The sequence below is a fragment of the Phalacrocorax carbo genome, chromosome 1 (genome assembly GCF_963921805.1).
Source record: "Phalacrocorax carbo chromosome 1, bPhaCar2.1, whole genome shotgun sequence".
Classification (NCBI taxonomy): Eukaryota; Metazoa; Chordata; class Aves; order Suliformes; family Phalacrocoracidae; genus Phalacrocorax; species Phalacrocorax carbo.
The window spans coordinates 70,782,684-70,926,862 of NC_087513.1; the positions used below are offsets into that span (position 1 = coordinate 70,782,684).

Sequence of the window (144,179 nt, forward strand, 5' to 3'; positions counted from 1 at the left end):
AGAGGAGCCTTGCTCATTAAATATTTCAGGTATAATCAGGAAATTGTGGTTACAGATGCGATCCAGGAGCATTTTGGGTTGGTAACCAAGGCAACACTTCTTGCTTCAAGACACACTTTTCTGTTGATAATCTATTGTAATGCCAGTAATTGCAGCTGACAAGGCTCTGTTTGTTGTGAGAGATAATTAGCACTTGAAATAAAGTAACAGATTTAAATAAATTGGGGGGAACTGAGTGGTGTGACCTGATCGGTTTAGAAACAAACAAGAGCTTTGGGGGCCTACACGCTGTGTGATGTTAGTGGTGGCCTCCACGGCGACTGAACAATACCAACATTTATTAGGCATTGTTTAATTGGGAATTACAGTCGCTTTCATGATGAAAACATTTTTTCCTCTTTCTCACCCAGGTAATATTTACATTATAAAACACTCTCTAAAAAAAGAAGCACCCCCAAGACCCTCTACCTACCTTACCAACCAAAACTACTGATGTTTTCATGTGCATGTTCTTTTGCCTAGAATTTGATCTGTTTAAAACCAAATGTTTTAAAATAAGTAAGCGTTTTGGAGAATTGCACAGTTTAAAGACGGCTGGGTCACTCTGCACAAGGGTGTAGAGGGAGTGTTGTTGCATTCAGCACACACCAGGTGTGTATCCAGGGTCAGTAGGCATGAGAATGTCAGTTCACTGCCAGTTTATTCAAGCCCTGGTCTCATGGCCTGGGTTGTTAACATGGCTCCTTAGCTGATGTTTGTGTTTGTGTTAGGTGGTGGCGTATCTAGTGCTAGACAGGCAAACCAGGGCTGCTGCCTGATGTAACGCAGGATCCCATATCCTGCACAAGGAGTGTCAGCTGGAGGGGAAAGTTGGGGCTCAGAAGCCACAGCAATTCCCTTAGGCTCCGCTAATAAAGCCAGATTTGGTATTATTTTTTTCTTTCTGTAATTGTGAGACAGAACTGCTTGGCTCAGTGGATAGCGAGAAGAGGAATGCAATCCTACTGAAAATTTTGCACCACGGGGAATGGAAGTATTTTACATAAACTTGTAGCTGTTGAAATGAGGATGCTTCTGGGATGGTGCAACACAACCGCGTGGCTGCATGCAGCCAAACTAACCTAGTTAAGTGATCCGCTTTTACACAGTGCCTGAGCATCATTTTCACAGTTAAAGAGGAAATGAGATTTCCTAGGAAAATGAGATCAGCTTGTTTACAAGAGAGGAACAGAGGCGCAGGCTGCACAGCTTTGTCCAGGCTCACAGGCAAACACATGGCACATCAGTGAACTAAGCCCACATCACACAAAGTCAACAGCAGCCACCCAAACCACAGCCACATTTTACTTCTGAAAGCCAAGCTGTTTTGGGCTGGAATGGTTGTGCTCCTTCACAGAACCTCACCAAACCTGTGAACCCCCTTGGCCAGGACATGATGTCATATCCAGTGTCAAAACAAAAACTGTCATGTAAATGCATTCATTTCAGGGCCGGCCAGAAGACAAGCCCAGTCCCCCTTCAAGATTTGCTTGTAAGACATTAAATGACTAACTCTGGCTAGTGATATTGTTTCTTTCTTTAATACTTTACCAAAAAAGATGATGCCTCTGTTATCCTCAAGATAACAGCCACATTATTTCTCCAGCAAACACTAATCAACAGTTCACATCAGAATCATGCATTCATTACATGTTACTAGTCACAGGCCACGTAAGCCAGGATAGTCATACTCTCAGGAGTCCAAAATTGCGTTAGTACTTTCTTTCTGCAAGTGAGGTCAGTGGTTAAAGACACCAGAAATTAATTGCCTGCTGGTTGCTAACCTCTGCTCAAGTTACAAGGGTGGCTAGCAGAGGAGACCAGACTGAAGCCCAAGGGGGTTCATGCTTCCAAGGCCAGCAGTCAGGCTCTCCCCTGCCAGCTCCCACATGCCCTGCTTTCCGTACGACTCCTGTGGAAGCAACCAAAGAAAGGTGACGCATTAAAGCTACGAGCTGAGTGCATGGATTGCAGTCATCTTCTTTCTTTAGTAATCAGCAATTTACTTCCACCAGGCAATGTTTCTGCTTTCTAAATGCTTTGAAACACACAAAAATGTTGCATTTATAAGTTATTTAAAAAACAACAACAAATAATGATCTGCTGTAGTTCCCCAGGAATTAAAAATTGCTTACAATTTGTAGCATGTGCAGGATCTTACCGCAAATCCCATTCCAGCTCCAGTTCTAAGTAGCTCATAAAAATGGCCTGTTTGTTTTCTAAAATGATCTGCATAAAAGGATTAAGCTTATTTATTGTAAAAATTAACGTCTTGCTGAAACAGTAATGACTATATCATCGAGGAATGTTCTTCCCCTGAATGCCTCCCTCGGCAGTGCTGTGCAAGGAGACCCGCATTTATAGCCTACTAGAATAAAGTTAATGCACATAAGACTCTGCTCTTGTACGCCTACAGCTAAATCATGGTATCTAGCAGATGGTGTATGTGTGTTTCCTAATGCAATGTCTTGTATGTGTGTAGTTGTCATAATTAAATAATAACTCCCTACACCATATCATGTAACAGGACAGCCACAGCCATATTTCCCATCAGAGTGAAGCCGTCAAACCCAGCTTGTGGGTAGACGAAGTAGGCTATAAGGAAACTAATACACAAAGCACCCCATCACCTCTTCTGCATGTGGCTAGTCCTTTTGAAAAAGTAAATAAAAACATCCCTGCCCCAAACCTGCCGGCTACTAGGGTCCCAACACACCTCTGATGTTATGTAATGTATTCTCATCCCTGAGGTTAAGTAATCTCTTCTTGTGGCAAAGGAGCCTGGCCTCATATATATATAGGATTTTTCATGCTTTTTCATGGTCATCGTCGTGACAGAGGAATTATGGACATCTGCAGGAGAAGTGCCTGTGAGACAAGGCAATTTACAGCTATCATCTTCTTAAGATAAATGCAACAGCTGCTTTTTATATTCCTTTATGGGTGGAAGACAGAATGATAGGTCTCTGCAGATATTCATTCTTTCCTTGGCTTAGGGAGAGAATTAAGTTGTTGATTACGCCCAGCAAGAAACATCTCAGTTCAAACTGAGGACAAATGTAACTTATTTTAAGGGATACGAGTTTTACAATTCCAGTATTATCCTTCACTTTGCTGTAAAAAAAATCCTTTTGCTAAGGATACTATAAATGCCTTGAACAGATGAAAGGCATTTAGCCTTTATTTCATACTAAAAATTAGAATGTGAAATCAAGAAAAGCATCTTTCACATTTGAGTGTGCAAGTTAAACAGGAGGTGGTGGGAGCTATTTACCTCTTTTGTGTGAAAAAATACAAGAAAGCTTTGGCTTGCTTTTGGCCAGGCAGTGCTCTGCCCATGGGTCAGCCGCCGCCGCCACCGCTGCCTCCTCCTCCTCCTCCTCCTCCTCCTCCTCCTGCCCCAGCAGGTCACACCTCCCAGTTAACTGGTTACTTTTTTAGGAGCCTGGGAAAGCAATAAGCAACACCTCCCTGCACCTTTCTCTTCTGGAGGTGGAACAGCAGTAGTTGATCACCTTTAGCCCCTCTCCTTCAGCTCCAGGGAACTGAATGTTAAAACCACGAGTAAGTTCTAAACTTTGCAAAGGGCCTCATCCTCTCAGCAAACAAATCACTCCTATATTCAGGACATTAACACCCTCTTTTTGGCTTGGAAAGTGGAAAACATAATTGTCTAGAATATATGAATAGCTATCTCAGTATTTTTATTTCATACAGTGATTATTTTGCTTTACCTATGTGAGAAAAAAAATGCTACCTTTAAATTTCACATCATATACTCTAATTAAAGTCAAGGCGAGCTTTTGCCACAGGAAGCTCATAAAGAGAACAAGCTCACTTAGTTTTTCTCCCAAAGTTTACATTATAATAAATATTCATGCCATACTCCCTTCACAGTGTAACTGCTAGAGAACACACTGTAATCTGTTTACGAAGAACATGAATCAGACTGATAAAAATAATTGGTTGGATTTTTGTTTTAATTTTTTTTCTTAATGTTTTAAATAAAGCTGTCAAAGGTTCCTGTGGTAATGAAGAGCTTTGTTGTTATGACAACTGCTTATTCCTTTTCCTTTGAAGAAGTCTGCAATTTGATAGGCAAAACATCAGGAATAATTAAAACAAATGGTAAGTGAAGAAAAACATCTGCTAGGAAAAAAATCGCTACCCAAAATCTTAACAAGCATCTTGCTTGTGAAGTGACAACCTTCGGCTTGTGTGTCTTCAAGTCACCTAGCACAGGGGCGCTCGGTGGCTGCCAGGGGTTCAGGCAACCCCACGTCAGAACGCCCAGCTCTTCGTAAAGCACACGTATACGTTATTCACATGACTCTTTCTCTTCCTCTCCAATTTATAGCATTATTGGAGAAGGGTCCTTTCGGAAGTTAGTTCTGCTTTTTCTAATGAGTTATTCTGCCCCTCCATTTTAAAGCAGCAATTGTTTAAAACATGACCTCCAAGTGTTTGGCCAACCATGCTGGTGTCTCATTGCAACATGTCCCCCTCTCACTGCAGGACAGGGACGGGGGAACAGTAAGCTCTGGCCAAACTGGTGTGAATTAATAGGTTTTGGCAACCAGCAGGACTTCCCCTTAGAAGTGAAGGTGGACTTTGCCAAAAAGTCCTCTAGTGAAGACAGAGCAATCCTCAGAGCGCTGACTGGGGATGTATCGAGGGTCTTGGTGGCTTTGATGAACTGTATGGGCAGCTAGGGCTGTCCACAGCTGAGACCATAAACAGACAGCTTTGGTGTTTACAGCTGCGCACAAGCAGTGGATCTTGAGATGCATGAGTGAAAAGTATTTCTGCTGTCTGGGACTAACAGTAGATGCAAGGGGAAAGCACGCCATAGACAGCTACTGAAAATTTGGGAAAGTTTTCCCCAAAGCAGACTTTTCCCCTCATTGTTATCTCATGGGATGTCCTTCCCAGGGGACATGTGACTCTTAGACTTTAGTCATTTCTTATGTATGATAATTAGTCTGCACCACTTTACAAACTACAAGATTTAACCCCATAGATGTCATATGGAAGATGGGATACAAATCCACACTCCCGACTCTATAATGCTAATAAACTTGGTGTTTGGCAATAAGTTATGATGCCAGAGACTGGAATCAGGAGTGCCAACATTCCTTCTGTGTGTCTGACTTCATGAGAAATAGGACACTTTGCAATAATTTCTGTAGCTTTACATGCCAGCTCATACCGCCAGACACACCACGGTCTCATTTTGCCATTCTTTGCAGCACACTCTGCTTTCCGCTGCTCCATCCTCTTGGAAATAACCTAGCACTCTTAAGCAGCAGAATTTTAACCACTGTCTTGCCTTGCCACCATTTAAGAACCTGCATTTTTCATGAAGTCTCCTCTTGATACCTCTGTGATCCTTCTTCATTCAGCCAAGATACTCTTATCAAAAGCAAAGATTTCAATATCCCGATATCGAGGAAGTGAGGCCTCTGCTTGCTACCCTTTTTGACACAGAGAGATTTCAGACATCTGAGAGACAATGATCTTCCTAAGAAGATGGCAAGATTTGGAAATAAAAGCATTAGTTGAACTGTTGCAAATGTAAATTTTTCTGAAGCTGCTGAAGGAGCCTATGGTGTCTTAAGAAAAACAAAAAGACACCCCTGAATTTTATTTTGCCTTTTTTTCCCCCTAACTGCCTGTGTTCCCACGTTAATGAATTGCCAGGCTGGACACTAGGTGGTGCTAGGACAGTGGTTTGTCGGGAAATTTAGTAGGAAAATTCTGGGTGGAAGAGCACAGTAAGTTGTAAATTGTTACTTGCCAACAAAACATTTGCTCTGGTACAGCTAATACATTACTATCTGTCTTTGTTAGACTAACCCACATGACTGGACACCATTAGCTGGCAGCGGGAACACCTAATGCTGCCTTTTGCCAACCTTGTTTCCCATACATCCGTAAGCTGTCAGAGGTATAATGCTTCTTTTGCCAATCTGTCACTCTTCCCCTCCCTCTCCTGTCCCCTCCCGGGAGGACACCAGCCTGGCTGGCTCCTGAATGCAGAGAGAAGGATGCTGAAGAAGTTTCCCTGAGCTAGCCCTGCTGCTTGGGCAGGAGGAAGGCAAGCAACCGGGACTGATGTGTGGTCACTGCACCTCCGGCCTCGTGCCCTGCCCGTAACAGATGTTTGCATGGTTGCGCAGCTGGCCAGGTCAAGGCACTGATTTGTTTGTAAAACAACCATCTCCCAGCATGGCTGAAGGTTGTTTTTCAGCTGCATTGGGTCCATCACCCACCACATCACCCACATGTGACAGAGCACGCCAGTGCAGGGTGGCAGGGTCAGCCCTGCTTGCTGTGACTGCGGTGGCACTGCCACTGTCCAGGAACTCACAGCCCATGTCGCCATGGCCAGCTCTCCTGGTAATGAAGGTACCACAAACAGCAAGCTTTGGGAGAGGGCTGTCTGCTGGGAGCTGACAGGAGAACCCAGCCTGGCTCCTGGCTCTCCTGAGCACCCCCTGCAGTGGGGGTGCAAGGCTCAGCCTCCCCTGAGCCACCCACTCCCCAGGAGCCACGACTCCCTCGCAGATGTGGCACGCATCCTCCTGCAACTGCATTAAGACTGTACGGTGCCCCGAAGGTTGCGGCGGCTGCCACACGTGGCAGACCACGACACTGTGCGAAGAAACCTGACGAAGCCAGATTCAGGAGCGCTGCAGTGCTCTGTGCTCCCAGAGGTGTGAGTGAATCTGGTGACAAGAGGAATTAAACAAATTAGTGGGAAAGGCTTGCTTTCTCTGATCTGATTTTGACATCCAACTAAAGTGTTTCTCCTCACTTATAGGGTGTTACATGAGTGACAGCCCGCTCATCACACTGTCTGGCTGCCCCTCTCCTCCAGCCTCCAGCCAAAATGTACCCCTATATTTACAGACAGCAAATGAGACTAATTCCCTGAGGTTGGTCAGGTGCAATTTGGACATAGCTTGGCCTTTTAGTAAACATATTCAGAAAAAAAGAAGAGTTTGAAAGAATAAATCCTGTAGCCTTATGAGGTGGTATACCTAAGGATTGGCTGAAACTAAAATCTCTAGGGCCAATTTATTTTTCATGCATACAGTTCCTAACTACAACAATTAGATTATCTCTGCTTCAGCCTAAACCCTTTTATCCAAAATATTAAGAAAAACAAAGCAAAGGGGTCCCAGAGATCCTATACTTGCTGCTTTCTATTGTCAGAGAGCATTATCTGGAAAATCAGGACCAGTTTAAGGCAAATTAAAAACCAGACTGAACCAAAAACTTAAAGAAGAAAATGCAATTTCAGAATAACTAACAGCATACAGCAAGTAAATAAGTGTTCCTATAAGCAGTGCATTGAACCCAGACATGATACCTGCCTTAACTGTATACAAGGCCTCCTCTCAGACACAAGAAATCCATTACAATATACAATACAAGGAATTGGTTCGGTTATCTTTTTCTTTGGTTTTGGGTTTGTTTTTTGGTTTGGGGTTTTGTGGTTTTTGTTTGTTGTTTGTTTTTTTTATTTAAATTGACAAAGCAGAAAAAGTTTGCATAAGAATGTTCTGATTTCAATACTTATCTGGAATGAAATACCTAGCCTGGAGCAGGCAAACAAAGATCCAAACCCACACTTCTAAGTAAGCATCCAAGGAGTGCAAACTCAAGACTGCTTTGGACACACTTTTGAGTCCAAGTTTTCCTTCAAAACATTTTCTCAGTCACTGGCAGGTGTCTTGGCACAGAGTGGAAATAGACCTGAAACCTCAGAATTGCAGAGAAGAATAAATGCGCTCTCACCCATGAAAGGCACAAAATAAATTTAGGTTTTTGACCTTTGAGTGCTTGTGTTATGCACAACACAACACCCATCACATCCTCATTCATCAGTCACCTGTGGCAAGACAAACATCCTTCAGCAGATAGGGCAGGAACTGGGATGTAGCTGCAGGATGCATCCATCCTGTCCCAGTTAACCAGTAACTGAGTAAATGATGGGTATTTGTAGTGGCTCCCTCAGATGAAGAAACTGTTAGGATGCAGGCATGCTGTCCCCCAGCCAGCACCCTGTAACGCAGAAAGATCTTGATCACCTGGAAGTGAAGCCTGGGAAGCTGTGAGAAACATGCAGAAGATTCAGCTAACAGAAACCGATCGACTCTCCTTGCCAAATCACTATTGTGATGTATATCTGTGTCTTCATCAGTCAAATTAGCTTTCATGGATAGACAAGCCTGTGACAGAGCCAGGGACAGTATCATATCAAATAGTTTTACAAAGTCATAATTACTAAAGGTCAGAACAATATTAGATAAATCTTAAAGTGTCCTTTAATAGAATACCCTCTGTTTTGCCTATTACAGTCAGACTATGAGCAGCTTTCTATGGATTTCTTGGCTTTCCTTACTCCACTCTTGTTATATAATCAGGGATCTTTCCAGACAATAGTTAACACACATTTTAAAAAGAATTAAAAAAAAAGCAACAGTAACTTTGTGGCTAGTTTGTTATCTAAATGAGTAGTCCCAGATGACCATCTTGTTAATGAACACTATAAAATATATGGTCCCTGCTTGGTGAATGTAAAACAAACAAGAGATTTGTGGGTTCTGACAGTTCCGGCTTGCTTAGTAACGCTTGTGCATCTTGTCACAAATATAAAATGTAGATTTTTAAAATATATAAATATTTCCAGCTTGGCAAAGTGATTAAAGAGAGAGGTTATCCATCTTCAATTATCCAAAGGTATAAAAATGAAAAAAGGAAAATATTAGCAATAGTTCACAAGGGCATGGGTCAGAAGACCCAGATGTGATTATGGTTTTTAGCCTTTGAAAAAAAAATACGGTTAGCCTGACAGTAACCAGTCACCTGTGTCTTCAGGAACACGTATTAGGGACCCAGTCCCTCTGCTGGCACTGAACCCCCCTGCTCTAAGTGCACCCATAGCTGAAGGACATGAAGACAGCCACGACCACGGAGCAGGCTGCCACTGCCTGTGCTGCCCACACCGCACAGCCTGGTCCTGCCCACCAAGGAGCTCTGTACTGTGGTCCAGCAAACCAGTACTCGCGGGACCACTACCTGCTCTGTAGACATACAGATTCAGAGAGCTAGTAAAAAGCCCAAAGCGCAGCAGAAACGCTAGGGCCCGAGATGGCTCCCCAGTGCCCTCCGGGACACTGCATTGCAGGACTTACCAAGCCACTGGCACCTGTGTAGGAGAGCAAGCAACCCACACGTGCTGGGGGGAAATGAAACACAGAGCCAGGAGCTGGCTGCTGCTTCTGGCTGGGTGAAAGCACTGCTGTGAGGTGTGTACTGGTGTATACCCCCTTAAATTAGTCCTAGAGAGGGAACAAAGATAATTACACAAAGCATTAATAAGATTTTAAATCCTTTTGGTAATGACCAGCGAAATCAATGTAACCACAGCTGACACAAGCATCAGCACAGAGTTGCTAAGCAAAACTTCAGGGTATGAGGCGTGAATCCTCAGACACAAAATGAGTCACTGAAAACTCTGACTGACAATATCTAGCCTGCTGCATGCATTTATTGCAACACATCTGCTTGCAGCAGGTGACTCTGGTATTAGCGGGGGGGTGGGGGGGTGGGGGAGGGGGGTAATAGTATCCATGAGCAACTCCTTGTAGAGTCACTCTTAAATGCCTGTGATCCCCTCTTGTTCTGTTGCTTCCCCTTCAGTGAATGAGTGTAACTGCACCGCCATTCTGTGCTCCCCAGGGATATTTATTAGACAACGGCCAGCAAATCACCTTCATTATAGCAACCAAATGCAAAGCCTTGAATGATGCAAAGACCTTTCAAGTTTACCAGCAAGCGCTTCCAGAGAAAGAGGATGCGAGTCTGAATTTAGTTTTGTTCTTTGCATCCTGTCATCCCTCAAAATCCAAGGGCTTCAGCTTGCTGCAGCAGAACTGTTGAGGACCCCCACAGATTAACACGAAGCCAGGAGACAGTAAGAGATGATCAGACGGCAATCACAGAAGCAGATGCTTGAAGGATCTTTTCATTTCACCAGGTGACAGACCTGATATGCTAATTGGAACAATATCTGTGCCTGCTCGTGCGATTTCAAACCACTAAAGCTCTGTTTTTGACACAGGCATGACAAAAATAAAGCCCTCTTCAAAAGAGTAGTAGTGACCTCATTCAGACATGTTCATTTTCATAAAAGGTAAATATGGCAGACAAAGTAGTGATGTTAGCGGTTTGTTCCTGGAAGTAAGGCAGGGGAGGAAGAAAAATCATCACATAGTTTGTCTTTCCACCAGGCTGATTTCCTTTAGCAGCCTGAATAAGCAATTGGCTACTAGCCAGCTGCAGTGAATTTGTCCCATGTTTGCAAGATCAGTCAGTGAGCAAAGCTGTTTTCAGTTAATAAATATTTGATTTACAAGGTACAGTAAGTAATAAAAAGGGAAGGGAGTTTAGCTTCTGGGAGATTTGTTTAGCACTTTAGTGGGGATAACTAACAACCAGCTTTGGTTGTTTTTCCTTCTTCACATGGCCAGTGGGCAACCAACTTTATCAGTCTTGCTGCATTACACCTCATAGTGAGCAGAACTAACACGCTGAGCAAAACAGAGGTGGACTGGGACATCCACCGTGCCTTGACAGAAACACAGCTGAAGGGAACACTCTTAGATTCTCCTTTCTTCTTCTCTGTGAGTAACCTGTGATAAATATTGCATTTCTCAGTATCATTGGGAAAATTCAAAACTGTTTGATCGTTTCCGTGTGATATAGGTAGCTATATATGAGAGAGGGAAGGATATAAAGTAGCAGGTACAGAAGAGCCAGCAGCATTTTATCAAAGGAGAAAAGACCCCAGAAGACACTAATCAGCCGACTTCATAGGCCTGGGTATTTTGGATAAAGCTGGAAAACAAAGTGGGTGATCACACATACAAAAAAAGAGAAAGGAAAAAAAAGCGCCTCTGTTTAAAAAAAAACCAACAAACCAGCTATAATATAAAAGGTAGCAATTTTTTTACATTTTAATTTCTTCCTAGAGTACTAAGCCTCTAGGTGGGGATGTGGTAATGTGGGCAAGGCAGGGAACAGCGCATCAGGAGACCTGAAGCGCAATGCTAAGCACAGGTGAGCGCGTTCTGCGCGCTGAAGGAGCCAACACTTCTGTTCTCGGTCTCCAGTGCACAACAGACCTCCCGTGTGACCATGGGCACATCACCTAGTCTTTCAGATCTCCAGTTCCCCCACTTGTAAAAAGACTGACTATCCTAGCCACTGCTCAGGCACATCAGGTTGTTTCATGCAGGGTCTGTAAAGGAGTTTTGAGTTAGGTAGCGGGTACTAAAAAAGTGCAGAATATAATTGTTAGAGTTGTGGCTGTTCATTGCAGATCAAGGACTCCACCTGAAAAGTAATAGTCTCCTTCTAGAGGCTCAGAACAGCAGTAAGGATGTCCATACAGCCTCACCAGAAATACTATGCATACAGAGTTATTGATTTCTAGGATGCTGTCGGTAGTTTCTTCCCAGTAACTACCAATAGGACAGAACAAAGTGTTTTCTCTGTCAAGTACAAACTAATTCTTTTGAGTCCCAGCTGTTCAGTCTATACAGCTTTACACCATGTTATACTGCTTTGCATTTGTCCCCAAATTTTTCCAGGTGTTTGCCTAGTGAGAGCACAAAGTAAGCCCTGGATAGCCTGCAGGTGAGGGACAGACCACAGGCCTTCCAAAGCAGACTCTGGAAAAGTGGCCCCTTCCTCACTCCCCACCACACAGAGAGGTCTCAGACCACAGCACATGGAGAGACCAGCAAAAGGCAACCCCGGATAACATCGCACCTACAACTGCATGGCAGCGCCACAGCCTCAGTTAGGCTGGCCCACAGCCCTGCTCTGAAGAGCCGTACTGGGGCTTGGTGGCTGGTTTCCCTGCTGGAGCGAGCGGCGAGCACTTGTAAGGGCGGCTTTGGCATCGCTGGTGTCTAGCGGGTGCTGTGCAGTGAGGAGCCAGCCTTGTTCAGCACGGTTGTGGAGGGCGTAGCAGCTCCAGCGGGAGACGAACGGCCCAGCTGGGTGACCCAGGCCCCCGCGCAGCCGTGGAAGAAGGCCCACGTTCATTTTTCTACCAGTGCAGAAATTCTGTCTTTAAATTCTGTTCCAGACTTCAGGAAAACTTCATGCCAGGAATTTCATCAAAGCATATGCTTCTGCAAAAGAGCTTTAATGAATCAATGTTTCATGACAAAAAATAGTTTTTGCCAGAAATCCTGTCCAGCTCCCCTATTCAGTTATCTATCTCTAAAGACCACAGTCCTCCATCTGCAAAAGCGGGATAAGAATTTTACCTTCTTTTCATGAAGCACATTAGGATCTATGGGTGAACAGCTCACAAAATAAAAAGCTATTAAAAATTGGTGCTTTCACAAACGGATCTGACAGCTGCCACACTAATATTGGACCGTAGTATTCAAATCGGCCAGAGAAAGTATTCATTTTGGCATGAACGATACTGTATTATATGATTTTAAGATATCCAGTCATTTCCCTGGAATTGGAGTCCAAGTGCTTTGGGGAAAGGGGGGGAACAGGAGAAGGGTGTATTTCTTTCATATATGCTTCACTTTTTAATAGCTGTTGGGATATCTGTTAAACTATACTGCAATAGTTGGACCACAAATATTTATTGTAATAACAGCAACATTATAAAACCGATCAGCCCCATCCTTCAGAAACAGGCTGTGCCTCTGTTTGTTTTTCTGCTGAGGAGGGACGTGTCCCAGAGGATCTCCCTTTGGGAACCCCTGTCTCAGCATGAAATGAGTAACACGATTTATGTAGACGCTGCCAGCTTCTTTCCCTTCTCAGACACAAAATGGCTTTATCTAGTCAGGTAATGTCACAATAAAGTAGTACAGTGGAAATTTCATCACTGAATGGTCTAAAAGAGACAGATCGCCCAATCCATATTTTCATGGGCTTTTTAAACAATGAGCTGTGCTCAAATGGCAGCAAGCAGTAAAGTGGTAGGGGGGAACCCAAACAACGACAAAACCAAAAAACTGATGTTACACCACAGATTAAGCCAAATATTTTCATGAGGGACTGATAAGCAGGGAGGGGACCATGCAATGTGCTGAACAGATTCAGTGAACCTATTAGACTTGCTTTTGGTGAGCTTTTCAAAACAGCTCTTGATTTTTCATCTGTTTAACTAGGTAGGACTTGAGGGCAGAGGACAGGATCTGACAGGGCTGACAACCCCCTGCTAACAACATTCAGTATGATGCTCATGCTTCTCCAGCACATCTGCACCCATCCTACCTTTGCTCTCCTGCCCTTGCCCCACCCTGCCTGGTGTCAGACCGGCGCTGTGTCTGACTGTGTTTGCACATGCATAGATGGGGGCTATTAGAAGCTAATTTTTAAAGAAAGGGGGAAACACAGTAAATGTTTATTTTGCTGCACTATTTCAGCTTCTTCCTCTAATCACATTTGTCCCAAATCAGACCCTGGTGGTGGGTACACAAAGCCCTCTGCCCAGGTAGTCTTGTACTTTGCTTAACTGCACGGTTTGCTCAGTCAGTCTGAACACAGGCAAAAACTGTTTTTCATATACTCCCTTCATATTTCTCTTTTCATTAAAAAAAAAAGAAAAAAAAAAGAAAGAAAAAAAAGAAGGGAGCCTTAGGAAATACCACAGGAAGTTTCATAGGAAAATTTAGGATACAAATATGGGGGGGATTTGGAACCTAAAAAATTCAGCAGTGTCACTAATACCACTTGCATCTAACTTGGCACACCTCTCTCAGCTGTGTCACTAAATAAAATACTACTGTGTCATTCTGATGTTTTCTTGTTTGTGAATACCTGAATACAAAGTCTTAAAAAACAACCAACAGCCACATTAAGTACATAATGCTACTGTCACATTAGCGTCCAGAAGCTCCAGTCATGGTTTCAGCATAACAAGGTTTTTCAGTCTACGAAAAGCCTCGGTGGATGTTGTTTTCTTTTAAGGAAAAGAACACCATGTACGATGCAATTGGTTTGAGCCACTTTTGCTCTGTCAAGGAAAGACCAATTAGTGTCTCAGAAAATAAGTTCCTTCCAAAAAATCCAGACTTTTCTTGCAGCTTATATTGGTAAATAACACTGTGCCACACCGTCAGTGCCAAAGAGGGATGGGAATGCAGGAATTGGTGATGGGATTTAGTAAACAACAAGAAAGAAGGCGTGTCACCACCTACAGAGATTTTTTAACTTATTTTCAAAGGTGCGCGTGTTTACAAGCTCCCTTCCCTCAAAAGTAAAAGCAGATCTAAAACAAAACTATGTAAGTCACTACTGTCTCAACTGATTTAGGCAGCTGTTGTTGCTGATGGTATCTTTGCTTCTCGACATTCATGAATAAATTCCTTCATCTTAAACCTTATAAACATATAAGTTCATGAAAGAACCCATACGACTCCTTTTATTTTTAGGAGACTGAATAAAATATTTATATCCCTCTGTGTCCCAAATATCAATTACTTCCTTCACCAAAAAAGTACATACGCAATGTGATTAAAAATTTACCCTACTACAATATACAATTAACTCATACATATCCAACTTTCCTTGTCAGACATACACTGTCTACATTCTCATCCATCCCTTTTAAACCATGCACACCATCAACACATTCTTTCAAATTTGGCAGGTAAATAAAAAATACACCTATTATTAGACAACACATCCACATGATCTGACAGCTACAAGCACATACAGCAGTTACCACTGGAAGAAGTAATCATTTACTAATATGTGTTGGATACCAGTCTGATTTTTCCTAGATTATAAGATTCCTAAAGTACTTTGGCCTCAGAATTAATTGTTAGAGAAAATTAAACACAGATTCTGATAATTTTCAGCATAACCTAAAACATTCTATTTTAACTTTTTTTTTTTTAAATTCTATACAATTATATTTGCATCTATTTTCTTCTTTCTCATCACAACTTCCCCCTCCCCAAAAAAGAATATCCAGCAAGACCCCTTAAAACTTTATCCCAGTAAAGCTTTCATTTTTTCCCCCCTCCTTCCGGAATAGAGAACATGAAATTCAGTAGCAACATTTGCCTTCATCCCTGTATTTTACATGGGAGATATGAGGAACTTAAAATTTTACTTTTAAGTGATAGTTTTTAAATGCCTGGAGAAATACGTCCTCTGCAATAGTCTTACAATAACATAGCCATGAAAACTAGTGGCATTAAAAAATGCACAATAAATGACCTAGTTAAAAAAATAATAATTTTTTAAAAAAATCAAATCAACAAATCCAACCAGGAAATCAATGCTCACAAAGCAGAAACAGCACTGCAAAGCTATGTAGGTTTTTTTTAACCCTACATCATCCTCAAAATGTTTCTTTTTAGAAAGTCTCCTGAATCTCTCTAAAAATTAACTTTAGTGATATGTTAATATTCAGACTGCAGGAGCAGAGAAAGACTGAGAAAACAATAGATGACATGTAATGAAATGCTGTTTATGAATACCAGATCCTACAGCAAAATACAACAGTTAACCAAAATTTGTTTTCTAGAATGGAAATTTAAGGGGTGCTTTACAATTATTTTTTAAATGAAATAGCTATGATACAATCAAACATCAACTGGTCACAGTTAAATTGTCATAAACTAATGTAGATTTTCTTCCAATGTGCAAACCCCTCTATAATAGCAGGTTATCTTTATACCTGTGAGGAAAGGGGTCCTACTGCTTTATCATCAGACACGTAGAAAGAGCTACACATTTTGTGTTCAAAAAACCCCAGTTCATAAAAAAATTTTTTCAGATACCTGGTGACATCACTTCACAAAGCAGTGCCTTTAGGAAAGCCCCCATACTGCTTCTGTTGCTTCTGCTGTCCTCTCAGATTTAATTTTTGGAGTTATTAAGGGCTCAGACCAACCTAAGAGGAACCACATAGCTCTCTAGTAGAGGGAAGCAGAAAGAATGAAGGGAAAGGAGGAAAGCATTTCTGAGAAAGAAACTCCCCCAAATCTGTCTATCTGCATTCCTACAACCACACACACAGTGTGTCATTTCTCAGTTGTGGATCTGAAGTGGCCATAATTTCCAAGATGAGAGGAAGGCAACTCTCTGACCTGTTGCATACTCCCCCCTATAATGAGAAAATAAGCATTAAAAAGTTTTGTGGATCAGGGACGAGGCTCGCAGTAGTATGATTATACAGATACCTCAGCTCCTACTGAACACAGTAAGATGTAAAACTTGAAGTGCTCATGTGAGGTTGATCACACGCCTCTTGTATTTGATTTTGGAAGACTGCAGAGTTGCCTCCACTTCCCTGTTTCTGGCTTCCTCTTACAGCTTCTGCTAATATAAAATAGGAGGACTTCCCATCTGGATGGGTCTTCTGCAAGCAATAACAACATATGACTCGATATCCAGCAAGAGTACGGGAAGAATGCACAGTGGAAAAATGTATCTTTGAATTCATAATTTTTGAACTTATTTTCATTCTCATTCTATGAAAAATTCATTTGTGCTATTAAAAACTGTTGTGGCGGAAACCCAAAAATCCCAGCCAATTTCATAATGGAAGGCAATTAAGTTGATTGCTGAATGATAAACACCACATCTTTCTTCAATGGGGATACTCTTCTTGAGTAAGCAAACTGTTTTTCTGTTCATGAATTTAAAAGAATGCATCATGGAAAGCAAACATTCATTACCGAGTTCTTCTTGAAAGTCTCAGCCATTTAAAGAGCTTATATACTAATAATGGGGGCAGAAAAAAGCAAACTGACTCTTACACAAAAATATTAGGATTAGAAAAAATACCTCTACAAATCCTGACCTATATTTTTGCTTTCCAGATGCCTATTCATTTTCAGGAATGAACATCTTCCTCTGCAATCTGTAGGTTGATTTAAGACTGGAATGGAAGAGTAATTTGAAAGAGACAGTTATTACCCTGCACGTAGTTAAATGGCAAAGTTTATTTCTTAAGTAGGACAAGAAAAAATGTGCAACAGAAGCTTATTGATTTATACCCTTGGTCCAGGGTATGTGAACTATATAGGTTAAGATACTTTATTCTGAAAATCAAATGAAACTAGAACCACCCCATTGAGAATTGACTGTATCAGTCTAGGAATTCATATTGAACACAGAAGGAGAAAATTAATGCTAGGCAAATCTTGAAAAGTAGAAGAAAAATACATGGTTAAATCTGCAGTAAAGATCAGTTTTGAAAGCAAAGTCAGGTAAAGGTCTGGGGCAAAAATTATAACTTGCAGATTCCTGGACATCAGTATTTTTCTGCAGAAGTCAAGTCATGAATAACGAAACACCACACCTTACTATGGTATGATCATCAAAATCTAAATGTAGCTCTTAGCTTCTGTAAACCATACACTTTATACATAAAATGTAGGAAAGGTAAAAAACCAAACAAACAAAAACCAACCAAACAAAAAGAATAAACAAAACCTTTACGGCAATTTTAGGACTTTATGGTTGAAAAATCCCATAGGTCACACCACAGTTCATGCAAACCTTACTGGGCTCACTCAGACCCTCACAAAAGACTTGAAGTCAAGCCAGGCAGCAAAACACAACCAGGTATTAAACCCTGAACACGAGTCCATGGCAACCATGATTCTCATGATCTAGAACTCATATTATCCACCAACAGCTGAGATGGAACTCAAACAACATTAAATGATCTTATCAAAAGACGTTAGCTGAAGAAAAATTTTCATTGCTTGGAATACGTGATATTTCTCTCTTGTTTCTCAGTATTCATTTCTTCATTGATTCCAAAGGCATCAAGTTCCTGGGTTAGAGACACTCCATCTGTTGTATTTGAACAACATACAGAGAAGTGAGCCCCAGACGTTCTCTGAAGCGTTGGACACACTAAAGGAAATTAACAGTGACACTAAAAAAAAGTGAATATTCTCAGCAAGCTGCTCCTCCCTTCAACTCTCTTCTGTACAGGTCAGGCTAAGATTTAACTTAAGATAATACAGTTTTATTTAAAAAATATATTTTCAGTGGGGAAACCCAATGTTTTTGATGCTTCATAGTGTCAAGAGGCAGAAGAAGCTATTTGAATTATGTTTTTAAAAAGAGATTAAATAAGAAACATTTTGTAAAGCCATATATGTGAAGTGGAATGGTTACCTGGAAAGTAGCAAACAGTGCAAGCTACAGTAGCTGCTATCAGAAAGGCTATATTGTGCAGAAGTACTGGATTATTAGGCACAGCAGAATACTGGGAAGGTACTCCAACTGAGGAGCCCCAAAGCCAACGTGATGATATGACAATTTTTCACAACAAAATCTCAAAATGGTTTGTGGCAAATGCTGGATTGTAGTTTGCTGACAAATGGGGCCTGAGTGCTCAAGAAATTTCACCCAAACTCAGTTTTCACAGGGTGCTCAATACTCTGGTAGATCCCACCTCCTAAAGGGCAGCCAAACTGGGCATTTTAACTGGAAGGTACTGCCGGAGTCATGGAAGTGACCCTAGACCTGTCCCCTTCTTTGCTTCCTTAGTCAACTGGCTGCGGTGCATTTGAGGAAGACCAGCTCCTTCAGCAGTTCTGCACACAGCTCAGCCTTTGAGATCTCCCATTCAAGAGACATGCTTCAACTGTATTTATTCTAACCAACTACAATCCCCTGCAAGCTGCAGCTCCCTCACCAGGTTTCTATTTAGGCAGAGGCTAGGTTAAGAGATTTGGGAAGATCTTAAAAGAAATGTAGACTGCCAAATGATTTTTTAAAAAATAATAAAAATTAATGTGGCTGCCTGGCATGACTCAGCAGTCAAATATTTTCATTCAGAGGTATTTAGCATTAAAATTCAAACAGACTCGTGTCATTAGCTATTTATGAGGGAAAGAATCTCAATTAAGTATTCTTGATTTATTAACAATTCAAGTTACAATGGAGCTTTTATTTCCTTTTAATTGTAAGCAAACAATATTATTGGTACTCAAGGCAGACAAAACAGCAGTATTAGCATTATTCATTTACCATTATTACTAAAAAGTACAAGAATAAGCAAAAAAAAAACCCCAACCTCAATCTCTTCCTCCACCCCTCAAGATATCCTTTCTAATCCTATAAAAGCATCTGTCTTTGATTTCAAGTGGAGTACCTGCTGCGCAGGATGCAATGCCAATCCAATTTGTGTGCAACAAAACCAAATGGGTTGAAATGAACTCTGCATTTTAAAGATGTTTTTGTTTAATCATTACCGTCACTCCTCTTTAATGAATGCATTAATCAAGCAAAACTTCAAGCAAAAACGGAAAGGCTCATCTCAAGAAATGAAAAAACAAACAAAAAAACCACCCCTATCTTCACAATATCCGCTACTGTCAAACACTGCTACACTTTCCTTTGGCAGAACTTCAAATGCATATTACTGTAGGTTGTTTGGAGACATTAAGTAGAAGCAGTAGCTCCCTCCAGAAAGAAGTGGAGGAGGAAACAGGTGAGCTGCCGTGTAGTCTCAGCTCCGCTACTGAGCTGATTAATGGCCCACTATGCAGGACGCGCAGCCCTGAGTTTTCCTCAGCACCCCCTCAAATGTCCTAGAATTCCTTTTTATTTTAAGGAAATAACAAGAACGGTCAATACTGCACTGACAGCAACATGCAAAAACCATGCACATAACATTTATTCAGCCCTTCGAAATTAGTTTGTGTCAAAACTCAGTATCAGGAAGACTTATTCAATATTTGGAAGATTTCCACCAGACAATAAAAGGCACAGGGCTGGCCTAAAGATAAACTTGGTTTTAGAAATTAGGGTATGTAAGTGCTCACTTCTCACTTAGATTCAGTCACACCCGTTATTTACCTTACATTTATCCAAATTTTTGAAGCAGGGATTGAAGATGAATCTGCATGGGAAAATACCAGAAAAGAAGGACAGAAAATGGGAGAAACCACAGCTTTTCCAGTCTGGTATTCCCACCATCTCCATCACACAGGCAAAAATCAGGATTTGTTGAAATTTAACCATCATGATACACTGGAACAATCCAGTTATCATTTCACAGATAAAGTGGAGATAATTCGATATAGCTTGTTCAGATGACAAATGCATTTTATACAAATATTTTTCCTTTATAAGAATTTGTCACACTCCCATCCAGTTAATGTTTAAAATCCATTACTTTTCTCTTACTTCACTTGTGCTTGTTCATCATATTTTTTTCCAAATATTTAAGGCATTTTTACTGGTCACTGCCACCAAGGTACGACACGCAAACCTGGGGAAAAGAGCTGCTGAGAGCTGTACCAAAGTTGCAATGTTCCTTTGAAAGGCTTTATTACAGAGCTAGATCTTTTCCATGAGAAATTATCCAATAGCTTTCCATTAAAGGATCATGAAAATTTTACAGACATTTTATGATTAGGCCAGTGACCTTTACTAGAATTTCTCCCATGGCTTCCACAAATTAAAATTCTCATCTCATTCAATCTCAATGTGCAAAGAAAAAACAGCAGAGAAACAATCATATTGTTTAAATTAACTTGTAGTTTGACAATAACAAAAAAAAAAAAAAAAAAAAAGAAAAGAAAGGGACGTGTTTCCATTATCGGATGGACTATAGTAACATTAGGTGGATTATAGTAACATTACATAAAATTATCATAATTTTTTTTTTTTTTAAAGAAAAGAAAAAAAGAAATTAGGTTAGATTTTTATGTGCTTTCTGGATCCCTGGAGGTTTCATACTCCTTTTCTATATTTCTGAAGAGAACTGGGGAGCAAAGCTGGCTATACTGATTCACAGCTGACAGACATTTTGCTGTTCTGATACTACTAACTAGAAAACGGGCTAGTGCAATTTCTGGAGTTACTATGTGGGCAAAGGACAGTGGACTCCTCTGCACGATCACACAACAAGCGGTCATTAGACTGGGCAAGGCAAGAGCCATCTTCCATCCTCTGATGTAAAGGTCTAGAATTGGTTGATGTTATTCTATATTATGACAACCACAGATCAGGTCTTTTTTTATTATTATTATTAATTTATTTTAAAATCTATCCCAGTCCAAATTATTCCAGAAAAGCCCACTCGATCAGAAAAATGGGAGATTCTGCTCACCTGATGAGCAGTGACTGAATCTGATCACTGCCAGGTTCAGAAAAGGTAAGGAGATGGCTCCTCTCAGTCTCATAACTGACTCCAGATGAACCAAGGTACACATGAATTATGCATGAGGTAGTGTGAAAAAGTTGTAGAAAAAAAAATAAGTTCTGATTATTTGCAATCAATTAAAAAAAAAATCTTTGTCACCTCTAGCAGTAACATTTATTTACCAGTTATTCCAGTGTTATGCGTTCAGAATAACAGCTAATATTTTCCTTACTCTTTCTTCAAATTCTCCATTTGAAAAGCAATTAAAAGATATCCCCAGATATTCTTCTGAGAGACACTCAATCTCCTGATTTCAGCTGTTGATAGATATGAAGCAACATCACATAGGGGGAAAGAAAAAAAAAAAAAAAAGACAAGAGAAAGAAGTCATCCCAACCTTCTGTCAGGCACTTTACAGCATAATGAGCTACGATGAAAAACAAGTCAAATGCTGAGAAAACAAGAATGCTTGGAAATTTGATCTTACTGACGGGCTTGGGAGTAATTAATTACAACCCATGTGACCACTGGATGTCCCCACTGTTCCTCAAATGCAACACAGAAACCATCTACCTGGCAGTTACAAAACCAGCAGATCTGACAGAGAGCAGGGAGTGTGCAAGAACACAGGTAGCGATGATTCCCACAGTAATCAAATCCCCAGCGCACACAGACACGCACACACGCACGCACGCACGCCTGCACGTGCGGGAGCAAACTGGAGAGCAGGGGAACAGAAGATCACACATGCTGAGAGAGAAACACTCTTTGAATACACGTTCCACCAAGCTCGCTTGGTGTCTACTTGATGCTTAATAATGCAACACGGAGCGAGGCTGGCTGACAGATCCTCAGAGGGAGCCGGGAAAGCAGAATTACTTCTAAGGAGATGTGCAGGAAGCGTGGCATGCAACGGGGCAAATGGAAAAGACCCTCGTGCCGTATCCAGTGAGAGGAAAGGTGAGCAGGAGCAGGGATGCCAGTTCAAGGCCGCCGAGCAGCTGCCAGTCAAAAGCATCCAAAAGAGCCGAAATAACAAGGGAATGCCTGTAACGCCATGGGGTGCTCTTCATATCAAAGCTTTGAGGGCACTGGTGGGATGAAAGCTGGAGAAAGCAAAGGAAAACCAAAACAAACCCCAAAATACACCAGGAAGACTACTTCTACACATCCTTCTTTTGAGGTCAGGTCATATGAGAGGTTTAAGTTCACTTGAAGGTGTAGGTAGCCGAGGTGTTAGCATCAACTCATTTTTATTTATTTTGTCACGTGACCAAAAGCCAATTCTGCCATCAAGGAAGGACCAAGTGCCTTGGTTACTGTGTTAAAAAAGAAAGAGATCATCCTATTTTAAAATGGAAGGAATTTCCTACTAATAGATTCAAAAGCAAATTTCAAATCAACCTTATGCCTATTTTGCGGACTTAGAAAATTCAAGCTCTGATAGCTCATGAATTGTTTCACACTTGTAACGAAAGGTCGCACCACAAAAAGCACCAGATCCCTCCTCTGTCCCCACCTCCTTTTATTAGTACAGCTCAGTGATGTTAGATGTTGAACTACAAAGCTATGGGAAGGGCTGCAGTTGATCATACAAAACAGCATTTGAAGAGTTTGCACTCTGTGAAGGGGATTTGTGAGTTTATTCTTTCTCTTCCATCCTTTCTCCCCTTCTTACCACTTGTAGAAGGCAGATCAGTGAAGGGTCTGGGCCACAGCTGACTTCACCTTGGACTTGCATGTTTTTTATGCCTTGCTTTTTGAAGAGCACAAGCACTAGCAGAGAGATACTAAAACCAAATATAAACTGAAAACAAGTACCTAAATCACACATTTCACTAGAACATGCTAAACTGGCAGTTAGTATTACATTCAGTTATTATTAGTATTCTGATTAGTTACACAAGCTATTGGTACAAACAGAAAGGCAGAACTAAGGATAACTCCTTCAGCATGGATGCCTGGAAGGGTTTACCAGAAGGGTTTTGTGTTTTGCTCTGTATCTTTTCCCTTCACACACCATTAGAAGGATGACTGGTCTGACACACTGTGGATATTCTTTTGTTCGGATTTCAGATGTTCACAAAACAGAGCTGCACTGAAAAGGCAGGTTTTTTTTAGGGGGAGAGCCCTGGGGGAGGGAAGTGCATGAATATATTTGAATAATAAATTGAGAATTTCATGGTTTGCAATTAAATTAATTAGGTACTCTGAGTTACTGGCCAGTGACTCTTCAAGCTTGTTCTACTCGGTTTGAAGTGATGTATATACACAAACGCGCCAGAAAACCTAGATAGCTTTTGTTCTCTCCCCTGGATCTCATCTATACTTCCAGATCAGCAACTGACCATAATACATACGCTTTGTATGAAGAATAAAATTAATAAAGTGATTTGCTGAGATTTCACAATAATAATAAAAAATTGTTACCTGTTAGGCTGACTTCTTGTAGTCAACACTCTCTTTTGCAGCATGTTGTCTGACAGAGAGAATTCATTGTGTACGTTTCAGCCTTCCAAAAATAAGAGTTACTATCATGGCTCTTCATCCAAAGATCTGAGATTGCTTAAAAATGTCAGGGATGCTTTATGACAGCTGTTCAAATTCTGAGCAGTTTCTTTATAACTTTTGGCTCTAAAGGAGGATAAGTAACATATCTAATCCCAAGACCTGATTACTTTCCCAGGTTTAAAATGGAGACTGTGCACTCTCATTTTCAGACTCGTTGTGAGCTAGTTCTCTGGCACCTCCTCCACTCTCAAGACATTACATCTCCACTTGACTCCAAGCTGAAGTCAAGTGAGAGTGCTCTGCGCTCTCCAGCACTCAGCATTTTGCACCTTAATCAGGTGCTACAATTAGAAGTTAGCCATAATTAAGGCCTATGTAAGTTTAGGAAAAAAACAATGGGTGTGTGTGTGTGTGTGTGTGGAAATCAAGAAACAGTTAAAATCCATTGAGCCAAACATTTTGAGACCCGATCAATTCCCATCTACTCTCTTTGCCCTACAGCCCAGAGAAGGAAGAGTTTAGCATATAGTCTTATGGCTGTGATAGTAAGACAGACCCTTCAGAATCAGTCCGATTCCTCCAATTTTAATATTATTGTGGTTTGAAAGTTGTAAGGCCCACTACGGAGTAATTTAAATTGAACCTTTAGCCATTGGAGATACAACTAAGCCCCATTAGTGTTTACAAAGAATTACCAGACTCATAGGAATTACACTTAGGTAAACAAAAAACCCATATTAAGCCATTACTAGGGTCCTCCCTGGTGCCTCCACAGAAAAGGTCTTGCCCATGCAAGCTGGACAACAATTGGATGGAGAAGTATTAAAAGGTGTCCACAGAAGAAAAAAGAAATGGCTTAGGCCAAGTTTGCTCATACCTTTTTTCTATGGCATTTGTTCCTTATCAGGCATTAATTTAGCAGTGAAGAATTTGGCCCAGAGTTGCTAAGTTATCTCGGATTAAGTTTTAGCTCATCTTGCATGATAGAAAACGCACGCATGAAATCGCTGTGTAGTCCAGCCCGAAACACTCATAATGCCTTGATAGAGCCCTTTAAGCATGATAAACTAGAACAAGACTACACAGTAAATCCTGTCTTGCACTAAAGAGTCTCACAAATTCAGTTTTAATTTTTATAAACAGATTGCTTCTTGGGTTGTTATTATTAGTGTGAGCTGGACAGCTTGAATTAGAGAATAATTTATTCCCTGTGCATTTCTAATTACAGAAAAGAGGTTCACTCACTGACACACTTGTCCGTCTTGTTCTTTCCTGTCTTTCAGGCATGGCTGACTGCAGTTAAATAGACAGACCAGCACAAACTGCATAAGAAACACAACTCTGTCAAAAAAGGACTGAAGTGTTACCATTAATTATTCTGGACCATGTGCTCATTTACAACAGATCTAACATGAGAAATATTCTCAGAGGTGTCAAACAGCCTCAGTTTCATAGGTGCATGGGGGTAGCACTGACTAAATGTTTGAGTGACTGGTAGGATGTGACCTGCCAGAGACCCTTGAAGCTTGGGGATTTCATGTGCAATTTGTGTTTCAGCATTCAATAGATAATTTAAATTGGGCCACTCTCTCTGAGCATTTCTGAAGGCTCTACATGCCTGAGCCTGTGTCGGAACTGCACAAGTGTCTCACAAAAAGCATTTATGAGCATCTGCGCAAGTGATTATTTGGAACTCACTGCATCTTAAAAAGGCTCGAAGAAAGTGAAAATATTGTTTTCTACAGAATGTCGAAAGGTAGGCGTAACAATTGCTGAGTGCATAGGCAGATAGCTTGGAAACGCTAACTGGGGGAAAGAACAAAACCAAAATCACCATGATTTAGTTAACCCTTGCTACAACACGGGCTGCTATTTTAAATACCCAAGCAGAGAACAGTCCACTTTAGCTATTAATCAGATGGAAAAACTTTGCAAAGGCAAGAATCATTTGACTGGTAATTCACATTGGAACCGAAGAGGAAAGCAGCACCTGATTTACTAAGTTATACCCTTCAACAATTTCAGCCAGAACTACAAAAGTACCCTCTTTCTGGTAATTTGTTTTTTTAAATTCAAGAAATATGTACTTTAGGTGTGCGCTCGCTGCCACTGTATTTATTCTTTTTAACATCTATGCAATGGAACAGACGAGACCCTCATCCACTCTCGCGTACTCTCATAAACAGGGATTTCCTACCCCCAGCAATCGAAAGCTCTTCTATAATGAAGCAACACCATTTTCAAATAGGTGGTCATCACCTTCCTCCCCTCTTAGTACCATTTGCTGCTCTCTCTGTTCTTGAAACTATTTGCTTATTTTTGCGAGACCCGCATAATTTCTGCACTTGGATCTCTGCAATGAAATTTTTCCCTTAAAGTCACAGACATTCCCTAGCTCTTTTTCACAGAATACCTAAGGCAGAACTTTTTGCTGCTAAAGGCTTTACACAGTATTTTCACTATTAAAGTTTAGTTTACAAACAGCTTAGGCTTAAGGAGCATTTCCACTAAATGACAGCTCTTTACAGTGACAAAGCTTTTTGAGGGGGTTATCGTCTGTCAGCATGATATTAAAATCTTTCAGGTTTTTCACCTGAATATTTTAAAAAGGAACAATCTCAAGACAATAGGAAAACTCTATAAGCCAAGGTAAAGACATTCAGAATTACATACAATGCTGGATTCGCTTTCAAGCAGCATCCTCTTGCAACCTTTGGTTTACTATTCAACGTTTGTTTTGAACTTATCATTTTGCTTGGTATCAAAGATTGCCTCTTTCTGCCAGCTAAATAGTCAGTATCTTCATATCGTATTCATCGACCAACTGAAAAACAAAGCTGGGATAGCTTGCTGTGCCTTTTAACTAAGTGCTACTATAACTACTATCCCCAACCTCATCAGCGATCTTGCTTCTGAAGTTCATATGACATGACAATGAAAGCATTCAGGATCTGTTTTCAAAACGATGCTTTTTACCAGGCTACAAAGCAGGCAGGACAAACACCAACTTCTTTAACGTTTTATTTTTGGTTCTGTGACCCACCCTCCCCTCCCCACCCCTCCCACCCCAGTGGTCGGGATTTTTGTCTTTTTTGTTAAGTGTTTCAGGTTTCAAATCATTTCTTCTGATCTGAAAGGAAAAAGAACACACATATATTATATATATTTAAATAATAAAAAGAGTATCCAGAAAATATGCACACCTACATTCTGTCTTCGTCCAGTTAGTAGACTCTGCTGGGTATACAAGGCTCAGTTGCAAAACCTCTGTTCTAAATTCAGCTGCTCCAGATGTGGTAGAGCAAGCACTTGAACAGGCATTTCCCATATTAACAGGAAAGAAGCCTAACCCTCAAAATATAAAGTTAACATCTGCAATATTTTCTAGACCTGTGCTTTTTCTCAGAAGTGTATTAGATAATTCGAATGAGCCTATTTTGGCCCTACACAAAGTCCTGGTACTTGGAAAGGTGGCTGGCTACCCCCAGGCAAACCGTAGATATACCTACTCTACATTTTTTATTTAATCTGGAAAAAAAAATAACCAAACCACAACAACAACAACAAAAACCCAACCAAACCAAACCAAGCCCCACCACCACCAAAAAAAAAAAAACAAACCAAAAAAACCAAACAAACAAAATAGGAAAAGATGCTGGTCATACAATATTTTTTAAAGAGTTTCTGCTAATTTTGTTTCTGAGAGCATGTATCCCCCCAAAAATGTGTGGACTGTATCTACAGTTTGGTAGTCTTAGGGTGCATTATCCAGTACTCTGCAGAGATGAAGTATCTTCAAAACACTGAAAAAATAATTGTCAGAGCAATTCCTGTCAGTATTACTACCACTGATTATTAGAACTGATTATCTAGCTTTAAAGAGTCAGCACCAGTACTAATAGACTGCATAGGGTTTAGACGTCAACCATCTCTGAATCAAGGAAATCTATATTTACAGTTACAGAGACTGAAACTAGAGTAATTTAAAGTACTACACCAACAGATTATTACTTCTATAGTGAGACTTTCTAGAAACCAAGTAGATAGAAAGGAAAAGGTCATTTTTATTCTATTCAGATCAGAGACGTGACGGGGAAACTTGTGAATTTTTTTTTTTTAAATATTAAATAAAAGCAGACTTTCAAAACATCCTCTGGAAGGTAGCTGTATTTTCCCTTGCCAAGGCCAATCTAGCACCTGTTATAGCAAACGGACACCAAGCTGAAGTCTAAAAGCTTTAGTTCTGCTCTGCAGTTCTGCTCTAGGTTCACAAGGAAGGCATCCTCCTACCTCCTCTTTCCAACTCAGAGTTCCCACAGAAGCTGAACAACACTGATTTTCACGTCAAGTGAGTCACACACCTTTCTTCCATCATTGGCAGAAAGGAAGCAATTCTAGAAAATTTACAAGAATTTTCAAGATGTAATAGTAGCTCCAACTAAAAAAAAAAAAGGGAAAAGAAATCCAGCACAGACCCAGACAGCTCAGTTTAAAGCTGTAAAATTCCCTCCAAGGTATTTTAATCAGGCACACTCAGGGTTCTTTACCAAAAAAAGACTTCTGAATGTTACCCTTCCTTTCATGCCTAGGGAACCTGACTGAAACAGATTAAATAACTTGCACAAGGACACTCAAAGCCTATGTAATGTCTGATCTGGGTTCTACCTTCTGACTACTACTGCTGAGTCTTAACAACTCCCTCTTTCCTCAGCAAAGCTGCAGGCTTCAGCAAACAAAGCATTCCTTATAGCTAATTGGTATTACATAGAAACTCAACTGCTCTTATTTACAAAACTACAGATTTATGTCAAGCAAAGCCAATTATGCTTAATGTTTAAACTATTGCAGGTGCTCAATGACATTGTTGCTAGGCAGTAGAAGTGAAATTGCTCTTTTAATGCATCTTGTTCCAACTGGGAGCATGTGTTTTATCATCAGTGCAAACTTAACAGATGGAGATCTTAATCCTCTCTAGCAAGCTTTCTTCACCCTTCCTCACTCAAAATGGTGTCCCATGCATTTAGACTTAACTAAGGTGCTTAAATGTCTGGGATGGAACTCGTATTTTTTGTATGTGCATACATGAATACAGTAAACCACACACATTTAACCCTTAAAAAACCCCAAAGCTGTACCAGCAGCAATCAGCAATACATATGGCTATTCAAGGTCATTAATGACCTCCACTGAGCACAGCACCTACTCAAATAGTTATGAACCAGAGCAGGTGGATGACACAAAAGCAGCTTCCTTCAAAGTCAAGACTGAATCTACAGAGTCCTTTATACTAATTTCACTGTGTGCTGGGACAGGATTTAGAAAATTTCAGCGGTATTCAAACTATAAAACTGAACTGAGATGTTTCTGGTCACTCCCAACCTCACTTAGGAGGCAATTTTTCCCCCAGTAAATTTCAAAACAATAATCCTTTATGGTGACGATTAAAACACGCATATCTTAGATTTGAATTGTGCAAAGCAACGTCAACAGGTGATCTCAAACAGGCAATCAGATCTGAATGCTTTGTTATCTCCCATGAAAACTGCCACAGACCAATAAAATGCTGAACAAAAGGCGGCTACTCTAACATTTTCCAGCTGCTTATCACATTATTTCATATGCACACACATCTCTATTTTTCCTATCCCCTCATTTTTTCTAATGTATTAAACCAGATGTGAAAAATAGCTTCTTTTAAAGCCAAGACTAAACCTACAGAGTCCTTTACACTAATTTCACCGTGTGCTGGTACAAGATTTATAAAATTTAGGCAGTACTCTCAAAGTACAAAGGATTTCATCAGCTTTGTATGGAGTCCCAGATGCTGTAGTTCAAGAAGCATCCCCGTCTGTTGGGTATAACTACTAAATTGCTCTGTCATAACAGTGAGCATGATTGATAGACTCTTGCATATAGCTTCCTCTGCACCACCAACTGAAATAAGTCGAAATCCAGGAATCAGTACCCCTTTATCTTTTGCTATCCATCCAAAAAGCCAAATTCCTAACTAAATCTGATAGAAAAAGCCTTCCTCTAGTCCATGTGAAGAAGCCAGAGCTTTCAGTAGTCACTTATTCATCCTGAAGTCCATTCTAACTCGTATCTTCCAGAGAACCTCTCCACAAAGGCTGCCCAAGTGCCTCCTCCTCCATGGCTGAAAGACTTTCTTGCATGATTGCATGACAGAGAGGTCCTGTCCAGGGAGTTAACTAAACCTCTTTTTCTTGCAGAATGATCTTCATCAATTAAACTGCAATAGCTGCATTCTGTTCTCTGCTGTCATCTGTTGTCACATTTTGATTTCTGAGGAAGAAATTAAAAAAAAAGAAAGAGGGGGGGGCAGTGTTGGTGGTGTCTTAGGAAGTTTGAGGTCATTCAGCCTGAGCGTGCACCAGAGGAAACACTTCCTCTTAAAAGAAAGTTAGGCTTCTTATTCTCCTGTTCTTGATGTAAATGGTTCCATACTGCTGTTATTTTTGCAGGTTTTTTTAATTATTGTTATGGGCTAAAAGTGTCTCCAGCCCAATTATACTCAGTGGCTCAAATCTTAGATTTCACCCTTTTATTACATACCTTTTTTGTGCATAACTCTCAAATGCATTGACAGCAACCACATACCCTCTTGTCAGAAGACTCCAGCCAGCATCTTTGCAGCTTTTCTGTGCCAAGACAAAGGTCAAGTGAAATATTCAAGGATTTCTCACTTTTTCTTTATGGAAAGAAACTGGGAGCTTCTGTGGCTTAAAGCTGGTTTTATTGCAATACAAACACCATTTAGAAATAATACCATACAAGCAAATAACTGTCAGGTAGGATGGACAGATTTACTCACATATGTGGAAATCAATCTGTCTCCTACTCTTCGCTGCCCTTGGAGACTAGGTGCTTCAGCCTTTTGCTGCCTCACAGCCCCAGCACCAGCCCAGCTTATGCAGTCACTTTTGGAGAAAGAGGCTGTCTCTTGCTGGCAGGGCAAGAGCCAGAGCAAGGCAAGCAGACAGCCTTCCCCCCCAACTTCTGACAGGGCAAACTGGGAGTTGTACACTCAGCTCCACCATGACATCACACGTTAGTCAGAAAGCACAACTTTGACATGGATGACCATTTCAGATGAACTTGTATGAAGATATACTTCCTCCATCTCCACCAGTGCATCCTAGGGTCACATTCTGTTTTACCATGAAGGAAAACATTAAACAAGTTCCACAAAAAACTCTCTTCCAGATGGGTACCCTTTCTACAATATCTGTTGCCATCTGGGCTTTAACAGGTCCCCCAGCCACCTTGTAGCTCTTCTGCTGACCCTGATCTCCAACTTCACAAGTTATTTCCCACACGACATATGTCAAATGCTTTACTGAAAGCAAGGCAGATCATCTCTACTATGTTTTGTTTAGAAAAAGAATCCTTATTACACGAATCTACCTTTGATATATCTGTGTTACATTTTATTCAATTTTCCTTTTATCGCATGACTTTAAATATTCTCTTTTAATTAAAAAAAAAGAAACCAAACCAAAACCAAAACCCAAAACAACAGAACCTAAAATGCAAGTTAGATCAAACTAACAGCTCCTGACCGCCTTCCTTTCTACTTCTTAGATGTGTTTACTACATTTTGCTCCCCCTCCTGCAACACCCAACCCAAAGTTACAGCATTAAATATGGTTAACGGTGGAGAGATTATTTCCTTTACTGGCTCTTTCATAATTTCAGCTCACAAACTACACCCTCTGTGTCACTTCAGCTCATTATATTCCTTTAATGTAGTTTCTGCTGTGGTAGAGCATTCCTCATACCTAGCAAGCATTCTGGCTTGACTACCACTTCTAATACGAACATCTTGATATCAAAGCACTCCTTTAGGTTTTGGGTTCATTACGTTTCCTTATCACATAACGCCGCTAATTCTATCCTCACTCTTTTTAGAAATATGACTTAAAAAAAAGTAACGTTAAGTGCTAGGTTAGCATTGTTCGCAAAACACAAGTTAGCCAGTTTGGCAAGTGTTTAACACTGTTTAGATCTTTAAAGTGGAATACATTTTACTAATAATTTTTCTCCCATTTCCAACTGCATCTACCCCTTCCCAATTAGGACAAGAAGTCCTAATTCCCTTCACCCTCTTCAACTGAGCTACAATTAGTAATTTTGATCTGAATAAATTCTAGTGTCCAGTTCTCCTACTAGCAATTTTCTGTGTATCACCTTTTAGGAATGACAAATCTCACGTTGCTTATGTGAAATAAAAGACAAGATGCCTCAGCATCAATCTGTCATGACATACTTTATGAACTTATTACTGGTATATAGTTTCTAGTGTATTTTTTGTAGATCTCAAAGCAATTTGCAAAGACGGTTAGTGTAGCTGTGTCCATTTCACTGATGGGGAAACTAAGGTAAAAAGCAACTTGCTGAAGGCCGGATAGCAGATAAGTAGCAGAGCTAAGAATAGCACACGAGTCTCTCACCTTTGCAAGTATCAGCCAGCCAATACCAGACTCCAAAATTATTTATAAATGATACTGTCACAAAATAGTTTGCTGAACAAAGGTATACATGAGTTTATTAAGTTTGAACCATTACTAAGTACAAATACATGTGGATATCTATCTGTTTCCCTGTAGAGATTAAAAGCCTCTCTCCATCATCCATGCCAAGCAGTGAGCTCTCATTGTCCTCAACATGCATTATGACAGTGCAGCATCCTACAAGGCCAAAGCCTATGATGACTGCTATTTTGTAGTCTTATAAATAACACTATTATTCCTAAGATAATTCATAAATACACTGGCAGTTCCACTTAAGTACACCAGGTAATTTATCATTAGAAAGCTGATCGGTAACACAATCAAAATTTAGTGGTGAAATTTTATCAGGTTTTCTCCATAGAAGACAAAATGGGAGAACTTTCCAGGACACTATCATAATGCTTGATGGCTTTTTCATGCTTCAAAAGCTTTTCTTCAGGAAGATTTCCTCTGAATTCATTGGTGTATTCCTGATTCAGATTGTTGTATCTGGGAGGGAGGATAGGGAAGGAAAATACTAAAACACTCATACTAAAATAATCATCCTTTCTGAGATTAGTTTCACCCATTGTTTATTAGGTAATATTTTGCAAGTTACAGTGCCTTTTGAGTCCTGGGCTTTTAAGCAAAAAAAAAAAAAAGGCAAAAAAAAGTGATATGCGCTTTCCTAGAATCTTTCAGAATTTCAGGATGAAAAGTGCCAAACAGGATGCAGGTATTAATAATAGGTATACTGTATAGGTATACTGTGTTATTTTAACAAGTTTTAAAAAGAAACATGCTTTTTTCCTCAGAGAAATTTTAGTATATTTTTTTTCTAATTCTGGGTTTTAAATCCTGATTTCTGCACACCCCTAAATCAGTGTTTATCTGATCAGTCCCCCTTTTCTTCTCCCCTCTGGGAGAATTCTTATTCAACACAAAATTAAACAATTACATTTGACTTCAAAAACCCCCCCCCCCCATATTTCATGTCGGTTTTGGTTGTCTTATTGAAAAATGAGGTATGTTGGTTTTGGAGTGAAATATCAATTTGAATTTTTTTTTTCTGTTTAGGAAGAGTGGAGGTCAACAAATTTCCTCATAAAAATATGTTAATTTGTGGCAAAATTATTGCTTGAGTTTAACCCAATTTTATGGCCATTTTTTGACAACCAAAACCTGTTAGTTTTCAGCAGTGAATGTCACAAATGAAAAGTTCATTTTACAGAAGAATAAAATCCCATTTTATAAAAAGACGACAAAGTACCCGCAGGAGAAACATTCCTAATCATGACTCAATCACATTTAAAAGAAGCAAATCAAGAACTAGCCACTGGAATAAATGGACACTTGTGTCTCAGGTTACATTGAAATAATTGACAAGACGCTGTGGTAATCTTTGGTGCTGTAAGGTTAGCGCTATATGTAAAAGAAAAAGCAGTATTTTTCTCAAGAGTTCTAGAAGTACACTGCCCTTGGAAATTTTCTATTACTGTCATTATCAAATCACTACTTCATGAAGGTTTCTGAAGGATTTCCATAGAACTGCAGCCCAACGTCTAAGAGAGAATGCCACTCGCACATGGCCCTCCCCACTCGTGGTGACACAGGTTGCTTCCCTCCCTGCTCCTGACTACAAATATTACTTATAACACTGACAACAGAAAGTTAGCTGTGATTAAATGTTCCAGAATAGAGGAGGCAGGCCAACTTTCAAACCACCCTGGAAGTAAAAGGGGATTGCAGTTGTGAGTTCCTTGCATTTTACAGGAAATACACAGGCATTCATTAAACATAGACTCTACAGGTGGCATAAAATTACTTCCTGTGTGGGGGCTAACTGAGCAATTCCATTGTCTCCATCAGAAAGTTGCTTTCATCTCACTGCCCAGTATAGCACCAGAAAATATTTCAGGGTTATTCTGTTGAAACCACTGCATACAGCATTAACCACTAGCTGTCTGCTGTTTTCTTGCAACCCCTTCAGCTACTATCCTACACTAAAGATGTAAGCTCATTCAGACAACAGCAATGTTTTCTATATATTGATAGAAAGCCAAGTGCAGCGGAGGTCAGTTCCATGACTGAGATATTTGGTGCTGTGATCTAAACCCCATGCCAACATATCTACATCCTTCTGTAAACAATAGGATACTCTTCTTTCTTCAAGGCATTTTTTTATATTAAGATGACCCCTTAAATATTTAAGGCTAATTACATCAGTCTGGGGATTATTTTTTTTTGTTTAACCTCACCACATAATTTTTACTGTGAAATCTCTCTCCTCAAGCAGATGAAAGATACTAACATGTGAACCCTGAAGAATACATACGATCTATCACTACCAATTCTTTATTACACACTAGTTTACAGGTTTTGCAAGAATTTCTACCCATGTCTACAAATGAAACATCAAGCTTTCATCTTCTCACACATACCTGTGTGCAATCGCCCAGAACCCCAGGGTGTTCACCATCATTAAGGAAGCCAAGAAGAAGAAGAATCTCTCCAATTTACCTTCATGCAGCAAGTGTGGAAACCAGTTGCCTGGCAAAGCAGACATTTGAAGCAGAATTAGTTTGCCTTGCAGGATGAGACGTGGCTCATATGAAAGACACGAAGATAACTTTGTGTAAGACACAGTCACAGCAGGTGCTTTGAACCCCCCCTGCAGCTATTTATACAGACTTCATTCTCACAGCATCTATGTTTTTTTGAGTCTACAGTGTACTTTGCTCTTGCTTTGCAGACAGTCAATAGAGATCTAGAGAAACTAAAGAACATTCCTAACAGGCCTGAAGTGTACTGGAAAACCTAGCTCTGCACAGCTATTACTATAATGATTGGGCCATCTTCCCTCTCTATTATCCTGTGCACACAGCTAAATGAATGTCAAATGTGAAAATTTTAGAAAGAGCTAGAATTAAGGGGGTCTGTAGAAATTCTTATTCACATCTCTCATGCTTTTAGTAGGATCTTCTTAAAAAAAAACAAACCCACAAACATGGATAAAAAGCATTTGCCTTGGATGGTGCTCCATTACTAAGATGCTACCTGCCATTTTACTTTACCTTTCTTTAGAGCTGCCTTTAGCTGTGAGTATGCTGTGTGTCCTTGCCTTGCACATGGCATTTATTTGAATGAATCAGACCTTTTTCTACCGAGGCTTTTGGCAATAGCATCCGGGACATTTTGGCAGCTTAAACGCCATTCAGCAGAGGACAGTACCAGCTATATACACCCAGAGCCTTCCCTGCCTGTATTCTTGTGTGCTTCAGTTTGCAACTGTATTGCTTTCAATGCGTTTGATCCATTGCGATCAGTCTGCAAAGAAGCTCAGGTAGTAAATAACTATGGAAATCAAGATGCTTAAAAAGAAAGCCAGCCCCAGTCAGTCTGCATCTGAAGACAATCAGCACCTGAAGTACCATAATCAACTACCGCAAAAACATAAACCAAGGTGAAAAAGAAGTTACAGTAGATACAGAATATCAAAGAGAGCTCTACAGTGTTGTAACAGCCTTTTACATTATTTGGGAACACAGGATATTTGTTGCCTTTGAAGAAGAAAGAGAGACTGTCGTCATTAGCAAGTAGTGAAGTGCAATAGGAGCAAATACAGAGCATGAAACTGCTGGTGCTGGGAACATGATGTCTACACTATACACAGCTGAGGGAGGTTCACATCAGACCAGTTCCCACTAACAGCTGGAACACATCAGGCAGGAGCATTTTTTTTTTGTTTAGTTCCATCCAAAAGGAATGCAGGTTTTTTTGTCTCCAAAATCACTCTGTGATACAAACCAGAGAAAATCAGGACATTCAGATCAAAGGCACACTCCTGATCTGAATTAAAACACCAGCACCAATGTGCCCAAAGTTGCCTTTCTTTGCTCCCTCAAAGTCTGGTATCAAATCCTACCCATCTAAAATAGAGTGGCTATTCACCACTTGAATGACCTAAAGGGAGAGGAGGAAAAACAGCCTTCTTTGCCATAGCTGTGCTGCACAAACCTGATAGCCTTAACCAATCTTTTGGCCACTAGTGCCATCTTTAGCCATCCAATCCCATTCTTAGCTTGTCAAAATTTTCTAATCAGAGAGGAAGAGCAGTTCCACAGCCCAGGAGGGCCAGCAGTCAAAGGACTACACCCCACCCCACCCCACGTATATGTTTACATTTTTCTCCTTCCTCCACATCTTAGAGTTGTAAACACATTTCTTTTCAAAGCAGTTACCTTTAGCTCTCCTGGGATTAACAGATAACAACTACCATCAGCGCAGCGGTTCTCCCTAACTTCTCCGCAGCTTGCTCCGTGCCACGTTACCTTCCTGCCTGTCACAGAGCAGCACCACATCACCTCTGCGTGTGTGGTTCCTTTTGTAGCATTATCTCAGAGCGAGTTTTAAAACGTATCATTTAACAGTGTCAGTTGACTGAGCTCCTAGGTGCTATAACTTCATTTTAGTAGCTTATAAACTTTTACTGTCATAATTCACAATCAGGTAGTTTTTCATTTCACATCCCCCAGTGGCCAATAGGAGTCACGGAGAGTGCACGTGTATCTGATGAAAGAGAAAGCATGCATGGGGTTCGGTGCTACAGCTTGTCAAAGCAGAGTTCACACTGTCTGCTGGGTTATTTACATTGGCTAGGGTAACTATATGAGCAGCAGGAGCTTCCTAATGGAATGGCATTTACAATGAAACCTGAACAGAAAATATGTACTTAAAAAATAGCACCAAGCAACACAAAATTTTTTTTTTAAAAAAGGAGGAATTTAGCAGCTTGTAAGAGAGCAGAGTAAAATGGACCATTCAAACTGTCTAACGCAAGCAAAGGCACCATAGTAAAGTGTTGGAAATGGGAGTGCCAGCAGGAGGGCAGCCCAGCAAGCAGGACGAGTTCTGCCCCCACTTCACCGCTGGTCTCCTCCATGTCCTGGGTCAAAGATCATTGCTCTGACTCTTCCCTGCTTCTTTTAGCGATTGCCAGTGTTTAAAAAGTGAGGCCAGGATAACGAGACAAATTTGGAAAATCCTGTATTGGAAATGAGCAACAGCATAGGCAAGGCCAAAATTAGATTGGGCATGGTAAGACTCCAGCTCCCATAGTGTTCTCCCTCCCTCCCTCTCTCTCTCTCTGGTTTACTGCTCTACCCAAAGCAAGGGGTAGGTGCAAGGCTTTCTTTTCCTTTCAGTGAGGGGAAACAAGGTTTGCCAGAAGTGCCTTTCCGTACAGCGAGAGAAGGGTGGCAGCAGTCCTACAGATATCCAGACTGCATATTGGTAGTAGGATAACATTTTCATCAGTGGATACAGCAAAGATTAATGTAAGCATTTCCAATTTTCAGCCAAAAATACTTATTTCCCAATTTTTTTTTCTTTTTAAATTCTTTTTCCTTTTTAAATGGAAGTTGGTTTTCCTTGAAAGAGGGGACAAACCTGGACTACATTTACTTCTACTTACACTCACTACACAAAGAATCCTCTGCTGGCAGGAAGCCTTGGGAGAAGAGCCATCAGTGTTAAAACATCAACCATGTGTTTCAGGCAGCAAAACTCCCTTTAGACACTTCCACCACTTACCCCATAACACCTTCCACAAGCTGTCTGCAGACTCCAGCACCCTCCACCGGCTGGGTTTGGGGTTCATAACTTTCAGGATTTTACTCTCAGCCATGAATGTCAGGAACTTATTGGGCCAGTTTGTTTTTGCTGGAGTAAGACAACCTGGGCACTACTGTGTTTGAAGGGTCCAGCACTTTCTCATCCTTGAATCAGGATGCAATATGCTAACAATTCACTCTCCCCCAAAAGACACTGCCTTTGGGTTCTGTCAATCCTTTACTTTTCTATGGAGATTGCCAACAGAAGTACCAATTACAAGGTTGGTTTGTCACATAGATAATTGCTCACTGGGAATTAACTTTCTACAACAAGCTCCTGATTTCCATTTTTATTCCAACAATGGAAATACTTTGTAGCATGAATCACCACAGAGAAGCAGAAGTTTTCTTCAGCTGTGTATATTTTAAAAAGCCTTTTCTTATTGGTTAGAGGTGAATCAGTTATGCATTTTATGGCAAATTTAAAACAAATTAGACGATTAAGTCTGGGCAGAGTCAGCTCCTCAAGCCTGCTATACCATACATCATGGAGATAAAGTGCCTGGTAAACTTTCACTGACATTTTGCAGTCCTATGGATTTTGCTTCAAAAATGCTCAGGTAGTAGAAGAAGCAGGAATATTATAAAACACCAGAAGAAAACACCTGATCCTACCAACACAGGCAGGAAAGTAGGTGAAGCAGGGATTAGGACCCAGACAAAAACACCTCCCTGGGCTGATTCTGGTGGATGACTGACAGTGACAAACTGCTGGCAACACTAGCCATCAAAGATGATGTGGAAACAGCTGTAAAGCAGTCTTTGACATATACCAGTGTGCACAAGGTATCTATTACTACGAGGGCACTCTTGGAGCTCTCAGTGGATCCATAACACAGCCCAAAGTTGCACAGGAAGGCCTTCAGTTTCTTTACTAAACACCACCATCATATCTTAGTTTTGGGGAAACACAGAAGACAAAGCAAGAGTCACATGCCAGAAGTTAGTCTGTTCTGTATGATTCCTGCATTTTGACAGCTGTCCTGCAACCTAGACTATGATTATAGAAAAATCTAATTCATATCTTAGAAAAGGATTGTATTGCCTACCATCATTTCATCAAGTTGCTGGGCTTATAGTTAGTGTTTAATCATATCCAAATTAAAGTCTCAGTCTGCCTCTAATCCTTATTAGCTACGTAGGCACCAGTGGACACCACCATCTGGACTGCAAGAAATATCCTTTAGTTTTATCGTCTTTGGTATTTAGAATCACACAGGGCTCCAAACTGGGAAATAGAAAAAACCAACAAAAAAACCCCTGAAACCCAACAACCACAAAAGCCCCACAAAAAGACCACCCAAAACCCAAAAAAACCCCAACAAACCTAACCAAAAAAACCACACACACGCCCCACCTAACCCACCCCCCAGTTCTCTAAATACAAGCAGGAATGTGTGTCTGGGGCAGTTTCCTTCCTCTGACCTTTTTTCTTTCTTTCTTTCTTACATATTTACATTAATATTTTTAGATAAATGTATTCTGAAATGATTGGCATAGGAGGACAGGTTTTGTCTTGCATCTTCTTCCGTTAAAATGTTAGGAGAGGTAAGAGATCCAAAAGCAAGCAGTTTCCCAGCTTGTACTGAAAATATCACTGTCACCCGTCATCTGTTTGCACTCGTCAGATTTTTTAAAAAAGTCTTATTTTATCATATTCACACCATCCTCCATAGATGCGTTAAAAATGATTAATGCAGCTTTGACTGTGACTGATATCTGATCAACTTTGCCAATAAAAACCCAAATAAAATTCTAAACTAGTGACATGAAATAGGATATAAAAATGTTTAAATTTTGTCAACACCCTCTGTGCTTCAGCACTTCAAAATACATACTGGAGGATCTACTTCACTGTATCCTGAATTGCTTCATGGTAAACATGATCTCATTGCTTAGAGATGGGAGAACCAGAAATAGCCTTGGCTCAGGTTTTAGTGAAACAAGAATCATGGGACAAGACAAGAACACCCATAAGCCCAAGAGTCCCACACTAAGCCTTGTTAAATCTTACAAAACACATCCGTAAACACTATCATCTTCTTTCAGCAAAAGAGAAAGAACTTTGGTCTTCCAATATAAAAAACATTAGTTCAGCTTTTTACGGTGGGGGGAAGTTCTGGATGGTTTGGTTTACCCCCAGTTCCATAAATTGTCCAGATACTACATGTTTCACAAGCTTTTTAAACAGAGCTGAAAAAAATACCAAATGTGAGTAATGAGAGCTTAATTTGTGTCATTTGACATAAGAAAGGCCACAATTTTATTCCCTGAAGCACTGTCACTTTAGAGGGTTCAATATGTAACCATTAGGTTTTATAAATTAAAAAATTATTATTCTACTGATCATAAGCTTTTCATCATAAGCTCTAAGAAGCACAATGGAAGAGTCTGGAAGAAATACAGATGGAACAAAAGAATTGTGTACGTATCATTCCCTATCAAACTAGAAGAAAAACAAAACCAAGCCTAAATGCCTCTTCGGTTTTGTTACAGTCTCCACCAGGCTCCAGAAGTCCGATCCCAAGCCTACTTTGATTTATGAGTCAGCAGGACAAAAGTCTGGCTGGGATGAGTAGAGGAATACTCCAAGTCTTCAGCCTGAAGCGTTATAACACAAATGCAGACACAGCAATATCTCCATTATTTACAAGCTGTGAATTGCATAAATTGTGGTAACTTGGAATAATCTCATTCAAGCAGGGAACACTGGGAAAGAGAAAGCCAGTGAGATTCCACTTATTTTTAGAAATAAAATGAGAGACCCCAATAATATGTTGTTTACATGCTAATAGCGAAAGTAATCTCTAACACTTCTAACTAGAGCAACAAGAGCAAATATTAAACATTTTTCACTATATTTTCCCTAAAGCTTTTCAAGTTCTGCAGAAGACTCCCCCTGTTTAGGGGCTTATTCAGCCCCATTACAGCACCTTAATCTGAATACAGACTGCTACTGAATCCCTTGGAAATTTAAGGGTGACTTTTGCTCATGATAATGGTGTGGTCAATTCCATCTACAGGAATGGCAGGTCTGACAAAGTTGAATAAAGACAGAAGTTACATCTTTTCTTTTATAAAGCTAAGGAAAGAGGTTTGCCGCCCAACTTCATAGAAGTGAGGAGTGTTTTAGCAAGGAAACTTTTTCAGTTTGCTCAAAAGTCTTGAGCAAAAAGGCTTAGAACATGGCAACTTCAGTCTGTGGAGAATTTGGAGAGTTCAGGCTTTTTGGTCCCAGCCAGGATAAGAATTTGAAGGCTCTGATAAAACACTATTTCTGCAAGAAGTGAACATTATCTTTTCTGAATCAATTAAATACAGACTTACAGAAAAAGAATAAATCACCCTGATATAAAATGAGACAAAAACCTTCTAAATTGCAAATCAAATGCAAAAATTGATTTCCTCTATCACAGAATGGTAGGGGTTGGAAGAGACCTCTGGAGTTCACTTTGCATAGAAATATTCTATAAAAGAATAAATTACATTCATAGTGGCACAACATAGTCAAAATGTTTTGATACTGACATTACGCTAATTACTTTATAAAAATTTAATTATATTCAAATTGCAGTAAATTATGTCAATTTTACTAAAACAAAATATTTCAACCTTATAAAAATTATTAATTTCCATACTTTTGGGGGGAGGGGAAGAAAAAAAAGTCAGAAACACAGTCTTTCTTGAAATGTTAGTTACACTGAACCCATATTCCCAATGAAAAGAAAAAAATTCTATTCCACAGGGGGACATTCAAGGAGCTCTGCTCTCCACACTGGATGCCTTGGTACTTAATAGTTCTTTGCCTGATTCATTTGGGTAAGCATTCCTGGTTGTTACCCATCTTTAGGGGATGCTTTTATACCTCATAATAAAATTTTAATTGAATTGTTAACTTAAAAACAGCACTGCATGTCAAAGAACCATTCATTTTTTCAGATCTTGCAAGTAGGAATTAAAATTTCTTGTTGTGCTTCGACAAAACCCCACTTCCCCTTATTTTCAAGTTATGTAGTTCTGTATGTAGCAAGGAGAAGAACTCAAAACTTAACCACGAGCAGTTACAAAATCCTGCAGCTGTGGTAACTTGCAATGGTGTCATGCACTAGGGCCAGCAGTCGTGCTCTGTAAGAGAGCAGTTCTCTGTAACACAGTAACAACGAAGCTTATAAATGTAAAGCATCTTTAGAAGTAGTGCTTCACCAAGTGGAACTATTTCAGATAGGTGAACAAAGGGGTCCCTGTCCTTCAGTTCAGGAACTCAAGTACTTTACTTTTTAAACTTACTTATGAAACAAGCCTTTTCTATATTGAACAAAGATTCATCAGCAAAGGAAAAAAGACTTTAAGAAAATCTTGGACTATCTTCAAAGCCAGCAACCCAGAAAAAATCTCCAGTTTAGGGCTTACACTAAATACCCCTCAACAGGCCAAATCAGATATAACTCATTTTGAAACAGTAAGTTCTCTGGGAATTGCAGTATTCATCTGCAAAAAGGTAAAACCACAGTGAGACCATATTGCCACAGAATCTGTTTCTTCCAGTAGCTGGAGAAAGAGAGAAGCATAAAGAAGGCAAGAGAGAAGTAGTGAGTCTAGGAGAGCAAGCTCCCTAGACAGCTTTGAAACATGCAACCCAACCTCCTTTCCCCTACGACTTCATGGAAGAGAAAGGCAGGCATGTTCTCCCTTCTTTGAAGCACTAATCTTGCTCTCATGGCCAGAAGCTTCCACGTGAGCATGGCTAACATGAACGTACTTCTTCATGAACATAAAAGGTGCTGCTTAGACAATTTATTTTCTTGTCTTCCAGAACAGAAGTATAGAGACTGGAGGTGAGGGCTTCCTGCAAGATGCCACCCTCTAATTACTCCAACTATCAAAACTAAGATGACTCATTAAAATTGGATGAATACAGCTGGAAGGCTATTTCCTATCTTAATTCCATCTTAATTGTGAGAGCAAATCAATAAAACTTTGGCACCCCCTTCAATTCTGCTGCCTAATTCTCGAAATCGATAATAGAAAACCGCTCAGAAACACTGGTCATGAGCATATTCTTACCTTGAGTGCCTGCGTGCGCTGTCTGAACAAAGAAAGCTCCCATGAAGCAGCCAGCTCCATTAAAGAGAGTTAAAAAATGCATGGAAATCCCTCTAATTCTTTCTGGCACAAGCCAGAATGAAAGTAAAGAACCTTAGAAAAGAAGCAGATACAGTTACGGGTTAAAAAAAAAAAAGTAAATGATGGTAGAAGATAGATAAGACAGAAAAAAAAATCCAAACTGTCTCTAATAGGGACTTTCCATATTTTATGCAGAGAATGTACTTGCTGTAGAAGGGCAAATCAGACGTCTTAGTATATACCTTATTAACAAAGGATTACCTAAATCATTTAAATGTACCTCTGTAACAAACTATCCCACATACAACTATCAATATTCCACAAGTACGTAAAAATCTTTCACCCAGACAGCTGTTTTCACCTTTTAAAACCTCAGGCATAGAAACCAAGAGAAATACCACCACATTCAGCAAGCGTGAAGACAGCAGATGTGATATTTAACTGCAGAACAGTGGGACCTCCTAGGCCAGAGCCAATGCAGCGCAGCCACTAGTAAATACTTCCAAAATCCAGAGCTCTGTCTTAACTTGGACAGTTACCTTGCTTTAACTTAAGGCTGGACAATGCTCCTCTCCGCCAGAAAGCAACCCCCAGAAACACCGACTAATTTTTAAGACATCATTCTTCATTTTCTTGCCAGGAGAAGCAACACCTTTGGTGGAGAGGGGGAGCTGCAGCATGCTGTTGTAGCATAATCCCACCAGTTGTAATTTGGCTAAACTAGGCCAGAGTAACAGTGAGCCTTTAAGATAGCTGTTCTTTTTGAGTAACTTTCCCTGATTATCAAAACCTCTTGTTTCCTAATTTTACACCTTGAGCCCTCATCCACACTTGATCTAAGCCCCAGTGTCTCCCATCCTGCTTTATTAGTTGAGTTTGAATGACCTCCAGCTTGAGAAATTTGTCAGCACAGGATCCTATTTGGATGCTGAGTTGCCTGAAGCAACTCTGAATACAAATGAAACTTTGCAATCACCATTTTCCACCCTTTTTAATTTGGATGTCCAAATGAGAGCTTTAGAAACTTATTAAAGAAAACAAACAAAAAAAAAATTATCATGGGCAGCGTTTTCTCCTCATGCACAACAGGAACCAAAAGCCTGAGGGCAAGATAAAGCAGGTGAGCCCAGGACACCATCTGTAGATGCAACAGTACAGTCTGAAACATTGTACAGTCAGTGTCCTAGCTAATTTGAATTGCTAAGAGCCTAAAAAGTTTTTGGTTATTCCTCCCTTTTAAAAGCAGGGGTGCAAAACATGCATCTTGGCCAAATTCCACGTGGGTAATTGCATCCTACTTACCTAAATTACCCCACTGTTTCAGTTGCATACTCTGTTCCTCTTTTCTCCCACAGTGCTGCTGTGACCTATTAAACAGCTGCTGCATTTCACCCTGGAGACTATTGCATTTCATCGGTGGGTGAAGTGATCCCCCATATATTCTTTAGCTAACAGAGCTGTTTCTTACCAAGCTTCCCATTTCTAAGTGCTTTGAGACATGTTGATGGGCAGATGATACTCTTGCAGCACTTCAAACACTTCAAATCTTCTAACCCTTTGTAGGGCAAAGCCGTTACAGTGCACCAGATGGCTTGGACACTGGCAGTGTAACACAGCTGCTGTGGCCAGCAGGCTGGCTACCCATCACCAGAAATCCCATGCCCTGTGGGGGCAAATACCTACTAATATTGCCCCACAGAACCAAGTTGATTTGGGTTGTTTTTCTGTAGTGCTATTTTGGGGGGATTTTGTGGAGGGTTTTTTGTTTGGTTGGGTTTTTTTGTTTGTTTGTTTTCAGGGGGTGGAGGCGAGTGTGTGTTTGGTTGTTTTTTGTGTTGGTTTTTTGTTGTTTTTTTTTTTTTTTTTTAAATCATTGGGCTTTAGAATAGTAATTTCCTAGTATGAACCAAGCTAGGCTTACAAATTCAAGCTGTCAGAAACCTATGAGATCTTGCATTCTAACACTGTAGAGGAGAGCAATTATTTTATCATTTTTTAATTTTATTTTTTAAAGACTACCTCAGTGATAGAGAAACATTAAATGCTGATATTATTTTAAGAGATGCTCATGCCACCTGAAGCAGATGATTATATAAAACTCCTATCAACAAGATAACGAAAAAGATTGTATAAACACAACTGTAAGTATCAGGGCTCAAATGCAGATAAAGAGTTCAATATGCCAAATCTAGCTCCTCTAACCAAGCACTTCAGAAATGAGATATCTCCTCTCTTCCCTCTAATTACAAGTGTGAACATTTCTGTCTTCAACTTGGATCACGTACTTTCAGGTCAAGTAAATTATTATGATAATTGAATTTGACCTTCTGCATAACTAAGGCAGTAAAATGTCAGGAAAGATGAAACAACTATTTAAGTGTCTAGGCTGTCATTACTATCCATGGAGATCCACTGAATGGTTCCTGAACAGCAATTCAGTTCAAATTGAAGTAGAAACCCAGAGCTCAGTTCAATAGCCTGAATACAGATGCCCAGTGCTGCCTGAAATGCTCTAGTGCATCTCAGCCATCTGCATGGGGCTGTCCGATAAGGTGCAAGACCTATGGGAACATGACGCTCTTCTCCAGCAGCAGCTGGAGGCCACACAGGTACCGTAAAGAGCCTGCTTGCCTCGCACGCATAGCCTAGATACTCCATGACAAATGGTGCCAGACTCCTACGTGTGGGCAAGTAAAAGGAGGCCTGTGTCCCCATCAGCTCCAGCGGTAATGTACTATTAGTACCTTTAGTTTTCTACATGCAAGTCTCAAATTCAGACTTAGTCCCATTTGTCTGGGTTCTTGAATCACACCTCTAACTGCAGCTCTTAGCAAGATGCTTAATCTTTATTTAAATGTGGAAGACACTTTTCTTCCTAAGAAATTCTAATGACAATCTTTTAAAAAGATTTAAAAAAAAACAACCAACCAGAAGAACTCCAAAAACCCCCAACACCCCTTTGCCACCCCCTGCACTCCCCCACTCCCCCGCCCAAGACAGAGCTTTAGTTCTTTTCTAAAGGCCAACGTCATCTTCCAGTTATTGGACTTCTGTTGTGTCCCACTGTGCTAGATTAAAAAGCCTTATTCTACCAGCAATATTCTTCTCGTGCTTCTGCATGAGAAGACTATAAACAAGCCACCTCCTAACCTTTGTTTTTGTTAAGCTAAACAGAGAAGGTCACAGTTTCCAGTTACACTTAGCCTGTAACCTAGAAACCACATTACCTGCCTAGAAACCTGTCTCAGTTAAGTACTTGAGAGCTTATCGGATGAAGAGGCATTATGAAAGTGCTAAGTATTTAAAACTAGGGAAAATTACCTTTTTAGTGACAGACCGTGACCCACAGCTTTCAGTAGTCTTAGAGTGTAAGAATGAAGCTGAGACACTAAAGTTATTCTCTTCTCTTAAATAAAAATCTGAACATTTCTGGGGTTGTACTGGAACAATAGACACTCAACCTGTAGAATTAAATGCCTGCAGAGATCAGCTAGTCAATTACTTTACTTGTGTCTCTTTAAGTGAATGTTGATTAGATTATTTTTGTAATACTCTTTTTTTAAGCTCTGCAGGGTAAAACACTGGTAAGCACTCTGTATGCTCCTCAGAAGAAAATAAGCCTCAGGAATGTCAGTGAAGATGTGGAAAGGTAAATTATGGAAGGGTGAGGAGGTTCAGACTCACAATCAAGACTATCTACATAATTTACAGATGGCAGCAGTGAGCTAAGCTCTGCCTGTGCTCCACAAAACAGGAGTGCGTATCTCTGGCTCCATGCCACAAGCTAAGGCATGATGCTCTGTGCAGGCATATTCGCATGACTCCCAACTGGAGCACAAACAAAAATCTTGCATCTGCCTACAATAATCTCCAGGATAGCCTGTCAGTTGAATTGTGTTACCCTCCTGCATATGCCCTGCATCAGTGAAAAACACATAATAATTCTATTAGCTGGGTCCACAAATGAAAAGGGTTAAGTGAAATTGTTTCACCTTGCTTTGACTGTGGCCTAAAAAGTGCTCATAGATCATAACCAGAGCTCAGCTGTCATATGTGTATTTTTCCCTTCTTAAGGAAATCATCACAGAAGATTTCAGGTCAAAAGGGACCTCAGGAGCTCATCCAGTCCAGCCCTTGCCTAAAGCAGGTTCAGCTTCAAGACCAGCCACACATTCAAGCCTAGAGTCCCACCACACCGATCATCCCCCTGCCAAACAGTGGACCTGACCAGGCTGTGTCACCTTACAGTTAATCTGGAACAACGTCATTGCTCACTGAGCCAGCAAGACAAATTATGCCACTCTGAAGCAGGTAAAGCACAGATCTGCTCATTAAGCCCGTGGAAGAGAGCCAGGGATAAAATATCAGATGACAGCAATTATTTTTAGGAAGCTGATATAATTGTCTGCAAATCAGGACATTCTCACTTTAGCTTATTAGATTTTACTTACAGGACGGAGTTACCAAAGCTTCAGCCACTCCAAGGAGGATGTACTGAGGAGCTAAGTGGAAGCAAGGCATGGAGGAGACCAGGAGAACCTCCTCGGAAAGCGTCTGCTCCACCGGAGGGAAGTGCTTTCGGTGTATTTCAGAGAAGCCAGCAATCATCACTGAAAGTGCAGCAGATAACTGACCTACAACTGGGTAAAGAGCACAGAGGGCATTCACCAAGGTTGTAGTTATGGGATTATCATGTATTTAGAATGAAGCAGAGTCCCAGGCAATGCAAAAGAAGCTTCCCCTCTTCCTCCCCCTCCCCAGTATGTCCTCTCTGGACATAAACATGGACAAGCCTAACTCTAAATACATGGGAAAGGGTCACCAGCTCAACACAGAAAGAATTTAGGGATGCAGAGTAAATGAGAGAAAAACTTTTCTGAATAACAAAGTCAAAGAAGAGTTTATTTATTTTTAAGATTGGGGATGTAAGAAAGGAGGAGAGAAAGAAAAGGTGGGAGCCCTTCAAGATATCACAAGAGATTGGGTGGCAAAAAGACTACCAAGCTCCTATTCAAGCAGCAGTAAGATTCTGAAATATACACATACACCATATGTTTTACCCCTTTGTCTTCTATATACAAAGAAATAGTGCAGGGAGTTGAAATACTGGACTTCTAAGGCTGCAGGCCTTGGTAGATGAGAAAAAGATCAGCAGTGCATATCACACCTCAGGAGATCAAGCATTCCTACATTTGCCCCTTTCCCTCCACTACAGAGTCCTCCTGACCTACTTTTGAAAGTTTGTTGGATAGCGCATTTGCTGGACTGTTTAATGTTTTAGCATGAGATGAGCTGCATTACTGAAGAGATCGTCTCCAGCTTTCTAAGTGTGTACACATACACTATTGGACTACAGTTGCCTTCTGCTTTCTTCAGTTGTCCTGAAGAAGTATCACTGCATGATCCATAATACATTTCAAAATATTACTGCACATGCAATGCATGGAGTCTTACTGCCTGTCTCAGTGGTAAGGCACAAGTACAAGCACTGCACAAGCACACAGGTTGGGAAAAAAAAAACCCTGTATGTTTAGCCTCATAATGCAAGAAAAATCTTCTAATAAACTCACATGTATTTTAAATACTGCACACTTCACCACACATTGCATAGAGGATACTATTTAAATGTAGTATTTTATATTTCTTGATGCTGACAGTATGAAATGGTTGTAGCCTCTCAAAAAAGAAAAACACAAAGAATGCAAAGTTTTCAACTAAGTCTCCTGAACCTGAAACATTTATACTTCCCAATCATTCCCATTGATTTTGACTAAGCTTGTGATTGCTCAGCACTTCTAAGCTGTAATGTAAGTACAGGTGTGAGAATTTGGTTTCTTTTGACAGCTTTGACTCAAATACCTGGACCATGCACTGCTTCCCCGCATCTCACTTCATGACTGGAAATTGTTACACTTACTAGATTTGGATGTCAACTTTCAAAGGCTTTTGTTTCATTTTATATTTATAATACATATAGAGTTTGTCTCTTTGGGTGCCAGGACAGAACAGGCAGAAAACTCATAGAGCTAAATGGCCTCAGCCTTATTATGTTTTTGCATGCACTTGTGTTTCTTCTCTCAGCAGCAAACTCCCACACCCTTCCACACCAGCACAGGTTTCCTGCATTTTCAGAACTTTAAACACCATCCCTTCCACCTAACCTAAAGGCCTGGAAGCTTTCTTTGCTATTAAAGCCCCTCTAGTGCTTAATAAAGAACATCAATGAAATTTTTGAATTTCATTTGAATTGCTTGAAAATTGTTGATGAGCGTGAATTGAACAGCATTTTCTAGCCAATGCACCTTATCAAGGCCAGGTAGTAAGCTTTCAAGGAGCTTCTTGTAATCTACCAAAGCAAGAGGTCTTCTAGTGAAAGGTTATGTTAGTACTAAAGAAACTTCAAGCAGCATATTACCACCACACAGTGCTATATTTTAAGCATTTTACTTACTAAAAGCCAAAACATTTCAGAAAAAGTAACCTCTGAATGCCCAACAATTGTAATATTTATTTCAAGCCATTATGTGGCAGAGGAAGAAACAGATGTGGAGACCTCGTTTTCCTCCTACCACTTCTCTCTTTAGTCCTCTTTAAAACAGAGTTTGGAATGATCACCTGAGGCTTTGGTTTTACAGGAGAACATGCTGGTTTAGGAACACTCGGGGCTGATTCTAGGACAAGGTAGTTTATATTGCCTAGAGACTAAGGTTGTATTGGACCTTTGTGATTACCTAATCTCATATCTTGAGTAAAACAGCTCAAAAAGCTTTCCTGAAATTAATACTTCTTCAAACTGGATCATCTTTTAGGGTGAAATGCTCATCACCAACTCCTAAGTCACCCAAAATAGACATTGGACTGGGGGCTTGCTTTTGTGTACTGTATGGAGAGCTAGTCTCAGGCACTAAGAATATTAGAGCAAGAGCTTCTTTGGCTCAGGTACTTCAGCTAGAGCCTTCTGTCTGCAGCTGATGGACAACTACCCAGCAGATGCACACCTTCAGTTCTCTGCTGAATCTTCTATAGTATTGACTAAATTAAGTGGCATAAAATATGTTTAAAAAAGCGCTATGAAATTGGAAAAACCTCTAAGTTCACAAAATACCCATGTTTTTCATAAAGAGATCTAGATCCTCAATATATTTGGGACACAATCTAAATTCACTTTAAGATTTTAATGTTTTTTTTTAGATCATACCTAATTTACAAATAAACCAACAACTACAGACAAAGTAACACAGATTAGTTTTCATGTAGATCCTTATTACAGAGCAATCAGATATTTCAGTTCAATATTGTCTATATAGTTTGTCCTTGAAAAGTGTTATTCTTAACAAATTGAAAATTTCCAGAAAACTATTTCTATTTCTTCCTCCTACAAGACTTGAATTAAAATATAGTTATAGGCTGGCTTAACACCAACAGCCTATTTATACTTTCCATTTTGTTCCTGAAAATAATTGTGAACCTAATTAACTGTTGGCAAAAATATTAGCACTTAGAGGACTACCTTATTTGCAGGTGCAGTCATATACTTGGATATCTAAAGCCATCGCCTGTACTCACAGGTATTTTTATGCCTCAGGTAATTTATCACCCCTAACAGGAGGCTATTTTAATAAATGAAGCTATTAAGAATAAACCACTGCATATATTTTACTGCTGTTCAACATAACAGGACAGAACATTAATACTAACTTGAAATTTCCATGGTTTTAAGGAAAATTATTATCTGAATGTGCTTTTTGTGTTTTAATGCAGATGTTATTTTAAAAACTAGGGTAATTGCAACCTGCTGCGTTATATGCATCTGGTTTGTATAAAACTTAATAACACTCTTAATTAGGCTAATTTAGTCAGATTAATACTTCTCTGTGTGTCAGTACTCACTGTGCTGCTTGCCATGGGGCACTGAATTAATAGTAGCACACTGAGAAAATAGTCGTTTATAAATATTTTTGTCTGAGGTTTGTAATGCAGGCTGGAAGATTAAAAAAAAATGTAGGAAGTTTTATGATAGCATCTATGAAAGGGAATAGTTTTAAGTGAATACAGAATGGCTTTTCTGGTGGTACTAGATGTACCTTATATCAGAAATGGGTTGCAGAGGGTCCCTCCAGATCACAGAACATAAGAGTTTTGGGGGTAGGGGGTAATTAACAAAAAACTAACAAACCCCCCTCACCCAAAACAGAAGGAGGCCCAACCCTTACTACAGCCATCATTACTTCTAGGATATAGTTTCTCCAAAATGAGCGCCAATCTGCAAGCCTGAGTTTACAACACTTACTGTTGAAAACGATGGGACTCACAATAAAGGAGACTTCTTTGTACCACCTCTGTGAGAAAGAGATAATACTTCACCTCTGTAGATGCCTCTTTGCTTTAAGTGAGTGTACAGGAAGGTATGTTTCAGTTTAGGATTTTAATAATTAAGATTAATAGTCACCTGGACAATTATCCCACACCAAATATTCAAATGAAAATTCTAGTGCTAGAGAGGAAAGCTGTACCTCTCCAAGTAACCTGGAGAAATGTTCAGCCAGCTCCATGGGAACAGAAGTCCAGTGATATGCATCAATTATTTTACATAGTTGTCTGCATTTTATTTTTTTTTTTTGCTCACCAGTTCTAAAAACACCTATTGCAGACACAGAATTAGACTAGACACTTTTATTTCACTTGAAGTGAAACTGGAATGAACTGTACTAGTGGTAATACAATTTCACTCTTACAAGCTGGAGTCCTGATGGTGATACAGTTATAGCATAAAAATGTAAGAAAAACAAAGCCTTCATTCATAATCTAATTATTTAAATCCAAACTCATAATTTTGAGCAACAGAACATCTCTCCAGTATTAGACAACAATTGAAGGACCTTCCCATCCCCAAAAAAGACCTCCAAAGTAAATTAACTTCCCAACAGTTAATGGATAGACAAACACATAGAAGAGAACCAAGTTAGAGCAAGTCTCAAGCCTAAATGGTTAGTACCATTTCTCTCACCAGTTCTGTAAGATGACTCCTAGTTATTTGTGTGTCTCAAAATTTTTTATTCATCAGAAAAGCCTCAATCTTTGTCCTAAACAAAAGCTATCAATTTTTTCTTTATAGCTAATATATTTTTTCAGGACAGTCTTTTCAAAAATTTGTTTGAAACATATTCACCTCAGAGTCACCCCAAAACAAGTCCATCTTAATATTTATAGTCAGAAATAATTGTATAGGATCATCCTTCACCTTCTGCAGTTTCTCTTTCAAAAACACAATACATATCAAAACTCTATAAACACATTAACTTTATACATACCAATGTAAATTGCTGGAGAATATCCAGTGTCCTTGGAACTAAAAAGACGTGAGTTAATGCACTCCAAAATAGGAACAAGAATCAGTAGTGGCACAATGCTTATCACATTCATTGCTGCAACTGGCAAGACAAATCCACTGAAGTTCAGGTTGGAATTCATGGTTTGGAGATAATAGCCTGAAGGAATCTGTATTGAAAAATAAAAACTCCCTTTTAAACGTAAAAAAACCCCACCCTAGTATACCAGTTACCTTTCATGAATAAGACTTTTTACTGTATTTGGAAAATTCTCCAACTCTTTTACTTCTGAAAAAGTCACAGTAAACCAAATACCTTCTGGCCAAAATCATTCATGATGAAAGCCTTTCAGATAGTGACATTCTCATTCTCTGCCAGAAGGTAACATCTTCCTTCTATTTCATTTGCTCCTCAGTTTAACAAATCTAAGCAGCAGCCCGTTAACTTATTTGATCATTCCTAGTTAGAGCTATCTGCCAATTACTAAATGGTTCTGCCCAATACTTTAGACACTACTTCTTCATAGACAGTGCCTAACTGAACAGAATTTTAGAATAGCAGGACGCAGAGTTATTTTAAACTTCTGATTGTGTGCTCAAGGTGGAGAGGAATTTTTAAGACATTCTTGCCAGCACATGGCTTTAAAAGCTACAGGGAAGGAAGATTTCGCCACAGTCTTCGAACCAGCTTAATGTGACTGACAGCTGCCATATAAAGGGCTTCTTTTTACTTCTGAGAATCAAAACTGTAAGAAAACAAATAATCAGATGAGCAACCCACCACCAGCAGTCATCAGGGTATGAAATTAAGTAGATTTTTAAGACTGTCTCTCACTTCAAGAACAAATAATTTCTTCCGCTTGTGTGAGGCTCTGCAGAAGATCTGTTGAGTTTGTTTAAAAACAAAACAAACCAACAGAACCCAGACAAACTGCAATGGCTTCTACCAACAGATTTTTCAGGTTGTTTTTTGTGTGGTTTTTTTTTTGTTTGTTTGTTTGTTTTGAGGAAGCTTGATTAATTAGGCATTGCAATTTTGCAATTTCACGTGCAGCTAGGAGTTATAGTCCACCCCATTTTACAGACTGTTGGGAAAGGCAAAAGAGGTAACTTGAGCAGTTCACAAAGTACAGTCATGACAGAGCTGGATGTAGAACTGTTTTCTTTATTTCTGTTTTTAGAGAGTTCTGGATTCCTGCAGTATTCTGCATGGCTCTTCAACTTAACTGGCAATGACAAATCCAGGTAGAATATTACTGAATAGCTGCCTGAAAATTAATGGATAATTAGTAACTGAGCTCAGCTAGGGTTTCTTATCAATGATTATACTCAACTCTACTCACTAGGAGTCTGTTCAGTGCTAAAGATTTACTCAAATGCTAGCTCTTAATAAAAATATTTTTCACCTACATTTCAGCTCCAAAAGAAGATATAAATTGTAAAAGGGTGAATAAATGGCAACAGAACTATGAAAGATCAGAATTTAGCCAAATTTTGTTGGTTCCTCTTTTCCACTGCCTATTGCAAATCAGAATTGACTTCTTAATAGGAATTAAAATATCATCAACATGAATCACAGGCACTGAAAGCTGTTAGCTTAATAATATGGAGAAAATACTATTAATCTTTTTAAAAAAAGACACTGTTCTATTGCCTAGTCTAAGAAAGAGCCTTAAACTTATTGCTTCAGCAGAATTTCCAATAAGTCATCTCTTTCAGCAGTGCAAATACTTTCATCTTTTCTAGATATATACCTGATTATTACAACTCTGATTAATGATACCTGGTTCATTCCCATCTGATCGCTAATGCACAGCCTCAGTCATATGTGTGCAATTGTTGGTTTAGAGTGGGTTTTTTATTTTGCTTGGGATTTTTTTGTTCTTTCGGAAGGGCCAGGAGGGAAGAGGAGAAAGAATGAGGCAAATGGATGGGAATGTAGAATGATGGCGAGAGGGAGTGTCAATAAAGCAGTATACATTACATATTTGTAAAAATTTCCCTGAGCAGCATTTTAACACAAATAAGTAAAAATGAATTTCTAAGACAGGTCATAAATTTGTTATGCCAGTTGCCATGGGGTAAGCTACCTCAAAACTCCTGCTTAGCCAGGATCATCCAGACAGAAATTAATCTGAAGGAATCATGTCAGATTAAGTAGCTTCTTGACACATTTACATTTATATAACATACCATGTAGCCTGACTGAGAGGCCGTGAAAGGACTGTTTCTTTCCACAAATGGAAACCCACCCATTTCCAGTGTAGGTACACTACCCACGCAATCCCGCCAAAAGAGTAAGGGAAATATGCAACAAAAGAGCAAATAAAGATTTTCCACCTCTCCCAAAAAGTGAGTGAACATTTAAGAAATTAGAAAATTTTTTCAAAAGAATGCTGAGCCTCAGTCTGATAATTGTAACACACCAGTGTGAGGAACACATGACTGTAGCACTACAAACAAGTTCCTTCACGAGTCCTGAGTCCTATTTGATGAGATGAGAGGATGTAACAAAGTATATTCTCAGATAATTAAAACTACTCTGCAAGGTTGATCTGCTGGTAAAGCAACAGTTAAACAAACATGCCTAGAAGCACAGTGGTAAACACGTCACAGTATTTTTCAAGATTTTTTGTTTAAAAGCTGTGTACCCACCTGCATAATACACGTTCTGTATAGAATTTGGAAAGCAAACAATGGGAAGAGCCTGGCAAGCGACTTTGTGCTTTCCACCTGAGTCTCACTGTACCGACCACCATAGTTTTCCTTGGCGTGATCTAGCCAGTTTGTCACACCTCCACTAAAGTAGCGATATCGGATGTAGCACATTTTCAGTGCACTAGCAATTACCCCAAAAGTCGTCAACAGGGAACTGTCTGCAAACAATCAGACACATTGGTGTATTTTTACTTGCTGCCAAAATAAACAAGGCAAGACAAATCACTTTGGGAGGAAAAATACAACCTGGTATATTCACCTTCATGTCTTTTTGGGGAGGGGGAGGGCAGTAACAGTCTGGATTTGGTCTAAACCCTTCTTTTTTGGAAGTCAATTGATTCATGACTTAATTGTTACAAAAGTAATCCAGCCCAACATCCACAGAGAAAAGTGCCTTTTGCTACCAGTTACTTGACACACCACAACAATTTGTTACTGTGGTTGAGCAAGTAAAGTATTACTTTGCTTTGCTTTTGCTTTCTATTGACTGAAGTTAGTTTTTAATTCAAGACAGTAATGAAATATTGCATACCTGCTAAAGTCCAGCAAGGGGAGGGTAGTAGTGAAGTGAGAAGGAAAAAGAGCTGAAAAGAGGGCTGGTGCAATAAAAGAATTTTCACTGATGCATTTCAAAGCCAGAAATATTATCTCAGAACTTCCAGGTAACATCCTGTGGGAGAGGTTTCCAGTCTAGTATTTGGCATATTAAAACCTGCCCACTGGTTACTGGGTTCAGGAATTGCTAAATTGGTTCTCAGACTCAGAGGCAATGGAACTAAAATGAGGATAAAACTGTTAGCTTCCAGCTTGGGAATGCAAGATACTTTATAAGAAAACAGGTAAACCCCACAGAACTCCGTAGTGGTGAATTCTTCAGATTACAGATCTGACCAGCTAGTAAAAGACATGTTTAAAAGCATAAATATTTATATCCGTATACACTGTGTAGACCAACATCATATACTCTATACTTGTATTTCCAATGATTTCTTAAAAAATAAAATCTATCTAAATTGACGTTAAATTGCAACTTTCAGAAGGCAATTTTCCTTCTCCTTTATATTTCAGTCCTTGGCTGTAATGTTCTGCTACTTTGACCTTGATCTTATCATGAATATCTATGCTACTTAATTACAAAAAGTCTACAATTGCACCCTAGATGGGAGATAGACATTTTTTCCTCATCTCTGGTCACCTGCCAGTCCTCAAAATTATAGCAGTGGGAAGAAATGCAAATTAAGTCCATGCTTGACAGCTAAACATAATTGAATGCATGATCCATATTTGAAGAGTTACCTTAAAATTAAAAAAGGCAGCATATATACAAATCATTTGAGGTCACCTATGGATTCGAAGTACACTTCTGAAGAACTTCCAATTTCATAATTTCAGTGGAAGGTACAAAGTATATTATAAATTATATATATAAAAAACTTTGCAGATATTAGACATTGGCATTCTGTAAAGACTTGGAAAATATATGATAAATCAAACAACGCTCACAGAGAACAACATTTGAAACCACAAAAAAATCTGCTAGTTTTGTTGATGGCCAAGATAGAGATAGTCTTCAAATGTATGTTATTCCACTTAGTAGAATTAAACTAGTTAGACAGTAAACAACATATTTAGTCCATATGAAATAGTCCATCTTGGGGATGGATACTAATAAATCTTTTTACCTTCACAGGTTGTAAAACCTGTAGTGAGCCCTGGCAAGCCAGCTGGCCACCATTCTCCATAAGAAGCGAGCCAATTTGATGCTAGCCTTTGGACACCTCAGTCACGTATTATTGTGACATTTTTGGGGCATTGGGGGGGGGTGGTGGTGGTGGTGCGGGACGGACACACATTTCTTTGGCTGTATTTGTTTTGAATAAACCTCTCTAGTGAGGTCCTCACTATGATATTCCCAGGTACTTGATTTATGCATTCATTCCCTCACTGCTAGTATATTTTTGTTTAGTTCATATTTATAACAAAAAGACTGAAACGACAACTTGCTTTCAGTTTCTGGGTTCTATTGGAAAAAGAATAGCAAGGTTTGGGCATTTACAGCCACATTTAAGTCACCTAGGCTCCACTGACATTTCTGTGCTTGGTCAATGTAGAGGGGCAGTTGCCATCAAAGCATTTTAAAGAACTCGTGAGGCCACAGAAGCATAAGAACTACTTTTTTGAAATATCTCCACAGTTTTTCTTGATGTTGTATAAGCATGTTGAAATAACAATAAACATCAGACACTCTGCAAGATAAACCTATTCTGTAACAACTTTGCTACTAGCGCATATTCCTGTTTAGCTGACTAACCATGCTGCTTGGCTGCTGAGGTGAGAGTTCAGGCGAAGCAATGGTGCAGACTTAAGGGAGAAAAAACAAGCACACTTTGTGCCTTAGCCTAGGCATAAACCCTGCTTTAATGGACTAAACCACATTGGGCATAGGTTGAACCAATTGGCAAAATGAAGTCCACCAGCAGCATGCATATGATACCTCTTCCTGCACACGCAAATGCTTTGACACATGTCTTGACATGACAGGAAACGTACGCAAGTTTACCAGAGACTTTTTTCCACTTTTTCAGCCTATCCAGAATCTCCAAGTCTATCTTTACAGAGGATGGATGTTGCCTCTTACACGCAGACCTTGTAGAACCAAAACCTAAGTATCTCTCAATCAAGCAGGGCAGTGCTGTGGAAGAACTTGTCTAGATATGCAAGTTGATCCCTTCTGTGGAAATAATCTCTGAACATGTTTCCCAAGATATAGTTGCCTCTTACCTGTTTTGGGTTTGTATATCATTTCACCACGCACCATGTGTATTGTGATCATAGCCATAAGCACGGACACAAATGGGATAAGGAAACCAAGGTTCCTGGCCACAGACTGCTGGATATAAGAAATGCTGACAAAGACAACTGCTGAATTTAAGTTAATCAGCCAATAAAACCTAGTACACACAGACAAGAGAGAGAATAGTGGAGAGGCTGAATAACATAAGGCCTTTAAAGAAGATTAAAACACTACATTGAAAGGCATGGTAAGTATAGTAAACATGGACAGCATCAGTACCATGCATACATTGACACAGCAATTAACATCAAATTTCACTTGGACGTCTCAGCTCCAAGAGGTGTATGATTAGAGTAACTGTACTGAGGCAGTAGAGCAGAACAAATTATCAGTCTAGTACTAGAAATATTCTTGTGGATCAAACTAATTAAATACATCAACATTTACACATTTAATATCTGACAACATAAGTTTTGTTTATACAATATAATCAAATCACCTACTTTAAGCGTAAGAGAGAAATGTCTTAATGTCCCTTGTTTAAGAAATACTAGAACTTGATTTATCAGAAGGGATGGCTTTTCCATTAGTTGCAAGGCTCAGCTTGAATTCTTATTGGCTCTTGGAAATATCCTAATAAGGAGGTTCCCCAACATAATTTGCTCTGAGACTACTTTTGGCATTAGAGGTGCTTCCCAAGGAAGTGCTGAGCCCCTTCTACGCACGGAAGATATTCAAATGAAAATCACATACTCTTGGATGCAGATAGCATACCACTAGTTGTATGTCCAAAGTGCCAAACCAATTACTGTTTCCTTTAATTAATTTACATTTTCAGGAAATGATGCTCATCAGAATCACGGACTTCTCCCCTCCACTGAAAGCAGTCTCTAGGCACTTTGGAATTATGTTATTCTGTGATGAAGGTATAGTTGGAGGAATCTTGTACACACCCAGTTAAATGAAAGAATTAAAAAAAGAAAAATACAGTTACCAACTGGGTCAGCTAGAATTTGTGCAGAAGCTTTGAAACAATTTCTGACTGACAATTTTTAAGTTAATAGTTCCAGTAGCTGTTTTCCAAACTTTCTAAGGAAGCGTGCCTGAGCTACCTGAAGTCCTGACACTCTTCATGACTACTACAACTGTTCCACTGGAAGTAGGAACCTCCAGCGAAAACCCTCGAGTGCAGGAGAGTGCTTTTGTTTTGCACCACCGTATAGCAAAGTACTGTAAGACTGAAATGTAACGCTCCTGTCCTCTTGCAGAAATGAGAAGGAAAAAAAAAAATCAATGTATTTTAGGATCCCTATGGACTAAACAAGAAATATAAACTAACCTCCACGCACACATCAGGATTTTGGGATTTGCTCATATCATACTGACAGCAGCAGATCAGAACCTACGCAAACAGAAACACATCTCGCTGGCTATTCATATACCACAGGTACCTAATTCTGCAATATTTCGACTTGCATTACATAAAATGTCTCAAAGACCCCAGTAAGGCACAGCTGAATTAGTTAAGTATGTCATAGTGACTATCACGTCCAGTTTTGCAGGGAGCAGCTCATTCCTGGAGCTTCAGCACTCCGAGGTCTCCTCACAATCAGAGACAAATCACAACTAGGGAGGTTCATTTCAAGAATGTAGTCCAGGTACAAACCTAAATGGTATTGTGATACACCCATAAAGACCTAATCATCTTATTATAACATTTTACAGAAATGTATTCATTGTGTCAACTTTAAAGAAGTAACATCCAGGTGACTTCTTATTTAAGCAAACTGTTTATACAGTATTCAGAAAGTTTTTACTTAATGTAACAATTGAGATGAACCTACTGAAACAATCTGAGATCAAGTAAAATATGAAAATATTCTAAAATTTATTTTGTCACTTTTTTGATTAATTTTGTAGAGTCACTAGGTTTCCTGTCACTTGAAGTATTATTTGCTTTTATTTTTTTAAGCGTGCTTAGCTCTCACAATTTAAGTTTTGATTTATCTAAACTCAGACCCAGATATTCCATGTGTGGACCAGTATCCAAGCTATATATTTTTCTGTACTACAGCTTTGTAGGAAGTGGTAAATTTTTTTCGGAAGCACTATTGACTTCTCTGCAAAGACAAGGCGGTAGTGGTAGCGGAACCCCAAAGGGCGGGGAAGGGGAAGGGGAAGGCTACTGGTTCCATGTTCTCTGCATCTTTTTTTTTTTTTACAGCAGATCAGTTAGACAAGACACAACACTGCTAACTCTCATCCCTAGTCTGGATTGTACCCTTTGCTCTCATCCTCTGCCCCCATAGACAGAATTTACTTTTCCTGCTGCAAAAATAGTACCAGTCCATAACCTCCACCTTAGGAAAGCTGAAGTCCTTAGGGAAACTTAGTCCAGCAGAATCCAATTCCCTTCTTCACTTAACATTGGTATATTCTGTTTATTTAAAAGGTCAGACTCATAGTCCATACTAGGGGCTAGAACCAGGCCCTAGATGTGCAAAGCAATCTTCTTCCAGGATTGAACTAGACAACAGGTAATTACAGGGTCTTTTAACCCAATCTTTAATCCAATAATTCTGATTGTTTAAATAGAACTTGGCTAAGAACACACTCTCATTCACCAAGAGTATACAACCATCTCATTTTATATTATTTTAAAATCCAATCCTGTGACAAGCACCTACCAAGAGAAAATTATTATATTCTGAGAGGTTTTAATGAGATTAAGACCACTAAGAATTTTTGAAATCTTAAGATTGCAATCAAATAGCCCCTCCTTCAATGCTACTGCCAAAAGTAAATTTTTTTTTTAATCGCACATGTGCCTTTCTTGATATTTCCAAAGTCCCAAGAACTGACCCATTTGGATTCCCCCCAAGGAACGTTTTATTCGTATTATGTCTCCTTTGTAATCAACACTGAGAAATGTCACTTTGATTAAACAAAATTCTTAATGGCTAAGACCACAGTACAATAAATTCTCCAGAGCTATCTTTCAGAACAACTGATTGCTCTCTAGTCTTAATCCCCCAGAGTCTTATTTAATCAAAATGATGTTGCTAATTAAGGATTAAAACTCAGAATAGAGTAAAAAAGAAGGATTTTTTTTTTCTTCTCTCCTGTGGGCAGGTCAAGGAGCAGAATCTGCTCTAAGGAACCAGTCTCATCCACCTTTGCTAAAGCTGCCTTATTCATTGAAGTTTGGATTTAATTCAAAACTCTTTGATATTAACATAATTGGAGGAAAAAAGAATAGCCAGGAAAGCCATTCCCAAAGGAAGAGAGCGCTGATTCACTAAGATCTTAAGTGATTCTTCAACACTGCATTGTCAATATGCAAATGTGTTCAGTTTTGATTCTAATAACTGTGCATGTACAGGGAAAGAAGAGAAAAGGGGGCAGTTTAGGACTTACTTCACCCCACCTCAGAGCAGGAATCTGGAGGTTCCCACTGTGACTTCTTTGATCCCTACTCCACAGTTTAACCAAAAGGTACAGGTGAATGTATATAACACCCTGTATGCTGCTACAGAAGTGGTAAATATAATAAAAAATGACCTCTCTGACACACTGAGAGGGACAAATAGTTAATATGAAAAAGTTTTGAATTTTAAGAACCATTTTAGGAGCAATTTCTCCTCAAAGTTTTCTTAAAAACTTTAAAATATTCAAACTGGTACAGAAATGTCAAGCAGTTTATCTGGTGCCAACAAATTCGCAGATTCTATTGCTACCTGTCCTTGCTAAATATTTACTCTGATGTAAATTCTAATATATAATTGGATTTTGCTACTGTTATTTAGGGAGTAACAGCAAAATATCCTAAAGGTGTAACCATGTTAAAGGTAAAAACCCAAATGATATTAGAACAACATATTCCAACTAGGGTATCAAGTCTGTGAGCATTTGGGTAAATCAGTTCATCCTAATTCTGGCTGAAGATTTCTGTAAGAGTCCAAAATAGATGATCACCAACTGGTCCCAGCAAAAAGAAAAATTTAGTAAAAGTTTTTACAGAAATTCTTGGAAACTCTTCCAAAACCTAAATATTTTGCAGTTAAAAACAAAACATGAAACCCACCATCCATAGAATCTGCTTTGTAAGTCAGCAGTGAATTTCAAGGCAATGCTCTATCACCCCCCCAACAGATGTGTAGCAGACATTAAGTTACCAACCAGTTGAAAAAAGAAAGAAGTTCCTTTGGTCCACAGTCCTCAAGGTTGTACGCACTTAATGGACAAACTATAGCTCTTATGCCTCCTATTCCCAGACTAGCTGTGAGTAGTGCAAAGTAGAATATTATTTTCTGCTCCCTTTTGGTTAGCGTATGAAGAATATGTCGTCTGTCAATGTAAATATCTTCAAAGGGGAATGCCACAACAGGTAACAGGGCTGTGCCTGGAATTGGAAAGAAAATTGTCTTTTGAAATGGATTAGAGTCAGAGTGATGAATAAGACTTAAATATTTTTTAAGCAGTTATGTTGAACAGATGAAAAATCAAAGATAACACAATAGAGGAATGCAAAGACAGGGATTCTTAATTCTGTAGAGAGGCAGAACTTTCTGGATGTCACTATACATATATCTATAGGTGAGGCAAGACCACTAAGGGCCTCCGAGAAAGCAATCTTTCTCTAAAATGCTTGTAAGTGTTCAGGTTCTTCAATCAGCTGAAGAGCTCAGTCTGGAAACAGCTTCTCTCACTGGCCCTCCCCATTGCCTGGGCATAGAGGGCAGTAGCTCTCCACTTCCCAGAGGGCCCCAGTTAAAACATGTAACTGCACCTGATGAACCACTGACCAACAACAGCAACAACAAACCAACCCCCACATGATGGAGTATAGCCTTTTTCGTAACTTCTTTAAACGCCAGAATTGTAATGAGAATCATAATTTAACAAATAAATTCTCAAAACCTTTCTGGAAAATATTCTCTTTTCTTCTGCTGCAGCTTCATGGAAAAGACATAATTTTCAGAAACTTTACCTATAGAAGCACTGCCAGGAATTGAGTTTACCACCTCCAGTCTGCAAAGCAAGTCTTTCAGATTTAATCAGCTACAGGTTCTCCAAGTTGTAATTGTAGACTAAACTCAAAATATATCAATGTATCAACACCACCAATGTTAGCCATGAGTAAGACTACAACTGTGCATCAAATCCTAACGCCAGGAATATTTAATGATCTATCTCAAAAAAAAAAAAAAAGTTCTGGTTAAAACAATACCCAAATACATGAAATTCTGTTTGCGTCACCAGCCTTCTACTTTAAGATAGTCATTGAAAGGACAAATGGCAGGAGATTCCAAACCAGAAGCCCATGGTAGAAACAGTGGAACATAACAGCAATCATTCTTCCAGGCTGCTTGCAAAATGGTTTTGCAATCAGCACAAGAACACTTCAGGAGTGATTCGGATTTTTTTCTTACTTTTTTTTGCATGTCTAAATAACGCAGCTGGCTATTGCGGAAATCAGACTTGCTTATGCTCAACAACTGGGCCAAGTAAGAAGTATTTCTGTCAGCTTGGTTTATGTTGACAGAATAACCACCAGTTGCGAGATGCATGAATTGCTACAGAACAGTCGTACTTAGCTTGAACAGTGTTTTTATGTAAAATATCTCCAGAATAACATGTGGGGAAGATTCAGAATGTACTAACAGAAAGCAGGCTCTCAATACAGGTATTAGGATAGAGCCTCTCTCTTAAGGCAAAGTTTGTTTATACTGGTATGTGCCTAAATACATCTTTCCCTCTTGTCCCAGTACAACAGTCATATACCTTAATATACAACAAAATCTTAGTACCAACAGCTGGGAAACAGTTTCCAAGCTCTCTCAAACTATCTCTCCAACTAAAGCCTCACGTTTGCCCCAAACACCTGATAACCTTAGACACTTGTTAAAGGGACCAATTTTAAGACTTGAGCATCTGCGCTCTGAAAAGCTAAGCCACTTTAGTGGAGTCAAGTTTGTGCATCAACCACCCACAAGGTGCACATGCAAATGTTCCTTAGCCTTGTTCAAAGACACAAAAGTACATTGGCAAAGATACTGCAGTGCATTTTGTAGAGGAGAAACTAAGCAATTAGCTGTTAAAGAAGGTGGCCACAAGGCTGGATAAATTTTTTAGATTTCAAACACAATGCTCAATAATAAATTTCTGCAACAGAATTACTAAACATTAGTCACCAGGGTATCACCTACCTAGGAAATGTAGAAACATGCAGATGCACACAAGCTTGATCCTCCCCACAAGGCTTTCAGCAAGCCAGCCAGCCAGTACTGGCGTCAACATGGAGGTGCCTACAAAGCACATATTGACAATAGCTGCCTGGTAGTTGCGATAGCCAAGTTTGACAGTGCAGAAGAGGATCATGTTGCAGACAATGCCAAAGAATGTGAATCGCTCACACAGCTCCACCAGCAGCACACAGATAGCCTCTTGGAGCTTCTTCTCAGATTGACAGAGGTTTCCAGCACAGTTACTTCTCCCAGGTGACAGTCTTCGCTCCTGGCCAGCCGTGTGGTTCAAAGGTTTCTTCTCTTCCATCTCTGTTCTGTTTGCACCAGGCATGCTTGTCTTTTTTGAGTACGACTGAGTAGAGCAGCTTGTGTTACAGGTATACTTCTGTTCCCCTCCACTGTAATTAGCAAACTGGTAAGACTCTTGCTTTGAATTCCACACTTCACTACTACAATTTTTTAGGGCACCTGTCACTTTTGTGACATTATATATAGGATCAAAGAGTATTAAAAAAAAAAAAAATCAAAGAGCTATATCAACATTTCAATTTAGCAGTGCTCAGGAACTCAATCTGTTTATTTCATTAGTCTATTTGGGGGTGAAAACAATTTTTCCCCAGAATTATATTACCTATTAAATTACGTGACTCCAATACAGTATGCACAACTCTATCTGTGTATTACAGATAAAAGTTTAAATACACAGGAAAGCAGAATTCAAACAATAGATCAAGAAAATAATTTGGTCAAAATAATCTGATACTTTAATTAGGCAGCAAGTGAAAAACTGCAAGTAGAGATAAAGTTGGGGTTTTTTAAGGTTAACAATATCATTACTACATTTCTTGTTATTTTTGGTTGAAATTCAGGTAATGTTAATTATAAAAAAAATAATGCTACTATATTTAAGTTAGAAAAGCAAATTTTAAAAGAAAGTAAGTTGAATGTATTAGCAAAGGAAAAAAAGCAATCCAAAAGCAACTTAAACCAGAACTGTTTCTCTAGCCACATACTGCGGCACAGATACAATGCATGATCTATGCCCCTGCCCGTTATGATATGCTCTCTCATATCAACCAAAAGCAATCCCCAGCTTGAAAAGAAATTAGGAAGAGCCAAATTTAGAGTGCTTTATAATGGTCCTGCTACCTTAGCTACAGAGAAGTTTGCAGATTTCCCAGATCAGTCTCTCCATTTTGTGGAGCTCATTAAGATCACTAACACCTACCTGTTCAAAATACTCCCAACTAAGAATGAGAAGCATTCTGCATTTATTTTGCACAAATGCAAACGGATACACATGTTACAAAGCAGTGGTAAATCAGGCTTGCTTCTCTAAATAGAGCTCTTAATGCCTCTGATGGCATTTTTTGAGACCTTGCTCTGCTGTTTGTTTCCATCTGTCCATATAACTACTCAAATTTTACCTCTTCAGATCTATTTAGCATATGAGAACTCCTATATCCCAAAACAGGTGCACAACAGTATATAGCCAGTATGGATAAAGATAGATTCCAAGATTACCTCAAAAAAATCCCCCAAAACTCTGAATGTTGCTGTCAAGTTTTGGTTTACTTCTCTGGCTTGTTTCTAAAGCAACCGTGATTCACACACAGAGCCTAGAAGCTTTGAAGCTTAAATTTAAATAGCAATAGATCGCTCCCTAAAATAATTCTGAAATATTCTTTTTTAACATGGTACGAGTCTAAAGCAGGAATGGAAACACCAAAGAACTTATAGTTTTCAGAGACGTCCAGTTAGGGATGAAAACAGCTGTGATTTGTAGCATGCCAAGAACGACTCGTCTTCTGATCTATGATACCTAAAATGATCTTCATTTAGATGAATTAACCAGAGAAATCCAAACTAGAAATCACTTGCAACAGCTTAGCTTTTCCATCAAAGCCCAATTAAGCCAATCCCAAATCAACACAGGAGAGATGATTTTTTTTTGACTAAAAGGTACATATATCTTCTGTTGCATGAAGCTAGTCTTATCTAACTGTTCACATAGAAAATGATCTTTTCCTTTTTTTTTTTAAGAAATATGACCTTATGTTGCAATCAGATAGAAAACATCAGGATAAATATACTCTTGCTCCTATAAACATTTCTATGTAAAATAGTCTCTTTTCGTACAAATTAGTTCTCTTAAAAGAGTGCAAAGTTTACCTGTTCTCATGGGTGCTAGCAATTCAAAGTGAATCATAGCATGGGAACTATGCAGCAGGGTTACTAGGTGGGATGGCTGTATCTTAGTTCCCATGTGATTTCACTTACCCTGATTTTGGGTTACAAGCTAGGGAAAGGAACTAATTGACTGAGCCTTATAAATGCCATAGAAAGCAGGAGGGGGATGATTTTCATTGTTACTTTTGATTGTCTTTGCATGTGACTAAGATGGGTGTGTTGGTTCTGATAGTCACAGGTCACAATCAGTACATGAGTTAACATGCTCAATGCTAGGACAATATACAGCTTCATATAACAATATGATCTTTCTTGATTTATTTTTTTAATCACTTCTACAGCAATTATAGGTGGTTTTAGGTGAATTCTGGCTGAATCACCTGGCATTCACTTGGCTTATTCTTAACATACAAAGTAGTAGGACTGCATAATGCCTGATGAAAAACTCTATTATTTGTATTGACATATGTAGAGTATATATGTACTGAAGCAGCTAGAAACTGGCTGCACCAAATAACTGCTGTTTCAAAATCCACCCCTTTTTCTGGCAGTACCTCTGCCTGCCATTAAGGATTTTGTCTATTTTTTTAAAACAAATCTTCTTTAAAGGATAGCTCTCAAAATGGGACAGTCAGATCTTGGAGACAGGTTTATAAAAATACTTACTCTAATGTGATAGTGTCAGCTCACCAGAGGTCTAGCCATTAATAAAAGAGTTGCTATTTGATAGCCTATCAACCAAGGCAGAGGTTACTTCTACCCATACTGGAATGTATAAATTAGCATTAGGCAATGAATTGAGTTGGACAGGTTGGAACTGAATTTTTCTCCTAATTTTCTCTGACAAGTGACAGTTGTTGTCAGTGTTTTTATTACAGGGGTAGTTTATTGAAATTGAAAAGACTGAAATTCAGTGTCCAGCACAACAGTTCCTCTAGCTAAAAGGCAGTAATGGCTCTAGACCTCTGCTTATGTTCTAGAAGGGTCAGTCTCTCTCATGTTTTAGCAAATTTAATTCAGCTTTACTCTTACTCTTTTAAAGCATGTGTAAGAGGTGTCACCCTCCATCATAGCAGCAGCTGTGGTTCCTGATAAATATCGGGGGGTGAAGCATAATTGACACGGGCAGATTGACAGTGCAATGCAACAATTTTGACACTGTAAATAAAAACTTACATGGGTCTAATCTTTCTAGTTAGCACCAGGATTCCCATTAACTTGCATGGGTTGAGAGGCTGACTCAATGACCGCTGAGCTCAGGGCTGCAATTTCAACGACCTTAGAAAGGCAGAGCAAAAGCTCTGGGGAAGAGCATTGCCAAACAGGCACAAAAGTGCCTGGGGTTTGCTGCCTGATGGTATAAACACAGGTCCAAGGTGGTAGGTTGAGCAGGCAGCCACAGTAAAGACAGACAGCTCAAAGCTGGATGACAGGAAGGGAGAAAGCAGGAAGATGCTGCAAAGACAAGTTTGGAGGGATGCTTCTGGCACCATGTGCCTTGCTACACCTCTAGTTGACTAATCAGAAGAGTTACAAGGCTAGTGACAGAAAAAAACAGATGTGGTGAAAGCACAAGCTAAGACTAGACTTCATGCTTTTCAGAATCACCACTTTAATTTGCTTCTCTTATGCATATGAGAAATGCTCAATTTAACACATAATAGCAGCTACCAGACCAAGTTTCATGCCTGCAGGATGTCCTTCAGCAAGGGCAGCTAACCATTGCTTTCTGCAGGTACTGTTCATGCCTGCTTTCATCTAGGGCAATGTGTGGCCTCAGAGAAAGCATCAGGCACTCTGATACTAGGTATATCATTCTCTCTTTTTTTTCCTTCCCTGCAGTTCCATCCATAGTAGGGGAAAAATCAACAAATGCTAATTACAAGTCTTTTGAGGCATCAGAAACAAGGGCTGGAAGCCGTGGTCTTATACAGGTTGGAGATGACCTGCCACTTGTGACGGTGCTTCACAGGACTTCAAAATGGCTGTGAGGACGGAGTTTAATTGTAGAAGGGGTAAAGCAAAGGTTCATATTAAAAAAAAAATAGATTTAACTTCCAGTATGAACTTTGCCTTTTTCTGTCACCTTTCTTTTTTCTTTTTCTATCTTTAGGTGTCACTTTGGACAGTGTCTTATTTCCTGTGTCCTATGTCCTATTTCATGGGGGGAAAATGGAACTTCTTCTATTTAAAAACTTACTTCAGACAACCATTTTAGCAATTTCTGCACTGCAGTATCAGAATACTCTGCCTGCTGTGCAGATAGTCTTGAATCAAAACTGGGATAGAATACGATGGTGCTTCTTTTGGAGTTCATGCATTTGAAACCTGTATCTGATGCTTCTGAAGAACCTCACCAGCATCATTAAAAAAGCTGACTAATATTTGTCTGACTACATACCAGAAGAACAAATACACACAAAACCCAAGTGCTCTGTAAATAACGTAAAAGGTCAATTAAGAAACTGAAATGTAGTCATCAGGAGGTTGAGAAAGCCTATTTGTGAAATCTGATAGATTAGCAAATCTACTCAAATAGAACTGTTTTATACTTTATAAACATCTGTTAAACATTATAAAAGTACACTTCAAAGGCGGAAAAAATAACATCTATTAAATAACTAGTTATTAAAATTGCTGCTTATGTAAGAAATTCTCTGGGAAGCTCTGGGACTATGGTACCACATCGTCTTTGGAAAATTTTATTCTCCCTTTGGTAAGTATTCTTGCAAAACTTTCCATACTTTAGTCAGATGTAACCAGGAACCTTAGCCCGGTTCTGTCTTGCTGCAGGGTAGATGTAATGGCTGTCTTGTTCTATGGCAACTTTTGTCTGTGAAAGTGCGTGACCAATGTGAGATTTTAGTTTAGGGTAAAGCTATATTTTGAGAAGTATATTTGTTTATTTTTCCTTGCATAGTCACAATTAAAAATCATGTGGGAAAGCCATTTCCTTCTTCATTCTGCCAAAAGGTAACATACCAACAACCAAATCCATCTCTCGAGAAAGCCCAGGAGGTCCCTGTGAAGAGTGCAGACAGGACCTCCTCTGCAAAAAGCTTTTTCTCTGCTTGTCCTACAAAAGACTGCTGCAGCCATTTCTCCCCAAATCCTACTTTTTTCCCAGTGAAATGTTCTTCTCTCTCTTTCTCCTATTCAAGCAGGGGGTGTGGCTAAAGCACAGAACTGACAGGAAGCAAAACCTCCTTAGCTTTTTCCACAGTACCTAAGCAAGCGCAAGGACAAGTACAAGACACGGACATACTAGAGCGAGTCCAGTGAAAGGTCATGAAGATGATCAGGGGACTGAAGCATCTCACATATGAGGAGAGGCTGAGAGAGCTGGAACTGTTCAGCCTGGAGAAGAGAAGGCTCGGGGGGGATCTTATTAATGCATATGACATATCAATACCTGAAGGGATGGTGCAAAGAGGACAGAGTCAGGCTTTTTTCGGTGGTGCTCGGTTACAGGATGAGAGGCAATGGACACAAACTGAAACACAGGAAACTAAATTTAAACACATGTAAAAACTTACGGGGTTGTCAAACACCAGAACACGTTGTGTAGAGAGATTTCGGAGTCTCTACCCTTAGAGATATCCAAAACCCAACCGGACAGAGTGCTGAGCAATCTGCTGTAGGTCACTGCTTTGAGCAGGTGGAGTGGACTAGACAATTGCCAGAGATGCCTTCCAACCTCAACCATTCTGTGATGCAGAGCAGGAACATTAAATACTTTGCCAACCAGAATCTAAGCAAGAAGACAACAGAGGGAAAGAAAGTAGTTTCTTACCCAGTTGCTGTGTTTGCCCTCTATGAGTGAGAATGGTTTGCTAATTTACTTTTATAATTTTTTTTTTTCAGGGAGATGGTTTTAGAATTGCTGATCCTCAAACCTTTGCTATAAGTGAGAATTATTTTGGCATGATTACCCCATTCCTTCAAACTGCATGTTTTATTTTAGGGACTTTGTTCAAACATATATAATTATCTATGCTAAGCAGTTTTTCATCCGTTCTAAGGCTCTTGTCTTATTGCACCTAGTTGACGGTTTTATAATTCAGGAGTAATTGAATTGCAATTATTTTTCACGATGCATGGTATGGTTTTATATCATGTTGCTGACAGATATTCTTTATGATGTTGTTTGGTCTAATGGGAAAATTAGAAGTAGCTCTATCATATAGAAAGATGGCTTTTTTGTGTCATGTTACAGTTTGTAGATGGCACTTGGGATATTTTCTTTTGACATATAGATTTTTAGGTACAGACTGAAATGAGATTCTAAAGCAGGGTTCACAGTTGAGACAATATTATCTGTACATCCAAGATGATTTCAACTATTCTCCCATAGTGACAGTTCATTTATATTCTAGTCCGTTTAGTAGACTGGTTAGTATTCTAAAACACATATATAAGTACTATGTGATTGTGGAGTTTCTGCTCTAAATTCATCCCTGACCCAATGTAACTGGTTTCAGAGAAGCCATGAAAAAATATCAGCATCTTTTTTAGAAGCAAATATTCATCAGAACAGGGGACTGACAGTAGATCTCCCACCTCACTGAAGAGCTTTCCAACCACTGCAGTGCCCAGATAGTCTCTTAATCTCTCCTGCTGGAGCTGTAACACATTGTGTAAAGCTTTATGAGCTGTAGGGACGCTGACTTTGTAACTTAGAGATTAGGGCTGCTCTCCTGAATTTGGGGAGCAGCAAATTCAAGGCTCTATGTCAATGAATAGTTGATTTTGTCTATAACATAGAGAGTCCTCAACAGACAGGAGTGAGAAAACACTTCCTGAGAAAAGGAGTTTGGCACACTGGATCTAGGAGAATGGTAGAAAAAGAGCGCTGAATGCTAGAGCAGGCATCCTTTTACAAAGCTAAAAAAAAATACTTGATTGTTTTCAGTTTTGCCCACAAAATAATATTTGGAATCTCACAAATTTTCATGGGATGGGTCAATGGTCATATGAATTCCAGATAATCTGTCCATATGAAATTCTCATAAACAGATGATCGCATAAAAGCTGATAACAGAAAGTTTCCGATAGCCATCTTAAAACTATTTTTATTTCCCCCATCCATTCCTACACATTTCAGCCTTGTAAACTGGTACAGGAAAGAATGTAACATAACTTTATTTATTCATCTGCAAACTTGAATATCCACAAGCTGAAAACTCTGTGAGTTACTACAGACCCTGTCTAGAGAACCTCATGTGGTGTGGTTAAGGGAGAAACTGGCAGAATTGAAAGTTTCTCCTAGTAATGGACAATATTTTCATATTAATTTTTTTTTTAATGGAGTCAGTCTTTATGAAAGGTGTCAGCATTGCCAGCAGGTCAAGGGAGGTGATCCTTCCACTCTGCTCAGCACTCATGACAGCATGTCTGGAGTACTGGGTATAATGTCCTCCATTGTCAGCAATTTGCCTAAAAAGAGTGAAACTGAAGTAACACTCCTAATCGGAGGATATATACAGTAGAACTGTTTCAAAATTAGCTTTTATTCTTGCAGTAAAGACAGACAGGTTGAAAATTTGTACCAAGCATGATCCAGACACAGATATTTTTAATTTTTTTTTTGCTAAGAGTTTCAGGATGCATCTTCTAGACGTGGATCTGAACTGAAACCATGAGTCTAAACAGGTCTGGGCAAGTTTGGATATTGATGTGACCTCCCAAGTGCAGGCAGTTCTTGAAACTTTCTGTTATGTTTGACATTCAACGTGGAAGCCACATATTTCTTCTAAAGTGAGAAGCCACATGCTGCTGCTTTTTTTCCTCTGGCACACAGCTATGTCAGGGCGTCTGTGTCACCTGCATTTAACTACCGTAATGACCTTTGACTGATGTCCCAGCACACCTAATTAGCAAACGACAAGTAGTACAAAATGTTACTCCTAGTACCTAATCCAGCATAAGGAAGGGTAATATGTAGCTCTTAGGATACTACAGACAATACAATCCAGGCTGAGCTCTTACTTGATTTTCTCCAGTCTTTTGAAACCTTTGTGGAGAAAAATGAGCCTGAATAAGAACCCTAGATCTAAAACCCCTGGGAATAAGGCTCATCCCTAATTTGAAATAGGCACGTCAATAGGAGTTTCCCTCTTGCTGAGGAGGATTGTATCATGTTACTTCCACATGTTTAGATGTAGATGTATACGCATCCTAATAATCAGCCTTCTTTTTGCTTGTCTTCTCCCTGTATGGCATAGTGAGACCATAGAATTCACTAAAGGCCTCCCACCCTCACCATATGGATGTTTGAAGCATACTGGTCTGTAGAGAAACGTGTACACCTTTTGCTGCAATCAGCTCTTCTGAGTCCTAATTTTCAAACGCAGATGACAAATGCTCAATATTTTAGTAATAATTCTGTGGAATTCCATGCACAGCTTCTGAAAGCATAGTCTGTGTGCAGCAGCAGGTCACATAAACAGTTTTATTTAGTTTCCGAGGAAGTCAGCCAGTGCTTGGGATAACACACTGTGTTCAGTCAGTGGCACAGATCATAATCTCTCCATCTTTCTTCCCTGTTGTTCCTTTTCCCAGTACCCTTGTACCAGAGTTTGAGAAAAGGGCTGCATAGAGGCTTAGATCTCACCGTTTCTGCCTCTAGGATTTTTACAGCTCCACATGTTAGTCCACTAGCACACAGGAACCTTAGCAAAAGGCAGAATCCTTGGTCCAAATATGAGTCTCAATGCGAGAATGGTTAGTCTTATAAGACGTGCTCAGCCCCCCAAGTCTTCACATCAACCCGCAAAAGCTACGGCTGCCTGATGCCCATGGAAAGGCACGGGATGTACTCAGACACCAGCCTTCTGGCACTGATGCCTCCAGATTTCAACACAACACAACTCATCACCTGATCGCTTATGAGTTTCACTAAAATGCTGTCACTGAATCCATCTAGTGCTTTCTTCCTATGGTCCTTCAAAGAGATGCAATGGAGAGGTGGAGTACACTGTATGGAGGCAAAAAGAGAAGGAAACCCTCATTTGATCTCTGGCCTTCAGAGTTTTAAACCACTGTACAGCTTATAATAAAGCACCCGTAGTTGTCTTTCAATATGATAAGGCATCATATATGCTACTGATTTATTGCTGGAGACAAGACAGGTTAGTGTCTGTTACATGTTATAAGTGATTTAGCTATCATTTCAAACAAAGCATGCTTTTTTATTAAAAGCAGTTCAGTTCCCTGTTTTAAAGCCATCAATACATAGAAAAAGGAGAGGGACACCGGATACCAAGTTAGTAGAGAGTGAAAATAGTATGTTGCTATTAAAAAAAAAAAAAAAAAAGGACATGGCTAAGGAATCATTATTGCAGAAGCATGATTTTAAAGGTGCACTGACACTCTCAGTAGAGGGTGCTCAGATCTGACAAGAAGGTGCTTTTGAAAATCAATGGACATTACGAGACTCAGAGTATGTTCAATGGCTTGCACTGATGATGTGTGAGAGTAAGGAAATGTATTTTGTTAGCATGTAAGTGTGTGCAGCATCTGTACTTAATTCCTCTGGATGTCTCGCCGTTGAACATGACAGGTAAAAAGCCCTGATAATTAACTTCAACCTAAACATAGTGGATTAACTTTTTCAACTTCAGTTATTGTTTAACCTGACTGATTTTGACTGAAACGGATTTAAAAGGCTCATATAATCTTTTCCACTGATGGAACTGTTGGGTGCTGTGATGTCTGTCCCAGGGTAGTGATGTCTTCAGCTGCAAAGGTTTATGAAGGGAAGGTTTGCCCATGCCTCAAATGCTGAGATCAATACGTTGTGTAACTTTATAGAAGGCTGTACTTCTGGGCCTCTGCTATTTGATCTGACCTGAATACACTTTTTCCTGACTACTTATGGCAGTTTAAAGACATCACTGAATTTCCAAAAGTATAGTTACTCCCACCTAAATTCCAGTCAAAGCGATCTGAATTTGTATTTGGAAATATTGTTTTCAATTCCTGCTTAAAAAATATACTACAACCATCAATAGCTGTTACACCCACTATTCAGCGCTCACACAGAATGCTTGTTGTGTTCAATACAAGAACCGCCTGCAATATTTGTCTGTACAGTCTTCAAAGAACGGACGCAATTTAAAAGAATGAAAACCAGAATAATTATTATTAACTCTGTTTATATTTGATACCTCTTTAAGATTAGGAGTTGTTGGTTTTAAAAAGTCAACTTTAAATTTCACTCTTAATTGGTGGTGTGTGAATTTCAGGATAGAAATACAATTACTTACATGGATTACACAGTATTTAAAAATAATCCTCCCCCATTCTGAGACATGCAATATACTACATTTTGAAAAAATAAATTTTTTTAGAGAGGTGCGCTTGAATGTGCAATTCCAAAACAATATAATCAGACCAAATAGCTTTATCAAAGATAGCAATTCAAAGCTTTTAGTGCAAATGCATCACAAATGCTTATACTTAGAAATTCTCTTTGTAAGATTGTGTTTACAGACTCTGCCACAATAGGTAAAAGAACAAAAATATCTTTGATGATTTAGCAGAGAAAAGGGTAGTACTGAGAAAGAGATGAGAAAGAGTGGGATGCAAGACACTATTGAAAAATAATTGATACTGTTACAGGAAGAAAGGCTAAACTCAAAAAGAAAGACAGAGAGGGAATAATAATGAAATAAATTTGGTATTAGGTGCTTGCATTTTACAATTAGATTCATAAGCATTTATACATCAGTAAAGTTTTGTCACATTCATACTGCACATTGACCTAAACCCACATTTGAGTTTCTCAGCTTTTCCCCCTATTGCTTTCTCCTTGACAGACTTTTTGAAGATCTTAGATACAAAAATCTCTTAGTGAGACGTACATCAAGTTATTATATTTGTGGCAGAAGAGCTGAAGGTGGAGGAATGCAAACCAGGTTTTGGTTATCACACCAGAATCTGGCAGGAAAAGAAAAGCAAAGGGACATCCTAATTTCCTCCCCCAGTTCCTCTGGCTGAGTTGGAATGGTGAAGGAGAAGCCTAGGTGCCATGCAATGCACAAGGCGACCACATGGGCTACGCTGTTTAACGATGATACAGCCATATCCTCAAAATTCTTGCCTTTCTCCATGTGTAACAATGGGCGTCAATTTTGGAGGGAAGACCTCAGGTTTTAATACTAAAATGTCTGGAAGTGGCCCAAGAGATCAGTCTGCACACATGTAAAAGGAACCAATACCTCAGCATCTTGCAAACAGACCTTTAGTAAAGATTACATTTAATTTTTACTACCACGGTATCTCTCTATCTGCTATACGCAATCCCCTTCAGTCTCCTTTCCCAAACAAAACACCACAAACATACTTAAGAGAGCAGTAAGACTTTAAGACAAGTACTTTAAAAATAGTAAGTGTTAAACTTTGGATGACCTGTTGAAATCTGTTCAGTCTTTTTTTTTTCCCTGGGTTGTGAAGAGTCTTTAATTAAAAAATAAAATTTGTTAATAATCTCAAAGCCACCATGGATTTACTCTGGGGATAACTGCCCTGAAATGACAGTTTCTGTAAAACTCAGCTTTATTTTGTGCAGAGTGTGGAAACTGTGGAGTGAATAAAGTAGAGGGGTAGGGCTACAGGCTGCTACTAACCCCAAGTGTTAAGCTAAGGAAATCAGGTTGGTTTCCACCTTTTCCTTCCAGTCTCCACCTTTTTTCTTTTGCTATAATCTCTGCCCCATCCTCTCCATTCTTCCACCCTGCTGTTATTTATACTTATCTCCAATTTAACCTGGCCTCTGTTTACTTTTTTCTATCCCAGCAAACTCTTATTATTCCTGTGCAGAGAGCAGCAGGAACTGAGATTTCTGTATCATTATTCCTCTTCAGTCTGTTACCAGACTCCTTTTTGTTACCACCACCTTTTTCTTCATTCTCCCTTTCCACAGTTCTGCCATCTTTTCTCTGGGGGGAATGGAGAGGCAAAGAAAGATGTGAAAAAACAGACGCTGGCGAGAATGTATTTTTCTTAGAATATGCCAGTTCTCTAAAAATTGAACAATTACATTACATGGGTTCAGATAAGCACAAATCCGGCAGATGCATGCTTATCAGGCCAGACTTGTGCAACACTTGCCTGCCTTGCTGTCCGCCACTCCCACGGCAGCCTGCTGGCTGGACTGCCTTCAAGTCAGGAGTGACAGATGCTCCAGTGTCTACATCTCTTTTTAATCATCTACCAGGGCTGGGATCCTCAGGCCAACAGCTGGACTTTGGAACAGCTGTAACACACGCCAGCATGGGTGTTTCCATCAATGAGAGCTTAAAAACGTTGGGGTCTTCTTCCAAAGCTGCCACAAACACAGGTTCAAAATACTGACTAACTCTACGAAGTTGAATTATGATTTTTTTGGTTTAACCCTCCCCACCCTGCAGGCTAGGTGGAGGTTAGCTGGGACAGTTGGGAAATGGAGTTTTCCTCCTCCATGTTCCAGTGCCTAGAGCCCCAGCAGCTTCTGGCCAGAAGCACTAAAACCAGCAAAAATGGATGTAGTTGCTGCCTGCAGTTGGCACGCACTTAGGAACAGGGAGGGGATGGACAATGCCCTGTGCAAGGGGCATCTTCTGAAGATGCTGGTGCTACAAATCCAACAGTCCTTCCAGGGCATACAAAACGGAGATTTCAGAGGAATATACAGTTACTAAATACAGACAGATATTTAGCTTATTTGGCAAGTGTTTCAAGGGATAAGCTTGGTTCCAGTGGCTTTCCATAATTTCAAGTTCACATTTCACGGAAGACTTGCAATGAGTTTATGCCTCCCAGATTACCTCACTACATCAAAATAAACACCGAACTCAGATTGGTTCTTACATTTACTTCTGGTTGATAGAGCACATGACTTGGTCTGGCTCCTTCCAAAAGAATCATGATTCCACCTGAAAAAAAAAATGGCAGGGAGATGTTTAATATGGTTGCAACTATCTGTTAATATTCAGGCAGCTGACAGAAGAAAAAAATAGCATAGTTACATAGTCCTACTGCAGATACGTTACATTTGTAAGATAATCTCCCAACACAGTGCTTGCAGCTCATGTTTGTTCGCATAGTTCAGAGGAATGTTTCCTAATCATCCAAAGAAGTTTACAGTGTTGTGTTGAGTTGACACCAGTTGAAATCAGGTCAGCAAGCAAGAGATCCATCATGAAAACAGCTGTATAGCACTTGTGTGTGCTGTGCAAGTGGCTGCTGCTTCCAGTTTGGTGATGAAATCACAACACACATTTTTCACAGTGAAAGATTTTGGCAGTCACACAAGCATGCTTTCATGGAGTTGTAAAATCCTGAGCAGATCTAAGCTTGAATATAAAGTTTTAAGACTTTAAAACTTCTTTCTTCTCATGGTCCATAGTGTGTTTCACCTCTGGATTTTGCAGGTAAACCTCAGTAGGTCTGGCAGAGTTTGCCCTTCTCTGTGAGAGAAAATGGAATATATCAATGAAGATTAGGTAGGATTTCAAGTCTTTGGCATTGAATAAGGGAAAGCATTAGGTTTCAGAATATGTATAGGAAGGTAGCCATTAATATATTTGCTATGATATATAGAAGTGTGTTTAAAATGCATCTTATCAGAGCACCAACTGTTTTTCAACAACTTATTTGTGAATTTTAAAGTGTGAATGTGCATCCAGAGGCTCAACCTGAGAGTCTTCAAGAGTTTCAGTTTTCACAGGATGTCTCCAAATAGTCACTTTTGAAAACATGGTCTGTTGCTAATTAAGTCTGGCACGTTTCTGTCAGATAGGCAGGGAATGTTATTTGCCACACTAGAAATGGGTCATTTATGATACAGAGAATTTGTGGCCCACTTGCAAATCAACAGCAGGACCAAATATAGAAACGAAGAATCCTAAATAAGATCAGAGGAGACACTAAGATCCTAAATCATGGCTCTATTTACATATGAATGAAATCAAAGCGACTCCGAATTTAACATGGGAGGGGGGAAAAAAAGCACCTTTATAAAATATACAGCAGCGTGATAATCAGATCATGGGCTTGATGTGTGGGGTACACTGTTTGAAGCCTCTCTGTCACCGGTACTGAGCATTCTGTTGAGAGAATAACTTCTGTCCTGAACCCACAGAATTTTTCCAGGCAGATGTTCTCTAAATAGTTCTGCCTTGCAAAAAGGCAATTAATTTAAGTGACTCTCATTTTTCCAAAATCAGACACGAAAAAAAAAGCTTACCCAACTGTAATCCTTATCAGAAACCCTTGGCAAGAATTGTTTTTCACTGCCTATTTGAAGTCAGAAAACAAATACTATACTCCAAGTATCGCAAGATATTTAGCAATTTTTTTACAATGGCACAGACTTCTATTCAGCCCTCAGGAGCGGCTTCGTAACATGGTGACACTGTGACTGCTGACAGTTAGCAGACATAAAATGGTCTTATTCTGCACAAGAGCTGGATCCTGAGAAATTCTGTGCTCAGCGGTAAGGCTGCTGATGCTACTGTCAGGAACCTTACATTTTCCTGCCTCAGTGAAATTTTTTTGCCACAGTCTTGTCATCATTAATGATATTTAACACAGCCCATAATGTGCTACCGTTATCCGTGGCCATAGGAAAACATGGTCTGTACCTGAAGCTGCTCACAATCTTTCTGATTTGGGCCTTATCTGCACTCAAGACCTCTCCCAGCATAACATTTTGGTTGCCTTTTTTCTTTTCACTGTTACTGTAACACCAATAAAAACTTCAATGTGCAATGCAATAGAAAATCACCACAGATAGCTCCCCTTGCTATACAGGGACGACTACGTGACTGAATGCTGTTTTACAGGGCTGTAACAACAACCTATGGGTTGTATTACTCTAACTACGGTGGTATGTTTAAAGTGGCACAATTTTGGAGCACAGGCAAGGCCTTATTTACCACTTGAGGTATAATAGTGTCATAAAAAATTATATTCTGTAGATAAATCATCCCATGATGGTGGCAAAATACTGCGTTTAGCATCTCTCTGTGCCAATAAGAGACCCAAAAAGGCTTCAGTCACCTGCTAATGAAAAACAGAGAGGATGCTTATTTTTATTACCTTCAAAGTTTTTTGATATTAAGCTTGGTATTTATCAGGAGTTACTGCTTTCATTTCCCCTGTGGAAATTCAAACTTTGTTAAATAACAAAGAGAAAGATTTCCCCGTGTTTTCCTGATTTTTCAACAAGCTGTGATACTGAGCTTTTGCATTCCCTAATCCAAACCTGTGCTGATCATACCTCAGGAGACATTACTGTGGAAAGAAATACCAAGCTACATTGTCCCCACTCGGTGTGCATTTTGTGCTACAGAGGGACAGGGTACTTGTCACCTGGCTGCTGCTCCCTGCCCATATGCAGCCAGGTTCCCAGAGTAAATACTAACCTCCTAATGCTGTGGTGGTGTCTATCATTTGGGAACAGCTGGAGTATTATAGGATCTATTCATTTTCTTTTTTTTTTTTTCAAAATTTCAAAAAGGACATTGGGGTTTCCTGGAGATCCAGCTTTCTTTTATCTACCATCTGTCCCATCAGTTACTTAAGCAGGTAAGGCTTAAGAAAATACTGCCCAAGCATGTTTTTGTTTTTTTGAAAATAGGTTAGACTATATTCTAGTTTTCACAAAATGACAAAGTGAGCTACAATCATGTGCCACATTGGAGAACATAATTTAGCTCTATGCTTCCTCATTTTTAACTCTTTATGCCTTCAGGCTATTGGGTACCCGTTTGCAAGTTCACAGCTTATGTGTGAGAAGGAGAAATAAGCGGGATCCAACTTAATATTGCTGCTAGTAATGGAACTTCATCATGGCAGGACTCCACAGCAAGCAAATGCATGGCAGTGGCATGTATGTATTCTTACTGGCTGTGATCACCTTCTGTACAACTCACACAAACCCTACCAAACCAGCAGAAGGCGTTTTCTTCAGGATACATTCAATATTGCTTCCAGGTCATAAGCATTCAGCTGATGTCTCGCTGAAAAGTTCCATGCTTCCACTGAGCAGGAGTTTGCCACATGCACAGTGTCCCCTTCTGTACCTGGATGGAAGTGGCTGGGTCACTGAGGAAGAGTCCAACACAGATTTCTTGAACGCTACGGGACACCACCACACCATTTCCAACAAGGCAGTGCACCCAGAAGCTAGTACAACATGAGAGCTACTAATACAAGGCTCCAAAGTGAGATATACCTTCAGAAAATGAGGCTAATAAGCAAAATTATTCTAAGTTTTATTACAGCTTTGTTAAAAGTTTTAGATCACTATATTTTTTCCACTCAGCTGAGTCCTTCTATATCAGCTAATAGCAAGGATCTAGTGCAACTCTAGCCTTGAGACAGAAAGATATTGACCAGACAATGAAAAGCTATCAGCCCCAGCAAACCTGCAGATACTATGGTTCACTGACTATCTAAATTGCATTCATACAGCTCTCGTCATAAGAAATATGCTGGGTAAGTTCAGGGACAGGTTAACCTGCCATTGATTTATAGACATTCTAACTTTTTTTTTTTCCCCCGGGAAAGAATTTCTAGAAAAGGGTGTATTTTTATTTTTTACAGCAGTTCTGAAGTAATCTAGATATAAATGAAAGCTGTTGGATACCCAGTAATGTGATTTGTTCTTTTCCTTTCTTTCTTTTTTTTTTTTTTAACAGAGTGAGAAGAAGTAAGTTCTCAAAAAAATCCCCATTTGGTGTTTCTAAATGCTGGTCAGGACAAGCCCTCTCCAGGAGTTTAAATTCCTGTAGTCCATTCAGCCTTCTCCCCGCTGGCTGCAGCTACCAACAAAGCCTTATTTAATGAGTGCCAATTGTGACAGTACATTTTGCAATGCTGAAGGACCAAAGGGTGCACAACTTGCTCTGAGAAAAATGCCTCGTCTCAACAGGGGAGTGTGAAGCAAAAAAAAAACCGCAACAAAAAAACAACCAGTATCGAGGAACTTTTGCCTGATAAAGACTGAAAAATATTTTAAACCTCATTAGAAAAATAAAGTTTGCCTATTTCTCCTGTTTCATACATTGTGCAGGCAATGAACACATACGCTGTCACATTCATATTTTACGGGCTCTTTTTTCCCCCAAACCTTCGTACCTCAGATTTGAACTTTAAACTTGTGACAGTGTTATGTTCATTAGAATAAAAATCACTTGCTATTTCCATTGCAAAGCTCCCCCCCAGAGGTTATCTTAGCTGTTTTATAAATCATATCAGGAGGAAAGCTGGCATAAAGGTTGACAGCTCACTCTAGATAATCATTTCCCCTTCTCTTAAGTGACTTTAAGGAGAAAGGAACGTGTAGCTTGCCAGTTCAGTTTTTAGTGGTCAAGCATCCACATCTAACCACCACCAACACACTGACTAAATTAGCTTTTAAGCATTTTACTGAAATGCAAGAAAATCACAGTCCTTCTCAGGAGAAAGAGACTCAAACATTCATCAGCTATCAAGGCGCATTTTCCCTGTCCTCCCAGTGCAGACCTCATTACACAGAATGGCATGAACTCCAAAGCCCTTTGACACAGGCTGGCACTTGAACGGAGGCTGGGGTTTAGATTACTGTTGATTTATCAGCTTCCTCAAGAGTTGGACTGATTAGGCTAATGGTTTATATGCGATACAATTTCAGGAGAAAAGTTCTGTATCATGGGGGCAGACAAATGAAGCAAGTTCTTGTAGGAAAGAGAAGCTACAACCCAGGGCAACACCCTATTCAGTAGAAACTTGAAGGGAGTAAACAGGCACTGAAAGAATCCTGGGTTTAGGAGAAAAGGTCACCGTGAATATTATACTTTTTCTACATACATTAATAAAACTGAATCCTGGGCAGAGAGACTGAAAAATGGTCCCTGTCCCAATTAACTTTTAAACCACTTACACAACTCCTTTTTTACAAGCTAAAAGACAGAGCAAGATGCAGACTCTTGTCTTGCTGTTGTGGTTTGTTTGTTTTTATTTCCCATCCAGGGCTTTAGGGAGTGTGTCTCTGCTAAGCATTTCTGCAGCTGTTCAAAAGCTATCTTAGCGTACAATACAGTATCTGAATAATTGTCTCAGGTGACTATTAAAGTCTACTGCTGCACCATAAAACCATGAGGATAATCCTGAAAGTGCGTATCAGTAACTAAGATATAGGGAGGTTATTTTCTCACTGCCTCATAATACAGAATCAGAAGACAAATTCAATTCAATGCCATTAGGAAGAAGAAAATCCAACCCTGAAAAAACAATACCTTTTTACCCAGCATATAATTGGACTTCAAAATTAATTTCTCTTGGAAGCCAAGAACTTGATAAGATAACAAAAACGGACTGGATATTTACACAGACAATGAAAATTATACATGGAATTATTAATTTTGAGGAACAAATATTTGGAAAAGATGTTGCATTTTATACTTCAGATAGTGACTGTAAACTGACCAGCCCAAACTGACAAAGACAATGAGTAGTTCAATTTGGTTAGCCGCACACAAATAGTTAACTGTAGTGGTGTGGAAATAAAGGAACTTCTGAAAGTAGAACAGAATCTGAATCTTATGCAATAACTTCAACGAAATACTGCCAGTAAAAGAGATATTACATAAAGCACTACATGTTGCAGATATTACTAATTCTCAGTCTTCCTGTATTTTTATTAAGGTGATCTTAGCTTGTATAAGATGCCCATGAACCAGATGAACCTTGTATCTGGTATACCCTGGTAGTTTCAGAGGTTGGAAGCCTATTTACACTAATGGAAGAGATTATATAGAAGTATTATACAGTTATTTATGCACATAAATCTTAAAAAGACAAAGGATTACATAAGAAACCACCCAGTAAAAGGGGGTCAGAGTTGAAGGCACATTTGCAGATAGGCGGGAGGACACTGAACAGCTTCCACTACCAAGTCCTTGCTACATGGTGCTAAGCCTTTATTTTCCAGAGCTGTCAGGCTCCCTCAAGTCCACATGAAGAAGACGTTTTAAAATGCACTGATTCCTAGTCTGGTGCAAAACCACTGAGCAACGTTTACCAGATTTTCTGACGTTAGGAGTTTTCACTAACAGTGGAAGAGCTGGGTGTGTTCTTGCTGTTAAGCAGATATTATGCCTAGTTCTCACTTGTCACTGGGTTAAATGCAGCGAAACAGAACTAGGAGGCAAGTACAAAATCAATATTGTGTTTCCTCTAAAGGAAGCAAGGAGGTGAGGAAATTGTCAACCAAAACCTCTGCATTGTGTCTTCGACCTAACCTGTTTTCAGTGTTGTTACATGTATTGCATTAACTGGCAAACCACATAAAAATGTCGCTTCATGCCCACTGAATGCAAATTCTGGGAAATGAAACATGGGAACTACTAAAAAAGAGGCAGTGATTTGGGACAAGGAGGACTATATCTAATTTCTAGTGAAACTACCTTAAAAAGGTAAGTATTTAGAACTGGCTTCGTTTTTTGTGTAGCCATTAACTTCTTTAATGAGACTCTGCTGGAACAAAGATGTAGCTATTCCAGAGCTTGGCCAAGTGTTGTTATTGCAGTTAAGACTAAAGTGTGCTTTTAACTTTGCAGCTTGTGATGAAAGTTGTTGCATCAGTGGGAGTTCCTGGCAATACCTTCTTAGATTCCCCGAGATGAGCTTGCCTTGGGTAATCTCAGAGAAAGCAGTGCAATGCAGCTGGATGCCAAGGTCAGTGACAAGCTTAGGACACAAAATAAGAATTGCTTGGGCCCGTTGTCCTCAGGAACAAAAGTGACATAAAGCAGTATTCTTTTCCCACTGGGAAACCAGCTTCTCCCCATTTTGCTGCTTATTTTTAGCTTTGGTCAGAGATGTGAAAAGGCTAGGGTGGTACTCACTCTCCCTTGCACCTCCCTGGCAGTCTCTGAGGACATAGCTTCATTTCACCAGGTATGCTCTCTGAGAGCAAGATCATTCATGGGTGTTAGTAATTGTTTTGGACAAGAAATGCCTGGGAAACAGCCACATATGTGGAGGTCCATTTCAACAGATATTAAACATCAATGCATGTAGAAGGCCATATACATTTTGCCTTTGGTTTGGACTCTGGACATTATCTTATTCTTGTAGTTTATGCAGAATTCATAACAATGCCTGATACTCCAGTTACATCTCTGCTTTGTAGATGCATTGAGGAGGGCTGTGGAATGAAAATATTGCCTTGTTTACTCCAGACTCACCTTAAACCCCTTACACAGATTTTACATGGTCTTTTTGCATTTTGTTATTACAGATGCCAAGCCATTAGCATGCCTACCTTCTTGTACTAACCTGAAATTATTAAATGAAATGTTTACGATTATGGCTGTAGATTATTGTTGAATGTGGACAGTTCAATACAATTTCTAACCTGCACATGCTTGCCGCCTGGGGGCTGTGAGTCATGTTTGTTTTAAAAGAGGCAGAGCTCACAGACTGTCACTCACCTGGGTTATTAGAAACAGAGCACTTTAAGAATTACTTTGCCACCTCCTCGCCTCTAAATATAGCTAGCGTGCGTGGGTCTTAAGCGATTTAGCTACTCTGAGAAAAGGTCTCATTCCAAAATAATCAATTAAAAATCCATCATTTTAAGAACTATGTGGGCCTCAGGCCAAATGCATCTTGGATGTAATACCTTTGACTGTTTAATGCTGATATTAATTATTTGTATTACAGCTCCGGATCCTAACTCAGAATGAGATTTCTTTGCACCAGCAAGTAACAAGACCTGTTCCAAAGAGCGAACTATTTAAGTAGGCATGATGGACAAAGAGCAGCAGCAGAAAATCATCGTTATTCCCCGCTTCATGGATGGCAAACTGAAAGACAGATTCAATGACCTGCCAAGGGTCACATAGGAAAAAAGTAATTCATAAATCCCAGCACAAGGTCTTAAGCCATGAGATCTCCTCTCATTCTTTAATCAATAATAAAACACCACAGATGTCTAAGAATCTAATATCTACAAAATTGCTCCAAGGTCTACAGGCATGATACAATTAATTTCCATTAAGAGCAATGTGATGTGAGGGCACTCTCTATTGACCAGAAAAGTAGGCCTTGAAGAGTTTGCAGTTTTTAAAATATTCTTTTAATAGAGAATATAAAGATCAGGGAGAGTCAAATTAAAATAAAAATGAGGGGAAACAGTTGCCAGTTTAGCTTTGAACCAAGCTAAATCCAAAGTAACAGATTCAGGAAGGATTACCAAGAGAAATTCTCACAGATTCACCTGCCTAAAGGATTTGGATTTCAGGAAGAACATCAAGTGTCAAAGAACTTGCAACATGATCACAAGAATCAACAAAGCTGAAATGCGTAGGTCAATACCTGCAGGTCATAAGGAAGCACTGTGGGAGAAGTTCAACTCACCCAGCCCCCATAAGGCCCACACAGGGAGCTTCCATGAATACCTGAACTCTTTCTACCCAAATCGCTCTGTAGTTTCTTACAGGTATTTCCACAAATGTAACAGGAATCATCACTAGGTTAAGCAGTACATAATCAGGCCTCAGCACGTACAGAGCTTAACCTTTGGATCTTCCCACCACCCTCTCTTATTGCTTGTTAAACTAGTAGTAAAAGTTAAAAAAATTTACTACTGCTCCTACGTAAGCCTGAATCTTGCAATGAGTTACGGTCATGTCTAAATTTGTGCACAATATACATTAATGCATTAATGTCTGTTGTGCATATTAATGTCAATTAATAATATTGACATTAATATGATTGCTCATGTAAGCATATATATCCACTTTTAGGTGTTGTGACAGGTCTGACTTTTATTTTACGCTTTTAAAGCATGTGTTTAGCCTGGAACATGTAGCTACTGCTCCAGTAAAATATCAAATAACAGTACTCATGTTATTTTTAATAAAGCATGCTACATTTAGAGCACTGATGACACAACTAAAGTGGAGAAATTAAACCATGCTTCATTACAACCAGTCCTAATCCTCCATCAATGCCTATACGTAAATCAAACTGATAAAAGACTCTAAGAAAACCCCTGGCTAATGCATTTTAACCACCACTCATTCTGCAGAAAGACATTACAACACAATACTATTTTCCTTCCTTCCAGTGTTATACAATGAACTTTGATTCTCTAAGGAATTTACACAGGGAGCCAACCAGTATTCTTTGTTAAAACTATTGCACAAAAAGTGAAAATCTAAGTTTGCTGCTTTGTAAGAGATGTTGAGATTCCTCGCTGTCATGGACTCACTAGATGGAAACTTTGTCCCATCAGTGTTTATTCTGATAAGTTATCTCTAGCTGTTGTAGGGTAAAGTTCTTAGGAAGTTGCTATCATTCTCTGCACTTGTGAGAGTTAAACTGCTTATAAGCCTTACTCGTTCAACATCTACTCCATGAACCTTCTTTATCACTGGGAAAATTCAGGTTTAAAGGAGGTGTGACTGGGCTTATTTTTCAAAAGCATAAAAATAATTGAAATCTTTGTGAGACACTTAAGCTGAGTGTGAGCCATACCCCACAAGTTAGAAAAAAAATATCTGTTGGCTTTGATAGGGTTTGGATCAGGTCTACTGCAGTGACAGAAACAAGTCAACTACTCTTATTTCTGCAAGAATGATAGTCAAAGGACTTGACTTCAAGTGAGTAATAGCCCATTAGCAATAGTCATATTTTACATGTTTCTGAATTTATCATAAAAGGTCATGAAACTTTCTAGGTGGCTTGTTTATTCAGTAAAATCTGGTAAAGAAAGGAAACCTGCACTGATTGAATGGAATGTCCATAGAGTTTAACAGGACCTTCTGTGGAAGGCTAATAGCAGAAAGACTGCATTCAGGCAAATTAGGCCACTGTAATGTGCCCTTGACCTCACTTATGTAGCATTAATATCAATTTATCTGCCTTGTCATGTGAAGAATAGAGGGAATACTGAGTGGTAAGGAGGAGTGATAAGAGTCCCCGAACTGGCTTCAAAAGCAGAGCGGGCACAATTTCAGAAAGGCATTTTAGAGCCTAAATATTAAACAGTGCACCTGAAAATTCAGAATTAAATGACTGAAGTAACTTCATGAAAGATGTAAAGAAAACATGAACTAAGAGTAATGGTGAATATATACATAATTTAAATATATGGGGCTAAAATCTGCCCTTGGGTCATAAGGTTATGCAGAGCGGATAAAGGGGCCCATTTATGCTGCTGAACAGCCATTGACTTTCACTGCTGTAGCCTGGGAAGGCAATGAAGTGACTGAGTGCATCATGCAGTGCAGTGCTAAAAGCTGAGAAAAATGAAAGAAGGATGGTAAAAACCTACACCCCCAAACTTGGGGTAGTCACTTAACTCTGTTAACAAGTTCCTTGTGTAACGGTTATAAAGTTCTGCACCCTTGCCTAGGAAGAACAGTCAGTTTCAGCAGAAAGGAGGACAGAACTTGGCTTCCATCCTAGTGTGAGCACAACATCTGAAGCCTCCTCTTCAAAAGACGGCCCATCGATGAGGATGGATTAAGTGTTAAAACAGATGCTTGTGATAAAAACCACTCTGTGAACACCTGGGTGTGGTACTCAGCAACAGGCTTCAACAGAGCTATTGAGGTGAGACAGTTGTTGGATTCTGGGTCACCAAAGTCCAGACAACATGGAGCTAGAAGGACCATGTGTGATTCAGACCTGAACTTCACTGACTTTAGATACCGTTTTCTGGAAAAGGGTATTTAACATTTACTGAACACAAAGATCTAAAATAGTTGGTCTTTTCATTGACTTTGGTAGATTTTGGATCACAATCAGAAGGACCAGAAGCTACTGCACACAGAGACAGTTACGAAGCCCGAAGTAAAAGTGGAGCATCAAATCTTCATCCCTGCTATCATAATGTCAGGATGGCTAGTGACCAGAAGTCATCATCTGACAATTAATTGTTCAGTTGGCTGTTGAAACAAGTTCAGGACCTTAGTTCACTTCCCAGCAAATGACAGTATGTGACTGTTGCAGCAGCATTTTTGTCAGGCTTCACAGGAGGATCCAAGAACTGAGTTGTCATTATTGACTGGTTATTCTCTCACCTCTTCTTGTAGTTCATTCAGGTCATTGTTGAGGTGGGTATAACAAGCCTTTCTATTCCTGTCCTTGGGATATGGAGCAGGGAAGCAACATACTAGGTATTATCTGCCCTTTTAGGAAGACTGTCATTTGCCTGCCCGTCCTCAGCTTTAGTTGTCTGATTAATCAGGTAACTCTCTACTCAGTACAAAGCATTACAAATGGAATTTGGCCAATATGGACCATACTATTATTATTATTATTGAATCAACTTGTGCTTGTTGTATCTCATGAACTACTGCATAACTGCCTCAGCGTAACTGTATGTATGTACAGTGCTCCATACTGTGCACACCTGAGCAAGGCCATTATTCTTTATGATCCCTTTCTGAGTCTAAACAGTACAGCACAAAACATAAAAATATATGCACACATGAAGTCCCTAAAAAGGGTTAAAGGAGGCTTTGAAAAATTTCTGTTTGCTAGATGATTTCTCTGAGCTCAAATGGTCTATAAAGTTTCAGGAAGAAAATATGTAACAGGCATGAATAATTTTTGTACAACTGCTGTCAGTGAGATCACCTGATGAAACAGAAACAAATTAATTCCTCGGTCAAGGCAGTAAATGATTGGATCTGCACCCATATGACTACTTTTTACTACTAAAAGCACCATTTTCAAGCATACTGCCACAAATACTAACAGTTTGAGTGCACATATACAGAATCCTGAGGCAGTGAAATTAAATGCATGGCAAAATAACTCTTTTCAAAGAAGCAGTGAACGCGGAATGAAAACCCACCAAAGCAAAGGAACTAATTCTGAAATCAGGATGCATTACTACCTGGGTCTCTATTGGATTGCAGTGTCCAAATACATACCCATCCAAACTTGGTTTATCTGATAGCAGTCATGCAATCTCACTAGTAGTAGTGAAGCAACTTTACCACAATTTTCCTGTCTCTTAACATGCATCACATCCTTTCTCTTACTGCATTCCAACCCCGGGTTTTTTGGAAGGCAAGTTACTTTGAAGGACGCCTCCCAGCAGCATTAAGAACATGGGTCTCTATGGTTCATTTTGTCTTTTGTGTTCCATGCTCCTTCACAATATATGGATCATCAAGTTTGTAGCTTCCTGTAGCTTCTTTACTTCATTAGAGCTAAAAGTCTAGCTCATGATCTGCATACTCTGGGACACTTTTGCCAGGGCAATATGACATGGACTAAGAAGAGGATGTATGTCAAGTACCTTCACTTTGTTCTGTTCTTAGGATACAGTCAACAACTCTCTCTTCAATGTGTAATGCCACCAAAATCCCTTATTGAGCCTCACAAGAAAGTAATTTTTCTTCTACAAAGACAGTTCCTGCTACTGTTAGAGGCCAATAATAAGATATATTCACTTGCAAATATGCATCTGTGTAGAAATAAGGATGGGATGAAGAGCATCAAGAGCTCAGTTCCCAGTACTCTTAGTGTAGCTACCAGGCTGGGAAGCCAATCTTCCACGGAAAGGGGCAAAATCGTGCTGTCCTTAAAGCGGGAAGCTGATTATTTTCCTTTTAGGAACACTTTCTCATCCTCCTTTACTGCAGAGCTCCTACAGTCATTTTATACATATATATATATACAGACGACTCACTATAGCTACTGTTAAGGATGTATTTTTCTCTCAGCTTCACTATACCCAATTATACAGTAAAATGCCTTAGCCAACAGGAGAGTGGCTCATTCCCACTGAAAGAAGGCAAGGTTATTGCCTTGAAATCCTTCCCATATAAGGAGGGATTTTTCATGGCTCAGAAAAGCAGCAGGAAGAAACCTGGTTTTGCTCCATGAGGAAGTGACCTGCCCTAGGTCTGTACCAGCTCACAGTGTCATGACTTCTCTGCCGTTCTGAATTCAACACCCCTGGTCAGAGTGCTGCAGATAGGAGGAAAGGGGTGAATACAATGCCTTTCCTGCCACATGGCAGAAAGAGGCTGTGTTCCTCCTGCTTACCTCCACCCCAGGCAAGGCCTGTGGATACCTTCTCTGCAGAAGGGCATAAGGGACTATTTCAGAGCTCCTGTGTGCAGTGCACACAGGTAAGAAAACCTTGCCTTAAATGTAAAAAGACAGATTACAGTGGGGGAAAAAACAACAACCCAACAAGAACTCGCACAGCTACCAGAACTAGGTTATTGAGGGTGCTATTTGTCATCCGCTGTATAATAGAGCATACATTTTGAAACAGGCTGGCGATTCCATTTCATTCACTTCTCCTTCCTATTCCACAAGTGTCATTGAAAGTAAGCAGCAAAGTCACCCTCTTCATGAATTTCTCAACTGAAATGCTCTCCTGAGGATTGTTATCCTGCTGTTATGTGATCTAGTCTGGAAGCCTGCATGTACCAAATTAAAGAGGACTCTATGAATCAAAGCTGTGAGACTTGATACTGAGGCATATAATGAGCACAAGAGCACGTAAGGCCCAGTCCTGCTCCCACAGAAATGAGCAGCAATGGTCTGATTCTGATTGTGCTTATCCAGCTATAAATCAAGTGCAACTTCACTGAAGCGCGCATCAGTAAAAAGTGAACAAGCAGTCTTTCAGCCACTAAATTCCCAACATAACACACACTGTATTTAGTACAAAATATTGTCCCAGCTTGAATTTGCCTGCAGGGTCATCCTGGCAGAAAATGCTAAGGAAATGTTCAAACTGTGTCTTAAGAGAAAAGTTGTTATGATACAACAGAGGAGTGGGTTAGCAAACCCTAGCGAGCCCCACTAACTGCCCCCATCTGCAGAAAAAAAAGAAGCAGGGATTGTTCTCAGAGACCAAACTAAGCAAAAGTACTTCTCTCCCTCTGCTATACTGCCAGATCCTCCTGAGTCCAGAGCTGGAGGCAGGATTTGATGACCAGATAGCTATTAAGAGATTCCATAAAATTTTATGTGTTTACGAGCACTCTTTATTCAAGCTAAATAGACAGTGCAGATGAATATCTCTTTGTACGGTGAGACTTAAAACAACATAGAATGTCAAGCTAAGCCACAACGTGTTATATCAGCCAAAAGACTTTCACCAGGACTAGTTAGAATTGCAATGGCAGGGAAATGAATTAGTTGCAACAGTGTGTAACAGAGAAACCATGGTTATCATGGCTTGAGGGGAAAAAAAGAAATGGTATTTTTGTTAAGGCATAGTACTCATCAGAATGGCAAGGTTGAAGCTATGAGAAAGAAAATTGCCCATTTCTACCCAAGGATTTTGTTATGCTCTTTGCAAATGGGATTGCACCAAAGAACATCATCACTACTAGAGAGAATAATTGCATCCCTATCTTATCACCTCTTTATCTTTTTAATGAGCATTGCCTGGCAAAGCACCATACACTGGGTCACAACTCTGCCCAAAGAGGATTTGTGTTTGGGTAGTGACTGAATATGAATTTGTAGCCTATTATTACTGGGCATTATATGGACCACTAAATGAAAAATGGTCCCTGTCCCAATTAACTTTTAAATCACTTACACAACTCCTTTTTTACAAGCTAAAAGACAGAGCAAGATGCAGACTCTTGTCTTGCTGTGTGGTTTGTTTTTATTTCCCATCCAGGGCTTTAGGGAGTGTGTCTCTGCTAAGCATTTCTGCAGCTGTTCAAAAGCAATCTTAGCATACAATACAGTATCTGAATAATTGTCTCAGGTGACTATTAAAGTCTACTGCTGCACCATAAAAGCATGAGGAGTAATCTTGCAGCACAGCAGAAAATACCCAGCAGCCAACCCTGCAGACCATCGTTCCTGTTAGCAGAGAGCTACCACAGCCGAGTGAAGATTCAGGAAGACAGAAAGAGCACAGGGAAGGCTCTGGACCTTAAATTGTACATTTCTTGCCAACTAAGCAAAAGTTGCTGATTGTTAAATATTGAATTGTCTGTATTCATCCCTAGCCAACTGAAGTCAATGGACTTACATCAGGGAGGACTTTAACCCATTACATGTGAAATGTTTGTCTTCTCCTTTCCCTCTCTGTCTCTCCTTACAGCCTTTTATATACTGCAGTAAAGGATCCCCTTTAAAGCCCAATGTATGGTAATACAGTTTAATTGTGGTTGGTTGGCCTGTTGGGGATAAAATGTGCTGGTTCCAAGTCATTTTGCTGACTCTAAACTTGGCTCCATACAGAGAGCTGGGGGAGGGGAGGCTGCTAATAAAAATAGCTGTGCTACCTGGCAGGGCTCTGCATACTGCAATGGTACTGTTGGAGTAGGCCCTATAATTGCAGATAATTGATTTTTAAAACAACGATGTTTGCCTCACACTGACTACACAGTTTGCCTCTTAACCCTTACATAACAACTCACACACAAATTTAACTCCCAGACAAGCACACTTTGGGCACTCATTCCTCAAGGAACAGAATGTACTCGCTCTGCATTCATTACACAACTTCTTCCAAGCTGTGAGTTGCAGACAGATGAATTGCTGAAGGCAGGAATCTCCAGCCTTCGTTTCCTGCAGGATGACAACAGACACCCAAAAGCTGGGGCATTTGTTTCCTCTCCCGACATCCTCTGACTTAGTACTTCTACAGAATCCCACCCACCTGGATCAGTGACAAATGCCAGTTGACAGGACAGGTGATTACTACTGATCAATATCTTGCTTACATGCAACACTTAGGTTCTTTCTTCCAGATGGTTGTTCCTCAAAAATAACCACCTGCGCAGGAGTACACCTCTCCTTGTCTGCCTTCAGCTCTCATAAGCATCTCCAAACTGCCAGAGAAGCTGCTCTATTAGCTAAACATGGCTCACATCCCACCAGTGACATATATACTATGTGTTAAGAAACTCCAATTTTAGATGACCAATAATGAGCGACAGGACCATTTAGCCTACTGACATTCAACCGTTACATGAATCCAGTTAAGATTAACAGTGACCAAAGGTTCAGAACATCACAGAGCAGTTTAGTACCCCCATGGGAAAATGAGCTTGCTTCAATCCACAGGGTCTAGCTCCTTCACTGCCTTACATAAATACCTACATCTACACAAGTACAAAAACCTCACGGTATGATTTGGGAGCACTTTAAAAATTAACTTTATAACTTTACCTATTTGTCTATAGACATACCAGGTCTGTATGTCTACAGGTATCTCCAGTATCCGTAAAGCTTTTGCTTGTTTACTTCTAGGAATCTCTTGTCTGCAGAGATACCTTGGTAACTTCTTGCTAGATACTTCTAATCATCTCTGTCTCTCCTCAGTTGCTCACTTAAATTGACTGTAAGCCTTCTATGTGCATTTGGAGTGGCACTGTAGCAAGAAACTTTCCAGTTTGGTTTCCAGCTTTGTGATTTTCTTGTGCCACTAGATCAGAGCAGTAGTATCACAAGGAAAACTTTACTGACTCTTAATGGTTGAAACCTCAATGTCTTAAAACTCATTTTGCTCTCTATTCTTTGTCTCCTTTCTGTTCAATCTGTGAAATGAAACTTGATAACCTCTCTGCTTTTATAATGAATATTTTTCTCTGTCTGCTACTTCAGTGTTATTTTAAAGGATCAGATTTTGTTCCGCAAGCTGTATTTGATAATGCTTAACAAATAACTCTTCTCACTGGATTAGTTTAAAAGTAACTTACTATGGTGTTGGCAAAATCTGTTTTATTAGTACATCTGAGCATTATAATGACATTGACTCTCTCAGGGCCTTTAATGACACACAATATCTTGCTTTCCTAATCAAAACAATTGTACAGATCAAATAGCACCATAAAAGCTGAGGTTGATGCCCTTTTCCCTTCAGTACTGCACAGGACTTTAAACACCTCACCGCATATGCGTTACTTTCAGCTGCAAAGCTGGTTCTGTGCTGCAGATGTATTTTCAGAAGCGAGACCACTGCTGGAGTATTCATGTGCACTGAAAGAGGAATCAAGGCGAAAAATGGTTCATGATGTGCTCATACACAGACCTACTGAAAAGGTTTACCTAGGTGCCCGCCGATCCCTTTCTGAGTTGTGCCTCAACTGGAATATCAAGCTGTGCAGGGCAAGAGCTTACAGACATTTTTCATGTGTTGAAGTATTTCTTATGATATGTCTACATCACAGCTTTTGATCCCCCCCCTTGCATATATGCCTTGTAGCAATGGTGCTACTTGATGGAAGACAGTAAGCAACTTTAGAGAATAACCTTACTCATTGTCTCTTTAAATGACCAGCAAATGAGCTTTGTGCGATTTTTGAATCATGTATTAATGATGTATAACTGAGCAGACAATCAGCAGATATGACCATTCTTGTGCTGTGTGGAGACTATCTCCTTTCACCTTCTCTCACTGCTTGTTCATCACCAACCAATGTGACTGGTCACTTAAAAGTATATACTATCGTTTCCGCCTCATAAGCGAGGAACTGGAATTTTTCAAACAACCTACATTCCACTACTGAGAACTGTCTTCCTCCAAACAGTGGCCTGAATAAAAGAGACGGACAGGTGGACACAGCTGTTTTGGAGTTAGAATCTCAACCAAACGGCAGCTTATGCCAGAGAACCCTTCACTGAGCTATACCCAGCAGGAAGCATTCCTAACTGAAGAAAGATCCTTTCTTGCTGTTTTTGAAGCAGTTTCCCAGAGAAAGAAGACAGCAGCTTGAGATCCTCTGAAGCAGAAGCATGTGAATCACAGCGAGATTACATAGGTGTCAACATCTAATACAGCAGAACTGCTTTCTAACCAGAGGGTGTAGGTTTTAATGGAGTATCACAAAAACTGACTCTGGTCCATTACACTAAACATTTTTGCAACACTCTTCTTTTGGCATGCAAACAGTATTTCAGAATTTAAGTTAAAATATGAACTGAAACTCAGTGTTCATGATTTTTTTTACTCTGTAAATCCTTGGTTGATTTAATGCAGGAGGCAAAATTTGTCGATTTTACAGAACAGCTATTTGAGGAAACAACTCATTTATGTTAGCAAGGGGGTGGTGAACAGAAACTTCAGGTGTGGTGAGAATGTATTGTTGGTGCCTTCTTCACCACTCTAATTATGGTGGATAAATGGAGCCAGAGGAGGAGACAGGATGGAACAAGGCTGATCAATATATGCCTCTCCCTTGCCTTCCCTGCAGTCAAAAGAGAATGATTGCACTTATCTGGCCTTCTTCGGGAGTATCTATTCCTTGCTGGAGGTTAAATGAAAAACTCTTGCATTCCTACTTTTATGCTGACCCTAAATTTGTGTCCTGATTCTACTGTCTCTGGCTATATGGATAGTTCTTCAAGTCAATGGGAAAATTGTCATGAAAAAGGGTTGCTCACATGAATGAGGTTTGCAAGATCAAGCCCTTCATGATCAGTATAACCCTGGGCATCGGACTGATATGGCGTCCCTGATTTACAAGAGTAATCCTATTAGCATCAAAGGGACAATTCACATGAGTAAGGACTGTGAGAATGGGCCCCTCAGGAGCAACTATCACCACAGTTATGTATCTAACCTCACTTAGATCACAGCAGTTTTCAAATGTTGTACAGGCACTTTATGCTGCTACTGAACTTTGAGAAGAAAATAGACCTTGAGCTCAAGTTTACTTCTGCTTTACTGACTATGGCCCTGGTTTTGCACTCTATTTAGACTCCTCCCCACTCTAAAGTGGTTCAGGGTCTGCAAGAAATATTGGCTTCTCTTCTTGTTTCTTTTCTTTTTCTTTCCCTTTCTTTCACTTCTGTCTTTCCTTTCTAATTTTGTTTTCTTTTTATCATTTCTCTTATTTCCTTTTTTATTTTTGTCTTTTCTCTTCCCTTATTTTCTTTCAATTTTTCCTTTTGTTTTTAATTTCCTTTAATTTCCTTTCCCCTTCCTCTTCTTTTTTTTTTCTTTCACTTTTTCTTTTTTCTTTATCTTTCATCTTTCCCTCCTCTTTTCCCTCCCTTCCTCATATCTTCTTTCTGTGCCTTCCTTAGAATTAGGGGAATTCAATGATGGTGGGAAAAAATTAATAAGATGTTGGCCTCAGAATTCAGACTGGGAACGTGTAAGCTTTCCCAGTTTCATAGGTGTTTTTTAAGATCACATAAATCAATCTAAATTTCCAGAATCTGTAAAACAGGAATGCGAAATCCAAAGTAAAGGGTGATTTTTGTATCATTTCTAGCTGCATTTCTGCTTCTCTTTATATCCTACCTACAACTAATGAAAATGGCTTTCTGGTGTTTCCAGGTCTAGTTCTGAGAACTGCATATAAATCAATTACCAGCTGTTCCTCTCAAGTATAATAATGTAGGTTTAGTTTAACTCTGTTAACTTAATAGGTTTACCTTCTTTTAAATGGGCTTTGTTTAAAGATTAGAATGCCAAGCAAAAAAAAAAAAAGTAATAGAAAATAATTATAGTTTTATTGCAATAGTCCTAATTACACTATGTGATTGGGTCATGTTACATGTTAGATGTCGTACAAAAAATTTATGAAGATGAAATTCCTGCCTGGAAGTAATTATGAACTGCAGAAATGCCTCCATTTTTTAAAAATAAATCCATTCCCTGGATGCATCCATGTTCATGCGAGTATTTGCTGTGTCCTTAACGACAACAAAGGTTGTTGAACCCAGCTTCTACCCTTGTTTAAGAACAGTTCTCAGTTCTGATACTGCAGGCCTTGCTCAAACAAGTTTTGCTGTGTTTGATAGTTAATGAGTCACACAGGTCTGCACACACAGGTATTTAACGTGACATGAAGCACAGAAGTAACATCAATGAACGCTGAATATATGTACCCTAAGACTAGCTTTTCCATAATGATGCAGCTTTAAAAATGGTATCCCTTTCTGAATTTGTACACATCTTTAGGATTATTTCTGAAATCTTTACTGGGCACCTGACTACAGTTACCTCTGTTTTCTTCAGCCTTGTTTATCATGAGCTGCTTAGTCACAAGCATTACTCCAGAGTTGTGAGGAGTGCTGTGGGAATAGCATAATTTTCTCTGAAGAAGCAGTGGCAGCGGGTTTCCTCCTTTCACCACCTCCTAGCGCGCCAGTAGAAGTCTGTGGCCAGCGCTGAAGTTCCTTTATTTTCTGTTATGCTTTGCAAAGCAACATGATGCATATTGACTGAAACAGCACTGATGGCCTGGCAATGCAGGCGTTTTGGGTTTTTTTTCCTTTGGTAAAAGTTCAGATCCACCAAAACAATGTAGGATCCCAAAGCACTGAGGCTTTAGGTGCTTTACATAGTTTTTCAGGTAAGCTTTGAGCCCACTTGGTAGCGTGTGCAATCGCTGGACACGGGGTGTCCCTAACAAAGCGTGGCTCGGTCACAATCTCCGGTTTCCCTCTGTCTCAAAGTCCAGGGGTGTTCAGACAGGAGGGCTTTTTCTTGCTTGTTCTTTTCCCTGGTTTTCTTTCTTCTCCTCCCAGGTAACGCTTGCTGGGGCCTGGCCCCGCACCCTGCCTGTCCCAGCTGAGCCACCGCGGCCCAACCGGCGCTCGGCCCACCACGACACCGGCCCCGAAGGCGGCGGCCCGCGGGGAACATCGGCCCCGCGAGTGGGGTAGAGGCCGCCATCCCCGGCGGCGAGCCGGGCCGGGCCCGCCTCCGCGCCCGAGGGGGCGAGGCGAGGCGAGGCGGGGCCAGGCCCCGGGGCGGGCGGCCCGGAGGCGCCGCGGCCGGCCGGGAGGAGCGGGGCCGGCCGCGGTGTGCGCGCTCCGAGGGGAAGCGGGCGAGGTGCGTGGGCGCTGCGGCATGGCGGCCCCCGCGGACGGCCGGGAGCGGACGGGCCCCTTCTCCCGCCTTCCCCCGCCCCGTCACCCCTCGCCGCCTTCCGGGGCGCGAAACCCTCGGCGGGGAGCGGTGAGGGGGCCGCGGGACCGGGGCCGCGGCGAGGTTTCCCTCCGGGCTGCCGGGTGGGGTGAGGGGGGTGTGGCGGCGCGGTGCCCGCGGCGGGGGCAGCGCCCCCCGGGGCCGGGGCTCTCCTGCTGCGCGGGTCCGTCCGCCCCCACCGGGAAGCGTGAAGGGAGGGCGGCGTGCGGGCGGGCCGCGCCGCCCCCATCAGCGCGGGGCCCGGGGCAGGGAGCGGCGGCGGCGGCGGCCGCACCCGGCTGCTGGACCCGCTCGTTCGGAAGCGGAGTTTGCGGCGGGCCGCGGGGCCTCGCCGGGCGGTCGGCAGTAGTTTAAGCGTGCTTTGAAAAGTCTCGTTGTAACACACGAAGGACAAAAAGCCGGTCCCGGTGCTGATACTGCTGATGGCAGCTGCACGGTCGGGCGGCGTGGGGACGTGAGCGTGGCTGTGCTCCCGCCCGGGGCGCAGCGGCTGACCTGTCTTTACCCATTTTGCTTTTAAGGCCCTTCACGCGGTATCTAGACTTGCGCACTTACCAGGCCCGGGTCTCGCATTCCCGCCACGGAGAGGTATGACATTTGCAGATCAGGCTGTTTGTAGTCTTCTGTCCCTCCAAGCTCTGTGCTCTTCTAGTATGTGGGGTTTATTTTTGGCTTTTCTGCTGGTGTTAAAACTATGAAATCTTCGTTAAGGTTTTGATCTTTCCTTTTCGTGGTGAAGGCGAGACCTGGGCTTTATGAGAGTTTGGGAAGGCCAACGCTACTAGTTGGGAAAATAGATAAACGTGGTGTAGTTCCAGCGGGAGGCACACAGGGACACTGGTGAACAGTGTCTCATGACTTTGCATAGTTCTTGGATATATTTTCTAATATATATAAATATATGTATTTTTAAAATTATTTTTAAACCCAGTAAGGAAAAATGCTCTAAAGCCACAGATTTCCTTTCTTTTTGTTGTGTGAAACTGCTGAGAAAAGTCTTTGCTAAATTGCTGATTATCTTGAGAACTGCTTTACTGTGAAGTGAGAGGAAGGAAAGTTACACTGAATTTCCTGTAATCCATAGACCCAGTGCTTGGCCTGGTGAGCCAAGCACTGTTTTGGAAAGGATAAAAGAGAGAGCAAAATCCCATTACCACAGCCAGACAGGTCCAGACAAGGCTACATCTGTTTCACTGAGCAAACGGCTGCTTACCTCCATCCTGCCCACCTCCCCACCAAGGATGTGCCTTCAGAGCAATAGTCGTCTACTGCTCTCATCTAGTCCAGTTGCCTTTGTTTGGCTATAGCTGGCAATGACTCTGTGCTGAAAGCAGGATGAGAGATTGTTAGAGCTGTAATCAAGTTGTTATTGACTTTTTATTACTGTTGTTAAAACGATATTATAGGAAATAACGAAGTTAACTATAACAAAAAATACATCTATTTCAGTCTTGAGTGAAGCTAAGACATACTAGTTTTATGCATTCCTACCCACTAACTGCACGATTGAAACACTTGATGAGGCAAAAGCCTTGCTCCGTGCAGAGCACAAAGTGAATGTGCAAGGGGATATGCTTTTTGTTTTATGTGCATTCAGTCCTCATCACATTATTAACTTCATGGTGTTGATAACAGGTACCACCTCCATAGCACTGTGGGTTTGATATGGTCTCATTGGAGAGAGAGTTCATTAGCTTAAACCTCCCATGATAAAAGCATAAATAGTTTTCTGCTTTTTGTCATTCCAACTTAATCTTTGCCCGTGAATCATGCTAAAAGCAATTTTTAAGAGCAAGGTCTCAAAGGAGAAAAATGCGTGTTTAACTCAGTTTGATGACAAGTTATTGCTGGGTGGGAAGATACTGGTTAGTTTGAAAGCTGAACTGCAATTACAATTGTGTCATTTTACCAGAAAAAAAAAAAAAAAAGGTAGGCAATACTAATTTTCCTCTTTAAACACTATAGTAGGTATAGTATGTGATCAAACTCTTTTTATCCTGGTAACTACTTAGGGAAATTCACAAGTTCAGATAAATTGGTCTAAAAGTGGTCTAACTACTTGTGTTATTTTAAAAGTGTACTGATTCTGTGACTAAATTTTGTTTCTGCAATTACATTAAATATTTTGGTGGTTTATATTTTTGACAGTTTAATAAGCAGATATAATGGAAGTGAAATATTAAATGAAAATAAATTTGTTTGAAAATAAACTTCACAGTGGTAAAATTGTGCTGTCATTGCAGTGATGCTTAAAAAAAGTCTTTTCTGACAATCTTTTTGTCAGAACTTTGAATTGCGATGATTTTAGCCTAACTTTAATGTTTTGTTAAAGGTCGTCAGTGAGAAGTGAAGAAATGGCTAAATTGACCCAGTTAATTGACAATGAAGTCTTCCGGGCTTATGCTACTTATGCAACCATTGTTCTTCTGAAAATGATGCTAATGAGCCTTATAACAGCATACTTCAGAATCACAAGAAAGGTAAGAAACTGGGAATACTGTCTGGTAGAATAGATCGAAATTCGTATTGAAATACAGAGCTATCGCAGGTGTTTCTTTTCTTTTTAGCTTTCAAATGCTGGTGCCGTTCCTTTTCTTCCTCCTCGCTCCTCTAACAGTATCCTGAGTTTGGCACGTTGGTGCTTTGTTGGTCTCTAAATGGATGACATCTTTAACCTAATTATGAGACTGTGTCCTACAGTTGCATTTGACTCACCTTACCCTTCTAAAACATTTCTATTATTTTTAAATAAGAGTTTTTAATAACTGTAATTTCCACTGTCTTCTGCAGAAAGCTGGTGTCTATGGTACCCAATTTATAAAGTAAATAAAATGTGATATGGAGCCATGTTGTATGAATAACCAACTAGTTGGGTCAGAATAGGGGATATGAAGTGGATTTCTGTGCAGCTATAACCCTTTCATCCAGTAATACTAAAGCTCTTTACACTCCCTAATTATTTTACCCTTCCCATTGCAGGTAGGTCATTATCTAAAAAAAAATTTTTTTTTTCTAGAATGAGAGGCTGCAAATTTACATGGATTGATGTGTAGGCTAGAAAAGTATGTGAAAGATCCACTTCATCAGTCATTTTTTCTCACACAAGAAACCATTGAGGTTTACTAAATACTGCAGAAGCTGCATCTAGCTTAGGAGAGCGTGCTCATGGGAAGCATCATGTTATGTTTGACCTGTTCTTGGTCTTCTCTAGGCATCTGCTCATGGCCACTGTTGGTAACACTTGGTCTTGGGCTGAAATAGCCCTGAGTTTGCCTCATATGGCTATTCTTGTGAGATCTGCTTCTGCAAGATGGTGTATGCTTCAAGGATTTTGCTGCAGTCCCGTAATTGAATTGCTGCTTTTAGTTCCTGCTGGGTGGAAGAGAACCCAGCTGAACTGTTTTGTTGCTCCTGAACTCCTAATAGCACTGCATTTGAGCTACTGCTGGTTTCTGATAGCTCCTAGGTCTTTGGCACAGCTGAAAATTGAGTATAGTAGAACACACAGCCTGTCTTGTATGTTCAAAATAGGACCCAGGTGCCTGTGTTGTAACCTTACATCCTTTTGCTCTTGTGAAACCGTGTCAGCTGTATTGGTCCTATATGTAGATCCAATGGAGTCCTGTATTGATGCACATCCCATATTACGATCCATATGTTTGCAGGTGATGATAGACTTTTCATTAATTTGGAGTCCTTGGTTTTCTTACGATGGACAGTAATATTATCAACAGACAAATTAGTAAAGCAATTTTTATTTCCTATTTAATATTAAAAAAGTTTTTAAAATATTAAGAAAACATGGAGGAAAGCAGGTAGTGGAGCAAGAGAAGATAAAGTGTTGCTGATACTGTTAACGTGTCTCCAGAATTTTTAGGCCACGGATATTCCACGGAAAGGGATCAAGGCTGCCTAAGAAAGCAATCATGTAGCTCTCCTAAAATCAAAATGTTTTCTTGACTTAAGCCTGCATAGCCTGAACAGCCCACAGAATGCATGTGTTACCGTGTGTCAGCAGGGCGAGATCTACTACAGTCTGCGCTAACAGAGTTAAATGTTGTTTTCAAAAAGTATTTGGAGGTAATAACAGGTCATGTAAGTGGAAAAATTTGTACATAAGAGGAAAGGGAGAAACTTACTTGGTCATAAAAGGGGATGGGATGAGTTTCTTAGATGCTGTTGCTGTGTAGACTTCTGAAGAAGGAAGGAAGGAAGGGTTCCAAAAGGGCTTTCAGGTAATTTGTCAAGAATGGTGAAAAAGAGACTTAGGCAGTACAGACAGTAGTTCTACCTTCCAGGTCCTTAACATTCCTTCAGCCCACTGGCATTACTTCAGACTGAGTGTCAGTCATCTGCCATGCTTGTCCATCTTACAAGAAGGCTTTATCTACCTGTGTAAAGTACATTAAGTTGTCAGCACACAAGCTACATACAGGGTAGACTCAAGAAAATGGTAATGCAGTGAACAATATATTATTCCCTGTGCATCTGACTTCGGGCAAGTTATGTGAAGTTATAGAGGTATTAGTAAAAAGAGTGACCTTTATAGCACACTGCCTCGACTAGAAGAAACATCCTAGCTTCTAATGTCTCTTGTGTGTTTATATTTGAAATAGGCATTTGCCAACGCAGAAGATACAGCATCATTTGGTAAAGGTGAGAATGCTAAAAAATATCTGCGGACTGATCCGGATGTCGAACGTGTACGCAGGTAATGCATAGGAGCCTTTAAAAATTATTTTAAATAGCAGAATAATACTAAATCAAGGAATTAATTTCACCCCATCCTTTTTGGCAAGCCTGTGTGTATCTTGCTTTATGTAATAATCTAATAGATTAATTTGTCTAAATGAACAAACCATTCCACATTCAAATCATCAGCATGCGTACTAAAAGTAAGTCATTGTCTAGTTATAATAGCGAACTCTTGGATAGTATCCTGTATGCATGGGGGAAGTGGTGAGAAGGTCGTAAAATATGACCATATGTTGATTTAGTATGAAGCAGTGTACATTAAGTGTAAATCAGCTTTCTATATAATTTGATCACCAGTTGCAATAGTTGCACCTTTTCCTAAAGTGTAAAGGAAATAACAGGGAAGAGGAGTAACACTATGCTGAAGTCCTAGAACTCTGGAGTTGTAATGAGGGCATTAACCTGGCAAACCTTACCGAATGGGAGTCAAAGCCTGTGCTCTTTTTGCTGGATTGAATCAGGGTAACTCACTGATGAGTCAATTGTACAGGGAAGTTGACCAGCCTTCTGGAAGAATGCTATTAACAGTATGGCAGCGTGCAAACTGTGGTGCATGTATTTTGTTTTGCAGAATGTAAGCTGTATTTCCGTGGGCTAAATGTTGCAGCTTATTTAATTTTATTTATCTGATGACAAAATTTTCAGTTACCAAAATCATAACTTTAGAGATTTGATACACCTGTGCTAACAAGCAAAGCTTTAACAGAATGCTTTCCATATCATTATTCCTTAATGAAGCTAACAGTTTCTTTGCTATATAGATTTTTGTACCAGAAGCTTGAACGTGAACGAACTGTTTTCATTTAAACCAATAGGGAAGATCTTGAAAATAAGTATCAGCTCTGATTTCAGAACAGTGCGTCCTTGCAAATGTAGATGACTCTGGTTCCATGAAGACTAGTATATTTCTGTATGTCTCTCCTGGATTAAAATCTCAGGAAGAAGAGTCTAATCTCAGTGGGCTGTAAAGATGCTCTGAACTTTCCTTTTCTTCCCCTGAGTGGTACAGGGAGTTGTTAGTTTTTTTGATTTGCTGGTTGTTATATAAAAATGGGCACTTTCTGGTGAGGAGTAATTCATTTCTATTTGTAAATTCTAAGAGGATAACTAAGTCAATACTAACTTCACGACCAGATGCCCTTTTAACTCAAATTGCTACATTAGAGAAATGACAGCTACCTCACTGAGTCATTTACTCAGATCAGTTTTTTAAAACACTGTATTATAAATCCTGTGTCGCTGTTTTGCGGAGTTGTTCAGACTTCCTGAGACCTAGTAAGTCAGCTTGGTTCTAGGTACTCCACTGGGGTTGCAGCATCCATTTTTTCCTCCCAACAACGGTTCTTAATGGAAGTTTACTGTATTTTCTTTTTGTGCTGGGGTAGAGTTAATTTTCTTCAGAGTAGCTGGTGTGGGGCTGTGTTTTGGATTTGTGCTGAAAACAGTGTCAATAACACAGGGATGTTTTAGTTACTGCTGAGCAGCGCTTACACACAGTCAAGGCCTTTTCTGCTCCTCACGCCACCCCACCAGCAAGTGGGCTGGGGGTGCACAAGAAGCAGGGAGGGGGCACAGCCAAGACAGCTGACCCCAACTGACCAAAGGGATATTCCACACTATATGACATCATGCTCAGCATCTGAAGCTGGCAGGAGAAGAAGGGGAGGGGCGGGAGCATTCAGAGTTATAGCACTTAGTCTTCCCAAGTAACTGTTACACGTGATGGAGCCCTGCTTTCCTGGAGATGGCTGAACACCTGCCTGCTGATGGGAAGGAGTGAAGGAATTAATTGTTTTGCTTTGCTTGCATGCATGACTTTTGCTTTACCTATTAAACTGTCTCTATCTCAACCTAGGCGTTTTCTCACTTTTACTCTTCTGATTCGCTCCCCCATCCCACCAGGGGGGGAGTGAATGAGCGGCTCTGTTGGGCTTAGTTGCCAGCTGGGGTTAAACCACAACACTTTTGCAAACTTCATGGCAGCAGATAACGCCACATAGATTCTGCTATATAAAAAGAATGTATTCAGAATGTATTCTCTTCTATATAAGTGATTGGAATTTGTTAGGTTTGTGGGTATAGAAAAGACATTACTTTCTTCAGTGTACTTCTTTGGGGGAAAAAAAGCTGGAGGATATGTAATGATTAATGAGTTCAGAAAACAGCTGCAAAACAGCACCATGTTTTGATTCTAGTTGGCTGTGAAATTTGACATAATTAGTAAGGCTTAGGACATTTTTTCAATCAGTAAATTTGGCTGGAAGTGTAATTTATTTAAAGAGGTAAAGGGAGCAGGGAAGGTTTAGGAAGAGGCATGAAAGAATACTTCAAGATCTGGAGTTCAGTCTCAACACATTTTTAGTAAATTATATTATGGTTTCAAAATTTCAAACATTTTTCAGCTATTTGAGTACTTAGTAGAGAAGAAAATGAACCAAAAGTGTAACTGTCATACCTGTTAGATGCTCAAAAATAACATTCTTCAGGATAATTGAACTTCATGAAGATTTGATAGAATGTTTCATATATATGATATTTCATATTTTCTTTATGGAGACTGCAAACTGAGTTTATGGGATTGGAATAGACCATCTGGGCCATGAAGTCTAGTAGTTGCAGCCATAGTCATCCAGTGAATTTGATGTTCAGTTGAGAGAAGCTACAAGAAAATTCCAGCTGCTATCTGTCTTCTTCCCTGCCTTTCCTTGCACTCTTGCACACCTAGGTGCACTCATATACCTCATGTAAGTCCCTAATATTACCAAGATGCTGTGGAAAAACTAAGACCTTTCATACAGCAGATCAGAAGCTTAAAAATGTGGGTGCGGCAGGAGAGTGATGTCAGGTGAACATGCTGAAATAATTTCAGTAGCTGAATCAAGTCCCCACTGCAGAGGAAGCCAGCAGTTGTGCTAGGGCCTTAGCAGTAGCATGATCTGAAGGTGCTGAAAAATAATGATGCTTGAAGTGGTTTATTCAACAAAATCTAACACTGTAAAACAACTTTGCTTGTTTTCTCAGAGGCCACCTGAATGACCTTGAAAATATTGTCCCGTTTCTTGGCATTGGACTGCTGTATGCTCTCAGTGGCCCTGAGCTGTACACAGCCTTGCTGCATTTCAGGATCTTCGCCGGGGCTAGGATCGCTCACACCTTTGCATACTTGATCCCGCTTCCCCAGCCTGGCAGAGGTTTGTCTTGGGCAGTTGGGTATGCAGTGACCATCTCGATGGCGTACAAAGTGCTGAAGACGGCGTTGTACCTGTAGCAGAGTTGTGGCTTCTGTGTACCGTGTGACATTCCACACAAAGTTCCCAGCCGTGTATGTTGATGTCTTGAATGAGCCAGCATGAGTTTTCCATGCTGACTGGAATTCATTTTTTAACAGAGGCTTTTCATTCCTGTTCAGAAATATTTCTTTTTGCAGGAAAAAAATCGTTCTTCCTGTATTTGCTATTCATGGGCTGCATTGTCAAAATGTTAGATTGAATGTTCCCTTTGCGATTTGTCAAGTGCTTATGATTCTAAACGTGCGATGATGCTGTATTGATAGCATGTGTGGTAATTTTCTACAGATGCACTATTTTTGGCTGTAGCTCGAGTCTAAATCAATAAAGATGAGGGGAAAAAAGCACGTTTGTATTTTTGTTTTCATTTTGACTCTTCTCACTGCAGCCAGCAAATAGCGTGTCACTATGTATCTGGAAGAGATTCCAATCATACAGTTCTTTGAAGAATGCTTACCTTAATAATAAGATGTAACCAGTAACGCTAGGCTTGTTGTAAAAAATCTTTGATGAAATTGTTCTTTGTATAATCCACTTCAGGATTAAAAAACCCAAACCGTTGCAGCTCCATTACTCTCAGTTGAATAGATTAAAAAGAAAAAAAAAGTATTTGGGCTCGACTCTGTTTAGTGACACTGGTGAAAATTTGAAGTAATTATTTGTGTTGAAGTTACTCCAAACATAGGTTTTGTGACTGAATGTAAGTGTAGACTCTTTGTAGAAGTTTTTTAAATTTTTTAATAAATTCAGCATAAAATGAGTGACACTTGCAAATGTATATATCAAGTAATTCAGATGTGAATATATAATTAGTTTGCATACTTTCATAAAGATGTTGCTGTTAGAAAGTTTTGCTCTTTGTTTATATCTTTATATGATGTGTTAGTTTGAAAAATTTTCTTTAAAGACTCTTCCTGGCCTTTTTTGGTTTGTTTGCTTGCTTTTGTAGGTCTGGCTTAAATAATAGCACAAGATTTCAAGATAAAAAAATCACCAAGAAGAGTCTTTATATTCAACGTGCTGGTTGTTGTTAAGTTTTAATGGCAGAAGTCAGAGTGCAACACATTTGGTTTACTTTCCTACCCTAGAAGCTGTGCTGCTGAGGGATAGCCCAGAGAGGAACTGGAGACTTCTCTCTGTTGCATCCGTATGCCAAAGGTTCTGTTTTTCTCTTCTTTTTGCATGGGAGAAGTGAATGTAGTACCACAAGGCATACCACAGGAGGGCCTGCCTATCTACCCACAGTTGCGAACGAGCCAGTGGAAGTCCATGCAGTGTTACATTAGGCTGTAACTGAGAAGGGTAGCAGGAGGAGTCAGGAAGGTACAGACAGACTGCTTTAATCTAAAGAAGGGAGATTTTTATTGCAGTTAAAGGATAGTGTTTTAAGTCATGTCTACTAAACAAGGGTGAGACCTGAAATCAAGAAGTTAACGTTGATTTACCAGAAATGAAATCTAACAAGCAAGTAAAATAATGAATAGCTGGGTCCTCTAGGAGGAGGGTGCTCAGGAGAGGACAATTAAAAGTAGAGCATTGTGGAGCTTCAGTTCCTGAGATGACAGAGTAAGCACAAGCTCTGGGTTAGCAGGGTCTCCAATGGGAAACATGGGCTTTTGTGTTTCTTCTCCTCACACCTTTCTACACCACTTCCTACCTGTGCTGTTTTCCTCCTGTTCCTTCTCTGCTAGCTTTTCATAGAGTCTTGAGACCAGCTAACTTGGATGGTATAATTTTAATAAGGTAAGATTGGCCATCAGCTCCTCCTAGCTTGAGAAGGACTAGTGATGGAGGGAGAAGGGGCCAGACTGGGGCCTTGAGCTTGGGGCCCCAACCAATCGTCAGAGTCAAGTTGCCAAATCAGGTTGATCTGACTGTGGCTACTCTGCCTCCTTATATCGTTACACTAGCATCTAAAGCTGTATTTCCCTCACTTCTTGGTGGCTTGCCTCTTCTTTCCAGCTGTGTGTCTTTCTGTCCATTTAAACCAATGGGACAGTAGCCACCATGCAGAGGGACCCATCTGAAATTCAGCAGCAGAGCGAGTCCTTCAGCACCAAAAAGGCTCTTTTGTCAAGCCTAGTTGTCATTGCCAGGCATATTCAGGAACAGCATTTTTAACTCCTTTTGCATCAAGCTTCTGTACAGCAAGCACATTCTGAAGAGAAATACCCAGAGCCTGTCTTTATTTCTGTGATCTTACATTTGAAACAAAACTAGTTTTAAATCCCTTCCATTTGCTCCGTGGTTTCAAAGCCCTGAACATACGCTCGCATGTGCTGAGAAGTAGAAAAATGTAAACCCTTAGAAATACCTGGAGTGATTCAATATTATTCTGTGTTTCTCCTGCACTTATTTTAAACCTATATTTTATTTTCCTTTGCTCCCACAAATACCATCTGTGCATCTGAGTGGGGTACGTGCTCAGTCTGCGAAATCTGCCTTACCAGCTTCAGTCAAACTGCAGCTGCCAGCCCTGTGCGAGTGTGTTGGAGTGGTCTTGCATTTCTCCAGGCCATGCCTTAAAGAGCTATACTGTACCTGTTGTACAGCTGTAAATTTTAAAAGGTTAACTTATTTTCAGGATAACAAGTAAAGGAAGAAGAGTGCATTAGCTGAGTGTATTACTGGGCTAAACTGAATTTTCACCTTTTAAAACACGCACATGTGGATTCTGGACTGCTATTATCAGGTTCTGTTTCAAAATGATTAAACAAAGTCTATAACTCTGATGAAACGACTGGCAGTTATCAGCAGGTACGCTGCTTTTGACCTGGTGAAAGTACAGAAAAGGCTAGTCAATGGGAGACATAGAAAAAGAGGTCAAACCAACATCTAGGCTTCATTTCTGGTCTTTGTGCCTGTTATTCCCACCACTAATCTTAGGTGACTGGAGAAGCTACAAGTTTTCTTCTCTCTGCCAATTATTCCTGGTGTTTTATATTCTTAGTTCTCCAATGTACTTTGTGCACCTTTGAAGTATCCCTAATAGTTGACCATGACGTACTTTAACATGCTAGCTGACATAGTTTGACCCAGTTAGCTGATTTCATCTCTGAGTGAATTTCATGGACTGCTTCATTTTCAGAGGTGTAAACATGTGAGCAATTCCTCAGTTTAGTTTTCAACTCTAGGTACATGGCTTTGGCCAAAGTACTTTGTCCTGGCTGCAGAGAGATGCACTGAAGGCAGCGAGTTGTTAAGAGGGCTGGTGTCTGGCGAAGAGCTCTGAGCTAGGACTTGCCATTTGAGCATGACTTTGTGTCCTGTCACAGCAAAGCAGGTGTTTAAAACTATAAATGATACATTAAATGTTTCCTTGACTTTTCAGAAGCAAGCATATATCTGAACCTCACTGCCTCCAAGGTATTTATTTCAAGAAGTTTCTGAAAGTGGTAGAATTGCATAAGTCACCAAAGTACAAGAAAAGAAAAGCTTAGGCTCCCGATTCAAATCACTCTGGGGTTTTGAAAAATTTTCTAGTCGCTTGAAGCCTGTTGTGGTCAGGTACGCTATGCTTAGCTGTGCGTCTTTCTAGTTATTTACAGAGATAAATTCAGTCTAGATTTTTGGTGTAAAATGCTTGTATGTCCTTTCTAAAAGCTAAATTTTAAAAGTAACTAGAATGCTGTCTGTTATTACTCAAACTAATGTTTTTCATTTCAAGGCTGAAGTTTAGGAAGAACCTTTCTCTTTCCCAAACCATGTCCTGCTGACTGAGATGGCACATCAGGTGCTCTGTGAAAGGTTGTATTGACATGCGTTAAAATACTCTCATGACTAAATACCTCCAGCTGTTGGACACTTAGAAATATACGTCTCTGTGATTCACTTTAAGTGAAGCAAAGCAGTATTAATTAAATACTGATTTTCACACTTCCAAATCTTGATTAGTAACTCCCACTCATAGATTTTGAAGGCTAACATAGATCATTAGCTCCTTCAGCCTGACCTCTAGTGGAAAATGTGCCATGGAGTGGCTGCCCTTCTGCTGAGGTTAGTTTAATCACAGCATGACTTCCGGGAAGACGCGTGATCTTCATTCAGAGACTTTTGGAGACAGGCATTGATTCACTCCTTTCTGTGACATTGTTTCTCTCTGGAATATATGCACACTAAATGTAGTCTTTAAGAACAGCAGAGGTTCTTTTTGTTGGATTTGTTCGTTGTTTGTTTTTTTTTTTCTAATCGAGGCAGTTATTAAATTATTGCAGTGCAAGGAGGAATATGAAATATTTTAAACAGTGCTTTCCTCCTACAAAGCACTCTGCTCTTTACTCCTGTACGCTCTTGGAAAAACCAAAAATTTAAAGCCACTTTCCACATGTAAAAAAATAACTACTCTTCTGTTTTAAAAGTAGGCGTGAGAAATACGAGGTATAATGCCTGAAGTTTTTTTCTGCATAATAGTGCTAATTAAGCATTCTTAGAAATATATGTTATGTGAATATGCGCACGTGGGACTGTATTCTGCACAAATGCTTGCAATGTATGAGGTTGCAACCATGATCCTATGTCATAAAATTTATAAGTAGTGCTACAGTTATGTAGGGCATCCCTTGGTAGCCTGGAGTGAAGCATCTTGAAGTGAATGTTTACAGAAGAGTGGAAAATGACAACTCCAGCACACTTTCTTCAAAGCCTACTGAGTTGTAATATGGGCAGGGGAATGGTGGCTGGGTCCTATTCACTAGTCACCCTCCATTTCTTGACACAGCATTTCCAAGTACTGACCTGCATGCCAGGTGGCTGCTTTTTTCATAGAAACACATTTAAAAGTAATTTATTTTTATGCATTAAACGACATTATTTTAGCAGTGGCTACATAATCTTCACAACTGAATGCTTTTATATCTAGTTCTTTGCTGGTAGATCCCTGGGTGCATCGCCACTGACAGCATCTTTCTTTTATTTTACATCTCATATGTGCTGGTGGACTTCTGAGAGAGCTTAAGAAGAGGAAGTTCCAAGAAACCTGTCTTTAAAAAAAATAAAAGAAAAAAGGAAGAGTGTTTGTCTCATGGGTACTGGTTGTCCAGTGAGGGGGAATAAATTCAGAAGGTAGTGTCAGTCCTGCAGAAACAATAAGGAAGAAAAAAAAGAAAGGGAGGACTGAAAGGAGGGAAATACTTTAATGATAGCTTAGCACAGCATCAAGCAGCAAACTAGATGAAGACTAGTAGATGAAGCGTTATGAGAGGCAGGTAGCTTTCTGCTTCTATGGTTTTATTTTATAAGCCCACTTTACTATCTCTATTTAAAATAAATTCATTTTTAAGAATGTTTTTCCTCGTCCATCCAGTCATTAAATATCTGCAAATAGGATTATAAATACCTCAAATCAGAATGGAGATGACCCATGGGCTGAGTCAATTGGTAGCTAATTCTGTTTAATCAGTCGCCTCTTATGGCACCTGTGGCACACAGGCCACTGCTGTGGGAAGTAGGAGTGACACTGTGTGACTACGAAGAACAGCCTATGAAACTGCCCTAAAATGGCATAACACCTACAGCACTGGGGAGGATGATTTTTTTTTTTTTTTTTTGCATGGAAAATCATATATGACACTTGTTTTCAAATTTGTGAAAAAGTATCCCTTTTCACTGCAATACGTTCATGGAAATTAGAAAGGACCTTCAGAGCAAGGGTGAGTTTGCCTGGAGCTGGGCAGAAAGGATTCAGCACTGTAGGTTGTCCCACATTTCTTGGAAGAATATCTGAGGTCTCTTTAACCTTCGCTTTACAGAGGAGCTGTAGGGATTGGTGTATGTGGAATTGCTACAGAAGTGCTCAAGGTAGGTTAAAATTGTTAATTTCTAGGTGTCTAAGAGACATCTATAAAATTGCTATAAAGGTAGAACTTCATCTGCTTCCACTTTTGATAGAAAGGGACACGAAAAACTCAGTTTTCCTTAACAAGCCTGTAGTTATGTTCTAGCGTGCCTGGCTGCCTCATTTATTTAATACCAGGTAGCTATACAACACAAAGTTGTTTACAATGCGATTTTCACATCAAACCTGTGAGCAGGTGTGGTCCGTCTTACAGGCTGCATTTCTGAGAGCAGGGCTGGCAACTTAGTACTCTTCATGTGGGTGTCCCTTCTGTACTCTTAAGGGGTGTTTTCATAAGAAAGACGCAGTTTTTTACAAATACAGACACTCTGTGGTACTAAAGTTGGCTGGGTCCACATGGCTTCTGCTACTCAGCTCTTCTGTTCTCTCTCCTGCAGTTTGGAGTTTGCTGTCAATCTCTCCTTGTCTTCAGCTGGGAGAAGTGTCCAGTGCTGCTGATCTGCCTTGTTAGCTGGCAGTTGGCTTATTCCACTAATATTTCATGAGGACTTCATGATGATTATTCTGAAATGTTCACTACTAATACAAATGACAAGCACTAAATCTTATCATTTGCCTATATTGGGTGAGTATTTGGAGGTTTTGTCAAACTGGAATTTAGTTCCTGTTGATGCTTAACCCTCGGTTGGAGTATGATATAGCCGTGTACTTTCAAGGTAAATGAAATTAATTCCGCGGGTCCTCTTGGTTTTCCTTGGGATTGTTCTGCAAGTGAAAGCCAGGGTGCAGTTTCATTCTTTGTGTCTGGAGTTCTGTGGCAGCATCATTTGTTTATGTCTCTTTTGTTTAGAGCCAGTTCATTTTGTGGAATCCAACTCTTCAGACGAATCGGACTTACTTAAAAGAATGACTGTTAGCTCTCCTTTTGTTTTGCTTCATCTTTCTGTGTTGCCCAATGGAGTTTAGTGTTAAGTATATTACCAGTGTAAGTGCTTATGTGTTAGAAAACATTAAAATGGTCAGACTTTTCCCGTTCTTTAGTTTTGGTCTTCCCTTCAACCTTTCTTCATTCCTGGTGAGAAATGAGCGATTCTTTCAGGTCCATAGGCATGGCAGTAGGTTTTTCCTTCTTTCGTGCATGGTACCACTAGATGTCCCTCTTTGGCTTTTTTATTAGGTTTCAGGACTGGGCCTGTGAAGAATAAAATAGCTGTGCTCTGCATCTCTGGCAGATTGAGTTGTAGGGGAAAAATATTTTGCTAGCTTTAAAGAAGAAATTTATAATGGATATTAAGGCAAAATAGCATCTCTGTGCAGTAAAATTGTACTAAAATTAAACTTTATGGAAAAAGTGGCCTTTGTGAAAACAGAGTATTTAACCCGTGGCTGAAGCGTTAGAATGTTTTGTTTTGCTTTTTTAAATTAATAAGGCACCGGGTAACTGCGACATCTGAATTCTTCTGCTGAGGTTCCTAGAGAACTATGCAATTTATATTTTAATTGTCCGCTATTGTTTTTGATAAGTAAATACATTTGATGGTTTGTATTTAGCAGTAGGGTAATCTGAACAGGGCTGAGTCTGTTCAAAAAGCTAAAGTGAGTAAAGAAGCAGAAATAAAACTCAGAAGCTGTGCCTGTCTGCCACAGTATACAGAGGAGAGACACAGCGTGAATAGTTTACTTGAAAGTATCTTAATAGTTACAGAATTCAACTTGGGAATTTAAAGGTGCTGTAAAAAAATGTTGCTTGTGTTTACATAAAACTGGGATGCCCTATAAAGCAATGTGTGCACAGCAGATTTACTTGTCACACAAAATGCCAGGAAAGTGGTGGGGGGCATCTCTGAGTGATCCACTTGGCACAGAGGTGGAGTACAGTGTCAGCATAATGAATAGGACCTTGCTTGGTGGTTGGAAAATATTTTAAATTGAGTTTTTATTTAATGGATTTGAACTTTTCATGCCCAATTACCTTTTTGCTGAAAGAGAACAATAATAATAATAATAAAGTGCAAAGGTTCAGTTTCATTCTAGAAATGGGGAAATGTGCTTAGAGAGCTGTCAAAAGGCACAGTCAGATCTCAGAAGCATGGAGCAAGGTAGCTAATGCTCTGGAGCGGATGTCCATCAGCTTCTTTTGTGGCTTTATATGTCCTTGTCAATAGTAATGTGACAGAATGGGATGAGTCATGTACAGGGACGGGTGGCAACAAACAGTTGGTTAAGGTCAGAGAAAGTATGTCCTTGCAAAGGGGTTTATATGATTTTCTTAATTTGTCCAGTTAAGTCTTATAGGTGCACAAATTATGGAGAAACCCACCCTGCAAAATGAAGCTAACAGGATTTAGGGAAACTCTTCCAGGATACATAGAAGTAAATCCTTCCAACAGAAAGCTTAATCCATCCTATAGCAGGAATGTAAGAAGGATGAAGAAAAGCAACAACCCCTATTAAATTCTATGGGTCTTTCCCTTCTGAAATAATAACCCGTTGTCAGTGAACTTCCATTGTAGGAACTTTTAGCTCCAGGCACATGTACATCTACAAGGAGAAGCTCAGCCCAGATGTGTTGAACTGTGCTAATAAAAGTGTACTTTTAAGAGTGTATTTAATGGGAGAGGACACATCTGTATGTTATTTATTTAGTTCTCATCGCTATGGTGTCTGGGTTACAATGTATTGACTATAGACCTAATTCAGAGACCAGTGATTTGAATGGAAAAGTTCCCACTGACTTTCATAGGCTTTGTATCTAGACAAGTAGTCTCCATCATATTCTATTTGTTTAATTAAGTACGTGCAGAATACAGTCTCCACTAAAATATTTACTACAAGCAAGAGTGTCCAGATAAAATATTATATTTTGTAAAATCTCAGAGGAAAAAAAACTGTCAGGTAGTTGCCACCCTACTTCAGCTTTAACTCTGCTGTAACTACCACTAGAAGTGGCTGGTCCATTGTTTACATATTCTTGATCGCAGCAAGAGCTTTATTGATGGTTGGCCTTTGACTTGGCGTTACTGATGGCTCATATGGTGCAATCCTCAGCAGGGGACATAAGACAGCACCGCTTTAAAATGGATCCTGCTGGCCATGTGGTGCTGTTTTGTTCTGTACGCTGCTAAAAGGGACACTGTCAACTTGAAATCTAGTCAATTAAAAACAAACAGGCTAATAGGAGCATCGTGTCCCCAAGTTCTTTTGCCAGTCTCTGTGGGATTGCAATCAAGAGTATCCTATTTTTAACCATGATTTTCTCATTCTCATTGGTGGCTTTTTCTGTGTGTGAAAGCATAAACCATGCTAAAGGAGGTATTGGCTACTTCACTGACATGGAAATGAAAGAGTGAATATGACTAAACCCAAAACACACAAAGTAAATAATCCACATTTGTGTTTGTGTAATCCACAAAGTAAGACTAAAAGGTATTTTTACTTTAACTCTTTCAGTTACTAAGAATTTTGTCTGACAATTTACATGGAATGAGCTTTGCAGTGGAATAGAAAAACTTGTGTGTTTTCTACAGCAACCTTTAAAACCAGTAATTTAAAAATTGAATAATTTTTTTTAGATCTGAATAAATATTTTTTAAATACTTTTTGAAACAAACTGAAAAAAAATTGCTCTGATTGGAGAAATCAAAATATTTTGTTTTGTAAAATGCTACAATTAATTCTTTTTACAATGGACCCAATGGATTTTCTGTGCACTTACCTACAGATAACATTTAACTAGGCATATACAAACTTCTCGTTTATCTAGAACCACCCCCTCTGAATTAATAGTTCCAACAGTGCTTAAAACTGGAGCCTGGAGCTACTCAAGAAAGTCCGTGATTGGTCACACAGTGGCCTGTGTACTGAAGAATGCCATAGAGGCCAGACAGGGCTCATCATTAGGGGACTGATGCTAGAGCCATTGAAGATGATCAGCTTCCAGGGGCTGCAGGGCAAACTGGTGGCATTCAGCACTTTAGTTTGAGTGTACAGGTTCTGGTCAGAACTATTGATCTGGGATATTGAAAGGCTCTTGGGATGTTTTCTGTGGAGAGTACCAGGTGACTTCTGGAGACCTGCACCAGCATCAGAAGCAATGCAACTTGTGGACAACACAAGTCACATCCACTGAAGACTGGGGGCTAACTGGCCATTGAGATACCAGTACAGAAGATACCAACCTCAGTCATGTATTGAGAGACCCATCACGCAACTGAAATTGTTTTTCAGCTGCTAGTATAACTGCTGTTTCTCTTTGATTATTAATTTTCTCCCTCCTCTGTTTTGAAGTATTGAGACTATCAAACATACCAGAGGCTGATCTGAGATCCTCGTATTCTCCAAGGTCTCTGTGCTGTCAGTGGACTTGGTGTCGGCAATAGAAAGCCCACTGCAGTCCTGGCAGAGCCAGTTGATGGAGTGGTTAATGATGCAACACTTTTTTTAGTAATGTGTCTCATTTGGACACCACAGCACATCCTGTTTGTATTTCATCTCCTCTCCCTGGTACTTTATCTATGTCCACTACTCTTGCGTTTCGACCCAAGGGACTTTTATTTTAATCATTTGCTCTTCCTACCTGAACTTTCTTGTACATACTTAATATTACTTTTCTTGGGACTTGAACATATGGAACAGATATTTTTAATTCTCACAGTTAACGCTTGATTGCTTAAAAGATATATTTTTCTACTTTCAAAGAAAGCATTTAAAGTCTCCTATATTCTCACTTGCTACCCAGGAAGATGTTTAGTGCTGACCAGGAATGCATCCAAAGTGAAGCTCTCTTGATTTATTTTTTTTTTTCCCCCTCTATCAGGACAGTAACTGACTCTAGTAAACAAAGAAGCCTTATCCAGTGGGACTTGATGTTTCTTTGCAGGCATGTGGGCTCACTTGGCCCACTTCTGGGCCTGTTTTATGTAGTTATATTAGGGAGGCACCAAAAACTGTCAGATAGGCCTTCATTAGCAAGGACTTGTTAGTGTGAGAATCTGATTACAGGTAGCTCTGACCAAGAGTAGCAATTGCTTGCTTTGCTCATTAAAACTAAGTTTTATAACTGCAACTGGAGTTGTAAGTCACACATGCCACTCTCATACACTCACAGGCATAAACGGTCAGCTGTAAGGTAGGAGAAGAAAAGACAGAGACAAAATGCAAAGTGCCAAAGAAAAAATTAAACTCATGTGGTACCTTGGACTTGGAATTAGGAAACCTATTCTACTTTTGATGTGTGGCATGAGCTGGGCTACCTCTTTTTGCTTTGATTTTGTTCCACCACCTATATTTTTTGCCACTTTGAGCAGGGGACTGTATCTTATTACTGGTGAGATTTGTACAGAACCTAGTGTAACAGGATTATATTTCTGATGGTGGCTGCAATTTTAATTTGTTGCTATAGATGGTACTGCAATATTAATACATAATATTAAAGAAAGAAGAGGAAATAATAAAAAGGTGAGAACAATCAATAAAAGGAATGGTAGCAAACAAATGCTGATATTTCATACGGTCTAAGGAGAGTTCCAGCTGAGGTGATTTTCAAGCTTGAAGGTGATATGGTGACATTCATGTGGTGGCTTTTGAACTGAGTAGTGCAAGTGTGTTAGATTCCTACTCTGTTTTCAGATCTCTTCCACCAAACTTCACAGAGCCCTGGCTAGATCACACCCTGCTCCTTTCTCCTCACCTGATAATTTTCTGTGATAAAAACTGGAGCTCTTTACAAAAATGTTGTTCCGAGATGACCAGGAAGTCTTGAGACAAGACATGAAAATTAGAAGGTACTTTTCAAAATGAAGAAGGTTCTTGATAGAGGCAGCCAAGAAAACTTTGAATGGAGTCTCATCCATAAAACAAGACTTAATCTCTACAGTCTCTCCAACCTCATCTTGAACAGGTTTCCCTCTCACTTAGCTTTTCTAGATTATGTCTAGAAAAGTTTTTTACTTACAGAGAAGTACTACTTGGTTTTTCTTTCATTTTACAGTATTGCTGTTTTAAAGTCTGTGTAGTGGTTAGATAGTCCAGAGAGGAACCAAAAGATAGCAAGACCTGTGCAGAAGTCCCTTCCGCGAGAGTTCTGTAGATCTCCCACTTCAAATTATTCTTTCTGACACATGTTACTTTGGCCAGAAGTGTGAATGTCAGTATTAAGCTCTCCAGCTTTTCCTTACTAAATTTGGGAATACAGTAACACAAATCAGTATTCAAGGCAGCTGGATTTTCTCAAAGCTGCTATTCTGACAGGATAATGCTTACTGATCTTCTATAGTGGCATCCATAATAACACATTCTCAAAGAACGGTTACTGTACAATAAAGGTGATTCTTTAGGCTGTTGAGGTCTCCTGGCTTGTCCTACAACCTCAGTGTTTAGAGTTCTCGCATACTGTACGGGCTTTGAGTTGCAAGAGAACAAAGAATAAATGCCTATCTCTCTTTAGGACTTTAGAAAGACTTAGAAGGGGTACAGACTTACATGTTATCAGCAGACATACTTTGTAGAAATATCGAGTTCATTTTCATAGTACTCCTTTGTACCTTGAAGGACTCTTTTCTGTAGGATATGTTGGGTGGGGGTTTGAAAGAAATTACTCTTTTAGCATGTCAAGGAAGACACCTGAAGTAAAAATACATAACGATTAAGAATGGTAAAGTAATGTAGACTGGAAGGGACCTCTGACGTCATCTCATCCAACACCCCTGCTCAGAGCACGTCCAATTAGGTCAGCTAGCTCAGGGCCTTGTCCAGCTGAGTCTTGAACACCTCCAAAGGTGGAGATTCCACAACTCTTCTTGGCAACCAGAAAGGTTAGTTACTGAAGTCTTGTTATTGAAAGTTAGTTACCAAAGTTTTTAAAAATTAGTATAACTGTGTCCTAACTCTTGTAGTGGGGATGACCAAAACAGAGAGGCACCTTCTGCGGGGCAGAAGTTAGCGGGGGAAAAGCCAGTGAAGTTCTTGAGGCTTAAGGCCCTCTCTTGCACATTTGAGATGTATCTTCCGGTGAGATGGAGAGCTACATTACTGTAATGCCCCTCGAGTGCCACACCTTGGAGGTACGGGAGTGCCTGTAGGGGAGGCTTGTAAAGAGAGGGTCCAAAGGAACAGAATTAGTTTCTGATTAGTTTGCGCTAAGCCATGCACAGGGAAGACAAGGATGTAGGTTCAGGTCCCAGCTGAACCATAGCCTTCTGTTCCCTTAGACCAGTAATTTGGCACCTGATCTGGAAACCATCAGTTACTTGGAGATTCACTGCTTAATTGGAGTAAGCCTTTAATCTTCCCTGCACCTCATTCCTATTTGGTAAAACACAGATGGTGAAACCTTTACCTGTTTGGTTATGTACATCACAGGCTTTTTGGGACAGATACCATTGCTAATTATAGAGTAGTTCCCCTGCATGCTACTGTAACATTAATAATAATAGTAAGCATCTTTCAGCATGCAGTTAGGCATTTCAGTGTAGACAAAACGTTATAGAGAAGGTATTCCACAGTGTAAAATGTTTATTGTATAATCTGAAAGGTCTTTCTTTGTGTGGCATGTGAGGTTTTTCAGATATAGTTATGTTTACTCAGTACTGCCTATAAAATATATTTTAACCTTCCCCCTCAAGAAATATTCCACTGCATCACCATAATGTCCTTGCGAAGCAAACATTTGGATTTTTTTAACAACCAAATGTGTCATTTCACAAGGCTTTATACAAATGGGAAACGTAGTTAAGATTTATTTATTATGTAAAATGGCAGGGATTATTATGTTTATTACTTTTAAATTGCACAATGCTTTTACATTAGGATCAATTTTAGAAACCAGGATTAGCTACTATAACTACTGGCAGTTTTGGTGCCTTATTACCTTCTATTATATTCTGAAGTAATTTTCATTTATTTAATTTAAACTTCTGTCATTCTGCTTTTTCAAGCCTTAATGTCTCAGTTTCTAAAAATCCAGTTGGTGTTTTCTATCTCCGCTGCTAAAGAAGTGCTATTATTAAGTGATTCGATGGCTTGTTTAGTCCCTTGACTATTCCAGGGCTCACTTTGCTTAATTTAACTACTGTACTCGCCTGCTCCCTCTCTCCTCCCCCCCGCCCCTTTTTTGTTCTTAATTGTTTTCAGAGTACTCAACTTCCTGTGGGGAATCAGTCAGCACGCCAGACTTCAAAGCACTTGTTACAGTAGACCAATTTGGCAATATGCTAATTTAAGCCTATTTTTATATCTTTCTACGTTGTTTCTACGCAAACAAAGACCATTTTGGACATTAGCGAAAGAGTGAGGTCTTTGGAGGCTTTTTGTTGCCTCAGATCTTATTGGGGGAATGAAGAGAGTGACTTTTAGCCATTGGAGATGGAAAATACCTGTAGGGTCTCATTTGATACATCCTTCTCTTAATTACTTATTCCATTTTATTTGCTTTGCCCAATCTGGTCCTGGTCCTTCAAGTGAATCCACACACATTGTCTTTAAATCAGGGTAACTGGGGTACAGCTCTTACTGCATAACCTTGAGATGTGGGTTTGAGGGGCCTCAGCTATGCAAGTCATTATGGGTTCACAGAGTGAAAATATGTGAAGACTATGGAATGCTTAATTAGGAAGTTTGGACATCCGGAATTCCCAAGAACAATGAGACAGGTTGAGTCTGTGAAGCTTTTAAGTGTGCTGGACAAAAACATTGCATCTATAATTACATGCACATTTACTGACACTGCACAATTTAAGCTCTCTGGCACCTGACAGGTGAATCTAGGAGATGCATATGAAAATTTAGTACAAATTTATCCACAGTTGCATGACTGAACTGCATAGAAGGATCATTGATTCATGTTCCTTCATGGATGAAGTTACAGAGTGGTTTGGGCATAATCCAAGTAAGATTTTTTGTGTTTAGCATCACACATCATCTCAGCAAAGTCAATGAGGTCATAGTTCCAACTTCATCCATACTGGCTCTGCGCATCTTTGAATCATCTGTCTTTAAAAATTTGGTCTGGATCCATCACAAAGCTATGATTAGTGCTATTTCTGTTAAAATAATGAGAACACACAATTTGCTGCCAGCTTTGTGCTTTGTTCTGGTTGTAGGGTAGACGATAGATGATCTGGCAGGAAGTATACTGGGATGAATTTTTGAATGAATCTGAACTGGCAAGACAAGTTCGTTTTCGGTCTGGATAGCATAACATTTTTATTACATTATTAGGGGCCAGTGTCTTGTAGAACCATGACCTTGGATTTATGACCTGCTTATAGTTTGAGATGTTTAGCTTTTCAGTGGGATTATTTGATGGTAGAGAGAGAAATCCTGGCCAGGTTCTGTAAGTTTTCAGTGGCATCAGAATCTCATTCAAGGCTGTTACTACCTTTGCGTTTAGTGATCGATGCCTTTGCAGTTCTTGATTATGGTAATTTCATTAGTGATACTGTTCCAAAATGGCACGGATTGATTTTTGCAAGGAGAGCCTTGTACACAAGGAAACGACAGGAATTCTTTTATTTTCATATTCATTTTTCATCATCAAACTGAGGAATGCATTTTCAAAATGCTCTCTCCATTTAAGAAGGCACTTCTGTGCTGGAGGACTTCAGACATGAATGGAGAGACTATTGTGGCAGCAGAGGCTGACAGCAGAGGCTGCCTGCTTATAAAGGGCACAGACAGGTCATATTATGAAGAGTTATCAGGAATCTCTTACATGTAACATATAATTTTTATTTGAGAAGAAGGTGAGCATGAACTCAGTGTAGAGTGCTGGCACAAGGACCCTTATACGAAGGCTACAAAGCAGATTCTTGCATCACCTTCTTTCTGCAGAGGGAGCACTGTGCAAATCCTGAAAAGGCCGTCTGAAGGTTGTCCAGCTACTAGCTGAGTAATTATCTTGATCATATTAAGTTCTTAGGGACTTCCCTAAACTAAGTCTGAGGTCTGGCCCTTTGGAGAGTCTGAACTATTGCTGTGATTAGTAATGCTGCCTTTTTGGATGGGTGTGATCTAAAGGTGGTCTTTTGGTTCATAATCTCAGTTCAAAAATGGGAACAAATGTTGGTTAATTACCAAAAGGAATTTTATCTGGGGTTTTCTACTATAAAGGAAAAATTAAAGGGACGTGTAAGCTGTACTATTTCTTTTAGATGGAGTTTAACTCCTTCATTTCTTAAACGAAATAATAAATGTTGGTGGATTTTAAAGCGAAAACAATGTTTAAACAGTAGGTTGAAAAATTTTAAAGCAAAATATTTTTTAACTTTTCCAGACTGTTTTAAAATTATTTTCTTATAGCCAAAACTGCTGTCTAAATTCTGTCATCTGGTAAACAGTTTCAAACTCTCTAAAATGGTATTTCTCAGTAGTTACGCCATTTGGTGTTTATATACATTGCTCCAGTACAGTGTTTCTTTAAGAAATGGTCTCTTACACATTTAACCACATCTATAAGGTGGAGTGATGCCTGCATATGCAAAAGATCAAACTATAATAATGTCTTTGGAAATGGAAGATAGCAGACTCTCCAGTAGCCCTCATTAGTGGAATTATATAGCTACAGCTAAAAGAAAATTATTATCTGAATACTACAGATGGTTCAATGGCTTCTTAGTGCAGGGACAGAGTGAAGAAAAAAATCATAAGCAAAACATGCTGGGAATGACTAAATGGAAAATGAGATTTTTTTTTTTCTGACTCCTAGTAGAAACAGCTCCAAGTCAAAATGTCAGATTCAGATAGCTGCAGACCTTGAGGCTAATGAGATCTGGATCTGTATTTTGTAGCTTGCATCCATAGTTTAAAGTGAATTTGAGATCTAAATTTATATGTGTGATGCAGTTTAATATCGTTTGAGTTTCTGGTTCTGGTTCCAAATTGCTCTTAGACAGTGATCTGAGGAGCTTCTGAAGAAGGCAATGGAATGTATGCATCACATTTTGCCCAAGTCTTTAAAATCAGAAAGATGTTATATTCTTTATGAACGCAAATGTACAAAAGAAGTGTCTGTATTGTACAAGTGTAGGAAAGTAAAACAACTTCTTTCACAGTAAAAGTTTAGGTCGTGTCCAGTAGATGTTTGTTGTTATTTATTGAATTTTGCTGTATTGATTTCTGTAACTCTGACTATTTATCTTTCTACTGCAACACGCATTTCAGTAAAAACTCTTTTGGGGGCAAAAGGCCAGAATGAAGTCTTTGCATGGCTTATCTCTAAAGTAGGAAGTGAGAGACTCAGAAGTTGCACCTACAAAAACCAGTGGGGACTCTTTGATGTCTCTCTTAATGTGCTGGGTTTAGATTACTTTGTGAGTACAGAAAGGGTGAAAGGTTTGAGGTTACTTTTAACTAACTCTCAGGATCATGATTTGTCCATGGGGTAGTTTTTAATAGAGCAGATACAAGGGGATGGGCTATCAGATGCAGTGTCTTGAGGCTGAAATCCAGCCTCTGTCCACAGAAAAACTGGCATGACCCAAAGATTTCTGCTATTTTCAATGTCATACTTCTTTAAAGGGGGGTGGGGGAAGGGGGGTGGGAAGGTCACAATATGGGATATTTTTTTCTCCAGTTTTTCAGTCCTTTCAAGTTATTTTCTATAACTGAGAGCACAAGATCCTCCCTTTTAATTTTTTGATAATTATGCAGATGACTCCAAGATGACTTAAGGTAGAACACTAAGTACCACAAACTGCAAGACAATGTTACAGGAGCCGGTTGCATGCTGCAGGGGATTTAGCAGATGCCACTTGGTCCAGTGATACTGATGTACGTTTAGAAGTGTTCCTGTTCTATGGCAATCAGTTGGTAGTTCTTTGGTTTGTCTATTGCTTCCCCTCATTTTCTTCCACCTGTACAGGAGAGCAGAATATGGTGTCAATAGGCTCATATTCTTCTGACATCCTAATTCAAACCACAAGAGTTTCTGATAAGCTGCCAATCCTATTAGATGTTTATTTTTGCAATAGCGCCAAAACCACAAGTTGTATCTTTCGCTGTCAGATGTTCCCTAAACACAATAAATGATGTTCTTACATTGTTGTAATGACACTGTCCTTTTAACCTGGTTGGTGAAGACCTGGTTTAGGTGCACTGTCTTTAGTTATGATGTAAGGCTTTCAACTCGTAGGTAATTGCTTCAAGAGTTCTGTTATGCTGATGTTACCGCAGGATTCTTGACAAGTGAACAAGTACAAGGAAGTATGCAAATAAAAAATATCATGAAAATCGATCCTTTTAGACACAATGCTGATAGGAAGCCTAAAGCTCTCATCAAAATTTTCTTTACAGAAAATCTGAAATAACTATTAGAATCAGTCTACCCTAGGTATATAGCTATGCAACTTGGATCAGAACCCAGCCTTGAATATTCTGCTTGTTTCTCCACTGTACTCGCATAGGGAATAGGTAATTTCTGCTATTCTTTTCAAACAGAAATGTTACATTTTAACTCTGTGGATAAATGGATTAAGGATTTGTCAGGCCAATTTTGCAGCCACCTTTCAAGAAATTCACAAACCTTTAAAATGCCATATTGCTTGTATATTTTAAAAAGTCCTAAAGATCTACCTAGTGAAAGGATGCATATTATTTATGAATACCCTATATATCTTGACTTCAAATATTTAAATCTACTAATTACGGGAAGAGTAAGACAGCTGTGATTTCTGAAGAACGTAAAAAATCAAAGTAAGTTTACAGGTTAGGAGTTTGTTAGTGTGGTGACAATGAGCCTTGGCTAATTATAGACTAATTTATGAGCTGGTTATATAGGCTGAAAATTCTGCCTTTTTGATCCATTTTGGACAGACCTGTCTATGTATGAATCTTCTGTTACCTAATCATATCTCTCTTGCTTGTCACTGTGCTCTTCACACATTAGGAGAAGTAGGGGAGAAAGGACTTTCTCCTTTCAACATTTCCAGGACTGCAGAAAGAGCACTTCATGTGCTGGAACAAACAGGACAACGTCGGCCCAGTTCTCTTTCACAGAGGGGTAAACCTGCCTCTCCCAGCAGTGGAGCTGGAGAGGCTATGGGCATCTTCCTGACCTGCAAGTATTTATGTGAGGGGCACAGGATGGACTTCAGTTCCTACATTGGCAATGTCATTGGGCTGCATTTTTTTCTTCTCCTAAATGCAATGCTGTCATTACCTTTAAATTTCCAGAATTCTCATGTAGTGGCCACCGTATTCAGCAGGCAATTTGAATATGGATTGTTCCATAATTGAAGCTAAGCTAGGACACTAATTAATCCCGTTTCTGCAGTTCCATAATGAGTTGGCTAGCTTACAAGTACTACTGACCTCTAACGGATGGAATCAGAACTGTTCAGTCATTTGTCATGTCTCATAGGGCACAAGTCATGGTGAATCTGCTCTAAGTTAAATAGTAAGGACTTGTGCTTTTGGGTCAGGAGAATCTAATTTCAAGCTCAGTTGCTGCCAGGAATTTCTGAGTGGTTGTGGTCTCCAGCTCAAGAGTAGGGTGTCATTAGTGAGCTCAAACGAGTGAGCAGTTACTCACAGGAATGAGTTAAAGCTTTGCTCACCACTGTAAGAAAGTTTGCAGTCTGTCCACAGTAACAAATGTGAAGCTGTAGGTGGTGAGAAATTTGTTATACTATATAAACAGAACATTTCAGAGCTATTATAAAATTTGAGATTTTTGGTGAACAGAGCTCTTTATTATGTCTTTGTTCGTTCTGGGCTAGCTAGCAGTGATTCATGGAATATTACTGTACATCTGATTTTAGTAGTTACCCATTACATCATGTTAACATATTTCAGTAAGTAATCAATTCAGTTTTTGGTATGCTGCTTTAATTCAGGTTTCATTCCTTGCCTAGTATTTATTTTTGGAGGTGTGTTGTCCATCTTTGTCTGAGATCATACGGCCCTCTTTGCAGTAGCCATTTTAGGATAAAATGCTTAATAAGATTTGCATTTAAAAAATGAACTAAAAGAACTGGACCCCTTCCAGCGAGAAACAAGTAATTATATCATTTGTATTGCAAAACAGGAGCGGCTATAAAACATCAGTATACTTTTTAAGAAGACTGATATTCTTAAGAAGCATTACATTACATATAAAATGACAGGCCAGGCAGAGGGAAGAAGCCCTCTCTGGTGTAACAAACACGCAGACTCACATGCAGAGGCATGGTTTTTATTCTGGATTCTGCTTAATCACAAACTCCAAACTTACTGTGTCTAGTTTTTGCCTTTTTCTTTCATGGTACTGTGATTATGAAAGCTAGTGAGGGACATTGCTAGACTTTGTCTGTGATCAGATGAATTTTTTGGTAGATTTGTCCCAGAAAACCATCCAAGTGTTGCATAACACATACAGAAGTCTTCTGTCTGAGTAGTTTATCTTAGATTTCATCTCTCCACCCCTGCCAAAATATGCGCCACTGAAATTTTTGTCTGTATAGCTGTGTAAAAACTGGCATAGCTAAGGTGTATTTTGCATTGTTGGTTAATATGGCAAGAGATATTTTGCCATATTAAGAGATAAGGCCAGATGCTCCTGGTCTTAAGACCTCTTCTTCTAAATAAATATATGGGAATTGTTATTCCTCCCTGGTTGGATGACTAAACCAGTTTAAACAGTCTTCAGGCAATGCAGTGTTTGTGCTAAAACCCATGTAACGTTTTCTGCATCTCAAATAGAAATGCACATCAGTTTTGCAAATGCTTGTGAATAACATGTAATCTCATGAACTAGAATCATGTGTGTTCGGCACTTTATTAATTAAAATATTCCAAAATCAGTGTCTGTTAGCTAGTTTAAATATTCAGTGACTTCTACCCTGAATACAGACCATTTACAAAAAGCTGTTAGGTGAGTATTAATAAATTAATATGTTAATTAAATCTGCGTCTGTGTACAGACTTTATTGCTGTTTGCTTTGCATCTTTTTAAAATAAAGCTTTTTGAGCTTTTATTTTTGTGTGTAGCAAACTTTACATTAGAGTTGGTCAATCTATCCTCATATTGGCAGAAGGGGATTTTCATTGATCGTTTTCTCTGTATTTGCCTTTTTTCCTCCTTCTCTAAACCCTAGTGCTGTAATGCAGAAGATTTATTGTCAATGATTTATTAAAATGTAATTCTAAGGTGACTCCTTATCGTGAAAGTAATCTGCAGGCTATCTTTGTTTAAACTTGCAACCCGCTTTGTCAAAGAAAACAGCCTATGAAATTTTCATTATAATAGACAGGTTTTTATAATGAACTGGGAAAAAGCTATTATGACCAAAAAACAAATTGTTAGGAAACTTATGCATTGAAACAATATGCTCATTAATTGTAATTTTTTTGGGAGGGTGAACAATTCCATTTAATGGTTATATTTTTCAGTCTTATAAATTAATTTGAATTACCCAATATCACTTAATTTTTCCCTAGGAAAGCTTCTGCTTGCCCGAGCAATATTATAACTGCTAATTCAATTACACTGAAATTGTTTAATAGAAAATATAATTGCTTATTCATACAGAATACCCATTAAAGAAGTGCAAAGGCCTATACCCTAGGGTTACTACATATTAGTACTTTGGGAATTCAGATGGGAATGCTGGGTAAGGAAGGTGCTGACTGATCTTTAATTGTTCATCACCTGCCTCCAAAATAATATGAATGGACCCAAACTAAATGACCACTCATTACAAGTTTCAATTTAGGAGCTTGGCTGGGGTCAGCAGATTGCTTATGCTGATCGCAATGATTTGAAGTTGTGATTACCATAAGCAATTTAAATTTTATTGATCTACCCTTCTGAAAGTTGTAATTGAGCATAGATGTTGGACCCGTAGCTCTCCAAACTAAATTGTACTCTGAAGCCCTTGCTGGATTACTGCAAGAATCAATAAGCAGTCAGTCACATTAACAATGAAATAGCTCCATTAACATACAGTGCTACTGGTGAAACTTTATTTAGGGGGGGTGTTAGCTCACTTCATTGTTTTATCAATGAATTTCTGTTGTACGGGGAGAACTATAGCTTGTGTACGCCTAATGAGCTTGCATAATGATAATCTTATATGCTTTAACTATGAGTCTTTTTATGGGAAAGAAAGATTATTTTTTCTCTGACAGATTTGCTTTATTATGAGCAGAGGAGCTATGTAGCTGGAATTACAATTTGTTAACTGTGATGCACTGAAATAACTTGGGTGCCAAAGAGTTTTCTACTGTGACATATGTTCACTATTAGTGGGTTTCAGACAAAAGGTCATGTCTCAAACAAGAACACAGACACATAGTGAGTTTGTTATTTATATATATTTGGAACTTCCAAGTGGAGTGTAGTGGTCAACCTCCTAAAAACCCTCCCCCTTCCAAGTTTCCCACACCTCTGTGGCATTGCTGAAGATATTCAAACAGAGACCAGAGAAAGGCTGGTTTTTCTTACATAAAATAGGCAGTAAAAACAACACAGAATGGCTTTGTAAGATGGATAATAGACCTTTCTGGATTGTGTGAAACATTTTCTTCCTGTGGCTCAAAAAAAAGTGACTCAAAATTTTGGAAAGACAATGCACAAACTGGACCATTTGAAGTATGGCATGGCTGGAAACACAGAAATATCTTTGACTAAATCTCTCATGTATCCCTTTGTGCTTTATTTCTTCTTTCACTATATCTGTGTCTTAGTTTACCATTTTTTTTAGTGCATCATATTGCAGTTGTCTTTACTGTAGTACCTCAAAGCCCTAGCTACAGTACAGCCTGTCTCCCTTCCCTCCATACTAGGTTTTAAATGAGCAATGAACCAATATTGGTTGACTTGATTAGCAGTGGTATGGTGCTAATTGAGTAGTTTTAATTGAGGAAACTTGGGAAAAGTGCCATCTTTGTATTCATCAAAATGATAATAGAAGAGCCATAATGATAACATTTTATGTTCATAAAGTATTTACATTTATACCTCTTTGCTACCTAAGGAGCTGTTTATTTCATACTATCCAAGACAAGCCTACCTGCAACTCATTCATGAAGAAATGAAAGGCACTAGCAGCATACTGGGCCTAGTTTACACACTGGTGAAAACCACTGCTGTTAGATATAATGACTTTTCAGGAGCAAAAGATGTCTCTCCTAGTGAAAGGATTCACATGCTTTTGAAAAGGGGTAATGCCATCAACTCTGACCATGATGTTACCTGGCAGCATTGAGAGCAGCAGCGCTGGGTTACCAATGCCACCCTTAAGCACTCCTTGACTTGAATATCCCTTGCAGAACAGAAACTATAATTTCAGCACCCTAGTACTACAGAATTTGCTGTCTTATAAACATTCCACAGTCAAAATGCCTAACATATATCTATGCAGAACTGTCACAACTGTATTTCCAATAAAGGCTTATTCTTTAAAATTTAGCAGGAGATCAGCTTTTGTAGTCTAGAACATATACTTCAGATCAGTGAGGCCAGGCATCCTAAAGGGTATAGGCATCCTATAGTGAAGATCACACACAGCCCTTTTCTAGGAATACACTCCTGAATTTTGATATGAGCTGTTTTTTAGTGTAGGACAGTTTGTCCAGTTCTTTGGAGCTACAACAACATAAACAAGTATTTTGTCTTGTCCTACAGGTGTAAAAGTACTTCAGGATATTTTTGCTGTCTTCTCAGGAATTTATTTTCTCCAGGTTTCTGCTACTGTATGCCACGCCCTTACTGAGGTGGTAAACTGTTTTTCCCTAGATCTTGGTTTCTCAAGGATTCAGATTAATGCATGTGTACCATAACCCAGCTCTTGGAATTCCTCTCTCATTCAGCAGATCTATTGATATGGTTTATGTGGCGTTCTTACTCAGGCCCACACCTACTTTATAGAAGCTCATGCAGAGGATGAATAAAAGAACAACACATAAACCCTTTGTCATTTCTTCAACTGAGGCAGTGTTGTTATCCTGGGGAATTCACGTGGAACAAAAATACATGCTACTTACATATAATTTCTGTACCAGCTTCTGAAGTAGAGCAGACACAGACCAATGTAAGATACAGCATTGATTCATAAAAGGCTTAATGCGAATGGTCACTTTCAAGTATAGCAACATGTTTACAAATGTAAGATACCCTAAAAAAAGACATAGCTGATCTTTACATAGGAGACATCAGCAAGAAAAATGTTCAGTGAAAATTGTCTTGTGGAAATTACAGTTCTTCAGGTAAGAAATTATTCTAATTCGAAGAGGACTTAAGTACTTTATAAACTATAAGATCACTTTTAAAATTGGTAATCAGATACATACTCAGTTTTCAAAAGGGATTTTTGAATATGGTGTTCTACTAATATATTTCTTGCAGAAAATCTGAGAAAGACATGTCTGATTGATCTTTATCCTATATAAAATGTCATACATCAAGAAAATTCCACATGTGCTGTCTAAGTGTTATATTGAAGGGATGAAGAGTTCTCTGTCATGATAGCCTGATTATGAGATATTATATAGCAAATTATGTTGAGGAAAGAAGATTCTCCTTTAATGCTTGAGATTCTGATCTTTCTATCATCTCTTTTATGTTAAACATCTTTGAGTTTTCAGGTCATTTCTGATAGGATCTCTAACCAATAAAATAAAATAAAATAAAATTCCTTTAATTGAGAGCCCTTTACACTAAAAAACAATTAAGTTTTGAGATCCATTTAATTTTTACTTGTTTTAAGCACCGTCATAAACATCTGCCACCTGGCATAGAAATTGCTTCATATGGCAGGTGGGGAGATGAGATTTATTTAAAAGTTCTTTGTCTTTGATACTTTTCCCTGCTGTATTTCCAGTGCAGTAATTTGAAACTGATGGCATTTAAATAACCATTTATTGCCATAATGGAAGAGTACAGTTAAAAATACATAGAGTAATTGCTGTCATTCCAAGATAAGAATGCCGCAGTAGGCAAAATGGAGCAAACCATCTTCAGTCTATTTTGGCCTCTGGCCATAACATTGGCCAACACTTTGATCATTCAGAAGAAAATAAAATGCCTTCCGCCTCTTTTCTGCGCATATATATAACGTATAAATTGATTGATTTATTAACCTGGACAGAAAAAGTTTTCTTTTTCCCTCTGTAGATAGTGCTGGAAACCTCAGTTCTGGGAGCTGACTGGATTCAGGTTTTAACTCATCCACAAAATCAAAACAGGTTTGGTGCCATTCTCTGTAAAGCACAATGTACACATGGAACCGCCTTCCCATGAGCTGCAACCCGCCCTGTTCCATATGCTCCCTCCCTTACAGACTTCTTGTGTATTTTTTTAATACCACCAGAATTCCAAAGCAATTTATAAAGAAAGATTAAGCCCTTCCATTGAGAAATTGCAGCAGTGTTACATAGCAAGCATAAGAGGTGGGGGGAGAAATGAAAGGGAAGGCAAGTTCTTCTGCTTATCTTTTCCTTGCCTTGACTTCCTTCACATTATTGCATACTTTCTGCATGGCATTTTGGGGACAAAGAAAGAAAGGTATTTCCTATTGTCCTTCTCATGAGACTTTTAACCTCTGTAATGGAATCATCTCATAAGATCATCTGTTCTTGCAAAATATGAACCATCTTGAGCAAATGACCTCATCTGAACAGTTCAACCTGTGGAATTCTTGCCAGCTCTATTAGGTCCATATGAGCTTAATGCAGAACTAAGACCATACAAATAGAGTCAAGAAAATTTACAAAAAGCTCTGAGTGCACTGTTAGCAGCTGTAACATCATCAAACATCGCTTTAAATGCAGCCGTAACACTTGATTCTTGTGCCAGTAATTTTCAACTGCTAAGTATGACTGCAAAACAGTATTTTATATCTGATTCATTTTGATTGCTCTAACATTCCGAGTGGTCCTAGAAGTCCTTCTGAGTATTGAGGGGAGGAGGGATAGTGAAGAGGCTGATTTGCACATTGTAATTGTGTGAATTTTGTGTACCTTACTCATCCTTCCCCAACTTTTTAATTAGGTTTTTTAAACTTCACTTTGTCTGTGCTAGCATTCAATAAATATCCCCATGACTCCATTCATTTGCTGACCAGAAATTTTATGGAAACAGCAAAACATAAGTGAATAATAGAAAATATTCTTGAACAGCAAATCATAAAGTTGATGGTGTGAAAATCTGGCCTTTGTGTCCTTTGACTTCTCATTGTGAATAATCTAGAGATCAAGATTTGCCAGAACTATTGGGAAAACAATTTTGAGCAAGAAATATATCTGAAGAAAAAACAAATCATGTTTAAATGGAAGATTTATTTTATGTTCACCTGCTATAATTTGTCCTACTTGATTCTTTTTTTTTTCCCAACTCTTTAACTGACAAAACCAAAACTGAACATAAACCATTGTCTTACATTATCGTTAAAGTTTCTCAATTGGTCCTTCTTCTAACTTTATTTTTACTGCTGAGGGAACTGGGCAGATGTACTCATTATAGCATTCAGATCAATTCCCCAGCATCTTCCTCAGAGGTTTCAACAGTATCTGTTGTCCAAGGACCACATTCATGGACCATCAGTGTGTGAACGTAAATTTGTTTTGGCCAGCAGCCGTCAGCTTGCCAAGCTTCATCTCCTCTTTACTTTCCCTTTCAGAGTCAGAACTGAAAATTCCCACAACTAACAATCATTTTCAATCAAACCATTGTCAAATTTAGCTACTTTCATCAATTCTTCATTTGAGTCATTAGTAAATATCAGAGGCAGACCAGGCAAAAGCCAAGTTTCATACTCATTTTGCAGAAAAGTAAGGTCCAGGTTTAGTTCCCTGCTCTGCTACTACTTTTACTATGGAGACTAATCAGTTAAGGTGACATTTTTAAAAGTTCAAATTTAGCCACTGTGATGGCAGTTAAGCTACTGGGCTGATTTTGAAAATTCCCATAAGCCCATATGGGCCACATTCCTCTGGCCCATATTTTCAGATGTATTTCAGTGTTTGGTTCCTATTAATCTCAGTTAATCTTTATGCCTCAGTCCCTTACTTGCATTTTGTTGCAAGGATGTTGTAAGTCTGAAACCAGATGAGGATTATTTGCTTTTTTCATAATAGAACAAAATTATGGATCTAAATAATCCGGAGCACTGTCATTGTGAATATTGAGTGATCAAGCCCAGGTAGACAGAATTTTGGATAGTAGGTTAACTTTTAATATTCATTTTAGTATGACATATAGTCCTTCTCTTGTTTCATTGACCAAATCATTATCATGTAAATTCTTGAACTATGTTTGACATCTCAGAATTTAACAGATTTAAATAGTCAGAGATTAGAGGGTGTTTCTTCTTGCTATTAGAAAAACATCAAAACATTTCTTTTTTAAATTTAAGGTGACCATCTTTGTGCTGCAGTGACTTAAATTTTGTTAAGATAAATGTTTCTGAGAGTAGAAATATCTATTCATTTTTTGTTTTGTTTTATTTTTTTCCAACCAGGTAGAAGTTCTAAATATTTTTGTGACCTTGTTGCATTATCTTTTATTATAGTGCCATGTAGCATCTGGTTTGTACGTGGAAATATTAAGATACATAATTGCTAAAATAGGGTGGTTTATGTGGCATAACAATCTTGTGCATGTATAAAAATAACTGTGAATAACCTTACATAAAAGCACGTAATAATTTATTAGATATATTAATAATTTATCAGATATTATGTCGTTAACATATATATCAAATTCTGAACTTGCATTTGTGAGTCTAGACTAAAAAAAACCAAAATCTTTCAGCTGGTGTAAATTGTCATAGGTGTTTTTATTTCTGAGTAACTTCTCTGTATGGCTCAAGATGTACTTTTTGATGCTTTCTGTTCAGTAGCAGGCTGGGGAACCCAGCGAAAGCATTTGGAAAGCGACACGAGGATAACTGCCCACCCATGTATGCACCCCTCAGTGCTGCACCATCTAGCTCACTCAGCAGCCGCTCAGGCTTCCCCATATATGTTCCTCAAGATTAACCTCCCAGTTTAAGAAACCACAAGGGCTACGCCTTCTGAAGGTGAAATTGCTGGCATTAGTGGGGGTCTTTATGTCATTTCCTCCTATCTTTTAGTCACTATAACATACCTTAAGGTAGATGTCAGTAATGGAAGAAAGATTAGGAGGATGGAAAATAAACCAGCCAAGCAAACTTTGGAGAGCAGTTGATTGGAGAGGATATGACACCATCTGAAAGAAAGAGGAAGACGGTGATGAAGTAGAATGAAAATACAATTTCTTCCATAGTGCAGATCATATCTTAGTAGAGATATTGCTTATGATTTTCCACTGACTTGAAGGGGTATAACTGGTGTACACTGCGACAGATTTTGCATGGAATTGTGATGATTTCTGGCCTTTGATGGTATGGAACGTAATTTTGGAAGCCCATGAAATGGGCCTAATATCCTATTTGCTGTCCTTTTTTATAAAAGCAGTCCTTTGAAAAGGAAACTTTGTGACTCTTGTCTTAACCGCTTTTTAAAATCTCTTTTCTGATGAAGTTCCTCAAGAACTTATCAAAGAGCTGGAATTAATCAGCAAAGGGTAAATGCTTCAGCCAAGTTCACTCCAAAGCACCACTTTGGAAATGGTTGCTGGAACATTGTAGTGATTATTGCAACCACCGAACTGCTGTTTTATGGGCTCTGTTAACTCTCCTAAGTACAGGACTGCCCTTCTTTGACAAATTTTTCTCAGTCTACTTTGATTAGTTTAGCCCTTTACATTTTACAGAACTTAAAGAACCACAGTCCTAAAATAGCTGTTTTGTAGCCATCTCCCTTCCGTTTGCTGAGTGCTTCTTCTGTTTTCCTTATATATAAGATATACTTTCTCCACAATGTTATTTTAGATAGTAGAATACACAGTTTGTGTTGAAGCAGTTGTGAGTCAGGAATCTGAAATGTAACAGTGACTTACATAATTAGATAGCTGTAAATGAAGGATAATTCATTATTATAGTACTCCAACAACCTGCCAGCCCAGAGTACAAGAAAAGACGACCCTGGAAAGCTCAGATTTAACAAGTAAGATTGACAACTTGCTCAAGAACTTACTTGATGATAATTTTCTGAATTAAAATTAAAAGTTTCTCTTAGGGAATCAGGAGACTGAAACAGAATCTTTGTGTAGATAATAAAAGTGGCCAGCAAGCTTCTGGCCAACAGAACCTGGTCCTGATGGGTGACTTCAACTACCCAGACATCTGCTGGAAGAACAATACGGCAGCTTGCATGTCGTCCACCAAGTTCCTGGAATGTGTAAGAGGACTGTTTCCTGATACAAATGTGAGATGTGCTAACCAGGAAGGAGGCGCTGCTGGACTTGCTATTCACAAACTGAGAAAGCCTGCTTTGTAACATCTTGGTTAGTGACAGCCTTGGCTGCAGTGACCACAATATTGTGGAGTTCAGGATCCTGCTGAGTGTGCTGAAGGTCAGCTCTAAGACAAGGATTCTGGATTTTAGAAGAGTAAATTTCAGTTCACTCAGGACAAAGGAGCTAGTGAGAGCTGGGAATTCTTCAAGAACTCTATTGGAAGCACAAAGCCAATTTATCCCCTACAAAGGAAAGGGAAGTAAGAGGAGCAAGAGGCCCCCATGGCTCAACCATGACCTCCTGGGTCTATTCAAACCCAAAAGGAAAACATACCAGAGATGGAGAAGTGGAGGATTATCCATTGAGAGCTACAAGGGCATTGCCAGAGTGTGAAGAGATGCAGTTAGAAAAGCAAAAACCCAACTTGAATTGAAACTGGCTGCAGATGTGAAAAATAAGAAGAAAGGTTTCTTCAGACATGTCAACCATAAGCAGAAAAAGAAGGAAAACATAGGCCCACTGTTACATGGGAAAGGAGAGTCAATCACCAATGATGCTGAAAAGGCAGAGGTCCTCAACACCTTCTTCACCTCTGTCTTTACCAACACTGTTGGGTCCCAGGCTTTGGCAATGAAATTGCTGGTTGATCCAAACACTGACCCACCATCAATGAAGGAAGAGTTAGTAGATTAATTACTACAGGAACTTGACCCCTACAAATCAATGGGCCCTGACACCATCCACCCAAGGGTGTTGAGAGAGCTGGCTGACATCATCACAAGGCCACTCTCCATAATTTTCAAGAAGTCATGGAGAATGGGGGATGTCCCAGAGGACTGGAGGAAGGCAAATGTTACCCCTATCTACAAGAAAGGCTCGAGGGAGGATCAGGGAACTATAGGCCCATCAGCCTTACTTCAATCCCTGGGAAAGTTATGGAATGAATCTTCCTGGGGGCTATCACAAGTCAAATGAAGCACGTGATTGGGAAATGCCAACATGGCTTCACTAAAGGCAGATCATGCTTGACAAACCTGGTGGCCTTCTATGACAAAGTGACTTGCCTGGTTGATATGGGGTGGGTGGTGGACATTGTCTACCTGACTTCTTTGAGGCCTTTGATATGGTCCCCACAGTCTCCTCCTGGAGAAATTAATGCATTATAGCCTTGACAAGTGGTCTGTGCAGTGGGTGGGGAACTGGCTGACAGGCCGCACCCAAAGGGCGGTGATAAATGGCTCCTTTTCCAAGTGGCAACCTCTCACAAGTGGAGTCCCCCAGGGATCAATATTGGGCCCAATGTTATTCTATATCTTTATAAGTGATCTGGATAATGGCATCAAGTGCAGCCTGATGAAGTTTGCAGATGACACCAAAATGATTGGGGAAGTAGACACTCCAGAAGGGAGAGCCACTCTGCAGGAAGATCTGGATAGGCTTGAGAAGTGGGCTAACAAGAACCTTACGGAGTTCAACAAAGAGAAGTGTAAGATCATGCACCTGGGAAAACATAATCCAGGAGTGCAGCACAGACTGGGATCCACCTGGCTGGAGAGCAGCTCTGTGGAAAGGGACCTGGGGGTCCTGGTGGACAGAAAGCTCAACATGAGCGAACAGTGGGCTGCTGCAGTCAAAAAGGCCAACAGGGTGCTGGGTTGCATCAGAAAGGGCATTGCCAGCAGAGATAAATAAGTCAGTATCCCACTCTACCTAGTGCTTGTCAGGCCACACCTGGAGTACTGTGTACAGTTCTGGTCCCTGCTATACAAAAAGGATGTGGACAGACTGGAAGGGGTCCAGAGAAGGGCCACCAAGATGATCGAAGGACTGGGAAGCCTGCCATATGAGGATAGGCTGGGAGAACAGGGTTTGTTCAGCCTTGAGCAAAGGAGGCTTGGAGGGGATCTCATCACCGTGTACCAGTACTTAAGGGGTAGCTACAAAGAAGATGGAGACTCCCTTTTTACACGGAGTCACATGGAGAGGACAAGGGGGATCGGACACAAGTTGCTCTTGGGGAGATTCCAATTGGACACCAGAGGAAAATTTTTCACAGTGAGGACAGTCAACCATCGGAAAATCTCCCCAGGGAAGTGGTTGACTCGGCCACATTGGACACCTTCAAGAGTCGTCTGGACAGGGTGCTGGGCCATCTTGTCTAGACTGTGCTCTTCCTAGAAAGGTTGAACTAGATGATCCCTGAGGTCCCTTCCAACCTGTGATTCTAGGATTTTGTTAGGAGAATTTCTGATAATTAATATTATTACTTTTTTCCAATCTAGCCTCTAAAATACTAATTTGTATGAAGAGGTACCTCTCCTCAGTTGTTTTCTGTGATGCTTAAGTAGCTTTGTGATTCCTGTGTCTTGTAACATAGAACAAATTTGGTTCCTCTCACTTCCAGCTGCACCTTTGAGGACGATACCACCTATGGAAAGCCTGCTAAAGCATTCTCTTATGAAAACAGATGGTGTCAATTGTTCCCGCAAGACAAAAGATTAAAAGAAAACGTCTGTCTGAGTTAGATTACATTCCAGAGATCTGACCCAACTGTACATAGGCAATCTCTGCAACAGGGATGTCAGAATGACTGTGACCCAAAATCACGTTACACTTCAGTAGCAGGATTCTTGAAGAGATACCTTTTGAAACGGAACATTGTGTTCAACCAGATGGTTGGCCTGAATTTCCATTGTTCCTCTTGGCTCTCTAGTGATATGCAGATTTCTATATTGCTTTACGTTTTCACACAGCTCTGCCTAGTATTTACATTAAGATAACTCTGATGAAGAAAATTAAAAAGCCAAACATAAAGAAGCTAAAGAACACATGTCTGTCTCTGAATAGTGTGTGTTTGTGTGCTTGTGCATGCATTACAGGCGGTATTAAGGGTGTACTAAACAGGTATTAATCTTGTTTTCTTTTTCTTTTTTTTTTAAAACATTTTACATGAAAGCTGCCACGATTGGGATAAGAGTGAAATGAACATAAGTATGATAAATGATAAAGTGCTTCTGAGAGTAAATATACCACTCAGAAAGAGCATTGCTAATCAAGCAGTGCAGCCAGCTAATGCACTCTGAGAGCAAGCACCTCAAAAAGATTCTAAATTTGAAACATTGAAGACTGGCATTTAGCTTGAGTAGCTCCTGAATTAAGATGGAACTGCTGCATCAGGGCATCACAGTAGCAAAATAAAGCCTTGGAAGGGGCAGAGGCTTGATGTTGTGCATTAAATGACCAACAAGATCAAGGGGGGGGAAAAGAGAACTAAAGGCTGAATTTACTACTTGGTTTGTACTGACTGGCAGTTGGGGCAGTGAATAGGGTTAGGGAGAGGTAAAGGTAAAATCTAGCCCTCTTAGATTCATAATAGATGTATGACAGTTGGTGCTGTTTTGTTACAGCTGTGTCTTTGAAGGGCATTCGTGAACACCTTTGTGAAGTTTGGTAGCCCAGGTGCCAAAAGGACTTTGGTCTGGCACACTGAAGCAGGCAGTATGCGTTGCTTTTAGAGAATGCAGCATATGTTCTGCTTGTGAATTTCATCTGCCACCCACTCTTCAGGAGTGTAACACTGCCCACACATCTTGCCTGAATGACTTGGAAAATATATTTTTATTTCCAACTGTTACTCAAAGTTGGAACTATCTAAGCTATGATGGGTCAGGAAAATCATGCAGAAGGGCTTCTCTTTTTTAAAAGGAGTATGAAAAGTACTCCTGGTATGAGTAAATTGTACATAACTCTAGAATGTGTTTTGGGTAAGTATTAGGGAAGTATTTGACGGTGTTTGTCTAAAAAACTTTTAGTTACTGCATGTGTTTGTCAACGTTTACAAAATTGCATGTAAAAAGTTGCAAATGGGACTGTGAATCCATCTAAATTCTTACAAAAATGTTTTCATTTCACCCAATATGTACTTAACCTCACTTAATCTTGTGAATTAGCTGTTTCATGATTCCAGGAACAATGGGTGTCCTTCCTTGTGTCTTATCTGATCCTACTGTGTGACATGGAAGGAAACAGAATTGCAAGCAGTAATCAAGATGTGGTTGCACTGGGTCTAGATGATAATGTTTTCCATTTTAATCTGTATTCCTTTCCCAGTCATTCCTGATGTTCAATTAGCATTTTTGACAAGCATTGATCACTAAACTGACATTGCTGAGCAAACACAGTAACTTCAAGATCTCCTTCTGTAATGGTAATAGCTAGTTTAGAACTTGTCATTGTATTATACTTAGTTACTACTATTTTTACTTTGTGCATTATTTCGTGTTTATCAACTTTTAATTTCATCTACCATTTTATTGCACAATCATTTACTATTGTGAGATGTTCCTATGGTCAATTTTAGTTTTGACAGCTCCAGAGGTTCAAAAAGCATGAATCAGGCCACAGGAAATCATTAGGTTGCCTTTAAAATCATTAACCTGGATGCTCTTTAGTGTCTTCTGTTTTATGCAAACGTCTAAGATTTTCTCTGAGGGAACCAGGTCTACAAATACTTTTTTTTTTTAAATAAAAGTTTATATTGTCTAATAATCTTTTGATTTGGGGATCTGGAGATTTAAGAAACATTAAGTGTTCCAGGATTCATGCAAAAGATTCTAGTGTTGGCAACAGCGTTCAGATTGTCACTCCATGCCTCCATAGGGTTCAGGTGGCTGAATAGTAACGGAGAACACAACTGTATGTGATGACATTACAGTGGCTTTATAAGTTACCATGTCTCAGCTGAGCTGCTATAATTGGGCATGTACTCTCTGGAAGTTTTCTGTTGAATTATAGGCACGTTAGAGAGACAATTTATTTCCAGATTGGATACAGAAATTAATCTCATGTGGATTAAGACTCATTCACAGCCTCAAACCTAGATGTCTTTTCCAGCACATCTTCAGAGGGATACCTTGAGTTCAGTGTCTACAGAGGATGGTTTCACTCTTTATATGCTTTTGTATTTGTGGATTTTACTGATCAGAAAATGATTACTAATGATTAATTAGTAGAAGATAGGTAAAAAAGTTGTTTTAGATTTTAACAGCTGGTTTACAAATATCTAAAGAACTAGCTGCCCACATGTGTAGGGAGAAAAATGTCTTTGCACCTTCCCAGGGAATGAGGGGGCTTGCTCTGCTGATTCTATTGTTAAGGGAAGTATTTGTAGATTACTTTATCTTGTAGCAAATCCTAAAGACATCCCAGCGCATTATAGTGCTAAGAGTCTTGGGAGAGCAGTACAGTTTGGTCATCTGTATTGCCAGACCCTCTTCCTTCCCTCTACTTGGACTTGCCTTGCTCGACAGCTTGTTGTGAGGTAAAAGATCCCTTAGCTGCATGGAAGGGGCAGCTTTAAAGCCTCTTTTTACATTTCTGAAGTGAAACAAACTAGTCAGGATCCTTTGTAAATGGAGCCATAGTTCAATTTGTATAGGCTTTTTGCATTGAAAAAGTATTAAATCCACTTTCTTTAGAATCAGATTTAAAGGGGGAATTGTATACTAGAAAACAGATAATTTTGTAACAGTGTTACCGGTTATATTTTGGACACTTAAAAGTAGACAAAAACTAGAGGAACCGTAATGAGAAATTATTATTAACTTTTCTTGTGTATCAAAGTGAACAATTCAAGTGGCTTATCTTTAATTTCAAGACTTATTTTTTGTAGTTCTCCTAAAGGAGGTAAGAGTAAACTGCTGTAATATATAAGCTGTAGTTCTCGGCACACTTAACAAAAAGATTGCTCCTTCTGAACCTTTTATTGTGAAAATCTTCAAAAATATTTCCTATTTATGTGAAGATTTGTTAAGTTGGAGGACTGACATTTTCCAACTTGTCCCTTGCTTACGTACAGTTGAGAAAGTTGCTGTATGCTCAATTACCTCACATAGTATAGGCTGTTACTAAGTGGGACCAAGATCTGGCAGCTTGTAGCTCTGTATTAGCTTAGTTTGTGTTATAGCCAATTGCTGTCTGACCTCTCCACGCTGCAGAGGAAACGCAATGCCATCTGTATATGTCTTAGTCACATTAAATTATGTCATTTATATTACATTGGAATGCAGAGTTTACTTTATGCTTTGCAGCAAAATTAGCAGAAGTAATAAGATATAAGCAGAAGCACAAAGGTGAAAATCTGTGGGGCCCGTTTCTCTTGCTTTGATTCTGCCAGGTGTTGAATTTAGGAAGAGAGGGAGGTTGTTTAAATCTGTGGAGGTGCTAGCATGTGTAAATGTTTATAGGTCTTAAACACCCACTGATCTCAGGCAAGACTTCCGTGTGTTGGTCATACAGGATCAAGTCCTTACTACATTACACCCTTAGAAATACGAGCAGGAGAAGAGGAGGGGAGAAAAGCACATTGCAATTAGAAAATTGATATGAAATTCATAAAATATACAATGTGTCAAACAAGAAATTTTGTACATTAAAGAACAACTTCAAATTAATACAACCTGATAAACAATTAAGTATACATCACTCTTTCTTTTTAGCAGTTTCCATGACTGTGTCGTGCTTATACACTGTAAGTACAGTCCTGAAGGTTTTTTACTAAAAGAAGCTAAAAGGAACCAGGATTTCTGTCCAGGGGGCCTGTTCAAACTCCCATGGAAGTAGATAGAAAAACTGTTATGGATTTAAGCGGAGCTGGGTCCTACATGTAATTTTTCTGTCTTTAAATTCCACAACTACATTTTTCTCGAAATATACACCTATGGATCCACTATCTGCTGCTCAAATAAAGTATCGCTCTACCCAGAATATGAGTTACATTCCACATGGAATAGCTTCCAGAAGATACCACTTTTTTACTGTAGTTCTGTGTAAAATGGAAAGGCAATAAGACTGTCAGTTATTTGGTACAGCTCATGCAGGCTGAAACAGGATCCAGCTGCTCTTTGGACATTTATTGCTTCAGTCCTTTCCTGTTATATGTCCACTGTCATTTTGGTTTTATGTGAAACCCTTCGTTCAAAAATATGATCACAGACAAGAAGGACTCTTAAAATAAAAAAGTTTTCTATGTGCTAGGTGATATAAAACTAGACTGTGGCTGGCTTGATAGGCTTAAAGAAATTTTAAATCTTAATTTATATCCAAAATATGTCCAAAATATTTATAAATGGTGAAAATCTATATGAATCTTTGACATAACTCATCCTATATTTTGTTTTATAAACATTCAGAAACTATTCGCAAGGAAGCAGGATGTGCACTGTCTGAGGAGCTTTCTATTCTTTCCATAAAAGGATCTACCACATGCATGTTATGCAGAGCTGTTGTATATCACTTTATGTATACACAAAAAATATGTATACGTAGAAAGGCCAAGGATGAAATTCTTGAAGCCTTGAATTCAATAGGAAAACTCTTATTGATTTAATTGGAACAAAGATTTCACCTCATATCCTCAGATGTTGAAAACTAACATAATTTTGTTGAAGATGGTGAACTAAGCTGAAGGATGCTCTAGTTGCGTTATAGCTGAGAATCTGGCCCTCAGAATGCGTGTATTTCTTAGAGTAAGAAAGCAGTCAGTAGGAAATATCTCAGAAGACAAGTAAGTGATTCAAATTTAGTTTGCAAGTTTAACCCTGGGCTAAAGAACAGAGCAAAGCATGTGCTGTAGTCCGCTGCTACCCATCTGTACAGGAATGATTGTCATTTTAAATGAATAAAATTAGGTAAACTTGTGTTCATGTCAGATTTATATCCTCATTTGCAATACGTTAACAAATAAAGTGAAAATGTATTTATACACATTATATAAGCTGATCCAAAATCCTGATGTATGAACCCACAGATTTATAGATTATACTTGTAAATCAATGTAAATTGCTTGGTCAGAATGTTCATGCCTTGCCATCATAGAGATTAGATACAGAAAAGACTGATTCATTTACCTCGTCCATCTCCCTGCCAGTGAAGAATTATTCCCGTTCATTGTAGCCTTTTCTAATGTGTTGTCCAGCGTAATTTTGAAAGACTCAAAGATTAGGATTTTTCTATTTCCCTATCAGATATAGATTTTATTTTTTTACATCTTGATAATTTTAACTGAGAGAGGGAGCAGCATTTCAGGGCCTAATATTCGGAGGTACTGGGATCAAACATCTCCAAAGCACCTATACCATTCAAGAATAGGAAGGAGCAGTACAACTAGCACATAAAAATACAAAGCAAAAATGTGAGCACTGTATTTGGCATATTTCCCTTCATCCACACCTAGAGCCCCTCAGTGATGAAAAACCCTTTGCCACTGCTTTCAAAAGTTGGCTTATTTCCATTTCAGAATATGAGAAGCAAGGAGTTTAATAAACAGGTGCTAAAGTAAAGCAAAACCTGTAGTTAGGAAATGGAGGTATTATTCTCTTGATTGAGGCTCTTAACATTAAGGGCATACTTGGTTAAGTTTTATCTCTCTCTCATTTGCACAGATTCCATTTCCCAGCTCCGGATGTACGGGAGATTATATATAGAGATCTGACACCCATCTCTATTTGGCTGTTGAATCTTGGCAACTGAGTCCATTAACCCTGTAGCACCACGCACTTCAGGAGTCTGCTTGAAAGCTGTGTGATGTTAGAGGCAGCAGAGTTTACAGGTAAAGGAGCGAAGAGTGAGGCAAACAAGTTCCACCCTTGTTACTGGCATTCCTGAATAGAGGCTTTGTCCGGTCATCTATTTCTGCACAATAGGAAGTTTTGCTTGTTACAGTGAGTGACTGGTACATGCTGATATCATGAGTTTATCATGAACTTATCTGTAATACGGAAAGTAAAAGAAACAATAGCTAACTGGAAAAATGCATAGCTGGTTTATTGTTTATTGATCAAACTATCCTTGCTGAGAAGGTTTGTACCC

The 144,179-nt window shown here is 39.5% G+C and overlaps 2 protein-coding genes and 1 long non-coding RNA gene across 6 annotated transcripts; 2 read left to right on the forward strand and 1 right to left on the reverse strand.

The window, feature by feature from the left end:
* Positions 1-30,405: 30,405 nt before the first annotated feature.
* On the reverse strand, positions 30,406-94,210 carry SLC15A5 (solute carrier family 15 member 5). 3 transcript variants are annotated; one of them, XM_009506128.2, is made up of 13 exons: positions 94,190-94,210; positions 77,167-77,231; positions 73,193-73,291; positions 69,728-69,808; positions 64,087-64,523; positions 62,057-62,279; positions 57,865-58,034; positions 55,021-55,241; positions 52,349-52,535; positions 47,489-47,677; positions 42,978-43,109; positions 34,683-34,791; positions 30,407-32,751 (listed from the first exon to the last, which is right to left on the reverse strand). In XM_009506128.2, exons 5-13 carry the CDS (start codon positions 64,454-64,456, stop codon positions 32,607-32,609), a joined length of 1,746 nt encoding a protein of 581 aa, XP_009504423.1. In that variant the 5' UTR covers positions 64,457-64,523; positions 69,728-69,808; positions 73,193-73,291; positions 77,167-77,231; positions 94,190-94,210; the 3' UTR covers positions 30,407-32,606. The 3 variants fall into 3 exon arrangements, with proteins under 3 accessions (XP_064315281.1, XP_009504423.1, XP_064315271.1); XM_064459201.1 differs by lacking the exon at positions 94,190-94,210 and adding an exon at positions 77,349-77,361; XM_064459211.1 differs by lacking the exon at positions 42,978-43,109 and having other exon boundaries at positions 30,406-32,751.
* On the forward strand, positions 83,778-85,531 carry LOC135315260 (uncharacterized). The gene is made up of 3 exons (XR_010374690.1): positions 83,778-84,021; positions 84,153-84,243; positions 85,012-85,531. It is a non-coding gene; the product is annotated as an uncharacterized LOC135315260 (long non-coding RNA).
* A 3,769-nt stretch (positions 94,211-97,979) lies between the features above and the next one.
* MGST1 (microsomal glutathione S-transferase 1) lies at positions 97,980-106,571 on the forward strand. 2 transcript variants are annotated; one of them, XM_064459223.1, is made up of 5 exons: positions 97,980-98,086; positions 98,704-98,770; positions 100,515-100,662; positions 102,799-102,893; positions 105,959-106,571. In XM_064459223.1, exons 3-5 carry the CDS (start codon positions 100,537-100,539, stop codon positions 106,203-106,205), a joined length of 468 nt encoding a protein of 155 aa, XP_064315293.1. In that variant the 5' UTR covers positions 97,980-98,086; positions 98,704-98,770; positions 100,515-100,536; the 3' UTR covers positions 106,206-106,571. The 2 variants fall into 2 exon arrangements, with proteins under 2 accessions (XP_064315293.1, XP_064315303.1); XM_064459233.1 differs by lacking the exon at positions 97,980-98,086 and adding an exon at positions 98,088-98,212.
* Positions 106,572-144,179: the final 37,608 nt, after the last annotated feature.

Bases quoted from the DNA above. Each gene is read 5' to 3' on its own strand.
- SLC15A5 (XM_009506128.2), bottom strand. From the start codon at position 64,456: ATGCCTGGTGCAAACAGAACAGAGATGGAAGAGAAGAAACCTTTGAAC. The intron at 62,280-64,086 runs GTAGGTGATACC...TTCCAATTCCAG, and splicing joins CATGTTTCTACATTTCCTAG to GCACAGCCCTGTTACCTGTT. The intron at 47,678-52,348 runs GTATGTATAAAG...CTCTTTACCCAG, and splicing joins TTCTCCAGCAATTTACATTG to TTGTAGGTCAGTTATCTGCT.
- MGST1 (XM_064459223.1), top strand. From the start codon at position 100,537: ATGGCTAAATTGACCCAGTTAATTGACAATGAAGTCTTCCGGGCTTAT. The intron at 100,663-102,798 runs GTAAGAAACTGG...TATTTGAAATAG, and splicing joins ACTTCAGAATCACAAGAAAG to GCATTTGCCAACGCAGAAGA. The intron at 102,894-105,958 runs GTAATGCATAGG...TTGTTTTCTCAG, and splicing joins GATGTCGAACGTGTACGCAG to AGGCCACCTGAATGACCTTG.